Here is a 144,179-nt window from a genome sequence, read left to right on the forward strand (position 1 = left end):
GATTTATCTTTCTTTTTTATTTTTCGAGACAGGGTTTCTCTGTAGCTTTGGAGCCTGTTCTGGAACTAGTTCTTGTAGACCAGGCTAGCCTCCGGCTCAGAGATCCGCCTGCTTCTGCCTCCCGAGTGCTGGGATTAAAGGTGTGCACCACCACTGCCTGGCTAAGATTGATCTTTCAAGGAAACCATTTCTATACTACTTGTGTGCATGAATACCCTTTGACTTTCTGGGTTTTCATAAGCCTTTAGAATTTATACTAATCAACAACCTATTTATATTACACCGTTTTTAGCTCTATAATGCTTAATATGAGTTTGTTTTTGTTTGGTTTTTTTTGCTTTTTTTTTTTTTTTTTTGCTTTTTCGAGACAGGGTTTCTCTGTGGTTTTGGAGCCTGTCCTGGAACTACTTCTTGTATCACAGAGATCCGCCTTCCTAGGTTTCCAAGCTTGAGGCTTTCCACTACAAGAAAGGCGTTGACCCATTTATGTACTTATAATCATAGTCTGGGAAATATCAAGTCCTGTTGTGGCCATGTCTGAGCAGCAAGGAGGATGCTAGTGCCGCATCAAGATCTTTTTGGATCTGGTTGCTGATCCAGGCAGCACCTTCCACAGTAGTAGCTCATGTAGCACTGACCAGCTTTTCTCTGCTAACCCCTTGTCAAAGCCAGCCAGGTCTTTCTTCCGTTTATTTCCACCTGCCTCACTCACTTCATTTTGCATACCACTTTGGGCCTGTGCTTATATTTACTACACCCTTTGATATTTTCATAGTCCATAGTAATAAGACCATTTCTTGTTTTTTTCCTACCCTGGTGATTTTTCTCTCACAAAGTATTGTTTTAAAGGTTACCTGAGGGTCTAGGGCAATGGCTCACTGGTTAGCCAAGCTTGCCGCTCTTCCACAGGACCCAAGTTTGAACCCCATGTTGGGCAGCTCACAACTACCTGAAACACCAGCTCCAGGGGCTCCGACTCCGTCGTCTGTACTCCATTGACACCTGCACTTCTTCACATTCCCACACATAAACATAAGTACAAATGATAAAACATACTGGTTTTTAAAGGTTCTGTTGTGCTAGGAGTGAAGTTCAGTGGTAGAACGTTTGCTTAGCAGGCCCAAGGTCCTCAGTCCCCAGCACTTTACTGCAATGGCTGCAACAGGTGCCCTTTTTGGTAGTACTAGATTTGGTAGGCCTGGGTGTCAAGCCTTGTATTTGATCCCAAACACCACAAAGGGGAAAGGAAAAAGATAATATCACTGAGCTTTTATATGATAATTTTTAGTAAGTATACTACTATTATTATTGTAACTTTGTAAAATTTGCTTTACAACACTTTTTCAGAATTTTTTTTCCCCTCTGCCAGCTCTTCTCACTGAGTTCTAGCTACTTAAGAACTCTTGGGTTCTGCTTGTCAAAGTGGTGCACGCCTTTAATCCTAGCACTCACACTCAGGAGACAGGGACAGGCAAATCTCTGAGTCTGAAGCCAGCCTGGTCTACATAGTTGTAGGACAGCCAGGGCTATATTGATAACAGGAAGAACCCTTGAGATCAGTTGTCAAGAGTTGAGTACCCGCCTTGTCTCTGTTCTGACTCCTTCTGCTTAGCTGCTCAGTGTTTCTCAGTTTCCTAAAACTTTCCTGAGCATGTAGGGGGCAGCAAATGTCAAGAAATAGGTTTGGAGAGTTGGCTCCACTGTTTAAGAGTATTTTTTGCCCTTCTGGGGGACCAGAATTCAATTCCCAGCACCATCACCCTCAACAATCAGCTTTTAACTCCAGCTCTAGGGGATCTAAAGCCATCTGGCCTCCTGAAGTAGCTGTCCACATAATGACAGAGGCAGGCAGTTCTCTGTTCCAGGAAAGCCAGAGCTACAAACAACAACAAAAAAAAAAAAAAAAATTAAAGATTCTTTTTTCATTTCCCCCAACATAGGGTTTCATGTATCCCAGGCCAGCCTTGAATTCGCTGTAGCCAAAGATGATGTTGAATTTCTGATATTCTTGCCTCTGCCTCTGAAGTACTAGGATTAGTCATAGACCACTTACGCAGTGTCAGAATCTAACCCAGGTCTCTATGTATACCTGTCAAGCACTCTACCAACTGAACTGTATCCCAAGTCCAACCCCAATTTGAAGACATTGGTTTTTCTGGGGAGGCAGAGTGGCATCAAACAGATTGGCAGAATCTCCTCTCCAGCCCATTGCAAACACTCCTCTCAAATGAATATGGATGGGATTTATACCTAAATAGCAAAAAGAAAAGTCTGTCCATGAACACAGTGTAGATAAGGGAATCAAGGTGGCTTACCTCAATCTGCTACAAATATACCAGATTCCATCAGCACATCGTTTTATGTTATAGAAATTTATGACTTATGTTTGAAATTTGTGAGTGTTTTGCCTAAATGTATTTTTGTTTACCATGTGTGTACCTGGTGACCATGGGGCCAGAGCAGGGGCATCAGACCCCCTGGGACTGGAGTTACAGATGGTGGTAAGCTACTATATGTGTGCTGGGAATCAAACCTGGGTCCTCAGCAAGAGGTTTTTTTTTTTTATTTTTTTCTAACCACTGGGCCATCTCTCCAGCCCCATCACAGAAACTTCTAAAGTTTTCTTTCATCTATCCTACTCTTCTCAATCACGGTACCTAAAACCATAGATGTTCCTGTGTTCCTGGGCTCTTCCACACACCCGAGAATTAGAGACTTAGATGCAAATAACTCACCATTAACCTTTCATTGTATCTACTCAGAGCTCAGTAAGTAAAAGGCCAATTTATTGTTCAAATGGCCTATGGACTAAATAAATATAGGTATTTCTTTCAATAAACCAGGCTCCGTGGTTTAAATGAACTTCCATAAAACATGTAAAGTCAAATAATGTGGTATTATAAATAAGCTGATCGTTGTCCTTGGTTCTTAGCACAGAACTTCAAAAACCTTCGGAATTTCCTGAGCTATGGGAATTTGCTTAATAAGCTGAATCTTGGTAAGTTCCTAACTAGCTTCCAAAGTGGAACTGCTCGCCAGAAAACAACCACAAGATTTGAGGGTTAGTACCTCGAACCAGCCCAACTTTCTAGTAGAAATAAGATCTGGGGCCAATCTTATGGCCAGCAATTTTGGGAATCAAGGCCCTTAAAAAAATTAACAAGTGGAGCTTCCCACATGGTAAGCTGGGAGACTGACACACTCTGGTTACACAGGAAGACTGAGCGGAAGCCGTGATCATCCTTCCCCTTGCCTTCCCCTGCATCTCACCCTATTTACTATCCTTATACTAACACTGTAGTAGTGGTAAGTTTAGAATTCTGAGCTCTGAGAGTATTGGTGAGAGCCACTCAAGTGCAGGTGTTCCTGAAATCGGAACCCTATACAGCCATTGAAATTTCATCCTACCTTACTGAATTGGCTTTTGTGGATTGTTCACAGAATTAATTGCCTTTGCCAGTGAATTCCAAAAGACAAAGCTCTTAAATAGGTTCAGGAAGCTTAGCTCTCAAAACTACCAAAATAGTAAAGGCCACCTACCAAATGAGTACAACTAAATATATTTGAAAATGTTTATTTAAAGATGATACAGGTGTGAGAGATCAATAGTTAAGAGCCTGTACTGCAAGCAGTTGGGCGTGGTGGCAGCACGTTGGGGGCAGATGCAAGTAGAACTCTGAATTCTAGGCCAGTCTGGTCTACAAAGTGAGATCCAAGACATCCAGGACTACACAGAAAAACCCTGTCTCAAACAAGCATGTTCTGTTCTTGCAAGGACCTAGCACCCACAACGGGTTACTAACAGCAGCCTATAATTCCAGAGTTTGATGACTCTGTAGATTCCAAGGGCACTTGCACACACACACACACACTGAAAAGTAGAAAATAATTAGAGGCAATATATGTTTATTCAAATGATGTTCAAAACTTTCACTTGTCAATTGTCAAATGTTTTTAGTTTTTTAAATTAGCATACAGAGTAGTAAGATTCATTTCCTTACATTCCTCCAACTGTCATGATTTGTTTTTTCCTTTGTTGTAGTAATAGGAGCGGCAGGGCTGCGTCCCCGGCACCCGGCCGCCCACATGGCTAGCTCTAGCTTATGCCCCGAAATAATTACACGGAAACTGTATTCTTTTAAACACCGCTTGGCCCATTATATCTAGCCTTTTCTCGGCTAACTCTCGCACCTGGACTAGCCCATTTCTAATAATCTATGTAGCCCAAGAGCTGGCTTACCAGGAATGATCTTAACCTGCGTCTGCCTGGAGTGGGAGAATCATGGCGACTCTCTGACTCAGCTTCTTTCTCCCAGCATTCTGTTCTGTTTACTCCGCCTACCTATGTTTTAACCTATGAGGGCCAGCCAAGCAGTTTCTTTATTTTTTAACCAATGAAATCAGCAGATTGATATGACACTCCCCCATCACTTCCCCTTTTTCTGTTTAAACAAAAAAAGGAAGGCTTTAACTTTAACATAGCAAAATTACATATAACAAAAAGTTACCAAGCAAGAATTACAGTTACAATATTTATATCTATTTTATCTTTTATCATAACAATGGAAAACTATAACTACCTATCTATTCTTCAACTCCATCAAAGACTCCAGAAGGATATAATATTACCTAAGCAAACAAGAAATACAAACTCTAGAAATGACAGAGACATCTCGCTGCCTGGACAGTCACCCAAAGTTCCTCTGCAGTGTTGGGGCATCCATCTTCGGCCTACAGGCCCATAGTTTCCAGCAGACATTTCCATGAACAGGAAATTCCAAAGACAGTTCAGTCACTATCTGCTGTGTCTTGCAGAATGTCTCACAGACTCTTTCATGAGTCAGGAACCCCAAAAGACCATCTCACCTTTAGGCAAGTTCAGCAGTCCTCTCTCTGCGGGTTCTTTGTGTCCAGTTTATGCATCAGTCCAGGCAAGAGCAGTTTCTTGCCCAAATGGCTATCAAACTCCATAAGGATCCTCTTCGATGCCCATCTTCCTCTCGAAGTAGATTGGTGCTGCCAGGAGCAGACGTGTCTCATTGTCATGAAAAACCCTAAGTTATTAAAATATTTTAAATGTCATATTCTGCAGTCTTTGAGAGATATGAAGAATGTCTATCTAACTGAAATATATCTCTATAAAATCTAACTAACATGACTACAAGCTTTACTATTATCGATGATTATCCATTAGCAACCTATATTTCCTATTATACATTACATTTTAAATGAACTACACAATCACAATCCCTTAATATCAGAAATAATATACATATAACAAAATTGACCTCAAAATCCACACCAATGCAAATTATTCATACCTATATCATTTTCCCCTTTAAATGTAAAAGAACATTTATAAACAATATTTTGGGAACATGGGCGCAGTTTTTTCTCTCCAAACTGCTTCCTGCTGAATGGGGGCGCTGTTAATCAGATCATTTAGGGTGTAACCTGTGTGCCAGGTTTATCTCAGTTGGCAGTTGAGTGAAGTAATATTTTGAGGGTGTTCACAGGAACTTTTCGGGAGGTCGTAGTCCATCATACCATATCGGGATAGAATCAATCCAGAGGGTCTGGTCCTCTGTGAAAACAAAAGAAGACCCTCTCCAAAGCATCATATCCTTAGACCCAAATTTTGAAATCATAATACCCTTATATCCATTCTGGTTTAGCTTGGCAGCCCATGTAATGAAATATCTTTCTGTACTTAGCTCCTTTACAGTAAAAAATTTTAAAGAAAACACAATGTACATAATCCAGACTCTCTGTGAATTTTCCATTTTTACGTGGCTTATTTTTACTTTATTTCTCTTAATCTATAACTATCTGTACTCTGTCTCTTTAAAGACTTTACCTTTTTTTTTTAAGCATTAACTTTATTCTCTATATTTTTCTTCTCTCTCTCAAGCCTACGTACATTCATCCAACAGTGTGACTCATTTAGTGATCTGAATCTGTCCTATTGTGAATCTGCAATATTTTACTATCCAGGAGCACTTTTGATTTGCGCCTTTAAATCACTAGGCACTTAAGAATCTAAGCTGTGACATTCCTAGGTCAAAAACAGGTACTGCCTGCTGGCCCTGCCCAGTCCAACATGGCGGAGCCGCTCGTGCCTCTGATTCTTGCACATTGCACCACTAGCATGGCGGAGCTGCTTGTGCCTCTGAGCTGCAGCACGCAATGTCCCCCTTTTAGGCACACAGCAGTCTAGTTACCATCAAACAAATCGTAGCACATTACTCCAAATGCTCCATTCAAAAGCTCTGTCTCCCACAGGAGCCAGACAGAGATTGCAATGGCGGCACAGCCCAGAAAGCTGGCATTTTAAAACAGCCAGTTTTTTCCTGCTGCTGAGTCAGGAAAATTTCAAAATGGAGGACGTACCATTTTGTGCTAGCTCTGAGGCCGCCAGGTAGGAGTGGCACTCAGCACTTTAATTCTGAGACTGAGCGTGCAGCACAGAAATTCTTTTCATCCAAGTTACTGCCAAATCTGACACTCAGAGCACTGCGCAGTCCTAATCCGCCATGCTCTCCCGCCTGCCTAAGCCTGATTCGGCCATCTGCCCAGGTGCAGGCGGGGAGCGCTGAGCCATCGGCACCATCTCAGAGCACTCTCCTTCCGATCCCAAGCAGGAACACAAACATCCAGTCTCATAAAATCCATTGAAATGCTTTAAAGACAGAGTTTACGGTGGCAGCACAGCCCCAAGAAGCCGTGCTTTAAAATGACGCAGCTTTTTTTCTGCTGCTGTTGCTGAATCAGGAAATCTCTCTACAGCACGCCACCAACAAACAGCAAAAATCTGTGATAAACTCTCTCTCCCTTATTTTTAAGCCTTCTCAGGTTTTTAAATGGATTTAGTCCATCACGTCGGGCGCCACTCTGTAGTAGTAGGAGCGGCGGGGCTGCGTCCCTGGCACCCGCCCGCCCGCACGGCTAGCTTTACCCGAAATAATTATATGGAAACTGTATTCTTTTAAATACTGCTTGGCCCATTTCTATCTAGCCTCTTCTAGGCTAGCTCTCGCACTTGGACTAGCCCATTTCTAATAATCTGCTGTAGCCCATGAGCTGGCTTACCAGGAATGATCTTAACCTGCGTCTGCCTGGACTGGGAGAATCATGGTGACTCCCTGACTCAGCTTCTTTCTCCCAGCATTCTGTTCTGTTTACTCCACCCACCTATGAGGGCCAAGCAGTTTCTTTATTGCTTAACCAATGAAATCAACAGATTGATATATGACACTCCCCCATCACTTTGTGTTTGCTTGTTTGTTTGTTTTTGTTTTTTGTTTTGTTTTTCAAGACAGGGTTTCTCTATAGCCCTGGCTGTCCTGGGACTTGCTCTGTAGACCAGGCTGATCTTGAACTCAAGAGATCCATCTGCCTCTGCCTTCTGAGTGCTGGGATTAAAGGCATGTGCCACCACTATCCAAGAATTTGATTTTTCTTTATAGCTGAATCCACTGTGTATATGTACCACATTTATTTAATGCACTCGTGCTGATGGACATCTAAGCTGATTCCATTTCCTAGTTTACGCAAATCCCCTTGCTTATGTGAATAGTTTGAGACTTTCTCAGCAGTTCTCCGCTGGAAATAATCACAAGAACTGACAAATAGAATTCCATGAAGTCAAAGAGCACACGGCAAAGTAAACTCTCAACAGAGAGAAGAAACAGCCTATAGAATCGGGGGTCTTTGCCGTTATACTTCAGGAGGGGAATTAATATCTAGAATAAATGCAGAACTGGAAAAGTTAACCCCCCCCCAAAAATCTTCCAATGAATAAATGGGCTAATGAACTGAGCAAGACAGTCCTCAAATGTCCAATAAATGTTTTTAAAGTGGTCAACATTCTTAGCCATCAGGGAAATACAAAAGTATTTGAGATTCAGTCTCACTCCCTTTAGAATGGCTAGCATCAAGAAAATAAATGCCAACAAATGCTGGTGAAGATATAAAAAAGGAAAACCCAGTAATGATGGGAATGCAAAATTGTGCAGTCATTGCAAAAATCAGTATAGTTTCTCAAAAAGTTAAAAATGGGAGGATAGAGAAGCAGGTAAAGAGATCATTGCATACCTGATGACCTGAGTCTCTTGTGAGACCCCCACCCCCACCCCTTATTCTCAAAGGGACGAGAAGGAATTTCCTAGCAGAATGTTTTAAAAATAGAAACCCAGACTAGCTTGCTCCCAGGAAGATAGTGGCCTTCTCCTCCCACCTGAAAGATTACGCCCGGTCACCTGGTACAGGCTGATAAAGATGGCCTGACTCAGGAACAAAGAACTAGCTGACACAGCAGGATGGAACAGAGCAAAAGACCTTGTGCCCATGCCAAAGCAGCTTCAAAAGGCCTCTTTGTAGTTACACCTTTAAAAGCTTACCCCACAGAGGAGCAAGAATTCCTCTCTACCTCACTGCAGCGGGGGGTTAGAGATGGGTTCCAAACTAGTTTGTATTGCGCTAAATAAACCTTGCTTTATTTATTACAGTCTGGTGGTCGTAATCTGGGCACAACACTGACAGCATAACCCCATCAATCAATCAGTCAGTCAACCAATCAATGTTCTTTTTGTTAATAGGGCTAGTAATGGTTCAGCAGGTAAAGGCATCTGCTGCCAATCTAATGATGTGTCTTCAGTCTTGGCACCACACGGCAGAAAAGGAGGACCAGCTTCTGAAAGTTGTTTTCTGACACACACACGTATTTTTTTTCTTTTACACAGGGATTCCCTGTGTATTCCCAGCTGGCCTGGAACTTGCTAGGTAGACCAGGCTAACGTTGAACTCTAGGGATCCACCTGTCCCTATCTTCCAATGTAATATTTTTTTTGTTGTTGTTGTTTTTTTGTTCTGTTTTTCGAGACAGGGTTTCCCTGTGTAACAGTCCTAGCTGTCCTGGAACTAGCTCTTGTAGATGAGCCTGGCCTCGAACTCACAGGGATTTACCTGCCTCTGCCTCCCAAGTACTGGGATTAAAGGCGTGCGCCACTACCACCCAGCTAATGTAATACATTTTTTTTAAAAAGATTTTTGCTCCAAAGTTAGAGAAACCCTGTCTTGAAAAACCAAAAAAAAAAAAAAAAATTTCTACTATACAGCTACCATATTCTACTGTCATTCTTCCCAAGAAATAAATCAGAAGATTATTAACAACTTCAAAATAGTTAACCTTTTCTTATGTTATTTTTTTCCACAAATCTTAGGACACTTTAAATATTCATATTCTTCATCCATAGGTAAAAAAAGAAAAACAGGCCGAGCAGTGGTGGATCTCTGTGAATTTGAGACCAGCCTGGTCTACAAAGCGTGTTCCAGAACAAGCTCCATAGCTACTGAGAAACCCTGTCTCAAAAAACGAAAAAATAAAAATAAAGGAAAGCAATCTTTTTTCAAGTTTGTATATATTTATTCGTTCATGTATGTATGACATATGCTGAATGCCTCTTATGTTCCAGAAAGTATGCTTTATAAACATGGGAAACAAATGAAATTTTAAAAATCAAGTTATTGTTCTTGTGCATTTCGCATTTGACAACCAATTAGTGGGTGCATGCAAAATTCAGACATTTACTCTGTAAGGTTATGAGAATCAAATACAATTCTGCATTCAAAGTGACTAGCTAGTAACACATAGAACATAATATAAATCATAGTAAATAATGTTCTTTTTTTTTTTTTTGAGACAGAGATTCTCTGTAGCTTTGGAGCCTATCCTGGGACTAGCTCTTGTAGACCAGGCTGACCTCAAACTCACAGAGATCCGCCTGCCTCTGCCTCCCAAGTGCTGAGATTAAAGGCGTGTGCCACCACTGCCCAGCATAATGTTAGATATTTATAGAGTGCTTGGGTAGGAACCTAATTAGCTTCTGTGGTTGTGAAAATGTATCCCACCAGTAATTTTTTTTTTTAAAGATTTATTTATTTATTATGTATACAACATTCCTGCAATGTATGTTTATATGCCAGAAGAGGGCACCAGATCTCATTATAGATGGTTGTGAGCCACCATGTGGTTGCTGGGAATTGAACTCAGGACCTCTGGAAGAACAATCAGTGCTCTTAACCTCTGAGCCATCTCTCCAGCCCCCCCACCAGTTATTTTTTAAAAACTTTATTGTCTGTGTGTTGGTGTGAAGGTGCCAGACCCCCTGGAACTGGAGTTACAAACAGCCACAGCTGTGAGCCATGTGGGTGCTGGGAATTGAACCCATGTCCTCTGGAAGAGGAAGACAGGTATCCACACTACTGTCAATGCCAAAAAGGGCCTTACCAGTGAGGCAGAGATACTCAATGTTCAGAAAGGTCTTGTCTGCACTGAGCCTGGGGGCATGTGATACAGTAGTTATTGCAACTAGAATAAAGGATGGATTTAAGGTGAGATGAAATGGATGGGAAGTTGAGTCAAAGACCATCTTCAGAAAGGATAAATGTCTAGCACTGATAGAGGGGCCACAGTTCTCTGTTCTAAAGATTAAAGTTAAACTTTTATTGAGCTGAAAGACTTCTATTTAGACAGATCAATAATTTAATTTAGTAGGCTTCCTATTTCACTTGTAGCTCTACAGTGAATATCATAAATCTTCATAGACTCAGTTTTCTGATTGTAGTCTATGTTATGACCACATCTACATTCATCATGCTTCTGATGAATGTCTCCATTTGGCCTCTGCCAGTCCAGGATCCATTTTTATTTTTTAGCTTTTCAAGTGAGACACTATTGCCACTATAATGTCTAACCTGCAGTCAAGAAAGCTCTTCAGAAATGCTGGGGCCTGGTGAAAGGTGTGGCCTCTCAACTTTGCTAGTGTAAGTAGGTTTTTAGAATTTTTTATTTTATGTATATGTGCATCACATGCATACTTGGTGCCAGAGGCCAGGAGAGGGCAACAGATCCCCAGGAATTGCAGTACAGACAGTTGTGAGCCAACATGTGGGTACTGGACAGTCATTCAATGCCCCGAGTTTTGTTGTTTCTGTTTTGAAACAGGGTCTTACTATGTATCCATGGCTGTACTGGAACTCAGAGATCTGCCTGCCTCTGCCTCTCAAGTGCTTCGACATTCGGTCTATACTTCTGTATCTTTACTACCCATTCCCATGCATCTTTCCAAGATTTCTGCTTATAGTATTATTTTACTAATGCGTTGTTGTTATTGTTATCTTTAAGACAATATCTCACTCTGTAAGCCAGAATGATCTTATGCATAACTGGCTAGACTCACTTGTAGTGATCCTCCTGCCTCAGTCTCCACTGAGATAATAGATATGAACCATAACAAGTTCTGCTAGTACTATTAGTAGTACTTAAGTAGCTCTCCTGTGGTACAGTGCACCGCCTTCTAGACCACAATTATACCTCACTTTAGAGGCCTGCTCACATTAATTATAGGTCTAGAAGCAGGTAGGCATAAGTCCTGAAAAATCAGCATTATCTTGCTAGGCAACTATCTCTGGGGAGAACTTTATTTTTTTTTTTTTTAGTTTTTCGAGGCAGGGTTTCTCTGTAGCTTTGGAGCCTGTCCTGGCACTAGCTCCTGTAGACCAGGCTGGCCTAGAACTCACAGAGATCCGCCTGTCTCTGCCTCCCGAGTGCTGGGATTAAAGGCGTGCGCCACCACCGCCCGGCGAGAACTTTAATGGCTCAGGATGTCACCTGCCTCTAGGGATGGGGCGGTCACTTCTGCAGGCAAACAAGATGCAGAATTTAGAGAGCTCAACATCCCCAGTCTCCTCAAGATTTTTTTCTCTAGCTACAAATGGAGGATTTGAGAGTGGAACAGAAAGGAGTGTTTATGGAAGATAAGTAGGATGGGGAGGGGTGTCTCTCTCTCTCTCTCTCTCTCTCTCACTCTCTCTCTGTCATTTTTTTTTTTTTTTGAGACAGAGTTTCTCTGTAGTTTTTGGAACCTGTCCTGGAACTAGTTTTTTTAGACTAGGCTGGCCTTGGACTCACAGAGATCCACCTGTCTCTGCCTCCTAGTTCTGGGATTAAAAGATCGCCGCCCCAGCTAGTTTGACTGTTTTCAAGGTCCACTCATTTTCCCTTCTAATTGAAGAGTTTAAGAATAAGAAAATAGAAATGTAAAAATAAAGAAATATAAAGTTGTAAGTCCAGGAGCAAGAGAACAGACTGTCAGCAGCTTGAGGATGAACTATTAACAGTGGGCTATTTCGCTTTACAGCCCATAGCTCTATTTACAGGGCTGGAGCTTCTCTCTGCACCATCCTTGATAAACCAGAGATATGGGCTGAGTTAACTTTTAGGAGCCAGAGATACTGACCTCTGGGTTAGGCACTGTCTCCGTTATGGGAAACTGATGCTATCAAAGGAAAGGCATAGGGCTCCAGTATACACTGCCTGGAGGTACCAGGAGAGACAGTGGATTGATACAGGAACTGGTTTGACTAATGAACTCTGCTAATGGAGATTGTAAAGTAAGGCAGTCTGTATGTGAGATTTACCCTGAGATGGTATGAAAAGCTTTCTGCTATCTTCTAAGTTCCCAGCCTAAGAACCAATTATTCTAATTTATTAACCCTCTGACATTACTAGCAGTCCCTTTTTCTAACTAATTGCTAAGGACATCTGTTTTCTTGCAATTAGTGACTTTCGCTGTAATCTCTGAAACATATTTCATGATAGCTGCCTAGTTACCCATTGACCTTAGAACCCCCTCCCCCCCCCTTAGGGTCTCTGCTGGGGGCAAGATCATAAGAAATTTCTTTGTTCAGACCTAATGCTTTTGCCCCTACTATAAAAAGATGGATTCAGAAATCCACCTTTTGCCACAGCCTAATAAATGCCATCTCTGGCTGTAGTCTCAACTAGCTGATAAGATTCTCCACCGGGCGGTGGTGGGCGCACGCCTTTAATCCCAGCACTTGGGAGGCAGAGGCAGGCAGATCTCTGTGAGTTCGAGACCAGCCTGGTCTACAAGAGCTAGGTCCAGGACAGGCTCCAAAACCACAGAGAAACCCTGTCTCGAAAAAGCAAAAAAAAAAAAAAAAGATTCTATGACCCGCGGTGTTTTTTTTCTTTTATTTTTAAGTTTGCTTCTGGTTTTCCTGGAATCTTGCTTATTAGACTTTGGTGGTCTGTCCCAACTTTGCACGACCCACCCCTGGCCCCAACACTACATCAACATCGTACTTGCGTTTTAAGAGTCTACAGGGATATAAACACCCAGCATTGTAACTATTGTTTAATACTATACCACAAGAATCCACGGAACCTTCAGAGGGGTGAAATGAATCTTTACCTTCCTAAATGGCAAACAGCTGAAAATAGCCACAAGATGGCGAACAAAGCACTAAAGAAAACACTCGGCTAACAGCGCGCATGTACGAATCCTAATCTTGAGGAAGTCGCACTAAACGCGGGCCTTTCCGCACTATTGGCCCGACGTCCTGTCTTTTCCCTTCGCCATTGGCTACCGGGTCCTTCTCAAATCAAAACAGCCAATCGCCTTTTCCCTGGACAAGCCCACCCTTCCGTGAACGGGGCGGGGCATCCGGAGAGGCGTCCTGACTCAGGGCGCACGCGCGAGGTTCCGCACCGCGCCGGTTAGAAGCGGGTCTCCTGGGGAGGCGGTGCCGCGGTCCATGAATATTGATTACGCAGCGCGGCCCCGTGCGCCCGCCCCTCCAGACGGCCGACGCTCGGCTGCTCGCGCTCGGGCTCGCGATCGCGATGGGGAAGAAGTCCCGGGCGGTACCCGGCCGCAGGCCAATCCTGCAGCTCTCTCCCCCGGGTCCTCGGAGCAGCACGCCGGGCCGGGATCCCGACCCGGATCCGGATCCCGAGGCTGACTCGACGGCGGCCGCGACCACCCAGTCAGCCCCGGCGGCGGCCTCGACGTCGCCCGCGGTGCCTGCCACCGCTGCCCCTGAGGACTCGCCTTCGGAAGGTAAGTGAGCACGGGATGCCCCTGCCTTTATTTGGGACGTCCGGAACTCGAGCCCGGGGCTTGCGGCCTAGGCCTCCCAGGTGCCTCTTCGGACCCTGTCGGGAAGACTAACCCTGGCGCCTCGGCTGCCGGAGACCTGGAGTCTGCGAGACAGTGACCGTGGACACTGGGCGGCGCAAGGCCCGCCCGCGGCTCCTCTGAGGCGCCATTGTGGGTGCGGGGGTTTCTCCCTGGAATCTGTGCAATCCACGAAAGTCTGGTACCCCAAATATCTCTCAAATGACCCTCTCCGATCTTGTTGACGCAAAGGGTGAAGGACAATTTCCACGTGCGAGCCTTGAAGCGGTTGAGCCTATCCTTCTCTGCTTGTGTCACACTTAGTTTCGGTTTTGTTGAAATTAAGACAGCCACCTTTTTTTCTTTATGCCAGACAAAGCATCGGTACTCACAGACTCATAGGAAAGTAACAAAACCTGGGCGTTTCCCTGGAACTGTATTTGGCTTAAGAGTAACAATACATGGGGTAGATGCTGCATAAGCGGGACCATTGTGGCGCACACCTTTAATCCCAGCACTCGGGAGGCAGAGACAGGCGAATCTCTGTGAGTTTGAGGCCAGCCTGATCTACAAGAGCTAGTTCCAGGACAGGTTCCAAAAGTACACAGAGAAACCCTGTCTCGAAAAATGAAAGGGGAAAAAAGAAAACATATTAATAGGAAGAACTTAATGTGTGGAAACCTGCGGCTTATTTACGAATTTTAATTGTTAAATATTGCAGGTGCCATTCTCATATAATATTCACATTATTGTTATTTCTGTCGATGTCACTAAATGAGTGGAAGATTCATCACTGTTTCATTACCTAATTTGGACTATTGATGCGTGCTGGTTTTATAAGTTGATGAAATACAGGCCTGAAAGGTCAAATTTTGATTTTTGCTTCTTGTGTTTTCTCTGATCCACTGACTGACTCCCGTTTCATTTTGTTCTTTTCAAATATAGATGAACAAGAAGTGGTGGTGGAGGTTCCCAAAGTTGTTCCAAATCCTCCCAAACCAGTCATGACTACCAGACCCACAGCCGTTAAGGCAACAGGTACAGGATTTTGTTGTTCTTTTACCTCTTCCCTAAAATATTTTAAGTTAAATTGATTTTGTGCCTGGATTGTTTGTTGGATGGTTAAGTGTTGCTAATTTATTATTTCTCATAAAAAGTAAAGTTTTTCTGGGGTTGGGATTGTCTGGTGGATGGTTAAGTTAGTATTTCTCATAAAAAGTAGTAAAGTTTCTGGCATGAGGTTGTGTTATCAGTGATAGAATAGCGCCAGGCAGTGATGGTGCTCGCCTTAATCCCAGCACTCAGGAGGCAGAGTCTGGGGATCTCTGTGAGTTCGAGGCCAGCCTGGGCTACAAAGCCAGTTCCACGACAGGCTACAAAGCTACACAGAGAAACCCTGTCTCAGAAAACGAAAAAAAATTTTTTTAAAAGGTTTCTGTGTGCAAACTTTAAGTAACCATGAAAGTTCATGTGTTGTTTTTTATTTATTTACTGTTATACCTTAAATCCTGTGCACATGCAGGCACACAAGATTGCATGCTTCTATGAACCTATATACAAACCTATATATAAACCACCTAACTTGTTTAATTTTTAAGTCAGTGTCTCAAGCTGGCTGGACAGAGACTCCTCCCCATCTACCCGTGTGTAGCACTCCACTTCACCCCAGCACTGTGCTACAGATGAGTGCCTAGTGCTCAGAGCACGTGGTACAAGAGATCGCAGTGCAAGTCCTTGAGCGTCTTACAAACAAGCCATCTCCCACTAGTTTCTTTAGGGTCACCAACTATTCCTTATTTTTCATTTTTGATCCTCTATTTATTTGGTTGGGGTTTTTGTTGTTTTCCAGACAGTGATTCATGGTCCAAGATGGCCAAGAACCTATACTGCTGAGGCTGGTGTTTGACTGTTGACAGCCCCTGTCTTACAGTTGTGCATCACCACACCACTCATTTTCACACTGCCTTGCCTGGTACCAGTCAAATATTTGTGAAGCTGTAAATCCCTGTTTAAGTCTCCTGCACTCCAGGCACTTCTAGCCCCACCCTCCTGTGGCATTTGCGGCAGTGGTCGCTTTGGCAAACCTGAGTTCAATCAACCCTCGAACCTCTCACTCTGAGACTCCAGAACAGTCGATGGGCTGGAACTTGATCAGCTACAAAATGGGTCTACTGTAGTCCTAAGTTGCTTCAGTATTAAACTTTACACATATACTTAAATTTTGTGTGTGTGTGTGGAGAAAGAGTTACGATATTGGAAAAACAAGGATTTTTTTTCTATGCTTCATATGTATTGAAGATTAAAATGTTTTTTAAGATTAATTTTCTTTTTACATTTTTTATTTTTATTTATAAGTATGTGTCTGTCTGAGTGTATGCCATATGTGGGGGCCTGGGGAGGCCAGAAGAAGACCTTAGAACAAAGGTGGAGACACAGGTGGTTGTCAGCTGTCCAGTGTGAGGAGAAGACGTTAGAGCCACAAAGGTGGAGACAGAGGTGGAGACGCAGGTGGTTGTCAGCTGTCCAATGTGAGAAGATGTTAGAACCACAGAGGTGGAGACACAAGTGGTTGTCAGCTGTCCAGTGTGGGAAGATGTTAGAACAACAGAGGTGGAGACACAGGTGGTTGTCAGCTGTCCAGTGTGGGAAGATGTTAGAACCACAGAGGTGGAGACACAGGTGGTTGTCAGCTGTCCAGTGTGGGAAGATGTTAGAACCACAGAGGTGGAGACACAGGTGGTTGTCAGCTGTTCAGTGTGAGGAGAAGACGTTAGAGCCACAAAGGTGGAGACAGAGGTGGAGACGCAGGTGGTTGTCAGCTGTCCAATGTGAGAAGATGTTAGAACCACAGAGGTGGAGACACAAGTGGTTGTCAGCTGTCCAGTGTGGGAAGATGTTAGAACCACAGAGGTGGAGACATAGGTGGTTGTCAGCTGTCCAGTGTGAGAAGATGTTAGAACCACAGAGGTGGAGACACAGGTGGTTGTCAGCTGTTCAGTGTGAGGAGAAGACATTAGAGCCACAAAGGTGGAGACAGAGGTGGTTGTCAGCTGTCCAGTGTGGGAAGATGTTAGAACCACAGAGGTGGAGACACAGGTGGTTGTCAGCTGTCCAGTGTGAGAAGATGTTAGAACCACAGAGGTGGAGACACAGGTGGTTGTCAGCTGTCAGTGTGGGAAGATGGTAGAGCCACAGAGGTGGAGACACAGGTGGTTGTCAGCTGTCCAGTGTGAGAAGATGTTAGAACCACAGAGGTGGAGACACAGGTGGTTGTCAGCTGTCCAGTGTGGGAAGATGTTAGAACCACAGAGGTGGAGACACAGGTGGTTGTCAGCTGTCCAGTGTGGGAAGATGTTAGAACCACAGAGGTGGAGACACAGGTGGTTGTCAGCTGTCCAGTGTGAGAAGATGTTAGAACCACAGAGGTGGAGACACAGGTGGTTGTCAGCTGTCAGTGTGGGAAGATGTTAGAACCACAGAGGTGGAGACATAGGTGGTTGTCAGCTGTCAGTGTGGGAAGATGGTAGAGCCACAGAGGTGGAGACACAGGTGGTTGTCAGCTGTCCAGTGTGAGAAGATGTTAGAACCACAGAGGTGGAGACACAGGTGGTTGTCAGCTGTCAGTGTGGGAAGATGGTAGAGCCACAGAGGTGGAGACACAGGTGGTTGTCAGCTGTCCAGTGTGCCAAGAACCAAACTCTGATCCTCCGGAAGAATCTCTTCTTAACACAGATTTAAATAGTTTATAATTATAGCAACTTTATTCTTAGTGTAAGATGTTTGTTTGATGATTTGTTTTGAGAGAGAGTCTCACTTTGGTAGCCCTAGCCGGTCTCAAACAGAAATCTGCCTGTCTTTGCCTCCCATATGCTAGAATTAAAGTCCACAATGACTAGCCCAATTATATTTGTCTTAATGTACCTTAGTTCATGGACCTTTCCATTTCAGAAATAATCATTGTTTGCTTAGTTTTTACTTAGAAAATATGTTTCAACTATTATATTTTGATTGATTTAGGTATCTTGAGATATTTTAATTTTTGAGACAGGGTTACTACCATTTGTAGACTGCCCTAGAAATCACTTTGACCCCAATCTGCAGTCATGCTTTACCTCCTGATTATTGGAAAAACAGACCTATACAACACCTACCTTGAGTCTAATACCAAATTTTGTTTCTTTGAGAGAGTGAGGCTCAGTGATTCATGGTATATTTGGGGAAGGATATCAAGTTTGTATAGATTGACTTTATTATCTTGAAGGGTTTTGCTAGGGGTAGATACAGGGTGACATTGTGTAGGTCTGACTGTCCTGAGCTTGTGTCACCCACCCTGACCCCTTGAGGGGATATTATGTTTTTTTCTTTTAAGATTTATTTACTTATTATGTATACAGTGTTCTGCCTGCATGTATGCCTGCAGGCCAGAAGAGGGCACCAGATCTCATTACAGATGGTTGTGAGCCACCATGTGGTTGCTGGGAATTGAACTCAGGACCTCTGGAAGAGCAGCCAGAGCCATCTCTCCAGCCCGATACTATATAATTTATATCTGTGGTAGTTGAATGTCATTCTTTGTGGTTTTAGGTTCTTTTTAAAAAAAATAATCTTTTGATATTTTCGCACATGACCACATATTTATATATTTTATATATATATGTTATTCACACTCCATCTTTCCTATTTTTACGTATCGTTTGTTTTTGAGACAAAATCTCATTCTATAGCCTTAGATGTCTAAGAACTCATTTTGTAGACCAGGCTATTCTGGAACTCAGAGATCAGCTGTCTATTGCCTCCTAAGTGCTGGAATTTAAGACACAGTGTCATCATGCCCTTTTATGATGATCTTACCTCAATTTCTTGTGTGACAGGAATACATGTGCCACCGTGCCCAGCATGGGGGTTGTGTGTGTGTGTGTGTGTGTGTGTGTGTGTGTTAGAATTGAATCCAGGTTTGTTTTTTTTTTAAAGATTTATTTATTTATTATATACACAATATTCTGCCTGCATGTATCCCTGTGGACCAGAAGAGGGCACCAGATCTCATTACAGATGGTTATGAGCCACCATGTGGTTGCTGGGAATTGAATCAGGACCTCTGGAAGAGCAGCCAGTGCTCTTATCCTCTGAGCCATCTCGCCAGCCCCTTGAATCCAGGTTCTTATACATGCTAAGTACATACTTTTTCAACTAAACTGTAGTCCTAGTCCTAATTTAGTGGTTATTCTGATTTGAAATTAATTTGTAAATAAACAAAATGTGGCTGGGGCTGGAGAGATGATTGGGAGATTAAAAACATTGGCTGCTCTTCTGGAGGATTTGGGTTTGATTTCTAGTACACACATAATGGCATACAATTGTCTGAAACTCAGGCTGAGTGATGGTAGTGCACTCCTTTCATCCTGGTACTCAGGAGGCAGAGGTAGGCAGATCTACATGAGTTTGAGGCCAGCCCAGTCTCCAAGAGCTAGCTCCAGGATAGCCAGGGCTACACTGAGAAAGCCTGTCTTGAAAAGCAAAAAATAAAAGTCCAGTTCCAGGGGGTACAATGTCTTCTGTGAGGACACCAGGCATGCCAAATACCAAGTATGGACATGTATCCAAAATGTTTGTGCACACAATAAAATAATAAAAAATTTAAAAAAAAAAACGTGGTTTGGCTCTGGGTGTCATTTAGCAAAGACATGAGGATCAGAGTTGTAATCTGCAGAACCTTTGTAAAAATTGAATGCATGTAGCATCTTGTCTGTAATTCCAGTGAGGAGATGGGTTCCTGGGTTCCTTAGAGCTGGCTGGGTAGCCAAACTAACTAAAATAGCAAGCTCCAGGTTTAATAGGAGACCCCACTATGGGGCCTCCATGCAAATGTGCATATCACACATAATAAAAGGAAAACAATGTAGTCTTTTGTTTGTTTTTTCAAGACGGTTTCTTTGTAACACCCTAACTCTTATAGGCCAGGCTGACCTTGAACTCTCCCAAGTGCTGGGTTTAAGGCTGGTGCTACCACCTCCTGACTTGTGTAGTCTTTTTTTATTATTATTATTTTGATGTGCTATTAACTGCTAATACATCTCTCCAGCCCCGTGTATTTATTTTCTTAAATATTTCCTAGACTATGTTGGTGTTGGTGTTACTGATGTTTTCCATTTATCTGTAGGGGGTCTGTGTTTGCTTGGTGCTTACGCTGACAGTGATGAGGACGAGAGTGATGTTTCTGAGAAAACAGCGCAATCCAAAGCGGCTAATGGAGACCAGGCAACTGACATTGATAGTACATTGGCAAACTTTCTTGCGGTTAGTGATGCTTTTGTTTACATGTTTGTTTGTTTTGAAATAGTACTTTTGTGACCCTGGCTGGTCTGGAACTTGCAGCTATCATCCTACTTCTGCCTCCCGAGGGCTAGGGGCCACCATGCCCTGTCATTTATTGCTATTTTTATTCTATAGGAGATTGATGCCATAACAGCTCCTCAGCCTGCAGCTTCTGTGGTAGCTTCTGCTCCCCCTCCAACTCCACCTCGACCAGAACCAAAGGAAGCAACAACACCTGCCCTTTCTTCCACCTCGTCAAATGGAACAGACTCAACCCAGACAACAGGGTGGCATTATGATACTCAGTGTTCACTGGCAGGAGGTAAGTGTGGTCCCTATTTCAAGATGACTTGAAGGTAATCCTCACTGGTATGTTAGACATTGGCCTTCCTAAATGTGAAGCCAGGTACTTTAGCTCTAGGTCTCAATGTCTGGCCTTTTAATGTAATATTTGGAAGTTGGTAGATAGGATGATGGCCCCAGGTGAGTAATAAAAGCCATTGTTTTGAAATTTTTTGAGTGTTCAGAATTCATTTTTTGAGTATCAGACAGTTTTTAATTTGTTTAATATGATTTTTGTTTTGATGGAGGATTCAGGGATTCAGTCAGGGATTCTCTGTGTAACAGCTCTGGTTATCCTGGAACTCAATTTGTAAGCCAGGATGCCTTGAACTCACAGAGATCTACCTGCTTCTGCCTCTTGAGTGCTGGGATTTAAGACATGCACCACCATGCCCGGCTGTGAGTAAATTTTTTTGTTTTATTTTATTTTGTTTTTGAGATAGGGTTTCTCTGTAGCTTTTGGAGCCTGTTCTGGAACTAGCTCTTGTAAACCAGGCTGGCCTCAAACTCACAAAGATCCACCTGCTTCTGCCTCCTGAGTGCTGGGATTAAAGGCGTGCGCTGCCACCACCTGACCTGTGAATAAATTTTTATTGAAAAAATAATTCTTATAGAGGAGTTGTTTACAGGGAACATTTAGTAATGTCTAGAGATATATATTGGGTATCACAATGCAGAGGGGTTTTTCTTTGGTGGTATACTCTAAGGGTGTTGTTAAACTCTGCAATTCAGATTTGAGAACACTATATATTGTCATGGTTTAAAAGCTATCTTAGGAGATAAGTCAGGATTCTGTGTTTGTGTATGTGTATTATACTTAAAATATGTTTTGTTGTCTTATAGTTGAAATTGAGATGGGAGATTGGCAAGAAGTCTGGGATGAGAACACAGGTTGCTATTATTATTGGAACACACAAACAAATGAAGTAACTTGGGAATTACCCCAATATCTTGCCACACAGGTGCAGGGATTACAGCATTTCCAGCCCAGGTAAGTCTAGACCTGAAGAAGAAATTACTTAGGAGAAAATTGTTGCTGTGGGTATTTACCTTTTGTTTTTCTTGACTTTCCCATCCCCAGTTCTGTAACAGGTACTGAAGCCGGTTTTATGGTAAATACAGACACATATATAAAGGAGAAAACTATTACTGTTTCCAGTAATAAAAGTGGACCAGTCATAACCAAACGAGAAGTTAAAAAGGTTAGTATTTTAAATACTGCATTTGGTAGTTTTCTAATCTAAGAACTTAATATGCTAGTATTTCACAGCACAAATGTTCTTCATTTTACGTAATCTGTTTCTCTGTATTAGCTAAGGTTTATAGAAATTGCTGACCACTTTAGTGACTCAGATTTAGTGCTATGAAAACTACTTAAGCCATCTAAAGGGACATGGGAACGCTATTATATATATTATACTTATAAATTGTCTTGTGCTTTTTGAGAAGCTGACTCTGGAGTTGGGTTCCCACACAATCTCAGACCAATGTGTTTGTTCCAGTGTCCTTTAAAATCCTATATGTCCTATGGCAAACTGGACCTCTATAGTGGCTGGAGAGCTCAGCAGGAACCGTTATTACTCTTCCAGCACCCATATCAGGAAGCTCCCAACGGCCTGAACTCCAGTTCTGGGGGAACCAGACTCTGCTGGCCTCTGTAGACACCTACATTTACATATACATACACAAACAAAATGTTTTAAGGATTTATTTATTATGTATAATGTTCTGCTTGTGTGTATGCCTGCAGGCCAGAAAAGGGAATCAGATCTTATTACAGATGGTTGTGAGCCACCATGTGGTTGCTGGGAATGAAACTCCGGACCTTTGGAAGAGCAGGCAATGCTCTTAACCACTGAGCCATCTTTCCAGCCCCCAATTAAAATTTAAGAAAAATTATAAAAGTCGTCCTTATCCAAAATATTTCAGATTTGGGGATTTTAGATTTTGGAGTAATTGAATTTATATAAACATACCTTGTGGATAGGCCCATAGTATGAACATAATCATTTATAGTTCATATACATATAGCTTAATAATTTCATATAATTTTTTTGGCATTTATTTACGGGGGCTAGGGGCACAGTTGCCAGAGTATAGGTCAGAGGACAACCTGCCAATATCTGGTAGCATTATAGTTCTGGTCTACCATGTAGGGTTAGACAGACTCAGTCATCAGACTTGGAGTTTTGAGACAGAATCTCTGCAGCCATATTGGCTTAGAGTTCATTATATAGATAAAGGTGGCCTTGAATTCACAGAGATCCAGGCAGAGGCAGGTGGGATTAAAGGTGTGCCCTACCACACCCAGCGTGTCACACTTTTTAGAAAGTGCCTTTATCCACTGAAACCTCTCCAGGCTTTCATATAATAGACTTGCATTATTGATTGATTGATTGATTGATTTGAGACAGGATCTCACTATGTCAAGCAGGCTAATGTCAAACTCAAAGATTTCCCCTGCCCCACAAAAGCTGAGATTAAAGGAGTCTACCACTATATCCAGCCTTACCTACAATGTTTATTTAGTTATTTTTTGAAATGGAGTTTAGAAACAAATGAATTGTACATTGAGTTACAATTTATTTTGATTTTTCAGAGTGATACACACAACCTCCCATCCCTACCCACCCCGGTACTTAGGATCAGATTAGGAGGTATCATGTGTTAAATTGTATTCCTAATCCCCAAAGTACAAACTTAAAAGACAGCCTTTGCTATATACCAAATTTGAGTCCAGTCTGGGTTACATGAAACCCCCTCCCCAATTTTTTATTTTTATTTTTTTGTAATATGTACATTTCTAGGATGGTTATGTATTCCAATAGATAAAATAGGTTTTTTGTTTTTATTTCGAGACAGGGTCTCTCTGTGTATCCATGGCTGTCCTGGAACTCATTCTGTAGACTAAGCAGGCCTCAAACTTGATATCTGCCTATTTCTGTCTCCTAAATGGTGGGTCTAAAGGTTTGCACCACCACCACCATCCGGTCACTTTAAACATATGAATGAAGCAATTTTGTTTTGAGATTGTATTGTTAAGGCTATCACTAAGTTAGCATTATTAAGGGTAAATTCTATTTCTTTTCCTCTTGTCTCCCAGATTAGATGGCATTTAAGCATGCACCTTCAATGCCCAGCTTAAGCACATATTTTATTTTAGAAACTTTATTTTCCTCCTAAGTTCCCTTTGAAACATGAGCTTTTTTTCACCTTGCAGAAGAAGAAGGTGAAGATTTGTGTAGTCATTGTTTAACAAAATGCTGATGTCATGGCCATCTCTGCTTCCTACTAACTTCCCTTCGCTATCCAGAGACAGTAGATTGTATTTCAACTACTGACTTCCTAAAGCAGTGTTTCCTTTGTGTGCATGTAGTGTGTACTAATATGTTGGGTATGGGTGTTTTGTGCGTATCCAGTAATTAAGAAGCTAGTTAATACAAATAATTGAATATTCCAAGGGATTATTTTGAGAGTTGTTAGTCAATGCTTTTATTCTTTATAGGAAGTGAATGAAGGAATTCAAGCTCTTTCCAACAGCGAGGAGGAAAGGAAAGGGGTGGCAGCAGCGTTGCTTGCTCCCTTGCTGCCTGAAGGAGTGAAAGAGGAAGAAGAAAGATGGAGAAGAAAAGTCATTTGTAAAGAAGCAGATCCCGTGTCAGAGGTTAAGGAAACAAGCACAGCAGCGGAGGAAATGGGGACTGTCATGAAGCCCCAGGAAGTCACCCTGGACAGCTTAGAAGACCCTTCTCAGGAGGATCTTTGCAGTGTTGTTCAGTCTGGAGAAAGTGAGGAGGAAGAAGAGCAAGATACCCTTGAGCTGGAGCTAGCTTTGGAAAGGAAAAAAGTAAGGTTTTGAAGATTTTTAAAATATAGTTAACCTTTCTCTTTGTCATGGCAAAGTGTCTGACATAAGCGTCTTAAGGAAAAAAGGATTTTTGGATGACAGCTGAGGGTACAGCCCATCCATTGTATGGCAGTGATGAGCATGGCTCTACAGGCCCTCTACCTAGAGGACTGTGTGTTTCCATAGTGATGAGCATGGCTCTACAGGCCCTCTACCTAGAGGACTGTGTTTCCATAGTCAGGAAGTGAAGATGAATGCCGGTGCTCAGCTGGCTGCTTTCCCATTTTTTTATTCATTTTGGGACCCCCAGCTCGTGGCCTGATGCTGCCACAATAAAATTCTCATGGAAACCTCTCTTACTAATATACCCATAGATGAGTCTCCTACGTTCTTCTAGAACCATTCAAGGGGACAGTGCTGATTAATCATCACTGGTTTAAGGGATTTACTTCCCCTTATTACTGTTATATTAATCATCACTGGTTTAAGGGATTTACTTCCCCTTATTACTGTTATACTCGGGTTGTTATGCTCAACTTACAACCATTATTGGGACTTGACTTTTGCTCATCTCTTCACCTGTGTTATTTTTGAAGATTTATTTTTTTATATGTGTATTTTGTGTACATTGATGCATGCCTAGTGCCTGCAGAGGTCAAAGGAAGGACATCAGATCCCAGGAACTGCAGTTATAGATGACAGTGAACTAAACCCAGGTCCTTTGCAAGAGCAACAGGTGCTCATAACAACTGAACCATTTCTCCAGTTCCCTAAGTTTTCTAATCTAATGAAGTACAGAATTGTTGTTTTGATTTCTAGTGCTGCTCTTGCTAGTTGTCAAACAGTAAATAGGTCTTGTGAGATAATACTAAGGGGTAGAGGTGGGATGGCTTCAAACTTGTGATCTTCTGCCTTAGTCTCCCGAGTACTGGGATTACAGGCATGTTCACCACACCCAGTTCTTTTTTTGCCCTCTCCTCTTAGGGGGGTAGTCTTTTGCTTTGTCTTTAAAAGTCCAATATGAAGCAGGATTTTTTTATTTTTTAATTTTTAAATTTATGTGTATGAGTGATCTATCATACACAACTTTATGCCAGAAGAGGGCCTCAGATCGCACTATAGGTGGTTGTGAGGTAACATGTAATTGCTGGGAACTGAATTTAGGACCACTAGAAGAGCAGCCAGTGCTCTTAACTGATGAATCATCTCCAGCCCCAAAGCTTGACCTGGGTCAGTAACAATAACCTGAAGCTTTCCCTGTGTGAAGATTTGAATCTGTAGGGGACCAGCTAATAAAACTGTTTCCATTATGTGTATGCATGTCAGAAGGTTTATATGTTTGTGACATATCAAAATTTGTCACTGTAATTAATTGTGAGTGAACATTTATTCAATTTTTGTGGGTTTTTTTTTTTTTTGAGACAGTTACCTTATGTAGCCCAGGCTGGCCTTGAATTCACAAAGGTTTGCCTACCTTTGCCTCCCGAGTGCTGGGATTAAAAGCATGTGACACTACTGCCTAGCTTTTTTGTTATTTTTTTTGTCCCCTCACCCCTGAGCTGAGGGGCAAACCCAGGACCTTGCATTTGCTAGGCTACCACTGAACTAAATCTCCAACCCCATGAATGAACATTTATTAATAGCAGAGGAATATATGGAAATGGAACATAATTTTGAGCTGTGAAAAAAAGTGGTTAAAAATGCTGCTGCTTCTCAAGTTTTTTTTTTTTTAATTATTATACATTCAGTATTCTATCTGCATGTATGCCTGCAGGCCAGAAGAGAGCACAAGATGGCTGTGAGCCACCATGTGGTTGCTGGGAATTGAACTCAGGACCTCTGGAAGAACAGCCAGTGGTCTTAACCTCTGAGCCATCTCTCCAGCCCAAAAGTTTTAAACTTAAAAACCAGTTATGACCATTGTTCTTAGTACTTGCAGTATTTAACTGTTGATAAGTAGTTAATATCATGCTAATTTTATTAACACATTCTTTGTAGGCAGAGTTAAGAGCCTTGGAAGAAGGAGATGGAAGTATGTCAGGGTCCAGTCCACGTTCTGATATCAGCCAGCCAGCATCTCAGGATGGAATGCGTAGACTTACGTCTAAAAGAGGAAAATGGAAGATGTTTGTTCGAGCTACCAGTCCAGAGTCCACCAGCCGAAGTTCTAGTAAAACTGGACAAGAGACTCCAGAAAATGGAGAACCTGGTAATTTGCGCTTCCCATAAACTAATTCCCTCCCCATCCCTCTCTCTTGGAAACCACTGAGCTTTGCATCCCTAGAGCACAGTAAACTTTAGAGTACTGGGTAGTGTGATAAGCCTTCTCTGTTTTTCTTCTTACACAATAGCAGGGAGATGTTGTTCTTAGTATTTGAAGTTCTATAAATGAAGCTTTCTTCTACATCTCTTGTTTTTTTGTTTTCTTGTAGACATGCACGAATTTGAGAGGTTGACCTCAGTCAGGTCCTGTATTTCTTACAAAGTTGGGATTACTACTTTTTTCCACAGCAGGAAATAAGATTGTTCCAGCCTGTTTGTTTCTTTTCTTTCTTTGTCTTTTATTGTGTGTGTGTGCCATGGTATGTGTAGATGAGAAGACAACTTTGAGGAATCGATTTTCTTCTACCTTTCCATGGACTCTTAAGGACTGATGCAGGTCATCCAGCTCTTATAGTAGTAAGCCCTCACTGAACCACACTAGCCCCCAACTTGTGTGTAAGACGTGAATGAATATTCCTTTGCTTACTACAGCTAGGAGAATATCAAAGGTCTACTCCTGGCAAGCCCAGTCTACATCTTGGTTCTGTTCTCTGTAAAAGTTAACCCTCTTTATTATGGGTAGGTTGACAACCTGACTCTGTCACAGGATTCAGGTTGTCTCCATTCTGGGAATGGTGGAAGAGTTCCATTTCAATTCCCAGTTAATCAGAGAATTCTAAATAAAGCTAATGTTTTCATTTACATTTGACTCTAATTTTGTGTTGGAAAATTAGGAATAAGATTTGAGCACCAAGCCTTTCTACAGTATATTTTCCACAAGACACTTTTTATCAGTTCTAGCTAAAATGCTACCTAATAATACAAGTAATATATGTTGTTGTTTGGTTTTTTGAGACAGCAGATAAAACCACTAAGGATGACAATCTGTGTTTGATTCCCAGGACCTGAGTGGTGGGAGGAGGAAGAAAGGAAGTCTTAAAAGTTGTGCTCTGACATCCACACATGCACCATAATGTGCACACTTCTACACTCCTATATGCCACACCTGCACAATAAGTAAATGTAATTTTTTTAAAAAGAATCTGGAGCTGGTTGGTGGTGGTACGCGCCTTTAATCCCAGTACTCAGGTGAAAAGGGCAGGTGGATCTCTTTGAGTTCGTTCAAGACCAGCGTGGTCTACAGAATGAATTCCAGGATAGTCAGGGTTATACCAAGAAATCCTGTCTCAAAAAACAAAATACAAACAAAAAGAATCTGGGTGGGATGACACCTGCCTTTAATCTTAGCACTTGAAAGACAAGCAGGCAACAGATCTCTTGAATCCTAAACCAGCCAGGGCTACACTGTGTAGCCTCTTTTGTTTTGTTTTTTTTCCAGCAAATAAAGAATTCTGGTTTCCTATCCCTGCTATACATTTTGTCTTTTTTATGTACATACACTCTTCCAGACCATTTTCCTTTTTTGTTGTTTTTATTTTTTATAGATTTATTTTATGTATTTGAGTGCTCTATTGACTTTTTGCCAGAAGAGTGTTTCAGACCCCACTATAAATGGTTACAAGCCATCATATAGTTGCTGGGAATTGAACTCAGGAACTCTTAACTATTGAGCCGTCTCTCCATCCCGCTTGTTGTTTTAGACCGCCTGGTATCTTGTCAAAATGGTAGGATGGATTAAGTTGTACATTTTTATGATAGAATTGTATGCCGCAGTGCAGAAATGAATGAGTCGTAATTATGGGTAACAACATAGGAATTTTTGAGACGGTGTTGAACAAAAAGCAACATGGAAAAATCACGTTCTGGTCTGTATATTGTAAGCCAGAAAATAGGCAAAAACTTGATGAAACTAAGGAATAACACCATCAAAATAGAGGTTGTCTGTAGAAGGTTGTAGGTAGGAAGGTTGATGACAGGTACAGGGATCCAGATGAAGCCAAATTGTAGTTTCTTTGTTCTTTATGTTGCTCACACTGTATTACATGTATTTGTCAAGGTGTTCATCAATATATAGTACTCTAATAAACATGCTACTACATGTATCTTTATGCACATTTTAGTTTTACTAAGATAGATTCTTTTCTTTTTTTTTAATTTATTTTTGTTTTATATACATTGGTGCATGAACGCCTATGTGAGGGCATCAGAAGCCCTGGAACTGGAGTTACAGACAGTTGTGAGCTGCCATGTGGGTGCTGGGAATTGAACCTGGGTCCTCTAGTGTTTTTAACTACTGAGCCACCTCTCCAGCCCCTACAGATAGATTCTTTGTTATTTATATCTTGGGAGTGTGTGTTTTGCTTTTCAGCTTTTATTTGAAAAGAATTTTAAACATTTTAGTATATTTTTTTCTTTTTGGTTTTTCAACACAGGGTTTCTCTGTGTAACCTCCCTAGCTATCGTGGAACTAGACCAGGCTGGCCTTGAACTCACAGAGATCTGCCTGCCTCTGCCTCCGAATGTTGGGATTAAAGGCGTGCGCCACCACTGCCTGGCTTGATTTTGTTTTTTATACAGAATATAAATATTTTCTTCATTAATCTTCCTTGTGAAAGGAACTATAGGCCAAAAGGAAGATAATGTTCTACATACAAGTATACCTTCATGTGCAGTATATGCTGGAGTGCCCCTGCATATAAATTAGGACCAAGTGATGGCATCAGACATTAAAGGAGGAATAGAAATATTCTAGTCAGGCCGGGCGATGGTGGCGCACGCCTTTAATCCCAGCACTCGGGAGGCAGAGGCAGGCGGATCTCTGTGAGTTCGAGACCAGCCTGGTCTACAAGAGCTAGTTCCAGGACAGGCTCCAAAGCTACAGAGAAACCCTGTCTCGAAAAACCAAAAGAAAAAAAAAAAAATTCTAGTCAGTCAGATTCAAGAGCAAACATGACACAAAAGTTGCAAATAAGACCAAGTCAGCAACTTTAATTAGGACACTGCAGGTTTATAGGGCTGCTTCTGAGACTACAGCGTGCACTGTACACAGCAAGGAAGAGCTGGTTAGAAGCTGCATGAGGAAGTTTTCACTAAACCATATTAACTTCTTATCAACTGCCAAAACAACAAATAAATGGGAGCATGTGAGTGAGTTTTGTATACTCAAGGCATATTATAGCAGTGTTAATTGGTACAGATGAATCTGGCCAAATTCCGGTCGTGTAGCTTTTATCTATTTACTCCTGTCCAAACATGTTAGGACAACATGCATTCTGTGGTAGAGGATGACCAGTGATGTTTACATTGCTGACACTGCTGTCACTATTCCATCGCTTGCTGCAAACATGCTTTCCCAGAGACCAGGGAACTACAGCCTCACGCTCTCTAATTGACTTCTAATAGAGCCTCAGCTTGATGATAGGAAGGTGAAGTGGGGGCTGCTCACACCAATCTTGAGGAGGTTGCTCGGTGCCCTGTAAACATTGAGGTTCTGTGGCTTGGTGATAGCCCACTACAGTCTTCACAGCCACCTGCCTTAGGGTCTTAGTGTTCACAGCTGTATAACTTAAGTTTTTGTTTAATTGCCCTATAGAATCTTCCAGTTAGAATTAAAATTGCTTTTCACCTGCCACTAGATAGACTTCTAAAATATGATTTTTATAAGTTAATAAGTCAGACTAATAGATTTTTGTTTCAAATCATTTAAAAATGTAGAAAAAACAAGGGCTAGCAAGATGACTCAGTGGATAAAGGCATTTACTGCCCAACAATGCAGTCATGACTTGAGTTCAATCCCTAGGACCCATATAAATGTAGAAGGAGAGAACCACCTTCACAAAGTTGTTCTCTAATGTCCACGTGTGCACAGTGGCATAACAACACACATACATAGAATATTATTTTAATTATCACTTAAAAAGCCTAAGGGGTATCATCTGTTTCTATAATTCTGACACTTAGGATACAGAGGTTTTAGGATAGACTGGGCTACCAAGTGAGATCATATTCTAACTTTCATTTTATCTTATCTTAGAGTTTGTAAAATGTCTTGCTCTGTATCCCTGTCTAGCCTAGAGCTCCCTGTGTAGGCTTTGGTGGTGTTGAATTAATTTTTCTTCCCTTCACCTCTCAAGTGTTGGGATCATGGGTGCGTGCTACCATGTCAGTTGTGAAGCCATATAATGGGAGAGAAGGGATCTTGGCCAGGTTGCCTCTGCTGTCATCTAGAATGGCTGGGACTATTGGTATAGACAACTATATGAATCTTGATGGTCTTATAAGTTCTTATAGTTCTTAGCCACTTCAGGATTTCAGGAAGGTAATGGGGCGAGTTTTTGGTGGTGGTAATTTTTTTTTTTTTTTGAAAAGGAGTTCTGTATGGCTGTCTGTCCTGGTATTTACCTGTTTAGACCAGGTTGGCCTTGAACTCAAAGAGATTCTCCTGCCTCTCTGCCTAAGTAATGGAGCTAAAGACATGTACCACCATGACTGGCATTGATGACTTGTTATATAGTCCAGACTGGCCTGAAACTCAGGATCCTTCTATCCGTTCCGGGATACTAACAGGCGTGACCTATGCTTGGCAGCTGAAGTTGATGCTGCCCAACTTTTCTTCCTATTCCGCCCAATTTGGTAAAGAATCCTGTGTATTCCTAGTTTGGTACCTAGCTTTTGTAAGAAATGGAAGGGAAGATGGTGAGGACAAAGGGAAAGCAGAAATTCTAAGGTAAACATGGTAGGAGAACAATGGGACTTTGTGGTCACCTTTCCAGAAAAGGGACCTTTGCTGCTGATGGACGAGTTATTAGAACTTCGATAAAGCAGGCAAGAGAGTTGCAAAGAGAAGAAAATGTGTTTTGGAGCTCTCGGTTGTCTGTGTTGGCTTAATTTCATGGTGTTTTTGTTTTTGTAGCAATCGGTGCTGAAAATTCTGAAAAAACAGATGAAAATTCAGACAAGGAGGCAGAAGTAGAAGAGTCTTCTGAGAAGATAAAAGTCCAAATAGCACCTAAAGTAGAAGAAGAGCAGGATTTGAAAGTACGGGTATTTGTGATCTTCACTGGGGAGGTGGACATGGAGAAAGCTGGCCTGAGACTTGGGATACTCCTGCGTCAGTATCCCAAATGCTGGGATTACAAATTCAGCCATTAAACTGTTGCTAACTTCTGTTAGCAAGTCATAAGCTTTATTGTGTTCAAAACTAAAATTCTCATTTTGTTAGAATAAAAGATTTTATTTAAGGCTAGAATAAGGATGATGCTGAGAAGTAAATTGTATGAAAATTGTAAATACTTTCATTGAAATTAATCCTTTGCTGGAAAGAAATACAGGCTTCTCTGATTTACAAGTACTAAAAAGAGGAAAGATTTAATTCTTATGTGAAATGCTTGTCTTTAGGCCAGGTGGTGGTGGTGCACGCCTTTAATCCCAGCACTTGGGAGGCAGAGGCAGGCGGATCTCTGTGAGTTTGAGGCCAGCCTGGTCTACAAAGTGAGTTTCAGGACAGGCACCAAAGGTACACAGAGAAACCCTGTCTCGAAAAACCAAAAAAAAAAAAAAAAAAAAAAAAAAAAAAAGAAAAGAAATGCTTGTCTTTAAAGGAAGGCACATTTATTTCCAGTTGCATTTGTAGCCTCATGAAAATCTTTTCTAGGGGGCTGGAGAGATGGCTCAGAGGTTAAGAGGCTGCTCTTCCAGAGGTCCTGAGTTCAATTCCCAGCAACCACATGGTGGCTCACAACCACCTGTACTGAGATCTGGCGCCCTCCTCTGGCATGTGGGCATACATCGAGGCAGAATGTTGTATACATAATAAATAAATAAATCTTTAAAAAAAAAAGAAAATCTTTTCTATTCACAGGGATTTATAACCAGGACCACATCTGGTTATGCCCAAATCTGAACTGTTTAAGTCTTAATTTGTAAATAACTGAATGCACATCCTCCATATATGTTAAAACACCTGGGCTGCTTATAATACCTCATACTACATCTAATACTACGTTAATGGCTATTTGAAAATGGTTCTTTTGAAACAGTATTATCATGGAGCTCAGGCAGGGTTGGAACTCAGTCCTCCATCCTCAGCCGCAGGAGTGCTGGGATTATTGGCCTGTACTACCATACCTGGTGTACACTGTATTGAGAGATATAACCAAAAATGTCTATGCTTCTTTAACATAGACTGATTTATTTATTTATTTTCTAAAATTCTTAGTCTGTTGATTTAATGTGACCCTTTAAATGTGATTTGTTGGGAAAAACTGTAGCATGTATTTTTCTGTATTGTGCAACCTAGAAGGGACTGGGAGAATGTGATTTTCCAGCAAAAGTAAATGAAAATTTGGACAATATTGGAATATCATTTGTGATATTTTCCTTTCAGTTATTTTAAGATATAGTTGACATATTTACCATTTATAGTAAGATGTTTTATGTGTGTGTGTATAGTCACATCACAGATCTTTCTTTCTTTGGTATAGGGCTGTTAGACTATTTTTCTGAATTTCAGCTGTACAGTGTGGTATTGTTGGGTATTGTCACCAAGCTGTACCTTAGAGCCCAATTTTGTGGGTGAATGGTTTCTACTACTGTACCAGTATTTCCCTTATCACTTCAGCCTTAGCAGCAACCACAATTTCGATATTCTCTTTATGTAAATGTGGTTGTTTAAGATTAGAATCTATGTTCAGCTGTTGAAATATATGCTGTTTGAATACATTGTAATAGAGTGAGTAGATAAACATTTTATTATTTATGTGAATTTTATTGTAAAATAGAATTCTAAGCATATCTAGCTATAGTTATTTGTGTACAGCTAATAAATTTCCAGTATCTGTAATAATAAATTAATGAAGGAAGGAATGCTCGAGTTCTGGTTTAATTTTTTTCTGTTCTTTATTACAGTTTCAGATTGGAGAACTGGCAAATACCCTGACGAGCAAATTTGAATTCCTAGGGATTAATAGACAGTCCATCTCCAATTTTCACATGCTGCTCTTACAGACTGAGGTAATTCATCTGGTTTTGGCGTAATTGTCACTTTGTTGTTTTATTTTTTATTTATTCTTTTCAAAAATGTATTATGTATACAGTGTTCTGCCTACATGTATGCCCGCAGGCCAGAAGAGGGTATCAGATCTTATTACAGATGGTTGTGAGCCACCATGCTGGGAACTGAACTCAGGACCTCTGGCAGAGCAACCAGTGCTCTCAACCTCTGAACCATCTCTCCAGCCCTTTTGTTTTTGTTTTTCTGAGACAGAACCTATGTAGCCATGGCTGGTCTGAGCTTAATGTACAGACCAGGACTGTCTCAAATTTAGAAATTCTGGCTCTGTGCTGGGACTAAAGGCTCTTGTGCCACACTCAGCTTATTTAGCGTTTATGAAAGTTTTGTTTGTTTTTTGAGACAGGCTGTCCTGGAACTTACTCTGTAGACCAAGCTGGCCTCAAACTCAGCAAGATCTGCCTGCATTTTGCCTCCTGAGTGCTGGGCTCTTGCCACCACTCCCCTCCTGAAAGTTTCTTTTTTATTTAGATGTCTGTGTATACACATACACATAGAGGCCAGAAGAGGACGTCCAATCCTCTGGAGCTGGAGTCCCAGGTGTCTGTGAGCTCCCTGGCATGGGTACTGGGAACCAAATTTAGGTCTTAATTGCCAAACCAACTCTCTAATTCCTGTGGGTTTTTCTTTTGTCATTGTTGTTTTTGCTTTTCGTTTTTCAAGACAGAGTTTCTCTGTGTAGCCCTGGCTGTTCTGGAACTCACTCTGTAGACCAGACTGGCTTTGAACTCACAGAGATCCGCTTGTGTCTGCCTTCTGAGTTCTGGAATTAAAGGTGTGTGCTACCTCCACCCAGCTTCCAGTCCTTGTTTTGTTTTTAATGCCTGGGTGGTGTTCATGCCTATGTCTATGTGCATGTGTACAAGTGGAGTCCTGTACTGAACATTAGGAACTATTCTCCACTGTATTTCACCTTATTAATTGAGATACTTTCTCACCTGAGTCTAGAGCTTACCAATACTTGTGGTAATGTTTGGCCAACTTGCTCAGTGTGTCTCCACTTTCTGAGTGTTGTAATTTCAGGGGGGCCATGGTGCTTGCCTGGCTTTTATTTGGGGTGTGGGGATCTTAATTCTGGTCCTGATGCTTGTGGCAAGAACTTTAATAACTGAGCTAGCTCCATAGCCCATAAATAGTGCTTGAATGGCACTCTTTGTTAAGAATGTGTTTATGGGGCCAGAGAGATGGCTCAGTGATTGGGAGCACCGACTGTTCTGCCAGAGGATCTGGATTCAGTTCCCAGCACCCACGTGGGGAACTAACAACTGTAACTCCAGGATCCATCACCTTCATACAGACATACACGCAGGCAAAACACCAACACATATCAAATAAAAGTAAATTATTTTTCAAAAAAATGTGTTTTGTAGCTGGACAGTGGTGTTACATGCCTTCAATCCCAGCACGTGCTAAGCAGATGCCAGATGAATCTCTTGACATTTAGGCCACCCTGATTCACAGTGAGTTCCAGGAGAGCTAGGGCAGAGAAACCCTATCTCAAACCCCACCCCAAAATGTGTTTTGTGGGTAGGGAGATGTCACAGTGGGTATAAATAGATAGATGACCTTTGTCTCAGAACCCATAAGGTGGGAGAACCAACTCTACAAAGTTGTCCTCAAATTTCCACTTGGAGCAAATCACTCACACCCACACACACAGTAGTAATAAATAGTTTTGTGGAGGAGGGGTTGAGACAGGGTCTCTGCAATCCTGGTTGTCCTGGAGATCACTATATAGACAAGGCTAACCTCAGACTTACAGGTCCTCAAGCCTCAACTGAGATTAAAGGCTTGTACTACCACTTCCAGCTTTTAAAATTTTAAAAATGTGTTTTACAATATTAACTCTGAATTCATATTTGAACTATCAGTGCTGCAGGTAGTAACACTTTATTAAATAAAGCAGAATATCATCTTAATAGACATACATTTAAGAAGTGGTTTTTTTTTTTTTTGGTTTTTCGAAACAAGGTTTCTCTGTAGCTTTGGTGCCTGCCTGTCCCGGAACTAGCTCTTGTAGATTGTAGACCAGGCTGGCCTCGAACTCCCAGAGATCCACCTGCCTCTGCCTCCCGAGTGCTGGGATTAAAGGCGTGCGCCACCACTGCCCGGCTTGTTTTTGTTTTTTTAATATTTATTTATTTATTATGTATACAATATTCTGTCTGTGTGTATGCCTGCAGGTCAGAAGAGGGCACTAGACCCCATTACAGATGGTTGTGAGCCACCATGTGATTGCTGGGAATTGAACTCAGGACCTTTGGAAGAGCAGGCAGTGCTCTTAACCTCTAAGCCGTCTCTCCAGCCCCTGTTTTTTTTTTTTTTTTCTTTGAGACAGGGTTTCTCTGTAGCTTTGGAGCCTGTCCTGGAACTTGCTCTGTAGACCAGGCTGGCCTCGAACTCACAGAGATCCACCTGCCTCTGCCTCCCAAGTGCTGGGATTAAAGGCGTGCGCCACCACTGCCCAGCATTCTAATCTCAATCTTAATTCTCTGTTGATTCTAGACTCGAATTGCAGATTGGCGAGAAGGGGCTCTTAATGGAAATTACTTAAAACGAAAGCTTCAGGATGCCGCAGAACAACTAAAACAGTATGAAATAAACGCCACTCCTAAAGGCTGGTCCTGCCACTGGGACAGGTACGCACTCTTCTCCCCTTTTCATCTTTCACCTTTGACATCTCAGACATGATTTGTGATCGCCATCACCTGACGCCATGACAGCCTGTCTGGAGCCTGAGAGCAGCTGCAGTCAGCGGTGCTGGGCAGGCAAAAGCACTGCAAGCAGAGTTTGCCCAGCCACACATTTGGAGAAACAAAATCAGTGTTTAAAAGTGTTCCATGTAACGGATTTTTTCCCAAGATTGGACAAAGCCGGTTTTTACTCTCCAGAGTGTTGCACGGAGTAGGGCGGGCTTGGGGGTTAAGCGCATGCGAGAGCTCTGTGCGCTTTACAGGACCTCTGGAAGCAACTACTCCTGATTAACCTCGGTGACGTTCAGGAAAGCTTCGTGACTGAAGATGAGTGAAGAACAAGAGTACTATCCTCTGCCAGCAGGTCAGATGAAAACATTTCTTTTTATATTTGGCTTTTCTTGATTTTTTTTTTTTTCGTTATTTGAAATCTTTGCTCTTTTATTTTTCAGCTCCCAGATCCTCTCCCTCTCTTTAGCTTTCACTGTGTTTGATATCAAGAATTTGAAATGAATTCCACGGTCCAAGAGGGGAAGAGTCACCTTTCACTTCGATGTTCTCTTCTTTGGAAGGGAAATTAGTGTTCTAGGCAACTGAGTCCCTTCATTAATGAAACCTGGAACCCGGTTATGCATTGGCAAAAAACAAAAACAAACGAAAGAAAAGAAATGATTTCTTATTCATCCTTTGGAGAGGGATAAGGGCTGTATTCACAGAGCTGCTGACACTGCAAATAGCTTTGAATTTTCCTGGGTTTTCCATCCTCAATTGTCAAAGCTCTTTGTTGCCTTTGTGAATAGCAGTCCATAAGAAGAGGTTCGTCCCTGTGAGAGCAGACTGCTTGCTGTCCTGGGACAGGACCAAATGGAAGTGTCCCTGTAGGAGAACAGATTTTAAAACATGTGTTTTCTTTCTTGTAATTTAGGGATCATAGACGATATTTCTATGTAAACGAGCAGTCGGGCGAGTCTCAGTGGGAATTCCCAGATGGTGAGGAGGAGGAAGAAAGCCAAGCACAAGAAGTTAGAGATGAGATTCTTCCTAAGTCGACTGTGAAAGATAAAACCTGCACTGATCCAAACTCTACAGAGTCCTCTGAGAATTCCACAGGTAGGACAGTCTACTCTGTTGTAGTTGAACAGTTTTGGGGAAAAGGACATTAATATTTTTACTATAGGACAATTTGTAGCATAGTAATAAGATAGGCTAATTGCAAAGTCCAACTTAAACTAAGAGAATGCATGAGTTACACTGAAAGGAATTAATTCAATGACTAGTCAGAAAGCCAAACAACTATCTTTTGATCTTAAAAGATTTCATGTAATAAATACTAATTAGTACATGTTTTTGCTTACTCATTAATAGAGTACAAATCAAAATTCACATTAAATTTAAAAATAAGAGACCTATATGTAGGCGTAAATTTCTGTCCCGCCTGGTCCTACAGCCATTCAGTCCCAAAGAAATACAGAGGCTTATATTAATTATAAACTCTTTACCCCATTACTACCTCTTAACAAATTAACCTATAATTCTGTCTGTGTTTAGCCACATGGCTTGGTACCTTTTATCAGTGAGGCGTTCTCATCCTACTTCTTCTGTGTCTGACAACTGCGTCTCTGCCTTTCCTCTTCCCAGAATTCTCCTAGTCTGGTCACCCCGCCTATACTTCCTGTCTGGCTATTGGCCAATCAGCATTTTATTAAACCAATATGAGTGGCAAATTTTTGCAGTGCACATGAGCATTATCCCACAACATTCCCCCCTTTTTTTCTTTTCAAAACAAGAACTCTGAATCTAATCTCTCTTATTTAGCATTTTTCTGAGCATTATTCATAATTACTTGTAACTAAAACTCTAAACAAAGACAGACATCCAAAATCCATTTTTGGGGAATGTGGGTGCAGTTTCCTAGACTATTCCCTGCTGATTGGGGGTGCTGATAATCTTAAGGAGACCCAAAGAAACTTTAGGATTGTGGTCAAGTTCTGACTGGTGTATTTTGTAAGGCTGGATCATCTCAGCCAGCAGTCTTGAGGCTGTTCTTGATGTAGAACACAGAAGAAACTTCAACAGAGGTGCTCTAAAATGTTCTATCATCTTGGCCATCCGCTCCTATTGGAGATTTCTCAGGTGATCTTCCTTGATCAAACCTTATTTTTCTTTTTTTTAAACATTTATTTATTTATTATGTATAGAATATTCTATGTATATGCCTACAGGCCAGAAGAGGGCACCAGACCTCATTACAGATGGTTGTGAGCCATCATGTGGTTGCTGGGAATTGAACTCAGGACCTCTGGAATAGCAGGCAATGCTCTTAACCACTGAGCCGTCTCTCCAGCCCAAACCTTATTTTTCTTAACCCAGAATGAATCACAGCCCCTTATTTCCTGTGGAAACAAAAGCAAAACCTCTTCTCCAAAGTAACATATCTTTTGAATTAAATTTTGAAGTCAGGGGCTGGAGAGATGGCTCAGGAGTTAGGAGCACTGCCTGCTCTTCAAGAGGTCCTGAGTACAATTCCCAGCCAACCACATGGTAGCTCATAAATCTGTAATGGGATCTTACGTCCTCTTCTGGTGTGCAAGCATTCCTGCATGCAGAATACTGTATGAATGATAAGTAAATCTTTTTAAAAAAAAAATTGAGGTCAAGGCATTTTCAAAATTATATAGGTTGGATTAATCCAGCATTATATTTTTAGCAGCTATTGCTCTATCCTCAGCAGTCAAACAATTCAAAGACAACACAGTAACATACAGTATCCAGATTCATCTTTACATTGCTTTATTTTTTTTACTCTTTTATCTTTATGTTTTATTTTATTTATTTATTTTTTTTTTGAAAGAGGGTTTCTCTGTCTTTTTCTGTCCTGGAATTCTCTCTGTAGATCAGGCTGGCCTCTAAATCAGAGATCCACCTGCTTCTGCCTCCCAAGTGCTGGGATTAAAGGCGTGCACCACCACACCCAACTATTTCTTTTTTTTTTTTAAAGGACTTTCTTTATCCTTTTATTCTCCCAAGCCTACATATATTTTTAAACAAACTGTAAACTGTTTAGAGGGTTTTTTGTTCCCCTGTTGAATCTGTCTTTATATCTCTTTTTCTGACCACATGAGTCTTTAATCTGCTAAGTGATATGACTAGAATTAAAGCTGCAGCTTTGGCAGCTGCCTCCACTCCATTTCTTAGCTTTTTAAGAGTCTAGCTTCATGGCTGGTCTGGTACTTGCTAGATAGACTTAGGCTGTCCTCAAACTCATAGAGATCCATCTGCTTCTGCCTCCCAAGTGCTGGGTTAAAGGTGTGCAGCCACACCCACCCAGATCTCTTTTTTGTTTGTTTATTTTTAAAACATGGTTGCTAGGTTGAACTCAGGTTGCCATGCTTGTAACACAAGCACTTTGCTATTTCCTGTTCTTGTGCTTTTTGTTTTTTTAATCATCTCATATGTGCACGTGTTTTTGCACTTTGTGTGTGCCTAGTGCCATGCACTTCAAAGGCAAAGACTGTCAGAGTCCCCGAAATCTACAGATGGTTGTGAGCTGCCATGTGGGTGTTAGGACTCATCTGGAGACTATCTTGAAACTTGCTCTATAGATCAGACTGGCCTCAAACTCAGAGATCTCCCTGTCTCTTGTTTCCTGAGTGCTGGATTAAAGATGTGTGCCACCACCACCTGACTAGGAAACTTTGATAGCATAAGAAGAACCTCCTTTTTTTGTCTTCTTCCTATCAGGTATGTAGTGGCTTATTTCAACGAAATGACTAAGATAATGCTATCCTGTCCCAACATTATTTTGTGCCTGCATGGCCACTTCTCAGTCTTCTACACCCAACAGCCGCATTCACCTTGGTGATGCTTCTAGGATTGTCCATGGCATTGAGCATGGTTCAAACGTTTATTATGCGGTGTCTAGAAGATGCTACTGAACCTTACAAAGAAAGCAGATGTTACTAGACCACTCTAAATCTCTCACTAATGGAATTATGGCTTTGTCTTTAAGAATGCTGTACCCCTGAGCTTTGACACCAGGAGAATTTCTAGAGTTGCGAACCCATTCTTGGTCTGTCCATTAATAAAGGACTCAAAATTTTTTAATTAGCTTAATCAGCGTGGTTGTCAGTGACTGTCTCAATCAAGAGTCTAAGGCAGGAAGATTGGGAACTTGAGGGCAACCTGGTGGAAACCCACCCCCTCTACACACTTGCCCATTTTCAGTGCAAAAACGTGTTTCTTGCTCCCATCAAGAAATTTGCAGTCATATCCCTAATGATTTTGTTAACATCATTAAGAAGCCTAGATAACATTAGATGAACTAAAATATCACAGATTATAATGGTAATGTATAGAGTTAAAGCAAGAGTAAGGGTTTTTACTCTGCCACATTTACAAGTCTACTTTTGGTAGCAGTGAGTGACAAATATTCCTAGTAACAGTTTATGGTTTTTTCTTTAGTACATAATAAACTGAGGCTTGATTTTGGTTGAGTGGATGATTCCATTCTTAACCACTCTGCTGATTTTTGATTGTTTGAATCAGACTCCCAAACTGTTCTCAGACTCCCTATACAGACAAGGAAAGTATGACCTTGACCTCCAAATCCTAGGTGCTGAGATCCCAGTTATCCACCAGCACACTGGGACTCTTGATCATAGTTCCTCATTTTATACACTCCCCTAATTGACTACTGTACAGTAACAAGTCTTAAGGATTGGGGGTTTGGTGGTTTTTGTTTTGTTTCTTTAAAAAACACTTCAATGTCAGGCATTAAGATTTTATTCTATTGTTGATGGCAAACTGTTGATGCTGTCTGGTAAAAGGTAAACCTTGAGCCATTTTTTGGGTGCGGAGTGTGGTTTGCTTTTGTGTGTGTGTGTGTGTGTGTGTGTGTGTGTGTGTGTGTGTGTGAGAGAGAGAGAGAGAGAGAGAGAGAGAGAGAGAGAGAAAGAGAGAGAGAGAGACATGATTTCTCTGTAGCCCTCTGGCTGTCCTAGAATTCACTCTATAGACCAGGCTGGCTACCCTCAGAGATCCGCCTGCCTCTGCCTCCCAAGTGCTGGGATTAAAGGTGTGCGCACCATTCAGTTCACTACGCCCATCTTTAAAACCATCTTTTATTAAAAGAAAAATGAGGGTGCCATCAGAATTGCTTGGTGGGTAAAAGTTGATTGCTGCCAAACCTGATGATCTGCGTTCAGCCCCCAGGATCCACATGTTGGAAGGAGAGAACTGACTCTTTGAAGTTGTCCTCCAACCTAGATAAATAAATACACACGGGGACACACACACAATTAATTTAAATTTTTTTAAAAAAGGCTGGGTGGTGATCGTGCATGCCTTTACTCCTAGCACTCAAGAGGCAGAAGCAGACAGATCTCTGAGTTCAAGGCCAGCCTGGTCTACAAGAGCTAGTTCCAGGACAGGCTCAAAAACTACTCTCGAGAAGAGAGAAAAAAAAAAAATTAAGAAAGAAAAAGAATCTGGAGATATTTGCATAGTAATAGTATGTGCTTAGCATTCATGAGGCCTCCAGGTTTGATGCCTAGACCACCCAAAAAATAAAAACAGAAAAGTTATTATGCCATAAGGAGGAGGCAAGTAAGTTTTAAGGTTTACTTCAATTTTAGTCCTTGCTCATTGTTTCAGTGTATAGTAAGCATCATATCTCTGAAGGTGGAGTGATACTTCTTCGTGGTGAGTAACATGTGATATAAGATACCTAAGAGCAAAAGGTTTTAGATTAAGAATTGGTATCTTCACGATAGTCTCTTTAAACTTAATGTAGTTCTAATTTTAGTGCATAACAAAAGCTGTTGATAACTTTAACCATCACATTGGATTTCAGAATTAAATGTTCATGTCAGTATAAAAAATACTAACTGGATTTGATTTATAAACAAGTAGCAGCATGATTGTAATAGATACATATAATATATGATGCTCAAACTAGGTTTTCTGTTTAGAAGTTTTGATTATAACATTTTTTTTTAAAGACTTATTTTTATTATTTGTGTGTGTGCCTGTGGAGGCCAGAAGGCAGCCTTGGATCCCTTGGACTGCAGTTAACAAACATTTCAGAGCCACCTGATATGGGTACTGGCATCTGAACCCTGGTCCTCGGGATAGAACTGCAAGCCATCTTAACAGTGAACCGTCTCTTCAGACACATTGCTTTTGACTTTTTGAGATGTATTTTAGGCTAACTCAGACCCAGGAGTTAGAATTACTGGCTTGTGCCACTATCCTATCTTAAGTAATTTCAACCTTTTTGTGCTTAAGCTAAAGAAAGAATGATCAGTGTTTGAGATACAGCTTTTATGTTTGAGTAAATTTAGGGGCTTGGGATTCTGTTACTTTTTGCTAAATTTATCAAGTTGGGTAGTGTGTGTTGCTTGTGTTTAGTTTGTCTCGTCTTTTGCTTATTTGTCTGTGTTTTTGGAAACAATGCCTGTTATACCTCTGGCTGGTTGGGAATTTGCTAAGAATGAGTGAATTTGAAGTCACAGTCTTCCTGCATTATAGTTAATTTAGTAGAAAAAAGTTAAAATCTTAAATTAATAACCTTATTGTTTATTGCTTTATTTTTATCTTTATGAAGTTCTGATGAAATCATGATGTGCTGTTTTATAATATAGACTTTCTAGCTATATATATACTTTTTGGTCAAATTAGTCTTCTGAAATGTTTTTGTCGGAAAGTTGGCATATAACTAAATTCATATTACTTGATGCCAATACAAAAAAAGGTTAATGAGACATTTGAGTTCTTCTAGCTGAAAAACTGCATTCATGTTTTCTGGTAAATCTTTTTCTAATGTCCCTTTCTTTAGCAATAAGGAATGTTTCAGTAATTATAAAAACAGTGTGAATCATCTTAATATTTTTTACACAATATATTAGCTATGGCCGATTGTGGTGGCGCACGCCGGTAGGATTTGCTGAAGGAGGCAGAGGCAGGAGGCTCACGAGTTCGAGGCCAGCCTGGGCTACACATTAAAAAAAAAAAGAAGAAAAAAAATATATTAGCTATGGTGTTCCATTAGCAAATCTATCTAAAAGCCTGTTGGCTTGGGCTTTACCTTGTCAGGCGTTGAGTATAAATGACCTTCTCCCTAACCTAGAGTTTTTCGTAACGGAGCCCTTATTTAGTCAAATTTTGACAGGTGGCGGCATTTGGATATTTACACGCCTATAATCCCAGCACTTAAGGAGGCAGAGGCAGGTGGATGTCCGTGAGTTCAAGACCATTGTGGTCTGCAGGACTAGTTCCAGGACAGACTCCAAAGCTACACAGAGAAATCCTGTCTCAAAAAACTTAAAAAGAAAAAGAAAGCACTAGGGCTAGTCATTAGACCTGGTCTCTTGGTTCTGGCCTGGCCCCTGACAACTCTATCATCCTAAGATAATAGTTCCTACCTGGGTTTCATCACCTCCAAAATGAGAAAGTTGAACTAGATGATTTCTCATGTTTCTTCTACTCCTAGATTCTATGATTTTTAGGGAGAAAATCCCCTCAACATTCCTGGGATATATATCTAATAGTCCCATATATTGTGAAACATCCCTATTGACGATAAAGAGGGATGGGGAAGGCTACAAGTAAGTATATCCTCCTATTTTCTCTAATCTTTAAAAAGCTCTACCCAGCAGCAAAACTGCAGTGTTCAATGATAGTGTTTGTGAAATTTGAGAAAAATTTAACATAGCTTTTCAGTTATAATTTAACTCAAGCTAAAGCAACAGCAGTTTAAAGTTTCTACATCTTTTAACACCGTGTTTGAAAATCTCAGTGATCATTTGACATTTTGTCCTAAATTCCTCTTCACTCGTCACAGAAAGAAGAGTGACCTTCCCTTTGTTGGTGTGGTTAAACAAATGTCATTTGCACATGTGAAGTACATTTTTAAATACTTCTAATATCCATTTTTAAAACTTCTAATCCAGGTTAATCAAATAGGTAGAACTTTTTTGTTTTAATGGGTTTTCACTGTGGCATCCACACTTAACTAGTTCACCAAAAAAAAATGATAGTAATAAAACAGAATCAGTATTACAGATATACATGGTTCATTTATTTCATTTTTGAAACAAAGTCCCCAGAGAATTTCTGCCTTCTCATGTTGCAATAAATGTTTGAAAAAAAAATTCTAGGGGCCTGAAGCTGTTAAGAGCATATACTATTTTGGCAGAGGACTGAATTTGGTTCTCAGTACCAACCAACTGGACAGATCACCTCTGCCTTAACTCAAGCCTCAAGAGGATCCAATGATTTGGTGCCTTCTTCTGGTCTTTAAGGGCACCTGCACACACAGGCACATACCTAAACACACACACTTAAAAATAAGGTTTATTTCCAAGTTTTAGATTTGGATGATGGAATTTCTCGTTGTTTTGTGATATTTTTATTTATCTACAAATCTGGATATAAAGGCTAGTACAATATAGCTAGGGAAAGTTCTCTCAGCATCATAAATTATAGAAGTAATTTCTAAGTTGAACTGCTCAGTGTTTCAGTGATATTAGTGGCTAGCTATGAGTCAAGTTTTAATTACGGGAGAGCCTTCTAGTCCTGCTATCTGAAACAACTGTGCACTTTTGTCTTAGGTTTGTAGTGATGTGAACCTTAACATGAATATTAGCTATGAAGGATTTGTTTTGGTTTTTCCCTCACTACTGTCTGTTTTCCAGGTTCTCTTTGTAAAGAATCATTTTCTGGCCAAGTTTCTTCATCACTCATGCCACTTACTCCATTCTGGACCCTCCTTCAGTCACATGTACCTGTGCTTCAGCCACCATTACCTCTGGAAATGCCTCCACCCCCACCTCCACCCCCAGAATCTCCTCCTCCTCCTCCTCCACCACCTCCTCCACCTCCTCCTTTAGAAGATGGTGAGATTCAGGAGGTAGAAATGGAGGATGAAGGAAGTGAGGAGCCTCCTGCCCCCGGAACAGAGGAGGATACTCCTTTGAAGCCTTCAACACAGACCACGACTGTAACTAGCCAGGTAATGATGTCCTTGACATTGTGGATGGTAGTGGAGCCTGGAACATAATTGGCATGTTTTACTTTAGAAGGATATATTTTGTAGGGCTTGTAATTTGCTGACTGGGATGTTTGTGTTTCAGAGTTCAGTTGATCCTACCACCTCTAGTCCTCCATCTACTAAAGCAGTAAAGAGAAAGGCAGCAGAAATTAGTACTGCAGTGGTCCAGAGATCGGCTACTATTGGTAGTTCTCCAGTTCTCTACAGCCAGTCAGCTATAGCTGCAGGTAAGCATCATAATTAAAGTAGGTTCTTCTCAATATATCATTTGTTTCTAGCAGTAGATGCTGTAAATAGAAGGCATTTGATTGAAAAATACTGTTGATGTAAGAGACCTGATGCGTGAATGCTCCGGTGTTCTGGCTCATATCCCAGTTGTGGACAAACTTTCTGAGCTCTCATTCTCTCTGGATTACTTATAGAATTGTTAGGAAGGCAAAGGCAAAAAGAATGTAGAAAATGAATAAAATGATTGCTCGAACCGGATTTTTTTAAAAAAAAAAATACTATTTATAGTTATTTCTCCCAGTTACTAAAAACTACCCTTAAACATGTATCCTTATCCTTACAAGATTATTTTCTGTTTTGCTTTATTGTTTTTTGTTTGGTTGGTTGGTTTGCTTTGGTTTTTCCAAGACAGGATTTCTCTCGAGTAGCTCTGGCTCTGTAGACCAGGCTGGCCTCGAACTCAGAGATCTGCCTGTCTCTGCCTCCAGAATGCTGGGATTACAGGCGTGTGCCACACCACCCAGCTATGCTTTTGCTTTTTTAAGACAGGGTGTTAATAGGTCTAGAACTCGTTTTGTAGACCCTTCTGGGTACTGGCATTAGAGACATGTTCCATTTATTCAGGGTCTACACAATTGTTTTCTGTACATTTATATATACTAGTTATTTTTATGTTGAAGAGCCTCAATCTGTAAGTGTTCACGTTTTAATTTAATTTTATTTTTTTGATTTTTTTTCTTTTTAAGACAGTTTTTCTGTGTAGTACTGGCTGTCTTGGAACTCACTATGTAGACCAGGCTGGCCTCAAACTCAAATCCATGTGTTTTTGCCTCTCAAGTGCTGGGATTAAAAGCATGGCCTACCCTGCCCAGCTACAACATTTAATATTTTGCTATTAACAAATATTTTTAAAGGAAAAAGTATATTGAGATCATTTTGTGATTGAACTGCTAGTTTCCTTTTCCTTCTTTCTTGTTACAGTGTCCTTTTTTTATGTTTCCTGCATTAGGTCACCAATCAATGGGGATTTCACACCAGGCTATTGGGATGGCACACCAAGCAGTATCAGTTAGCCATGCAGCAGCAGGAATGGGTCATCAGGCCAGAGGGATGAGCCTGCAATCAAATTACCTTGGACTAGCAGCAGCACCTGCAATTATGAGTTATGCTGAATGTTCTGTCCCAATTGGAGTGACCACACCATCATTGCAGCCAGTTCAGGCTCGTGGAACTATGGCCACACCTGCTGTCGTAGAACCACCACCACCTCCTCCTCCACCACCTACACCTACACCACCTCCGCTACCACCAGCTCCCAAAGTGCCACCACCTGAGAAGACAAAAAAAGGAAAGAAAGATAAGGTAAGTCTTCACTTTTTTTTATTTAAAAAAAAATAGTAGGATGATACTCACATAGCAAAATCAAAAGAATAATAATTTAATAAAGATTTATTGCCAGGCAGTAGTGACACACAACTCTAATCCCAGCACTTGGGAGGTAAAGGTTGACAGATCTTTGTGAGTTTGAAACCAGCCTGGTCTACACAGTGAGTTCCAGGACAGACAGCTACATAGTGAGACTCTGTCTCAACTCACACTCCACCCCACCCCCCCACCAAGTTTTTTTTTTTTTTTTAATGTTTTTTGCTTAAATGTATGTCTGTGTACTACTTATGTGCCTGGTGCTCATGAAGGCCACAACTGGCTTTACAGTAAGTCCCCATTTGTGGGTGCTAGGACTCAACCCAGGTCCTTTGGAAGAGCTGTAAGCAGAGTTGTCCCTCCATCCCCTTCCCAATTAATCGTTTTTAAGCACTTCTTTAAAAATGATTTCTCTGTTTCCTTCTATTTATGGTGTGTGTGTGTGTGTGTGTGTGTGTGTGTGTGTGCGCGCGCGCACGCGCGCGCACGCACCTCTATACACAAGTCCCTGCAGAGACTAGAGAGCGTCAGGGTCCCTGGAACTGGACTACAGGTGGTTATGAGTCCCTGATATGAGTGGTAGGAACCGAATCCAGTTCTCCAAAGAACAACAAATGTTCTTAACTACTGAGCCATCTCTTAAGAAATTTTACACGTGTATTAATGCATGATGTTTTGAACATATTCACACATCCCCATTACCATTTTTTTGTATTCCTTTTCCCACTGGCTCACCTCCTCCTCCCAACTTGTCCACATCTTTTGTTTGTTTATCCCGCGTCTATGTTTTACTTGCATATCTTTTGTTTCTAAGACAGGGTTTCTCTGAGTTGCCCTGGATTTACTGAATCTCACTTATCCCAACTAGATTAGCCTCAAAATCAGAGATCCACCTACTTCTACCTCTTGAATGCTGGGGTTAAAGGCTTTTGCCACCATACCTGGCTTATTTTTATAATGACCCAGTGAATTTTATAGCTTATAGGGGCTTGAGCACTTTACCGGTTCCTTCACCACCAAAAAGACTCTCCTTCCTCTATCAACCGTTAACTGTGTGTATAAATCCTCGGAGAAGGGTGGGGCCCTGTAAGCCCTTGCTCTCTTCATGACAAGCTCTTGTTAATAGGCCTAATCTTGTATAGACAATCCAGCGGCTTTGAGTTCAAAAGAGCATCTATGCCATGCCAGAAGTTAGTGTTCCAACATTATCTGCACACACCACCTTCATACTTGTAAGCCTGGGGTTCTGGTCGCATCCAGTGTCACATTTATCCCTCGGTTCCAGGGAGAGATCTTGATTGTCAGTATAAAGGACCTGTTTCCTGTCTGTGTGCATCTTCTGATCTGTAACTTTGTTTTAGGCAAAGAAAAGTAAAACCAAAATGCCATCTTTGGTAAAGAAATGGCAGAGTATCCAGCGGGAGTTAGATGAGGAAGATAATTCGAGTTCCAGTGAAGAGGACCGGGAATCCACTGCACAGAAGCGAATCGAGGAGTGGAAACAGCAGCAGCTGGTCAGGTAAATGGAGTGCAGTTCCTGATGGGAAGGGTTTGTGCTAATCTTAGGGTAGTCGTATTCTTAACATCACAGTCTTTCATGAAGAATACACTGCTCCTTTGCTGAGAAACTTAAAACATTTTCCTGAGTGGACATGAGATCCAATTTTCAGTTTCAGTATTTATTTCTAAAAATAAAATAAAATAAAAATGAAAAAGATTCTCTTCTCTTTCCAGTGAAGTAGTAACTTGCATATTGTTTTCACAGTGGCATGGCAGAAAGAAATGCAAATTTTGAAGCCCTTCCTGAGGATTGGCGAGCAAGACTGAAGAGAAGGAAAATGGCCCCCAACACATAGTTTTAATTTTTAAAAATTTTTTTTTTTTGTTTTATGTTTAAAGTCTTAACCAGTTCTAAGCTGTTGTCAGATGAACTGTAAATGTTATGAGGAAGAACATCCTGGACAAAACCCATGCATATTAAGTTGTCTGTTTAGGAGATGTAGTTTTCTGTTTGCTGAAGGAGGGGTGTTTGGAATTGCTTTGCCCTGACTGTCTCTTTTCACACTGGCAAGCTTAGCATGTTAGATATGAGTCAGTCTTGAGGAACATGGGAGTCATGGGCATGAAACCTCAGTATAGGACTCACTGGCAAAAGGAAATGCCCACTAGAGGCTTGTTCAGTTCCTAGTGTAATACTCTCCTTACCTTCTACTCCAGAACAAGTGCAATTAAGAAGGCAGCTCTGTATCCTATCTTGCTTGAACATCAGAATCTTTGACCTCTTCCTCGAGTCTGCTGCCCCTGAAGTATTGAGATTGTGCTGATGGCCACATTTTCTCAGAAACCCTGTGGCACTCATTTCATACCAGGTGGCATATTGACAGGCACGCAGAGTAGCAGCTGCAGGTGTTCAGATCCTTGATTGTGAGAAATTCCCCTAAGTGTGTGGTAGTCAGTAAAATAGGCCACTTTGTGTACTGTCGGCATTGTTTTACCTGCTTCAGAAATTCCCCTCTCCGTGAGATTCCAGTGTTTAAGAAGCAGTCCACTGTTGTGTGCTTTCTCCTGTATCACAATCAAGAAAGGTCACTTTAACTGAAGAAAAAGCAAATTGTGTCTTAAAGCTGTTTGTATTTCTCCAGTTTCTGACACTGTAAATTTGTATATATGCACTAATAAAGCTCTTTTTATACTTGTGATTGGTTATCCTTTTGCTCTTCTAAGCATGTTACCCTGCAGTTATAATACCAGGACTTAGTGTATTCCATTCTTAGTTGTTGTGACCAAACATGGTACAGAGCATGCACTGACATTTGAACATCAGGAAAAAATAGCATCTTGGAGATATACGGGGACAGATTTTAAACAAGGTGGAGCCTTGTGTGACTATGCTTACATTCCATTCTTACTAATATTTGTCCTGTCCGAGTCCTGGGAACAATGTGATACGGGAGAAAGGTGCTTTCTAGCTTTTTTTTTATAGGTAATAAAAAGCTGATTATGGAAAATAATAGATACTTAAGATTATAATCAATAGTTAACCAAAGACAATAGTTTGGATTTTATTCTAGTATTCCTATCCAGTTAAAATTTTTTACTTTGTATTATAGTGTACTAGATTTTATTTATCATGTGCTAATGCTGAGATGCCCATTTTGTACCTAAAATTGTTTTGTAATTTGCATAGTTAAATTTCTATAAATAAAGGTTATCAACTAGCTGTTAAAGTTCTTGTCTTAACTAATTGACAGTTTTCCAGGTGTGTAATTGTTGCTGGAGAGGCCTCCTTACCACCCTGCTGTTGAGCACATAAGGAACCTGATGGATGGCCCAGGGCTTGGTTTTGCCCCCTTAGTTTCTAACTAGTTTGTTAGTTTTTTGTTTTTGTTTTTTTTTTGTTTGTTTGTTTTAGAGGATTTTTTTTTCATTCTAGCTAGAAGGTTAGAAGGTAGAGAACAAAGAGTAAAAGTGTTCAGTAGCTAGCCCGTATCATCACTAGTTGAGATGACATTCTAGCATGCAAGTCTGGCCTGTCTGAATAGCTTATCCAAGATTCTGACCTCAGCTTTTATGAGGCCGTTCACTTTTTGTTGCTGTTGTTAAAGGTCTACTTATGTATATGGATGTTTTGTCTGCGTGCATATCTGCACACCAGAAGAGGGCATGGATCCTATAGGGGTACAGCTAAAGATGGTTGTGAGCCACCGATGTGAGTGCTGAAGACTGAACTTATAAGAGAAACCAGTGCTGTGCCCTCCAGCCAAGAGAAGGTTCAAACTTAAAATAGGACATCTTTAACACAAATCCTTGAACAAGCCTCAAAAAGTAACAGTGGGGCAGGAGAGGTGGCTCAGCACGTAAGAGCAGTCCAGCACACACATCCAAACTGTAACTTAAGCTCTAGGGAGATCTCTGGCAGTACGTTCCTGCAGTCACGTGCACGTACACAACATGAAAATCTTTTTTTGAAAATTATATTTTTTAAAGAATAAGGGCTGATTGGATAGCCTAAAAGGTTTGGGTTTGACTGGCTGACACCTGCTAGTCCCTGGAACCCATACAAAGGTGGAAATGAAGAACTCCGCACGGAAACATAATTCTATGAAAAATGGATGGGAGGCAGCTGGAGAGATGTCTTAGAGCTCACAGTCTCGTTCCCAGCATCCAATTCTTACTTAAGACAGCTCACAAGGGCAGGACACTTCCCTGGGGACCGAAATCTTCTAGCCTCTACGAGCATCTGCATGCAAACAGGGAGAGAGAAATAGTTTTTAATGAGTAACTTGTATTTTAAATCAAATCAAGAAAAAGTGGAGGGCTGGAGAGATGGCTCAGAGGTTAAGAGCACTGACTGCTCTTCCAGAGGTCCTGAGTTCAATTCCCAGCAACCACATGGTGGCTCTCAGCCATCTGTAGTGAGATCTGGTGCCCTCTTCTGGCCAGCAAGCATACATACAGACAGAACACTGTATACATAATAAATAAATCTTTAAAAAGAAAAAAAAGAAAAAGTGGAAAGGAAGCTGTTTTAAGTTTGTCAAAGGGAGAAGGAATGATGTAAATTAGAATGAGCCTGATTCCTAGGACTGATCTGCTTTCCCTGTTTAAATAAAGCTTGTTTGGTTGCTACAGCTCCCCCTTAAACAGGAAATTACTAAAACTACAGAAGTTAGAAAATAGGGTGAACTCTCCTGGCACTGTTCCTAGCCTAGGCCGTTGATGTGTGAAACAAATTGCCTGACATCGCAGGATGAGGGCGGGGTTCTGCCCTCCTTCCGCTTCAGGCTCCGGGTTGCTAGGCTGCCAGGGTCCGCGCGGAAAGCTCCGCAGGTGAACAGATGGGCTGGGCCTGCGAAGGAGCCAGTTAGTGTATCTCAGGCGGGAAGGGGGTGAGAAGGGCGGGGGAGGGTGAAGAGTAGGGGGTGAGGAGGGCAGGAGTTGAGCAGGGTAGGGGATAAAGGAAGTAGAGGGTGGGGACGGCGGGCCTGGGATGAGGAGGGCAGGGTACTGAGGAGCGTTGGGCCAGCCCTCTCCAGGCACCTGAGGCCGGAGTGGCAGTGGCCGGGTATGGGAGCTGGGCGCGCGGGTCGCCTGCCAGCTCTGGTGGGAATTTCTGCATCACTGTGGGGAACATCTCTGGGGTGGGACGCTCACAACTGAACGAACGTTTCCAGGACCGGTTGCTTTCGACTTCCTGACCTTTCCTTTTCAACTGCTCGTGCCTCCAACCGGGAGGATTCCGGGTGTCCGAGCGTCTCTTCTCGGTGTAAGCACAGCATGGGGCCAGCGAGGGTCCCGGTAAGTCTAGAGGACGAAGCACGGGGACTCGCATTGCGCCCTGACTGCACAGGTGCGTGCAGGATTGCCCTGAAGTCGAAAGGCTGTGAGCGTGAAGGGGCATGGCAGTCAGATTTGGTGTTCTTTGGTGGTGCTGTGTGTTTGGATTGGTTTCTTTCCACCTTCCTGCTGCGATATGAGACTTTGGTGTAATCAGCTCCCCTTTTGGAAATTAGGCAGAGGTTGCAGCTGGCAGCGGTGCTACTGATTCGCCTACATTTTTCTATGTGGCAGTAACATGTTCCCAGCGCTGGAAACAGAGTTGAAGCAGGAGGTCGGTACACTCCCCTTTCCAAAACTTCACAGAAACTTAATCCTAGACCAAAAGGTTCATTGTGGTGGCCTGCTGGTCCAACTGGAGGATTGTTTTGTGTTTGGCTTTTGGGGAGGCAGGTAGGTAACGTGACCTTGCTGTGTAGCGCAGGTTGGCATGGAACTCACTCTGTTGCCCAGCCTGGCCTTGAACTTGCTCCTCCTACCTCTGTTTCCCTGGCGCTGTAATTCCTAGTGTGCTCTACACCCGCTAGTACCCCAGACCTGTTAGAGACAGCATAACTCGATATTTGCATGGATTGTTTTGTTACCGTATCCTGTGAAACATGTTTGACACTTGTTGCTAAGAATTCAGTGTCATCTGAATGACATGTTCTGCTTGAGAATACCCTTTCTTTCAGACTCTTCCTGATCCCTACGAGGATTTTATGCACCATCACCTCCAGTATTATGGATACTTTAAAGGTAATAACACTTGGTTCTTTCCCGGCATCACCAAGCTGACCTGTGGCATTAACTGAAAGAACTGTGTTTGGTTAAGACTGGAGTCCTTTTTCTAGTTGATTAGTTGAAAAGCACCTGCTACCCCTATTGAACTGCCGTGTCCCTCTGTCTAGGGACAGCCTCGCTATATATAAAAGTACAAATGTTTCCTCTAGTCTTTTCAATTTGTTGGCCTGTTTTCTACTGGTGCACTAATAACTACCATCTCTGAATTGTCGTATGACATTCAAATAGTTCTTATATAGGTGAGTCTCCCTGTGTAGTACAGGCCTCTTACACCACTATGCCCAGTTTGTTTATAGTCTTGCTATCTGGAGAGTCATTTCCTTTCACCTTGTTCTTCAAAAGCATCTAGCCTTTTCTTGAGTCTTTGCTTTCCTCTCTTCTTTTTGTCTTTTGGTTTTAGAGATTGGACTTTTGTTCACTATAGTGTGCTATGCAAGCACCCTGCTGAGCCACATCTCAGTCTTCTGGATGTAAATGTTAAAATTAGTTTGTGATATTAAAAAGAAATCATTTGGAACGGGAAGTGAGGTGTACAATGGTAAAACATTTGTCTAACATTATCCAGGGGCTACATTCAATTCCCAGTACCTTGAAACCTTCTATTTATGTATGTATTTATTCGCTTGTTGATTTTTTTGAGACAGTCTGTATATACCAGATTACTCAGTTCCCCATACTGATCTTTTTGTTTATAAATCAGAGTTGGAATTTATTAGGAAAATGGTTTGTTTGTTTTTGTTGGTGGCGGTGAGGTTTTTGTTTTGTTTTGTTTTGTTTCAAACAGGGTTTCTCTGTGTAGCCATGGCTGTCCTGGAACTCACTCTGCAGACCAGGCTGTCCTTGAACTCAGAGATCCATCTGCCTCTGCCTCCTGAGTGCTGGGAGTAAAGTTGTGCACCAGCACTGTGAGGTATATGGGTGTTTTTTGCCTACATGTATGTATGTGCACCGTGTGTGTGTAGGGTGTACCTGAGGAGGTTGGGGTCCCTGGAACTAGAGTTATAGATGCTCATGAACTACTGTGTAGGTGATGGAAACCAACTTGGGTTCTCTGAAAGATCAGTAAGCACTGTTAAAACAGTGGGCCATCTCTTCAGCCCATTTGCTATTGTTTTAAGACAAAATCCTGCTGTGTACCCTGGGTGACCTATAATTTCCTAGGTAGACAAAGCTGAAATCTTCTTGCCTCTACCTCCAAAGCACTGGGATTACAAATGAGTGCCACCATGTGCAGGGCGTATTTAAAGATTTTGTATAGTATTTCCATTTTTGTATTACTATAAATGTTTCTCCCCCCCCCACTGGCTTAGGAATTTATTAGAGGGGGGTGTGCACAGGCCTGGGAAGTCAGTGTGCAGAGAGCAAATGTCTCTTTTTTTAAGACAGGGTTACATCCTAGAACTGCATGGTTCATCTGGGCCAGCTGCAAACATGCAGTCTTCCTACCTTTGCCCCCTAAATCGTATTAGGTACTTTTCTATAGCTGTGATTAAAACACTATGAACAACGCAACTTATAAAAGAAATCATTTAATCAGGCTTATGGTTCCAGAGCTGAGAACTCATATTTTATGGAGAAAAAAATACACTGGGAATGGCATGTGTCTTTTTAAACCTTACTCTTATCCCCAGTGACACATCTCTTCCAACAAGGCCATACCTCCTAATCCTTCCCAAGCAGTTCCATGAAGTATTCAAACACATGAACCTTTGGAAGCTATCCTCATTCAAACCATCATACAAGTTAAATGCCTCTTAAAAAGATTTGTTTTTATTTGTGTGCGCATGTCTTAGGGTTTCTATTGCTGCAGTGAAACACAGACCAAAGAACAAGTTAGAGAGGAGAGGATTTATTTGGCTTACACTTCTGCACTGCAGTCCATCATTGAAGGAAGTCAGAACAGGAACTCATCTTGCCAGGACAGGAACCTGGAAGCAGGAACTGATGCAGAGGCCATGGAGGGAAGCTGCCTATTGACTTGTTCCCTATGGCTTGCTCAGCCTGTTTTCTTACAGAACCCAAGACCAGTTGAGTCTAGTAATACACACCTTTAATCATAGGACTTATGAGGCCAAGGCAGGCCAGCCTGAGTTCAAGGCCAGCCTGATCTACAGAGTAAATTCCAAAAAAGCACCTAGAACACCAGCCCAGTAAGGAGACCATCCACAGTGGGCTGGGCCCTCTGTCATCAATCATTAATTGAGAAAATGCCCTACAGACTTACCTGCAGCCTGATTATATAGGGGTATTTTCTTCATTGAGGTTCCCTCCTTTCTATCAAGTTGACATAAAACTATCCAGCACAATGTGTTTCCCTGCATGTATGTATGCTTACTCTGTCCATGTCTGGTGCCTTTAGAGGCCAGAATTTGAGTAACAAATGGTTGCAAAGCGCCTGTGGGTCCTCTGAAAGAGCAGTAAGGGTTAGAAATTTAGATCATCCTCAGCTACAAAAAGACAAGGAATTTCACTATTATTACATATCTTTTGTGTTTGTGAATGTGTGTTCACACATACCATTGTTCCCACGTGGAGGTCAGAGAGCAATTTTCAGGAGTTGGTTCTCTCCTTCCAATATCACCCCCAGTGATTCAACTCAGGTTCTCAGGCCTTGCAGCCAGGACCTTTCCTCCCTGAGCCATTTTCATCTTGCCAGCCAGAAATTAATTTTCTTTTTTTTTTGTTGTTGTTGTTGTTGTTTTTTGAGAGAGGGTTTCTTTGTAGCTTTGGAGCCTGTTCTGGAACTAGATCTTGTAGACCAGGCTGGCCTCAAACTCACAGAGATCTGTCTGCCTCTGCCTCCTGAGTGCTGGGATTAAAGGTGTGTGTCACCACCGCCCAGCCCAGAAATTAATTTTCTAGTGTGACATTTTGTTTTGGTTTTGGTCTTTTGAGATGGGGTTTCTCTGTGCACTGGCTGTCCTGGAACTCACTTTGTAGACCAGAACAGCCTTGAACTCACAGATCCAATTGCTGCCTCCTAAATGCTGGAGCTAAAGGCATGTCCCACCATGTCCCGTGAGTTTTCATTTTTGTTTATTTATTTTTTGGTCTTTTGGAACAGGGTCACTTGTAACCCAGGCTGGTCTCCACCTCAATATATAGCTTTATTTTCTTGTTTATTTTTGCAGTTCTAGAGTGCAAGCCTGGGGCCTTGCACTTATTAGGAAGGTGTTCTACTACTGAACTAGACCTACAACTCCAGATGGTTGCCTTGCACTTATTAGGAAGGTGTTCTACTACTGAACTAGACCTACAACTCCAGATGGTTGCCTTGCACTTATTAGGAAGGTGTTCTACTACTGAACTAGACCTACAACTCTAGATGTTTTGAGACAAAGTCTTGCCATGTAGTCTAGTTGACTTTGAACTTACAATCCTACTTAATCTTTGTCTATCCACTATGGCCAGCTTAATATTGATTGTAATTCTGATAACCTTGTTCAACATTATTATTAACAATTTTTACTTTAGGACTAATTTGTTGAAAAGAGAACTTCCAGTTTGTCAGATTCATTAAGTGTCCTTAGCACAGAAAGGCTTTGAAGCTGAATGTGCCGGTGAATGCCTGAATCTTGGCATTTGGGAGGCAGAGGCAAGAGGATCTCTATGAGTTTGAGGTCAGCCTGGTCTACATAGTGAGTCCCAGGACAGCCAGGGCTTTATAATAAGACCTATATTTTTTTTAAAAAAGGCTTTTGGTACAATGTGGAATATTTACAAATATTTATACTGTGTGAATATATGTCTCTGTGATTGGTTTAATAAAGAAGCTGGCTGGCCAATAGCTAAACAGGTTAAGATTAGGCAGGAGAGCCAAACTGAGAATGCTGGGGGGAAGAAGGGCAGAGACTGGAGTCACCAGTAGAAATAGAGAGAAGCAAGATGAAAATGTACCAAGTCACATGACAAAACATAGATAGGAAATGTTAAAAGTTGGTTAGTAGTAAGCCTGAGCTATTGGCTAAGCATTTATAATTAATATAAGCCCCAGTGTGTTTATTTGGGAGCTGCTGGTGGGACAGAAACTTCTGCCCTCAGTACAATACTTTGCTCCCACTCCAGTACCCGCTTTCACTTGGCTTTGGCTCTCTTAGCATTTCTTAGAACCACTGAGTTTTTCTGCCTTCTGAACATTATTCTAAAACCAACACTATACCATGGTGTTCATCTCTACTCTCTTTCCTCTCTTGCCAAATGGGAATCATTATTCTCACTTTGCATAAATTTCAATGTGAGAGATCTTTTAAGAATGGGATATTATTATAAAAGCCGGTGCTGAACAGTGATGATAAAAGTCATGGTTTGAGTGGTTGGGTTGCTATAGTGATCCCATCCCTAGAGATACTGAACCATTCTACAAACAACTTGAACTAAACCACTTACTCTTAGCCCAGAAAGGCAATCTACCAAATTCTGCTGCTCATCAGCGTGTTTGGAAGACTAGTCCTCGGTACATGTTGAATGGCTCTTTTGGAGAAAGAGACAATTTGATCTCGGACACCTTGGAAAAAGAGACATTTCTATGTGAGTAACCCTTGCACCCTACCTACCCCCACCCAGAAACCTTACTGCCTTGAAACTCTAGGAACCTAAAATAACAAATGTAGGAGAAGTCAAGCAAGCAGACTTTAGATTTTTGGTTTATTTGTTTCGTTTTGTTTTGTTTTTGAAAGGGGTATTGTTTCATGTATTTTATATTTTGTTGTATCCGCGTCTTGGTGATGACTACCAGGTCCCATACGGCCTACTCATCCATGCTTGGAGGGAAGGCTGAAGATTAAGAAAGAGATAGACAACAGTCGTGAGGGCATCCAGGAAATACTGAGATTCGCCTCATATTTATTTCTCATAGCCTTTATATACCTCAATCTAGAAAGGAGGGGGAAGGCAAAAGGCCTCTTTACCAAGATGCAAGAACAAAGTAATTACCTTCTCAATACCCCACACATTAAGAAACCACACCCAGTTCAAACCACCATCATTGGCTTTCTCATTGACCTCCCAATTTCTTCTCTTGTTCCAATTACCTTCTCCAAATCTATTTTGAGCATAGCAATGTCCTTTTTTAACATACAAATATATCTCTCTTTTTATTTAAAAATTTTAATCAAAACAAATTCAAATGCATAGAATATAATGCTAAACATTTTTAGAACAAAAGTTTAAATTTATTTCTAGAATCACAGGTGCATACCTCTGGAACTCACAGAGATCTGCCTGTCTCTGCCTCCCAAGTGCGAGGATTAAAGGTGTGCACCACCACCGCCTGGCAAAAATAAAATCTTTTTTAAAAGATTTATGTTGCGTGTAGTGGGGAATTCCTTAAGTCCCAGCATTTGGGAGGCAGAGAAGGCAAGTCTGTGAGTTTGAGTCCCCACTTCTACTTCACTCTTTTTTTTTCTTAAAGCCCAGGCTGGCCTCGAACTCATGATCCTCCTGCCTCTGCCTCCTTCAGCAAATCCTACCAGTGTGTGCCACCACAACCAGCTATGTCACTCTTTTTAAAGATACTGTTAGTATTATTTCTCATTAATGTGCCATAGTTATTTTACCTTCCTTTTTGATGATTGCCTTGGTAACTTTTGCCTTTCCCATGATTTGAACACAATGATGTAATGATCATATATATATATATATTCCATATAAACATGCACATACACACATGTTAGGGATCAAACTCAGGGTCTTCTGCATGGCAAGCAACTGCTATATCTCCAGCTTTTGACTTTTTGAGACAGGGTCCTGCTATGTAGCCTTGGCTGGTTTAGGATTCCCTGATCTTCCTACTTCTATCCCCTGGGTACATTATAGGATTAAAAGATACACATATATCTTTTAAGATAATGTCTCACTATGTATCTCTGGCCTTAAACTCACAGAAAATTGCCTTCCTCTGCATCCCAAATGCTGGAACTTAAGGCATTCCCCACTACACCCAACATAAATCTTTTAAAAAGATTTTAATTTTGTCAGGCAGTTGTGGCACATGCCTTTAATCCCAGCACTCGGGAGGCAGAGGATCTCTGTGAGTTACAATGTTCATCCTGGTTCTACAGAACAAGTTCTAGGACAGCAGAGCTACACAGAGAAACCCTGTCTTAAAAGACAAACAAAAGGTTTTATTTTTGTTATTTTTAAGTTATGTATATGTGTATGTTGTGTGTATGTGCACATGTGAGCCCTTGATACCAGCGTTGGAGTTACTGAAAACTCGGCTGAACCCCAGTCCATACAAGAGCAGCAGGCTTTCATACCCCCAGTCAGCCCTCCACCCTCTGGCTTTCTTACCCCCAGTCAGCCCTCCACCCTCTGGCTTTCTTACCCCCAGTCAGCCCTCCACCCTCTGGCTTTCTTACCCCCAGTCAGCCCTCCACCCTCTGGCTTTCTTACCCCCAGTCAGCCCTCCACCCTCTGGCTTTCTTACCCCCAGTCAGCCCTCCACCCTCTGGCTTTCTTACCCCCAGTCAGCCCTCCACCCTCTGGCTTTCTTTTATTTTCATGTTGCCATCTTTTCAAATGTTTATTATATCATTTATTAATTATTGGGTAAAGGTTTATACAGAGATTCAGGGGCCCCGTGGGGAGATGAAAAGTGAAAGGAGATGGGAGACAGTGGGCACAAAATAAACACATGGTGCCTCCTTCTTTCCAGGGCCTACCTGTTTGTCTTCAGCGGGGCACACGCAGATAGGCGCTGTGAGCAGAGGTATCGAACTTCAGATGAGTACGGCATGGACCTGAAATCCAGTTTGTCGGTTGCTTAACTATGGTTTTCTTTTTTTTTCTTTCCCTTTCTTTCTTTCTTTCTTTCTTTCTTTCTTTCTTTCTTTCTTTCTTGTGCATCCTTGGCACAGAGAAGCTGTCCTGAAACTCACTCTGTAGACCAGGCTGGCCTCAAACTCACAGAGATCTGCCTGCTTCTGCCTCCCGAGTGCTGGGATTAAAGGTGTGGCCGCCTCTGCCTGGCTACTAAAAGTTTTTTGTTTTGTTTTCAAGATTTATTTATTTATTATGTGTAGTGTTCTGTCTGCACATTTACCAGCATGACAGAAGAGGGCACCAGATCTCACTACAGATGGTTGTGAGCCACCATATGGGTGCTGACTGAGAACTGAACTCAGGACCTCTGGAAGAGCAGTCGGTGCTCTTAACCTCTGAGCCATCTCTCCAGTCCCTCTCAACCTTATTTTTGCTGAACCGGAAACTCACTGATTGGCTGCACTGTCTGGTCGGTGAGCTTTGGTGACCTACATCCCTCTGATGTACCTAAACTGGGATTACAGATGTGCATCTCCATGCCTGTTTCTTACGTGGGTTCTGAACATCTGAATTCACACTCTCATCCTTGCATAGCGAGCAGTGTAATTGGTAATCCCCAGTTAAAGTGGGAGGGGCTAGAGGACAATGCTGGGTGCCGTCCACAAACGTCGGTCACCATGCTCCACAGTCTTGCCTGTGTTCTGGAGATTGCATTTAGGTCTGTGCTTCTTTCTCTAGGTAATTAAGTTTTTTGTGCTTTTCCCCATAATGCCGATAGGAGAATTAAAGTCCTCTTTCATCACCTGAATGAATACAAAATAATAAGGCATGTTAAGTATTATGTAGCCCACTGTTGAGACCCATTAACTTGATTTTTAAAAATCTCGATTATGCAGAATTTTAACTTAATAGTTTATAATTTTATCTGTCATCATAGTCTTTTTTTTTTAACCTTTTTGTTGGTAGGGGTGGTGGTACAACAGTATCTTACTATGTAGTCCCGGCTAACCTGGAACTCTCTGTGTAGACCAGGCTGTCCTTGAACTCACAGAACTGGGATAAAGATGTGCACTACCACACCCAGATTGCTAATGTCTTCATACACAGTTTAACATTATCTGATTGCTGTAGAAGAGCAGTAAAGGGGGCTGGAGAAATGGCTCAGCGGTTAAGAGCATTGCCTGCTCTTCCAAAGGTCCTGAGTTCAATTCCCAGCAACCACATGGTGGCTCACAACCATCTGTAATGAGGTCTGGTGCCCTCTTCTAGCCTACAGGCATACACACAGACAGAATATTGTATACATAATAAATAAATAAATAAATAAATAAATAAATAAATAAATATTTTTTAAAAAAGAGCAGTAAAGCTCTTGAGGTGAAGAGAAAGTTGTTCATTTATTTCTTCTTCCTTTTGGCAGATTCACTTATGCTGAGTTCACCACTTCTTAGGAGCAGGCAGCTTCTTTGTGATGAACTGGATGAAGTGAACCCGCGTTTTCGAGAACCCCGAGAGCTCTTCTCATTTTTCTCTAGCCGAGGGCCACTGCAGGCTCCAAGGTGGCCGATAGAGTGTGAGGTCATCAAGGAAAACATTCATCATATTGGTAATACAACTTGTGTGTGTGTCCCTGGTTCTTTATCTTACTTTATTACTATCGAATGTAAAGTCACATGTGTACATAAATGCACGAGGACATGTTTTATGTGTGTGGAAGCCCGAGATGAGCCTTATTCCTCAGGAGTCATCTCCCTCGATGGCTCTCACGTGGGTCTGACAGCCAGATAGTTCCCCAAACCCACCGCCCATCTCAGCCTTGGCAGCACTGTGTGTTAGGGCTTCCCTTCCAGCTTCTCAGTGTTGTGTGAGGGGATCAAGCCCAGGTCCTCATGCTTCACCGGTAGAGACGGCTCTCTAGCCCTTAAAATTGAGTCTTTCAGGCTGACACGGAAGGCAAAGCAGAGTCTCCCTCTGTAAACGCACTCACTAGAGCATAAACTGGAATGCTTCTGTTTTCAGGAGTCAGAAGACAGCTTCTTAGAGGCCTGTAGGCAGAGATCCATTTGTTAATATCCTGGCCACCCAGACCCGAAATAATCACACAGAATACCAATAGTTTAGCTGTATTTTTAGCTAGCTTTTATATCTTAAGTTAACCCATTCCTATTATTTTGTATTTTACCACAAGGCTTGTGGTTTGCCAGTAAGGTTCCCAGGCATCTGTCTCCTTCGGCAGCTACGTGACTTCTCTCTGACTCTGCCTACTCTCTACATAGATCACATTTCCTGCCTGGCTATATCATGCCCTGCCATAGGCCCAAAGCAGCTTCTTCATTAACCAATGGTATACAGAGGGGAATCCCCCACATCACCTCCCCTTTTCTGTCTGGATGAAAAGAAAAATTTTAACTTTAACATAGTAAAATTACATTTAACAAAACATGTATCAACAAGAATTATAGTTACAATATTTAGTCCATTTACATTTGACAAATCAAGGAAAATATTCTATCATCAATACTATCTTTGTGAGTCTAAAGTTTTATATCTAATTTATCTTTTATAATTATAACTATCTTATTTCAACTCCATCAAAGACTCCAGAAGGATGTAATATTACCTAAGTAAACAGGAAGTGTATTGTAAGCAACTTCCAAAACTCTAGAATTGACAGAGACATCCTGCTGCCTGGACAGTCACCCACAGTTCTTCTGTATCATTGCAACATCCACCTTCAGCCCACAGGCCCAGAGTATCTGGCAGACTTTTCCATGAAGCAGGAAATTTGACAATCTCTTATGCCTTGCACTGGCAGTTTATCAGTTGCTTTCTTCTGTGTCCTGAGAAGGTCTGGCAGTTCTCTCATAAAGCAGGAACCCTGGAAGACTGTCGTGCCTCTTTTAGGCAACCTTAGCAGTCATTTTTCTGTGGGTCCTGCATGTCCAGTTTTCACAGCATACTATCAAGCAGTCCAGCCAAGAGCAGTTTCTTGCCCAGATGGCTAACCAGCACCATAAGGAGCCTCTTCAATGCCCATCTTCCTCTTGGAGTAGATTGAAACTGACAGGAACAGATGTGTCTCGTGTCATGAAAAGTCCTACGTTTTTAAACATTTTAAATGCCATATTCTATTAATCTTTGAAAGGTTTGAAGAATAACTGTCTATCTGAAACATATCTAGAAAACCTAACTGACTACAAGCTTGACTGTTATAGATGATTATCTATTAACCTGTATGTCTTAATTATACATTACATTTTAAATGAGCTGCACAAACACAATACCTTAATCAAGAGCAGAAATATACATATAACAAAATCAGCCTTAAATTTGTATCAATAAGCCAAGATCCATACCAATGAAAAGTATTCATCTCTACAGCATATCCCCCTTTAAATGTAAACAAACATTTATAAACAATAATTGGGAATTTGGGCATAGGCCAAATTTATCAATTCTTATGTCTGTTTTTTAGGCCTTTGTCAGTAGTATTCTGTCACTGAGCTCCACTCTTGGCCTGTGGACTCTGTGATGTAAGTGGTCCTATCTGTGAGCTCTTGGTATGCAGTCTTTTGCATATTTTTTCCAAGACAGGGTCTCACTATGTAGCTCTGTCTAGTGAACAAAGGCCTGAGTTCCATCTACAGCACCAGGAAAACAAAACAAAAGAAATAAACAACCATAAAGCCCAACTCTGCCATCCTCATAAAAAGTTGTAGTGGACTCAAAATAAAGTTAATAGTAAAAACTATATTCTGGAACTGTGGATGGACTTTATCACTTATATCAAGACGGTAAAATGCAGTCAAACCCAGGAGCTTACACAGCTCACAGCAACCTGGGGAACAGACCTGGCCCAGCAACTGGCTGCTTGTCCCAGCCCAGCACTCATGCCATAGTTCACAACCAATTGTAATTTCAGTACCAGGAGGTCTGACACCATCTTCTGCCCTCCTAGGGCACCAAGCATGCATGTGGCACACAGGCATAAAGATATGCAGTAAAAATACACATAAAATAAAAATTAATTGAAAACTGAATTACAAAAACCTTATCACTTCTTACCACCTTGAAGAGATGAAACTGACGTTGTCTTTTACCAAGTTCTTTCCTTCTATGTCCATTATGTCCATGGCTTTTATCAGTGACTACTATTAAAATGACATTTTAATGCTGGGAGTGGTGGTACAAGCCTTTTGTTTCTTTTTTTTAATTGATTTTTATTGAACTTTACATTTTTCTCTGCTCCCTCCCCACTCAACCCTCCCCCCAAAAATCACAGTTTCTTTCTCTCTCTCTCTCTCTCTCTCTCTCTCTCTCTCTCTCTCTCTTTTTGGTCGAGACAGGGTTTCTCTGTAGCTTCGAAGCCTGTCCTGGAACTAGCTCTTGTAGACCATGCTGGCCTTGAACTCAAAGGTATCCTCCTGTCTCTGCCTCCTGAGTGCTGGGATTAAAGGCGAGCACCACCACTGCCCAGCCTAAGTCTTTCATTTCAATTTCAGCAGAGGCTGGCAGAACTCTGTGTGTACAAGGCCAGCATGGACTACAGACTGTGTTCCAGGACATTAAGGACAATGTAGAGAGATTCTTTCTCAAAAACAAAACAAAACAAACCATACAAAAGGACAAAACGGCCAACACTTAAATTTATTGCTGACAAAACTTTATTTTCTCTGAAACAAAGGATGCTTGTTTTATGATAGAATTTTATTTATGATAGAATTTTATTTTTTTAGTATGTTTAGTAGTAGAAACTGTGTTTCTGATACTGGAAAGATGGGTCAGTGGTTAAGGGCTTGTTTTAGTCATGACTAAAAGCAAGTTGGGGAGGAAAGAGCTCAGTCAGCTTACACTTCTACATCAATTTTCATCATCAAAGAAGTCAGGACAGGAGGCTGGAGGCAGAAGCGGATGCAGAGGCCATGGAGGGGAGCTGCTCACCAGCTTGCTCCTTATGACTTGCTCAGCCTGCTTTCTTACACCTCAGGACCAGCAGCTCAGTGAGGCTGGGCCCTCCCCCACCATCACTAATGGGTTGCCCGCAATAGGCTTGCCTACAGACAGATGTTATGGAGGCGTTTTCTCAACGGAGGTTCTCTCTTCCCAGATGACTTTAGTTTGTGTCAAGCTGACATAAAACTATCCAGCATAGAGCTCCTGATTCTCTTCCAGAGGATCCAAGTTCAGGTCAGATGGCTCACAGCTACTTGGAACTCCTGATTCCAAGGGGTCCTCTGCCCTCCATAGGTACCCGCATACTTGGCACACACACATCTGAACACAGTTCCCTTTCTTCCAAGAAACACAGGGTCACATTGCAGCATTTATATTGATCTTTCTGTCATATTTTAAGTTTTATTTTTAAAATTTATGATTGGGGAAAAGGGAGATGGCTAACCAAATATTCCCAATAAGCTGAGTTTGAACCCCAGCATCTTGTAAAAAGTTCGTTATGGTGGCAGACATCTGTAATCCCAGCACTCCCAGGAGACAGAGACAGAGCTGTTTGAAAGCTTGAGGTCTAGCCTTGAATACACAGTTAAAGAGGAGAAGCCAGGGACACCATCTTAAACATGCAGGAGACGAGAACAAACTCCTGAAAGCTGTTCTCAGAGCTCCTGTAATCACACACACACACACACACACAAACACACGCGCACACACACAAACACACACGCGCACACACAAACACACGCGCACACACAAACACATGCACACACACACACACGCACACACAAAAACACACACGCACACACACAAACACACGCGCACACACACAAACACACACACGCACACACACACGCGCACACACACAAACACACACGCGCACACACACAAACACACGCGCACACACACAAACACACACACGCGCACACACACAAACACACACGCGCACACACAAACACACATGCACACACACAAACACACGACACACACAAACACACGCACACACAAAGACACCCACACCCACACAAACACACGACACACACAAACACACGCACACACACATACACAAACACACGACACACACAAACACACGCACACACACATACACAAACACACGACACACACAAATACACACAAACACACAAACACACGCACACACACTTTAAATGATTTTACTGGAGGCCAGCCTGGTCTACAAGAGCTAGTTCCAGGACAGGCTCCAAAACCACAGAGAAACCCTGTCTCGAAAAACAAAAAACCAAAAACAAAAAAAACCCAAAGAGTATACAGCAGGTGACAACTAGTGCTCAACAGATGGACCCACCAGACAAATAACTCTGATGGGGAGCCCCAGTTGGAGATGGCTGTGGCTATAGATAACTGTCTGTCTCTACCTGTAATTCTGTCATGTGCTATCATGAGTTCTCCCTAAAAATAACAGTTTTGAGTATTTCTCCCCTGCTGTGTGTTTATCTCATTCCATCTACTGGGCACACACAGCTGTGGATGGTCAGGAAGATGCTTTCTGCTTATTTGAATAATTCTGATGAATAGTAATAATACTAGGAGATTTTCATTACTCAGTCTGACATAGGAAAGCAATAGCATTCTCAGTCACAGAGACAGTTAATTCTAGACTTCAAAACAAAGTCAAAGCAATCTGGTTGCCCCTGGAGACGAATACACAAGGTCAGTTTCCCAGGTGTTTACTGCTGAATCAAGGTCAGGCTTGACGCCACATCAGGAGACATTTTTTCTCATCAATGGACTTTCTGCACGTACTCCCAACCTCCAAGTTCAGCCAAGTGTTTATTATGTAAGTCCTGAATGTCAGTGTCACTTTCTGCCTGGGAACCCGGACCACTTAGAGCTACGTGCATGACCAAGTGGCTTTCACTGGCTGGTCAGCGCAACCTCCCTTGCCTGAGAGAAACTGTGGGATCGGTTTGGCTCTGATTCTTTTTTTTTTAATATTTATTTATTTATTATGTATACAATATTCTGTCTGTGTGTATGCCTGCAGACCAGAAGAGGGCACCAGACTCCATTACAGATGGTTGTGAGCCACCATGTGGATGCCGGGAACTGAACTCAGGACCTTTGGAAGAGCAGGCAATGCTCTTAACCACTGAGCCACCTCTCCAGCCCCTTGGCTCTGATTCTTATTGTTTACTTAGGAAGTGCTGCGTGGCACTGAAAATGTGATTCATATCTGTCCAGAGGCTTTACTGTAAAAAGGAGAAGTAGGAGAGACGTGCGTGTGCATGTGTGTGTGCGCGCGTTTGTGTCCGTGTGTGTGGTGTGAGAGAGTGTGTGTGCATGCGTATGTGAGTGTGTGTGAGAGTGTGTGTGTGGTCTGTGTGTGTGTGTGTGTGTGTGTGTGTGTGGTGTGAGAGAGTGTGTGTGTGGTCTGTGTGTATGTGTGAGGGTGTGGTTTGAGAGAGTGTGTGTGTGCATGAGAGAGTGTGTATGTGTGGTCTCTGTGTGAGTGTGTGATGTGTGAGAGAGTGTGTGTGTGTGCGTGCATGTATGTGAATGTGTATGAGAATGTGTGTATTGTCTCTGTGTGTGCGTATGCATGCATGCGTGTGTGCGTGCATGCATGTGTGTGTGAGCGTGTGTGTGAGAGTGTATGTGTATGCTCTGTGTGCGCGTGTGTGAATGTGTGTGTGGTCTGTGTGTGTGTGTGTGAGAGAGAGAGCGTTGAAAAGGAGGCGGACCTTAATGTACAGAGGGAGAAGTATGAGAGATGGAGAGAGAAGTGGTATGTAGCCGTATGTAAAGAGATGTAACTGTGTAGAGAGACTGTCAAGAAAGAGCTTATTTAAGATGAAGTAAAAAAGAAGGTTGCCATCAGGAAAGTGTGTGCTTGTTCCTTTCTGCTTAAGGTCAGAACACATGCATTTCTTTATTGCCCTCGATAGAGAAGAATTCTCCTAAGACCCTGCTGCTCTGAGAAGGCATTCTTTTCACTATGCTGGGTGCAGTTCTGGGAGCTGGACTCACGGGCTGCAACAAAGTAATTATAATTTTATCTTAATTTTGATTGTGCCCTGTATATCATTCCTTATTCTGTACTTTTGTAAATATCTTTCAGAGTGGGTTCCACCTCAGCCAGAATACTTCTATCAACCTACAGGAGACGAGAAGATGCCCGAGGTTGTGGGAGAAGAGCAAGGCACAGTTGTCTACCAGTTAGATTCAGGTACTGTCAGTCACAATGGGTGATTGACTAGGATAAAATTACAGCAAGCTTAGTGTGCACAGAGAAGTGGTTTTAATTTTTAAAAATGTATTTCTGTGTCTGTGTGTTTATGGGCACGTGTGCCGTGATGCACGTTTGGAGTCTGAGGACAGCTTAAGTCAGTCTCCTGCACCTTTATGTGGGTCCCAAGGAGAAAACTGGAGTCATCAGGCTAAGCTCCTCTACACACTGAGCCATCTTGCCAGTCCTAAAGATGATCTTATGTCCTTTTTTTATAGCAATCATTTTTTATGAATAAGGGAGGGTTTATTTATGGAAAGAGGCACAACACAGCACATACAGATAGAGGTCAGAGGACAAATTCTGAAAGTCACCTCTGTCCTTCTACCTTGTGGAAGCCAGGGTCTGAGCTCAGGTCGTCAGGCTTGATGGCAAGTTCCTTTGCTTTTGAACCATCTCACTGACCCTAATGGTGATTCCAAGAATTGACACCTGAATGATAAATAATCTATCTTTGCCTGTGTGGAGACCTTGATAGTCATGACTGATCACCTGGACATTTTCAGTAGTCTATTTATTTATTCATCCATCTATCTATCTATCTATCTATCTATCTATCTATCTATCTATCTATCTATCATCTATTTGTTAATTTGTTTTTCCAGGCAGAGTTTCTCTGTGGCTTTGAAGCCTGTCCTGGAACTATCTCTGTACACCAGGTTGGCCTCGAACTCACAGAGATCCATCTGCCTCTGATTCTACCCAGCTCCCTGAGTGCTGGAGTTAAACCACCCAGTCAATACCAATAGCTTATTTTTAATTACTTTTAAGTGTTACTTTATGTGTATGGCTTTTTCCTGCATGAACACCCTGAACTGGAGTCAGACGTAATCTGAGCTGCCATGTGGGTGCTGGAAATGGAGTCCGGCTCCTCTGAAGGAGCAGCCTGTGCTCTTAGCCACTGAGCCATCTTCCCATTGACCATTTAGGGGGTTGGGAGGGCTCAGTGAAGACTTGCTGAATGAATGAATTCTGAGTGAACGCTGCCTAATGGTGTCTTTCTCATTGGCAGTACCCACAGACGGTGCCTACTTCACCAGTTCCAGAATAGGAGGCAAACGAGGGATTATCAAGGAACTTGCTGTTACGTTGCAAGGGCCAGAAGATAATACCCTGTTGTTCGAATCAAGGTTTGAGAGCGGGAATCTGCAGAAAGCCGTCAGAGTGTAAGTGACGGAGTCTGGAAGGTGCGGCTGCAGCGGCTGCAGCGGCTGCGAGGGCGCTATGGGGCTCTCAGGAATGCAGACTGTTTGAGAAAGAGCGGTAGAAGACTTACTAAGGGGACCAAGAAGAATGGAATAATTATGACTAATTTCCCCAGAATGAAACACTAGGTTATTTCTTCTGCTCACAGAAGAAGGAAGAGCTTACGTAAAAGTTCTATAAACGGACCTGCAAGAGGACGCAGGGCAAAGTCATGTGCACCTCATGCTTGACAACCTGAACTCAATCCCTGGATCCCATGTAAAGGCGGAAGGAGAGAACCAGTTCCACAAAGTCGGCCTGTGGCCTTCATAGAGTTGCCATGGCACATACTTGCTTGTACACACAATAGTAATGATATATAAAATTCTAACATTTTTACTAGTAAAAATAATATTCGACATAAAAAGTCCTGTATATAAGGACTGTTTGGTATGTGTCCAAATGCGTATGTGTAATAACACATATTACATGTACAAGTTAAACATGTGCCTCCTCTTGTTTGCGAAAGTTGGGCTCAGTGGCATGTGCTTCTCTGTAGTTCCGCCTACTCAGGCTGTGGAAGGAGAAAGTTTGCTGAAGCCTAGAAGTTCAGTTGGTTATCTGTGTGTTCGAGGTTGGCCTGATTTACCTAGTGAGTTTCAGGGCTATGTGGAGAGACCTTGCCCAAAGCAAACAAAAACAGTTGAACCCAGGGGCTGGAACAACGGCTCAGCAGTTAGGAGCACTTGTTACTCTTGTAGAAAGCCAGGGTTCAGTTCCCAGCACCCGAATGGTGGCTCACAAACATCGGTAGCTTCATTTCCAGGGCATCTGACCCCCCCCCTTTTCTGATCTTCACAGCCACCAGGTACACACATGGTGTATGTACAAACATCCAGGCATAACATTCATACATATAAATAAATCCAAAGAAAAATTTAAATTAAATCCAGTGCCTAACATATATGAAGCATATATCCTACCACTAAGCTATATTCCTGACCCTTCCTTCCTTCCTTCCTTCCTTCCTTCCTTCCTTCCCTCCTTTTTTTCTTTCTTTCTTTTTCCCCCAAGACAGTGTTTCTTTGTGCATCCCTTGCTGTCCTGAAACTTACTCTGTAGACCAGGCTGACTTCTTATTTCACTATGCATTTTCTTAATTATTGGTGTGGTGGATCTTTTTTCCTTGCCTTGTACATTTCCTTTTGTGATTTCATTTTCCATCTTTATTTCTTTGATATTTGGGACAGGATTTGCTATAGCTCTGAGACTGGCCTTAACTTACAATCCTCCTGCTTCAGGCTCCAAATGCTAGGATTCTATGTGTGCATGACTATGCCTAGTCCTTTAATAAAAACATTTCTCAGCTGAGCAGTGGTGGCGCACAGGCCTTTAATCCCAGCACTCAGGAGGCCAAGGCAGGCGGATCTCTGTGAGTTCGAGGGCAGCCTGATCTACAGAGCAGTTTCAGGGCAGACTCCAAAGCTACACAGAGAAACCCTGTCCCCAAAAGACAAACAAAAAAATTCTCTTTTGAAGAAGAGGACATGCTGCACAAGCGTGTGTCAGAGGGCAGCTTGCTAGTCGATGTTAGGAAAAATGTCAAGAAGTTAGCAGAATCTCCAAACATCCGATGCAGCAGTAAACCTGTCTGTTTGGCTTTTAAAAAAAATTGGAAGAATAATTTATTTTTTCTTTTATATATAAGAATTCTTTTGTTTTGTTTTTTTTTTGTTTGTTTGTTTTTCAAGACAGGGTTTCTCTGTGGTTTTGGAGCCTGTCCTGGAACTAGCTCTTGTAGACCAGGCTGGTCTCGAACTCACAGAGTTCCGCCTGCCTCTGCCTCCTGAGTGCTGGGATTAAAGGCGTGAGCCACCACCGCCCGGCTATATTAAGAATTCTTAAATACAATCTTTTCTCATTTTACATGACTATCCCTGTTCCCACTCCTTCCCCTCCTCCCGCTTCCTCCACCTTCCCTCCACCCCATCTCCCCATCCACTCCTCAAAAAGGGTAAGACTTCCCCTGGGGAGTCAACAAAGACTGACACTTCACTTCCAGGAAAGACCAAGGCCCTCCTCCTTATATCCAGGCTGAGCAAGGTGTCCCTCCAAAGAGAATGTGCTCCTAGATGCCAGTTCAAGCACTAGGGATGAATCCTGGTCCCACTGCCAGTGGCCCCACAGCCTGCTCAAGCCTCACAACTGCCCCCCACATTCAGTTGGCCTAGTTTGCTCCTATGCAGGTTCTCCCACTGTCAGTCCAGAGTCAGTGAGCTCTCAGTAGTTTCTGTGGGTATCACCAGCATGGTCTTGACCCCTTTGCTCAAACAAGATTTCCCTAACTTTAAAAAGCCTAGATAACCCAGGCTAGCCTCAAATCTCTGTATAGCCCAGGATGGCTTGCAAATTATGATCCTCCTACCTCAGCCTCCCAAGTGTCTGGATTGTAAGTATGTACAGCTCACAGCGAGACTGGAGACTTTCTCCTCAATCCCACACAAAGTTTCCTTTGGCAAGTTTCACCAGTTTCTTATGTGACTCGGAGGAGTGGGTAAACCAGAAAGGACACAATTGCTGTGGAGGCAGCTGCAGTCAGTCCGTCTTCACAAGGAGAAAACAATATTGACCTGGGTTTGCTTTGAGGGGAAGGTGATGGGGTGTAGAACATTTTTTTCTTTTCGTTGCAGAGGCGTCTATGAGTACGAACTCACCTTGCGAACTGACCTCTACACAGACAAACACACCCAGTGGTTTTACTTTAGAGTTCAGAATACCAGAAAAGACGTCACCTACCGCTTCACCATTGTGAACTTGCTGAAGCCCAAGAGCCTGTATGCGGTGGGAATGAAACCTCTTATGTACTCTCAGCTGGATGCTGCCACCTACAATGTTGGCTGGAGGAGAGAAGGACAGGAAATCAAGTACTACAAGAACAACACGGATGATGGGCAGCAGCCCTTCTACTGTCTCACCTGGACCCTTCAGTTTCCGCATGACCAGGACACTTGCTTCTTTGCACACTTTTACCCGTATACTTACACTGACTTGCAATGCTATCTCTTGTCGATCGCAAACAACCCCATCCAGTCTCAGTTCTGCAAGCTCCGAGCTCTATGCAGGAGCCTAGCTGGGAACACGGTCTACTTGCTCACCATCACCAGTCCATCCAGGACCCCTCAGGAGGCAGCTACAAAGAAAGCTGTGGTGTTGAGTGCCAGAGTCCACCCTGGAGAAAGTAATGGCTCCTGGATCATGAGAGGATTTTTGGACTTCATCCTTGGCAACTCCCCAGATGCCCAGCTCCTCAGGGATACCTTTGTCTTCAAGGTGATTCCCATGCTAAATCCAGATGGAGTGATCGTGGGGAATTACCGGTGTTCACTGGCTGGAAGAGACTTGAACAGACATTATAAAACCGTTCTTAAGGATTCTTTCCCTTGCATTTGGTACACCAAGAATATGATCAAAAGGTGAGACCCCTTTGCTGATAATTCTGTGAATGCTATGAGCCTCAATACCAGCTACTCCTATCTATGAGGAGGATGGCATGGCTTTGGAGAGTCTTGGACTATGGGTACATTTTTAGACATTTAAATCACATCAGATCTTTAAAAGAACATGAGGCATGCATCAGCATATCTGAAGGAGACCCCCCCCCCCCGCATAGCAGGGGTTCCTTCTCAGGCCCCACATAGCTACCTTGGTAGCTAGCTCTAGGAATGTAATCTATTGGTTTTTAGCAACACAGAGGGAACTGGGGAGGAGAGAAAGGCCTGCCAAAACCACATGCTAGAGTGGGCTAGTCCCTTCGATATCAACCATTTCACTTGCCCCCCCCCACCCCTCTGGAATTGAATTTAAGGCTTAATACATGCAAGGCAAGCACTCCGTCACTGAGCATGTTCTCAATTTCATCTCATCTTGTGAGACAGAATGTCTCACTGAATCAGTGGTTGCACTGACTGACTATCGAGCCCCTGGGATCTCCAACCATCTTCTCCATGTTGAGGTTTTAGGCACTCACCACCATGTTCAGCATTTATATGGGATCTGAACTCAGGTCCTTGGGTTTGCATAGGAGGCACTTTTCCCACCGAGCCCTCTCTCCAATCCAGTTATTTTATGTCTGTGTTTGATGCAGGGCCTGGTGTGGAATTCAGTATGTAGACCAGACTGGCCTCAAACCAGATTTGTCTCCCTCTGCTGGGATTAAAGGCTTGTGCCACCATGCTGGGTTCAGTTCTCTCTCTCTCTCTCTCTCTCTCTCTCTCTCTCTCTCTCTCTCTTTCTTTTTTCCTTCCTTCCTTCCCTCCTCCTCCTCCTTCTTCTTTCTTTTTCTTCACTTCTTTCTCTTCTCCCTCTTCCTCCTCCTCTTTCTTTTTGAGACAGAGTTTCTCTGTGTAAACCTGATTGTCCTAAAACTCACTCTGTAGACCAGACTAGCCTTGAACTCAGATATCTGCCTACCTCTGCCTCCTGGGTGCTAGAATTAAGGTGGGCTCCACCATGCCCGGCCACTTGTTTCATTTTTAAGTCAAACAATTGGATGGAAAAGGACAGGGAAATTTTGCTATTCATATAAAATTGTAATCATAATGAAGTTAGCAGTGTTTAAGTTGGAAGTAACAGATACTATGATCAGTACTTTACACATTGGCCCTTTTAATGTTCCCACAAGCCCTATGGGCTAACACATGGTCAATATCCTCTGTTGCATGCAATAAGGAAATTGAGTTCCAAAACTTTGATATAACTTAAACAAGGTCTCAGAGCTCACAAGCAACAGGATAACTATTTGGACATAGGATCTCTGACTCCAGGATCTGAGTCCCCTAATATCACCAAATTTTGCTTCTAATGAAGATAAAGTAGTAAGTTAGCTTGCACTTTTCAAGCCTGTGTGGAAGCAGCTTGAAGCTATCGGATACTAGCACCCATCTTAAAAGAGCTTCCATTCCACTATAGGCAAACACATAGCAGCTAAGATACCAATGCCAGTTTCTAATCACACCTGTGTGAACAGATATGGGAGAACTGGTTTACCATTGACTGATTCTGGGACCACAGGTAGAGAGTGATTTAATCTCTTGAGTTTGGATGTCTGTTTCTCAATAGACTTCTGGAAGAAAGAGAGGTTCTCTTGTATTGTGATTTCCATGGGCACAGTCGCAAGAACAATATCTTCCTGTACGGCTGTAACAGCAACAGTCGGAAGCACTGGCTGCATGAGCGGGTCTTCCCTTTAATGCTAAGCAAGAATGCGCCAGATAAGGTAAGAAGTTTCCAGCTGAGGAATAGAGCACACTTCCTGGAGAAAGCGTCTCATTTGGCTCATTGTGATTAATGTTATTGTCTTTAGTGAATTCGGATCCTAGGTGTCAAGAATTAAAGTGTGGTGTAAGAATTGCTAGATCAGGGACTAGAAAGATGACTCAGGGATTAAGAGCACTTGTTGCCCTTGCAGAGGACCCAAGTTCAATTCCCAGGACCCAAATGGTGGTTCATAACCATCTGTAACTCCAATTCCAGGGGTTCTGATGCCCTCTTCTGATCTCTGAGGGCACCAGGTACACACACAGCACACATACATAGATCCAGACAAAACACTAAAGACTTTTCTGTTTGATCCATGCTGGGGACCAACATTGTCTTGTTTGTCCTAGCTACTGAGCAGAATCTGCAGAAATGGCAAACCTACTCTTGTTTGTTTCAAGAACAGAGGACAACTGTCAGGAGTCGTCCTCCCCGTCCTCCCTGTGGTACCAGGGCTAAAATCAGGTCATCAGACTCAGTGATCCATCGTGCCATGGCAGATCTGTAAAGCTAGGGTGGTTCAGTGATTGCTCACTGGGGATTGCTGATAGTGTGGAGTGTCTTTGCGTTTGGCATCAACCTGGGCCTGTAAAGATGGGCAGGTGCTTCATCACCAGCTACATCCCTAGTCCTTGGATTTCTTTCTGTGGTTATGGAGATGTTCAATGGAATCAAATCGAAGACCCTTATATTAATCCACACACTATGAACACCTGATTTTTGACAAAGAAGTTAAAATTATACAATGGAAAAAAGAAAACATATTTACCAAATGGTGCTGGCATAACTGGATATCAACATGCAGAAGAAGAATGTAAATAGATCCAAATCTATCTCCATGCACAAAACTCAAATCCAAATGGATCAAATAATTCAACATAAATCCAGCCACACTGAACCTCACAGAAGAGAGAGTGGAAAGTAACCTTGAACACATGGGCACAGGAAACCACTTCCTGAACATAGCACAGACACTGAGGGAAACAATTAATAAATGGGACCTTCTGAAACCGAGAAGCTTCTGTAAGACAAAGGACACAGATAACAGGACAAAATGGCAGCCTACAAAATGAGAAAAGATCTTCACCAACCCCACAACCCATCAACAGACAGAGGACTGATCTCCAAAATATACAAAGACCTCGAGAAACTAGACATCAAAATACCAAATAATCCGATTTAAAAAATGTGGTGCAGATCTAAACAGAGAACTCTCAACAGAGAAATCTCAAATGGCTGAAAGGCACTTAAGGAAATAGTCAAGGTTCTTAGCCATCAGGAAATGCAAATCAAAACAACTCTGAGATACAATTTTACACCTGTCAGAATGGCTAACATTAATGACAGCTTATCTTGGAGAGGTTATAGAGTAAGAGGAACACTCCTCCATTGCTGGTGGGAGTGCAAACTTGTACAGCTGCTTTGGAAGTCAGTATGGTGTTTCTCAGAAAACTAGCAATCAATCTACCTCAAAACCCAGTAATAGCACTTTTGGGCATATACCCACAGGATGCACACTCAGACCACAAGGACATTTATTTAACTATGTTCATAGCAGCATCATTTGTAGTAGCTAGAACCTGGAAGCAACCTGGATGCTTCTTAACCAAAGAATGGATAAAGAAATGTACTACATTTATACAATGGAGCGGTAAAAAACAATGACATCTTGAAATTTACAGGCTAATGGACAGAACTAGAAAAAACATCCTGCATGAGGTAACCCAGACCCAGAAAGACTGTACTCACTCATAAGTAGATATAAATCATAAAGCAAAGGATAACCAGCCTACAGTCCACAACCACAGAGAAGCTAGAACACTTATGTAGAAACAAATGGAAGCAGATGTAGAGATCCATGTAGTAGGAGATGGCTTGTTTGCTCCCAGTCACCCAGACCCAAAATAATTACACAGAAACTATATTAATTACAACATTGCTTGGCCAATAGCTTAGACTTCTTATGAACTGACTCTTATATCTTAGATTAACCCATTTCTATTATTCTGTGAATCATCATGAGGTTTTGGCTGCTGGCTAGTGACTTTCTCTTCAGCAGCTACATGGCATCTCTCTGACTCTGCCTTCTTTTCTCCTCCGTCTCTGCTTGGAATTCCTGCCTGGCTCTATTCTGCACTGCCATAGGCCCAAAGCAGCTTCATTAACCAATGGTATGCAGAGGGGAATGCCCCACATCACCTCCCTGTAGTGATAAGAGCAGCAGGGCTGCGTCCCCAGCACCCCGGCTGCCTGGCTAGCTTATGCCCGAAATAACAACCACAAACTGTATTCATTTAATCACTGCTTGGCCCATTTCTATCTAGCCTCTTCTAGGCTAATTCTCACATATTAATTTAGCCCATTTCTAATCATCTGTGTAGCGCCCCTAGGTGCGCTTACTGGGAAGATTCTAGCCTATGTCCATCCTGGGTCAGAGCTTCATCGCGTGTGTCTTCCTGGGAGCTGGGAGCATGGCGTCTCTCTGAGGTGTCTGCTCTCGAGAGGAGAGCTGTCGAGTCTGAGCTCACTTCCTCTTCCTCCCAGCGTTCTGTTCTGTTTACTCCTCCCACCTATCTTCTAACCAATGAGGGCCAAGCAGTTTCTTTTTATTTAACCAATGACCTTCCTCCATCATTTCCCCTTTTTCGGTTTAAACAACAGCAAAAAAAAGGCTTTAACTTTAACATAGCAAAATTACATATAATGAAACAGTTATCAAGTAAAAGTTACAATAATCTTTATCATAACTAAGGAAAACTATAACTATAACTAATTATTCTTAACTCCATCAAAGACTCCAGAAAGATACAATACTACCTAAGCAAACAAGAAAAAAGCAACTTTTAAAACTCTAGAAATGACAGAGACATCTTGCTGCCTGGACAGTCACCCAAAGTTCCTCTGTACCATTGGGGCATCCATCTTCAGCCTTCAGGCCCATGGTATCCAGCAGACATTTCCATAAAGCAGGAAAATTCAAAGTCAGTTCAGTCACTATCTGTTGTGTCCTGCAGAATGTCTTGCAGACTCTTTCATGAATCAGGAACCCCGAAAGATCATCTCACCTTAGGCAAGTACAGTAGTCCTCTCTCTGTGGGTTCTCTGTGTCCAGTTTATGCAATAGTCCAGGCAAGAGCAGTTTCTTGCCCAAATGGCTATCAAACTCCATAACGAGCCTCTTCAATGCCCATCTTCCTCTTGAAGTAGATTGGTGCTGCCAGGAGCAGAGTGTCTCATTGTCATGAAAAGTCCTAAGTTATTAAAACATTTAAAATGCCATATTCTATAATCTTTGAAAATTATGAAGAATGCCTACCTAAAATATATCTACGCACATCTAGAAAATATTAACTAACAAGACTACAAACTTGACTATTATTTATGATTATCCATCAGCAACCTATATTTCCTAATTATACATTACATTTTAATAATGAACTACACAATCATAATACCTTAATCAATATCAGAAATACATATACATATAACAAAATTGACCGTAAATCTCTATAAATAAAGCAAAATCTATACTAATGCAAATTATTCATACCTATATCATATCCCCCTTTAATTGTAAAAGAACATTTATAAACATTTTTGGGAATATGGGTGCAGTTATTTCTCTCCAAACTGCTTCCTGCTGAATGGGGGTGTCGTTAATTAGGTCTTTCATGGTATAACCTGTGTGCTAGTTTCATCTCAGTTGGCAGTTGAGCAAAGCAATTTTCTGAAGGTGTTCACACCAACTCTTCAGGAAGGTGTGGTCCATCATACCAAATCGGAATAGAAGAAATGAACAGGGTCTCATCCTCTGTGAAAACAAAATAAGAAACTCCTTTCCAAAGCATTATGTCCTTAGATCCAAATTTCAAAGTCAAGGCATCAAAATATCTATGTTGGACTAGTTCAGCAGCATTTATAAATAAATATCTTTTAGCATCTGTTGCTCCTTCCTCAGCATTTAAATAATTTAAAGAGAGCATAATAGCATACAGTATCAAAATTCTCTGTGTATTTTCCATCTTTGTGCGCTTTATTTTAACCTCTATTTTGTTTATTTTTACTTTTAACTCTTTGCTTTTTGAGACAGGTTCTCTGTATCTTTGACCTGAAGTAACTCTGTAGACCAGGCTGTCCTTGAACTCTCAGAGATCTGCCTGTCTCTGCCTCCCAGGCATTGGGATTAAAGGTATACACTACTACACCTTGAACTCACAGAGAACTGTTTGTCTCTGCCTTCTAGGCACTGGGATTAAAGGCATGTGCTACCACACCTTGAAGTCACAGAGGTCAATCTCCCTCTGCCTTTCAAGTGTTGGGATTAAAGGTGTGTACTACCACACACAACAACTCTCTTCCTTTTTTTTGTTTTTTGCTTTAAGAATTTTAACTGTTAGTCTGCATATATTTTTAACACGCTGTAAATAATTTAAAAATTTTCTTTGTCTTTGACGCTCTCTTTACTGTATCTCTCTCTGTTTTTCTGACCACATGAGTCTTTAATTTACCAAGCAATCTCAGTAGGACTAAAGCCGTGGCTTTGACGGCTGGATCCAGCCCATTCCTTAGCTTTCCAGCCTCATGGCTGAGGTACTGGCTATGGCCATGTTTACTGCCACAACTCTATGGCGTTTCAAGGTCCCTGCCAGCCAGCAAGCTACAACAGACAACACTCAAGTCCTCTCTCTGTAGCCGGCCCTCCTGCCTCAAACAGTCAGAATTTGCCCTGGCAGGACGGCCCAGAAAGCCAGCATTTTTAAACAGCACAGCTTTTTTCCTGCTATGGCTGCAAACGAAAAGCGTGCATTCAGCTTTTCGTCAACACCATTTAAGTGTTTCGTGGCAGGACCTCTTGATGAGCTGCAGGGTTTTGCAGCTAAAGCTGAGTCAGGAAGCTTAGTCGGTAGATCATGAGACTCTTAATCTCAGGGTCGTGGGTTCGAGCCCCACGTTGGGCACCTTTTGTAGTGATAAGAGCGGCGGGGCTGCGTCCCCAGCACCCCGGCTGCCTGGCTAGCTTATGCCCGAAATAACAACTACAAACTGTATTCATTTAATCACTGCTTGGCCCATTTCTATCTAGCCTCTTCTAGGCTAATTCTCACATATTAATTTAGCCCATTTCTAATCATCTGTGTAGCACCCCTAGGTGCGCTTACCGGGAAGATTCTAGTCTATGTCCATCCTGGGTCAGAGCTTCATCACGTGCGTCTGCCTGGGAGCTGGGAGCATGGCATCTCTCTGAGGTGTCTGCTCTCGAGAGGAGAGCTGTCGAGTCTGAGCTCACTTCCTCTTCCTCCCAGCGTTCTGTTCTGTTTACTCCTCCCACCTATCTTCTAACCAATGAGGGCCAAGCAGTTTCTTTTTATTTAACCAATGACCTTCCTCCATCACCTCCCCTTTTCTGTCTGAATGAAAAGAAAAATTTTAACTTTAACATAGCAAAATTACATTTAACAAAACATGTATCAACAAGAATTATACTTACAATATTTAGTCCATTCACATTTGACAAATTAAGGAAAATATTCTATCATCTATCTTATCTTTGTGAGTCTAAAGTTTTATATCTAATTTATTGCTTATAACTATCTTTCTTTAACTCCATCAAAGACTCCAGAAGGATATATTACCTAAATAAAGAGGAAGTGTATTGTAAGCAACTTCCAAAACTCTAGAATTGACAGAGACATCCTGCTGCCTGGACAGTCACCCACAGTTCATCTGTACCGTTGGGGCATCCACCCTCAGCCCACAGGCCCATAGTATCTGGCAGAATTTTCCATGAAGTAGGAAATTTGACAATCTCTTATGCCTTGCGCCGGCAGTTTATCAGTTGCTTTCTTCTGTGTCTGGAAAATGTCTGGCAGTTCTTTCATGAAGCAGTAACCCTGAAGGACTGTCTCACCTTTAGGCAAGTTCAGCAGTCATTTTTCTATGGGTCCTACATGTCCAGTTTTTACAGCATACCATAAGCAGTCAATGTAAGAGCAGTTTTTTCCCCAAATGGCTAACCAACTCCATAAGGAGCCTCTTTGTTTGATACCCATCTTCCTCTTGAAGTAGATTGGTGCTTCCAGGTACAGATAATGTCTCATTGTTGAGAAAATTCTAAGTTCTTAAAACAGTTTAAGTGCCATATTCTGTTAGTCTTTGAAAGGTTTGAAGAATATCTACCCATCTAAAATGTCTATCTGTAAATCTAGAAAACCTAACTAACATGACTACAAGTTTGACAGTAGATGACTATCTACTAACCTGTTTCTTAATTATATATTACATTTTTAAATAAGCTGCACAAACACAATACCTTAAACAAGAACAGAAATACATATACATAGTATAACAAAATCAGCCTTAAATTTGTATCAGTAGGCCAAGATCCACACAAATACAAAGTATCCATCTCTATATAATATTCCCCTTTAAATGTAAATAAGCATTCATAAATAATATTTGGAAATTTGGGCATAGTTTTCTCCAAACTGCTTTTTGCTTTTTGTTGGGCAAAGTATTTGGGGGGTTTATGATCTTGGTCCATCAAAACACATTAAATTAGTCTGGAAGGAATCCACAGGATCTCATCCTCTGTGGAAACAAAAGCAGAACCTCTTTTCCAAAGCAAGATATCCTTAGACCCAAATTTTGAAGTTAATATACCTTTAAAATATATATGTTGACTTAGCTTATCAGCCTGTACAATGTCTCTCTGTACTTAGCTCATTCATAGTCAAAAAATTTAAAGCAAACCTAGTAATATGCATAATCCAGACTCTGTGTATTTTTCATCTTTATATGGCTTATTTTTCTTTACTCCTTTAATCTGTGGCTGTCTGGATGCTGTCTCTTTAAAGACTCTGTTTTATTTTTTTAAAACCATTTATTATTATTATTATTTACCATTTATTATTTTTATAACCGTCCATATTCTTTATCTCTTTCTCCCAGGCCTATGTACATTTTTTAAACATACTGTTACCAGTTCAGAGGTTTATTTTTGTCTGAATCTGTCTTTATTGTATATCTGTAATCATTTTGTGACCAGGAACACCTTTTTTTTAATGGTAAGTGGGCATGGCTAAGACTAACTCTGTGGTTTTGCCTGTTGGCTCTGCCCAGTTCAACATGGAGAAACCATGTTTACTGCCTCTGACAGCCATGCACCCCGCCCCAGCTCCAGGGTCACAGAGTGGGTCTATGTCACCATGAAGCAATTTGTAACATGCTGCTCACAGCCCCTATTTAAGAGTTCAGCCTCCTGAAAGAGCCAGAGCCCTTCCTTAAAGAAGCCACTAAGCCTTTTCAGTCACTGGGCTGAGCTCCTGAAGTGCAATGAAAGAGAGGGAGGAGTGATAATATGAACAAGGGGGTCAAGACCATGACGGGAAACCCACAGAATCAGGTGAATGGTTTAGTGGGAGCTCACTGCCTCTGCACTGACAACTGGGGAACCTGCACAGGACTGAACTAGGCCCCCTGAATGCAGGTGACAATGGTGTAGCTTGGTCAGTCTGTGTGGCCACTGTGTGCACAGACTTGTGCAGTCTGTGTGGCCAGGATCTAACCCTAATGCATGAACCGACTTTGTGGAGCCCATTGTCTGTGGAGAGATAACTTGCTTAGCCTAGGCACAGTGTGGGTGGGGGAGAGGGCCTTGGTCCTGCCTTAAGGAGGTGATGGGACAGATTTAGCTGACTTCCCAGGGGAGGCCTTACCCTCTCTAAGGAGTGGATGGGGAGTAGGGTGGGAGGAAGGTGGGGGAAGCAGGAGGAGAGGAGGGAGAGGGAACAGGAACTGCTATGTAAAAATTAATTAATTAATTAATGGTGGGTGGGTACATGCATGCGTGCGCACACACACGTAAGCGTGATTAACTCATGCTCCACCACTGAGCTAAAAAATATCTCAAGATTTATTTATTTATTTATTATTTGGTTTTTTGAGACAGGGTTTCCTCTGGTCATCTTTGGAACTCATTCTGTAGACCAGTCTGGTCTCGAACTCATAGATCCTCCTGCCTCTGCCTCCAGAGTGCTAAGACTAAAGGTATGCACCACCACCACCCAACAATAATTTTTAAAAAATTGTTCAGGGTATTTCACCTGGACAAAAGTTGAAACTCCTACTGGGTTAAAGTCACCTTTAACTGTGCTTAGCAGTGGGGGATTTAAAGGATGAGCAGTGTTAATGTGTGACTGGGGAGATGGCTCAGCTAGCAAAATGCTTGTTATGCAACAATGGAGAACCTGAGTCTGATTCCAGAACCCACGTAAAAAAAACCGGGCATGGTGATGATCATTTGTAATGCCAGCACTTGAGGAACCAGGTGGATCGCTGAGGCCAGACAGCTGTCCAGCTCCTTCAGCAGTCCCAGGCTCCTGGAAGATCCTGTCTCAAAACAAAAGTGAATGGCTATTGAAGAAAGACACCCAAGGTTGACCTCTGGCCTCTACATGTGTGCGTGCACACACACACACACACACTGATTCACATGTACACTCTCCACGCACAGATGTTAATGTGATACAAGTTTCTACACACGGTCATAAATATCAGGGCTGCTAACACATACATATCCATAATACTAGCCGTTTGGGGGCCAAGACAGGAGACATCATGAAGCTAGTTTGCCCTAAAAACTGCAAAGGTAGTGGAAACACTTTATTTTTTTTAAAGAATTATTTCTTAATTATATATACAATATTCTTCCTGCATGCATCCCTACAGGCCAGAAGATCTCACATAGACGGTTGTGAGCCACACCACCATGTGGCCACCAGAAACCAAACCCAGGACCTCCGGAAGAGCTGGCAGTGCTCTCAACCTCTGAGCCATCTCTCCGGGCAAATATTAAAAGTTGCTTTTTCCCGTTATAAGTATATTCACAAATATAACTGCCATTAGAGATTAGATTGGATTTAGAAAAATGATAGTTCAAATCCTATCCCATTGGGTTGTATGTGACAAGGCTGGAAATGTGGTTCAGGCGAGAGAGTGCTTGCCCAGCTTGTATGAGCACTACGTAAGCTGGACGAGATGGTACACACCTGTGAACCTAGCACTTAGGAGGTGGAGACAGAAGAATCCAAACTTCAAGGTCATCCTTGGCTATACAGCGAGTTTGAAGCCAGCCTAGGGTACATGAACCCACATGCCAAAAATCAAAACCTGTGTGAGAAATGTTTTACACATTCTTTCTTTTTTTTATAAGAGAAAACAAATTATCTTTTTTTAAAATTATACATACCAAAAGAAGTTCCCACTCCCTCCCCTCCTCCCATTCCCTCCACACACCCTCCCACCCCACCCCCATCCAATCCTCAGAGAGGGTAAGGCACATTGCCTTGTGGAAGGTCCAAGGCCCTCCCTACTATATCTAGGCTGAGCAAGGTATCCATCCAAAGAGAACAGGTTCCAAAAAAGCCAGTACATGCAGTAGGGAGAAATCCTGGTGCCACTGCCAGTGGCCCCTCAGTCTGCCCCAGCCATGCAACTGTCAACCACATTCAGAAGGACTAGTTTGGTCCTATGCTTCCTTCCCAGTCTGGCTGGAGTTGGTGAGTTGCCATTAGCTCAGGTAGATTGTTTCAGTGGGTGTACCCATCATGGTCTCCAGTAAAGTCCAGTTGAAGGTCAAGACACATGCTATTCTTATCTATTACAAAAAGAAGATTTTTTTCCCTCCCTTTCTTGTCTTCAGATGAAATCATAATTGTAACTCAGTTGTAGGGTTAAGCCAGCCACTTTAGGGGGTGGGTTTGCCTCGGGCGAATGCGTACCAATAAATGGGCGTGTGGGAAGCGGCTCCTCCCTTTCTTTCCTACCTCCTGTGCTACGCGGGAACCTCGGTTCTGTAAGTTTTATTTAATCATTAAATTTGTATATATTCTTTAATACTTGCCTGCGTTTATTCACGCCGATACTCAGTATCTAAAGCAACTCAGTGCAGAACCACACTGGTGAACACTGGCACAGAGCTTAGAACCCTGCTAGCTCGCGCCCCTTCAGTCCTTGAGACAGGCGTGCACTAAGGCAGCTCTCCAGAACCCTGGATTCCAAGAAGCTAGACAGCACGATATCTTCTTGTAAACCTTGTATAGAACCCTGCTAGCTCGCGCCCCTTCAGTCCTTGAGACAGGCGTGCACTAAGGCAGCTCTCCAGAACCCTGGATTCCAAGAAGCTAGACAGCACGATATCTTCTTGTAAACCTTGTTAGCAGGATAGGATGAGGTCAAGATCTGTTCTAGACCGTGCATAATGCAGGGCTGAGCTGGGCATAGAAGGCAAAGGAGGGCTTTGAACTCCTAGTAGAAAGACTAACACCATGGAGGGGGAGAACTCTAGATAGAGATTATGGGGGTAAGAAATATACAAACCAAAAATCATATTTGGAGGAAAACTTAGACCTGACAGTTCATATTTTGTGAAAGAAAATAAGTCATGAAGCCTGTACGGATCAATCACATGTGTGTATCCTCTGCATTTACTGGATGCAAGAGAGCTGGAAAGCTACTGGGTTACATGTCAAGAAAGGGAAGAAAGGCTTAGAAAAGCTGCCTACTGCCTGAAATGTCAAAGTGTGCCCGTGTCCCAGACTTCCAGAGATCCTGGTGTAGCAAGATGCTCTGGGAGCAGGAGCAAGTCAGGCTGGAAATGGAATTATCTGTATGTTTTTCTTTTAAAAATCACAGTACACAATAAATGCTATCAGGTTTCTTTAGTTAATAACCCATATTCCCAGCTGAGGGGACCACACAGCTCCTCACCCACCACTACCTTTTGACATTTCTCAAAGTTAGCAGTAGAGGCAGGCAGATCTCTGTGAGTTTGGGGCCAGCCTGGTCTACAGAGCAAATTCCAGGTTGTCTCTCAAATAAACATTCCTTTTCCATATTAACGACTCTCAGCATTTCATTCCGTTTCCATATTAGCGACTCTTAGACATCTTTTCCGTATTAGCGACTCTTAGACATCTTTTCCGTATTAACGACTCTTAGACATCTTTTCCGTATTAGCAACTCTTAGACATCTTTTCTGTATTAACGACTCTCAGACATCTTGTATTTGTCAGTTTATAATCAACAGAAAATTCATTTGTTTGTTTTTTAGTTCTCTTTTGACAGTTGTAACTTTAAGGTCCAAAAATGCAAAGAAGGAACAGGAAGAGTTGTGATGTGGCGGATGGGCATCACAAACAGCTATACAATGGAGTCGACCTTTGGCGGGTCCACCCTAGGTAAGAGGCGAGCCTGGCACGGGAAGCCAGGCACAGCATCTGGGAGATAAAAGGCTTGGGAAAGTCAGAGAAATAACGGATGTGCAGGATTTTCTTGCTAGCCTCAGGTACCAGAGTATGGACGTGTAATCCGCGCATCACTGGGTGCCAAATCACACTCTCCTCAGAACCTGCACTCAGGAACTCAGCTTTGACTTCCGGTTACATTTATTAAGTTCTGTGGTCCTGTGTTTATCTTCCTTGAAGCTCACATTCCCTCTAAGCTACAGTAATAGCACCTGAATTATAAGTACTGCTTTAGGCGTAGTACCTGCCACAAAGTAAAACCAAAATAATTTAAAAAGAACTTGATAATCCATTACAATAGGAAACTTTTTCATTGTCAAAGATTTGTCTGAACCAGATTGAAACTAGGAGAGCTATAGTTCAGAAACATACTATCCTATAACAAGAAGTGGTATTTTAAGTCTGCTTTATTTTATTCACGTGTATTGTGTGTGTGTACCATGTGTGTCTTTCTGTGTATACCAAGTCTCTCTCTCTCTCTCTCTCTTTGTGTGTAGTGTGTGTGTGTGTGTATCATGTGTGTGCACTTGCTTGCAGGGGTTGGAAGAGGGTGTTGGATCCCCTGGAGCTGAAGTTACAACAGGTGTAAGTGTTCCAGTGTGGGTGCTGGGAACCACGCGTGGGTGCTGTGGAAGCACTAGGGTGCTGGGAACCACGCATGGGTGCCGTGGAAGCACTAGGGTACTGGGAACCACGCGTGGGTGCGGTGGAAGCACTAGGGTGCTGGGAACCACGCGTGGGTGCTGTTGAAGCTCTATTAATGCTGACCTGTCCCTCCAGCCCTATGAGGAGCAGTTCTCTAAAAATTGACTCACAAATTAGATTTGCATTTAACGCATAAGATTTAGGAAGCTGGAAAGATGCCTCAGCTGTAAAGAGCACATACTACTCTCTTGGAGAGAATGCACATGCTCACAACCGTCTGTACCTCTAGTTCCACCCTAGGTTTCTGGCACCTTCTTCTGACTTCCGAAGTCATCAAGCACACACATGGTGCAGACATACAAGCAGAAAAAAACAAATATTCACAAAATAAGCATAAATATAGAAATCTTAAAAATAAACTAAAAAATTTAGGGCTATGTACACAGATTTAAAAATTTTTATTTTTCTATTTAAGTGCATGAGTCTTCTGTCTGCATGTATGTATGTACACCACATGCATGCCTGCCTGCTGATTCAGAAGAGAGCATTGGACACCCTGGAACTGTACTATGGGTGGTTACGAGCCACTATGTGGGTGTAGGGACCCTAACCTGGATCCCCTGCAAGAGCAGCAAATGCTATTAACTGCTAGACCACCTCTCCATCCCCAGTTTTTAAAAATCTCAGAAAAATTACGTTTTTTTTTCCTCAGGCAGTAAAAGAGACACTCATTTTACCATTGAGGACCTGAAGTCCCTAGGTTATCATGTCTGTGACACTATTCTGGATTTCTGTGATCCTGACCAGACCAAGGTAAAGACAGAGTTTCAAACAGTGTACTATCAGTCCTCTGCTGGATTTCCATGGGTCCAGAATCAGCTCAGGGGAACTTCGTCGCCCTCTTAATATGTTTTATAATTTATTTTTATTTTATGTACATTGGTGTGAGGGTGTCAGATCCCCTGGAAATGGAGTTACAGACAGTTGTGAACTGCCATGTGGTTGTTGGGAACTGAACCCGGGTTATCTAGAAGAGCAGCCAGTGCTCCTAACCACTAAACCATCTCTCCAGCCCCCCCTTTTTTTTGAGACAGGGTTTCTCTGTAGCTTTAGAGCCTGTCTTGGAACTAGCTCTTGTAACCCAGGCTGGCCTCGAACTCACAAAAATCCACCTGCCTCTGCCTCCTGAGTGCTGGGGATTAAAGGCGTGCGCCACCATTGCCCCGCTCTCCAGCCCTTCTTAATATTCTTTTTATCTGATGTTTTCATTACCAGAGGAAATAGCACCCCTATCCTGCAAGTTGTCAACAAACGGTGACACTTCCCAATCCTCCTAGAAGGAAGAAACTATCCTCTGGTCCCCTCTCCATAAGTGACGGGTTTGTTATAGCAGCACCTTGTCTTCTCTTGCAGAACAATGGCATACACAGCGTGCTCACTAATCCTGCCTTGTGCACTAGGAGATGCCCCTCTGGAGCCTGCCTGCCTAAGACTAGGCCTCAGTTGCTGCTTTTTCTGTTTCATCTTTTTATCCTTCCCCTCCACTGCAAGTGTTCTCAAGCTTGCCTCTGTCCAAAAGCTGAAGGTTTCTTTGGCCTTGTTCTTCTGATGGCTATTTTTGATTAACTCACTCATCTTGGGAGGAGCGTATACCCATCGTCCCTAACACATTTATCATGTCCCCGTATAAGCACTACTCAGATGCAATGGTTAGTCAAGAATTAAAAGGCCTGTTTGGTGCTTCCCTTCCCCCAGAGATGCCGGAGCACAAGGCCTTCTCGCTCATGTGAGCCAAGCACTCTACTCCTGACCTACAACTTTATCCAAACCATCCTTGCCTTAGGCCAAAGTTAGAACAATGCCATTCTAACTCCTCCTGCTGCCTTGTAACTCAGCAAAACAGGTGAAACAATTGCAGAAGTGGTTAAGGCAGTGCTCGCTGATCCGCCGCTTTAAAAAGTGTATTTGTATAGCCCAGGTCTTGTATTCATTACTATGTCTTTAATAGAAGGAGTTACAGTTTGCCCTATCAATAAAACACCTTTCAGCACACCCTCAAAACCACTCATGACTAGCATGTAAAATGTTTCCCTCTGCTGCAGTACACTCAGTGTCTACAAGAGCTTAAGGAGCTCTTACAACAGGAAATCCACAAGAAGTTCAATAACTCTGGACAAGAGATGGACTTAGAAGGAAGCTGGAGTGACTTTCCTTTGTCCGACATCGAATCCAGGTAACAAATTTCATTTCTAAGGAAATCCGGGCTTGATAATACATCCTTGATCCCAGTATTTGGAAGACAGAAGCAGGGGGATTGGGAATTTAAGGAAGGCCTGGATCACATTTACGTCACATCTGTCCTCTTATTTATTTGTTTGTTTATCTATCTACCCATCTATCTTTTTATTTTGAGACAAGTTTTTACTGTATTGCTTGGGTGACCTGCATCTCACAGAGATCTGCCTACCTCTGCTAGATTAAAACATGTCCGTGTCCTGAGACATGCCTTCACCTTCAGAATTCTGGAGGGAGATGTAAGCAGATCTCTGTAGTAAGTCCCAGGAGAGCCAGGGCTACATGGAGAGACATTATGTCTATTACTACAACAACACATGTGAGCAGCACCACCCAGAAAAGGAAGTTCTTAATTGTGCTTATGGTTTCAGAGGGATGGAGTCCATGATGACAGAGCGAAGGTGCATGGCAGGAACAGCTGAGAGCTCACATCTTTTTTTTTTTGTTTGTTTGTTTGTTTGTTTTTGGTTTTTCGAGACAGGGTTTCTCTGTGGTTTTGGAGCCTGTCCTGGAACTAGCTCTTGTAGACCAGGCTGGCCTCGAACTCACAGAGATCCGCCTGCCTCTGCCTCCCGAGTGCTGGGATTAAAGGCATGCGCCACCACCGCCCGGCTATTTGTTTGTTTTTCGAGACAGGGTTTCTCTGTGGTCTTGGAGCCTGTCCTGGAACTAGCTCTTATAGACCAGGCTGGTCTCGAACTCACAGAGATCCGCCTGCGTCTGCCTCCCAAGTGCTGGGATTAAAGGCATGTGCCACCACACTTGACTTGTGTGTTCATATCTTGAGCTGAAAGTAGGAGGCATAGAGAGACACTATGAATATATTGCTCCAGTCTTTCAAAACCTCAAGCCCTCCCCCAGTGACACACCTGCTCCAAAACAGCCATAGCTCCCAATCCTTCCCAAACAGTTCCACTAACTGGGGAACATATGAGCCTATGAGGGCCATTCTCATTCAGACCATTACACCCTGCCTCAAAAACATAAAACAAAATGCTATTGTAATAAAATATATTAAAGGTGAGGGTAATTTAGAAGAAAATGTTAGTGGTGTTAGAAGATGTCAAACTGACTGGATTCTGGATTGTTTTTCAGTCTTAGAAAAGAGGCCACTAGCAAACAGAGGTGAGGAAGGTGGAGCTTCCCAAGCTCAATTTAGCATCTGGTCATTTCTTTTTGGATAGTTAGATCCTGTTGTGGTCAAAGCAGTTCTATGTCTTGGTGGTGAGCCATTGGCCTTGCAGTATTTCTCAAGCTTCTCGGATTCCAGCTGGATCCACCCCTGCTTCCTAAAATCAGACAGGTGATCCACAGAAGAACTGCCAGGGACCAGAACAATGGAGAAGACGAGGAAGGGAAACAGTCTTTCCGTTCCACCATAGGGCTCTTGTAATGCTGAGATTCTGGGTTCTTTTCATAGAGTAGTTGCCTTGTCCAAGAGATCTGTACTCACCTGATATCCTAACCACAGCTACAGTGATGCCTGGATTCTGAGTGTATTTTTGTTTACTAAATCTTTTAATATTTTATTTAATTTTTAAAGATATATTTTATTTCATATGTATAAATTTTTGCCTGCATGTATAGATGTGTATCTCGTGTGTGCCTGATATCCATAGAGATCAGAAGAGGGCATCAGATCCCCTAGACTTGTATTTACAGATAGTTGGGGCCTTCATATTGGTGCTGGGAACTGAACAAGGGTCTTCCAGAGCAGCCAGTACTCTTAATCTTTGAATGTCTCTAGTAGAGCATAGAAAGTATTTTATTCAAATACCAACACCATTCTCTCCCCTCAGGTTTCTTCCTTATTCCCGCTAGTATGTTTCTCTTCCAACTTCATCTTTTCTCTTTTTTGTAGGTGTGCAGGTTCCAGCTTTCTGCCCAAGGGGCCTCAGATTGCCTAGTCATTCTTCAAAGGTTCCAAGGCTGGGCTTGTAGCCTTCCATCTTTGAAGACAGTTGGAAGGGTGTGGCTCTTCCACCCACTCTAAGCAGCTCTCTGAGTTCTGGGCCACTAAGCAATTCTTCTGGCCCAGTCTGACAAATGTTTCTACAGAGAACTTGAACCACAGCATCAGACCAAGCAGGGTGCCCTCTCCACTCATTGCCCCTCCCACTCTCCCTCAGTCTGCTGCACTGGCCACTCTCTGTTTGCAGTCTAAAATCCAAAATGTCCTGTGCATGTCAGTTCAATGACGCAGCCCGGGAGAATTCCTGTGCATGTCAGCTCACTGACGCACGCAGCCCGGGAGAATTCCTGTGCATGTCAGCTCACTGACGCACGCAGCCCGGGAGAATTCCTGTGCATGTCAGCTCACTGACGCAGCCCAGAAGAATGTCCTGTGCATGTCAGCTCACTGACGCAGCCCGGGAAAAGCACCGGTGAGGACAGGCAGAGCTGCACTATCTATAGCTGAATCAGCAGGAACGCTGATGCCGTTAGCCCAGAATTAGAAGGAATGGTTTCCAGCTTCGATACCACAAAGTCAGATGTCACAAGCCTCCTTGGGTTTCTACCTCTGCGTTCTCACAATCGCACATAAAGGCAGGCTGGGAATAGTGACGTTGCTCTGTGTGTACACACATGATTGGCATTTTCTAGGACATGCTGTGTCTATCGCCTTTTGCTAAAGAAGTCTGTTATTTCCAAAATCCAGCAGCCTCAAAGTCTCCTTCTAGATGGAGAAACCTTTGAGAAGAGCAAACCTTTGGAAATCAGATCACAAAAATGAGGCTTTCTTCTGCTCTGCTGTGCTAGGTGTGACTCCTCACTGTGCTAGGTGTGACTCCTCACTGTGCACCAAGGGAGGTCACAAAATGAGTGAAGGCCTGGTTTGAAATGCCTTTTTTTCCCTGTGAAATTTGAGTTTTGTGTTCAAGATACTTTTTTATTTTAAATCTCTTTATTATTATTATTGGGGATGGGGAAGAACTTTTGTCTACTGAACCATCCCACTGGCCCTGAAAACACTTTCTGGAGCCTCTATTATATACAGTGTAATTCTCAGTTCTAGTTCACCATATCCCAGGAAGAGGTAAACTTATGTGATATGATGAGAAATGCTTAACTGAGTCCCTGTTCATCTTAGTCCTCACAAGAAAGGGCAGAAGAGAGTTTGTGGAGAAAAGTTTTAGTCTATACATGCATGCAGAACTTGTGAATGAAGAATTGATGTCGTTAAAAAGTGAAGAATGGGCAGTGGTGGCGCACGCCTTTAATCCCAGCACTCAGGAGGCAGAGGCAAACTCTAAATTTGAGGCCAGCCTTGTCTACAAGAGCTAGTTCCACGACAGGCTCCAAAGCTATAGAGACACCTTGTCTTGAAGAAACAAAACAAAACAAAAAACAAAAACAAAAACCAAACCAGTGTTCCAGGGCTAGAGAGGCAGCTCAGTCTTGGCGTTCATGAGCCTCTGGGCTCGGGCTCTAACATCAAACAAACAACAAACAAAACTGAAGATTTATTTATTTTGATTTTCTTTGATGTGGATGGATATTTTGCCTGCCTGCATATATGTGTGTCACAGGCATGCAGGGACTGTGGGGGTCAAAGGAGGGCATTGTATTCCCTGGAATTGTTGTGGTAGAGAGTTCCGAGCTGCCTGTGGGTTCTGAGAACTGAACTCAGGTCCTCTGAAAGAGTAGCCAGTGCTCTCACAATGTAAACTTGACTGGAATTCACTATGTAAACCAGGCTGGCCTCATCTTCAGAGAAACCCATGTGCCTCTGCCTCCTGAGTGCTGGGATTTAAAGACACAGGTTACCACATGCAGCTGTTTTTCTTTATAGAGACAGTGTCCACTGTAGCCCAGGTGGGATTCAAACTCAGCAATCCTTCTTCAGTGCCCCAAGGGCACAGTTGTGCTATACCTGGCTGACAGCCTTGAAGTGACTTTGGTGTTGTCTAGCCTGCTGACCATTTGTCTCATTATTTATCTAGTTATACATTCAGCACATTTCCCAGATATCAGCTCAGAAGAAATGAAGATGGAGATGCCCTCAGGGGAACCCCTGTCTCTAGGACTGCACACTGCATAGCCCAGCCCCGCTCCCCCTCTGCCAGGGCACCTTTGCCCGTCTGGCCAGGGTTTGTTTTGCCACACTGATAGTTCAGAGCCTCTGCTTCCTTGTCTAACAGTTCTTTCTGTGTCTTTTTTCTTATTGTTCCTAGCACAAGTGGTTCTGACAGCTCCCTCTCGGATGGTCTTCCTGCCCACCTACTGAGCATGGCAGATGAGGTGAGAGCTCACTGATTCTTGTACACACAAAACATTGAAACTTAAAAAAAGACAAAAAAAAAACCCAACTAAAAACACCATAGTACTAGATAATTGGGAAAATGTTCCAACCGTACTAGAGCCTACAGGAGTTATAGTCCCAGGCTTGCAACTCAGGAACCTAGTGTGAGCCAGTCACCAGTAAGTCAGAAATAAAATTGCAATGGTGTCCTAGCTGGTTGCCTACCCTGAGTATGTACCATGTCCCTTATGTGCTTTTCGCTTAATTGCTGGAGCTTCTTTATGGTAATAATAGGCTAAGTATTCTAGCCACGTGTCAGTGATCAGAGTCATCTGGACCTGGCCTGGCTTTGTTTTGTCAGCTGTGTGCATTTGCTATTGATCCCTTTGGAAGCAGTCAATATTCGTGGAGTCAAGCATATTAAATAGGGAACAGCCTCTGGAAAGAAGGTGGTTGAACGGTTTACCCATTTGCCACACCGATAAATAAGAACCACATGCCAGGCTACTGTATATCAGCTGTTAGAGGGTGAGTAACTCTGCAACCCCCTCTGACCAGTTTCTCTGCAATTTCAGGAACAGCTGAATCAGAAAATGGTGTTAAAGAAGCCAAAGAAGAAAAGACTTCAGACGAGGAAGCAACGAAACGAGCAGCACCAGAACTATTTGAGGCGGGAGTTAAAGTTGACAGAGGACACCCCAGTAAGCAATCTCTGCTGCCTGTCATTTGTATTTCACAGATGAAGCAGAGGTAGGGCTAGAGTTTATTCCCAGCTAGAAGGGGTTGTAGGAAGAAGGGGTGCTTTCTGTTTCGAGGTCAGAGTCCTTCCTCAGGTCCTCTGAATATGTGTCTGCGCAGATCTCAGCCTTACCACACTGGTCTTCCCCCGTGCTCTGCTCAGGCATTGCGGGTAAGGTTAGAACAAAAACCAATTCCCACAAGAAAGCGGTGGAGCTGGATGGAGCTCAGGTAGAGGGCCTGGGTGGCTGGGTGAGGGTCAGGAGGGGACACCTCTCCACCTTGTTTGTAGCTAGCATTCCCACCACTGCCCCCTGCCGAGAGTCTCCTTCTAAGGCAAGAAAAGCTTTCAAGAGTGTTTCCCTGGTGGGTGAATTGGGGAGATGAGGAGCAGATCCGCTGAAAATTTCACTCAGTCCTTGTAGGGAAGGGCAGGATTTGCGTCTACTCTGCAAAAGCAGTCTACTGTTTTGAGAAATGCAGAGAACTCTAGTTCTTCAGTGAGAAGTGAAAGCCGAGGCTCGGTAAGGTGGTGATTTTGCTTGGCTCTTTGTCACCCAGATTCTCTGATCTCTCCAATTAGCACATCGGTTCCTCTAGGTGAAGGATGCAGTAGCCATTGTGTTACCTGGAGGTGAAGATGATGCTAACATTGCTCTGGATTAAAAACTGTAATCTTATATCAAATATTGATGATTTGTGGTCTTATATCAGAAGCATAATAAGAGGAGGCTGTTTTTCTTGCCCATACAAGGTTTCATACACACATCCACACTTACCAGATTTCTTTCTCCTATGCCTGCTAGATGGCAGGTCCTTTACTGGACACCAAGAATGCAGCAGTAAACAAGAGTCTGTCTTTCCTTGGAGACATTAGGACCTAGGGGCACTTTGTGACAAGTCAGCAGGAACCATATTGCAGAGACACATGAAGAAGAGGCACGTGTGAAGTTTTCAGTACTTTAGAGTCTTCCCTCTGAAATCCTTGATTTTCAGTGGATATGTTGGCGCACACCTGTAATCCCGGCATGTGAGAAGTAGAAGCAGGAGACCAATGAGTTCTACATGAGACCTAGTACCAAAATGGAGAAAATAATTAGATTTCAGAGAATCAGTATATAACTCGATGGTAGGAAACTTGCCTAGTGTGTGCAAGGCCCTAAGTTTGATTCTTAGCATTGCTTTAAAAATTGGTTTTAAACCAGGCATAGTGACATAGGCCTGTAATACCAGCTCCTGGAGAGATTAAGACAGAAGGACTACAAGTTCGAGGCAAGTCTGGGTAACTTAGAAAGACCCTTCTCAAAATATGGAGGAAAGGTCCTGAAAAGATAGCTCAGCAGTTCCTAGCACTTGCTGTTCTTACAGAGGATGTGGACTCACATCAGGCATCTCATAACCATCTATAGCACCAGAGGATCTAATGCTCTCGTCTGGCCTCCTCAGGCACTAGATATACATGGCGTACACTTGTACAGATATATATTACAACTGAGCTACACAATATATGGTTACTAGCTCAGTAATATACAGATATGTGTACACACATATATATATATATATATATATATATATATATATATATCCCAAAATAAAGATTTTTTTCAGCCTAGTCTGCAGAGCAAGCTCCAGGCCAGCCAGGGCTACACAGAGAGACCTCATCTCGAACATCCAAAATAACAACAATAACAATAAACCCATAAGTAAATAGCTTTTAAAATGTTGGGGAAAAGACTTAGACTATCAGCTCAGTTGTAGGCTGCGTGTCTGGCATGCCCAAAGTCTTAGGGTCAGCCCCCGCCCCCCACACACACACAGAGGGAGAGAGAGAGGAGAGAGAGAGAGAGAGAGAGAGAGAGAGAGATGGGTGGGGTTGATATGATTCTGGTTCTTAGTAGAACTGATAGAAAATGACCTTCCTTGTATAGAATGCGAATCTGTGGTTAACAATAATACATTAAGTACAGTGAGTTCCACCTGTACTATCCTGGGGAAACCCCTACAGGCACGACCATTTCAAATCAACATTGAGGACTATTTAATGTCTAATGTAATTGTCAAGAGCACAAGCTTTGAAATCTGTTCAAATTCCAGCCCAATCCAGCCCCTCCAGGACTCCATAATTGGAGAATCCTAGACCATGAAACTTGTTTCATACAAAACATATTAGCAAGCATTATATAAAGGTCAGTGAGAGCCCTTGGTGGATTAGGTGTGTGTGTCTCAAACTTGCAACCTAAATTTGATTTCCAGAATCCACAGTAGAAGAAAAGAGAGCTCCCAAGGGTTGTCGTATGGCCTCCATCCATGTATCGTGTATACACTTGCCCTCTTACACACACACACACACACACACACACACACACACACACACGCACAGTAATAGTAGATCATTTAAAAGGGGCTGGGGAGATGAGCTCTTGTGTGGAAGCGTGAGGACCACACACAGCCAGGCATGGCTGTCTACTGTTATACAGCCAGGCATGGCCGTCTACTGTTATACAGCCAGGCATGGCCGTCTACTGTTATCGCAGAGGCAGACAGGAAGACCCCGGGGCTGATTAGACTGAACTCCACACCTGATGTCACCCTGGCCACCACATGCACTGTGCACATAACACATATACAAAATACCTTCAGGTTATTGTGTAAGTGCACAGATGAAACAATAATAAATGTTATGCTTACACTGGGTTACCATCTCTAAGATGTCTTTTCTATAGATATACACACATGCACATATATATATGTATAGGCATATATTCCAAAATCAGAAAATAAAAATCCGAATCCCAAAACACTTGTGTTCCTAAGCATTTCTGAGAACTCTGTACTGTGAGAGTTACTCAGTAGGCCAGGAACTCGCTTTCCGATCTGCAACACTGAAGTGCAGAAACCTGCAGCCTATGGTGCTTTAGCTCAAGATGGGAAACTAAAAGGCACCTGGCATGTAGTGTGCGCTGAATGAACATTAGTTCTCTCCTGAGTTGTTACTCATGCTGCTCAGCCTTCCTTTTGTGTCGCATTATCCTCATGATTTAACAAACACGAGCGGAAACCACAGGACTAATGTGTATTCAACATGTCCACAATGTTCACAAGGAAAACTTAGCAAGGATGTATTCATTTATTTTAGACAGAGTTAAGTGGAAGAGACAAAGGCACCTCCCTGGACCCACCATTGACCAGCCTGGTTCTACCTAAGAATAAAGAAATAATTCAGGTACTTCACCTCATTTATACATACACACGCCAACAGTTAATTTTATTGTTTGTTTGTTTTGTATGTGTGTTTTGTCTTGTTTTGTTTGAGACAGGTTCTCAAACATATAGCCCCTGCTAGCCTAAAACTTGTTATACAGACCCAGCTGGTCTCATAGACTTGTTCCTGCCTCTGCCTCCCAAATGCTAAAATTATAGGTATGTACCTATAATAAGCACACTCAGCTTAATTTATATATACTTCTATATATAAATACATACATTGTGTGATTTGGATGAGTGGTGGTGTTGCACCCAGACCCCGTTCTGCCCAGATGAACATCTAAGGTAGTCTGTATCCTCGGAATCAAACCACCTGGCCACTCTGGAGGATCTCTCCCAAGATAGGACAGGGCTAGAGATGGCCCACCCAGAGCTAAAATCTGGATATCAAGAATTTAATTTCAACAAGCTGCCATCATTTGGTAGCTCCATGGAAGTATGTCAGCTGAAACAGTGATACTGGGTATGTATTGTTAATACAGTGTCACAGTTCTAGGGGGATATGCCTCACAGGCAGCATTAACCATGATCACTCAAAACTGGTGTGCGTGAATAATTTGTCCATTTTGTTTCTGTAACAGAATGCCTGTGTCTAGGGAATTTTTGTTTTGTTTTGTTTTTCAAGACAAGCTTTCTCTGTGCTGTCCCGAAACTCACCCTGTAGGCCAGGCTGCTCAAGAACACACAGAGATTCTCCTACCTCTGCCCCCTGGGTGCTGGCATTAAAGGGGCATGCCACCATGCCCAGTTAACGTCTAAGTAATTTATAAATAAAAGATATTTGCTTGGCTCATGTTTCTGGAGATTGGAGTCTAAGACGGGTCCCACAAAGTGAGGGCCTTGGGCTGCATTGCAGCATGCCGGAAGAATAAGAGAATGGGTAAGTGTGTGCAGAATCAGAGAGCGGGCAGGTGTGTGCAGAATCAGACAGCGGGCAGGTGTGTGGAGAAGAATCAGACAGCAGGCAGGTGTGTGCAGAAGAATCAGACTCAAGGAGCAGTCTCTTTTGTCTGTTTGCTTAATTTTTCTTTTGTTTTTTTTTTGTTTGTTTGTTTTTTGGAAACAGGGTTTCTCTGTAGCTTTGGAGCCTGTCCTAGAACTAGCTCTTGTAGACCAGGCTGGCCTCGAACTCACAGAGATCCGCCTGCCTCTGTCTCCCGAGTGCTGGGATTAAAGACGTGCAGCACCACCGCCTGGGTTGCTTGCTTGTTTTTCAAGACAGGGTCTCTCACATAGTCATGACTGTCCTGGAATTCCCTGTAGAGACCACACTGGCTTAGAGATCTGCCAGCTTCTGCTGGGACTAACGGCGTGGCTGTCACGCGTGCCTTACCAGCCTCAGTTCATAACTTTTTTTTTCCAGTAATTTAATTTGTCCCATAAAACAGCCCAGCTCTGTAAGATTTAAAATCTCAAATGAGCTCTTAAGGCCCCACTTCCCAACACCACCACAGTGAGGTTCAGGGGAGACAGGCATGTTCAAGCCACAGTGGTAAGCTCTTGCTTTCCTAAAACATTAGAATTAATTACAATGCAGCCTTCTATCAACATTGTTCACACAAATTTGAACTTATACATTCTTTGCTTGGCAGTAGCAACAGCTAGTGAGCTTTCCTTTTAATCATCTTAGCTGAGTCTGACAGGGCACACCTGTAATTGTAGCCACATGGGAGAATAAGGCAGCTCAAAAAGCAAGAGAAAGGAAGCCTGGGCTTTCCACAGCCCCAGGGTGCTACAGCAGGGCGTCCCTCATGTGTCTGGGCAATGAGGTCGAGAACACCACACTCTACCAGGCTTTTGCACGTGTTGACTTTTGTTAGATGCTCTCACTTGCCTATCAGATTCTTCTGGAGGACCTGGAAGTGGGAGACTCCTAAAGATAAGGTCCTCAAGGAAGCGTGACAAGGGTGTACGTTCTCAAGGAAGCGTGACAAAGGTGTACGTTACCATCAAGCAGTACCACCCGAAGAGCAAAGCTCAGACAAGTTTAAATGAAACTGAAGGTTGAGGCAGAGGGATCACAAGCTTGAGGCCAGGCAATGAATTTGAGACCAGACAGGACTACATAGAGAGTCCTTGTCTCAAAATAATAATTATGGAATCTGAGTGTAACGCCACATGCCTTTAGTCCCAGCATCTGGGAAACAGACATAGGTGGATCTCTGTGAGTTCGAGGCCAGCCTAATCTACCTGGTGAGTTCCAGGAAAGCCAGGACTACACAGTGAGGCCCTGTCTCAAAAAAATGAAATGAAATGAAAAATATAAACCAAAACCCAATAATATGGATTATGGAGTAGAAAGACGGTTCAGCAGTTAAGAGCGTTTGTTGCTCTTCCAGAGGACCTGATTCTGTTCCCAGCACCCACATGGTGGCTCACAGTCATCCATTCCAGGGAGTCTGACACCTTCTGGTGCACATACAGACACATAGTAAAAACACTCATTTTAATTTTTTATTATATAAAATATTCTACTGCAGATAAAAAAGAAATATTCTCTTTCTGTAACTAATAAAGTCAGACTAAAGAGAGCTGTAGCAGACTAATAAGTGATGAACTTGTCCTTGCTCCTCGCTCAGTCTCAGAACCATATGTGCAACTCAAACACTGATTAGCGGGAAGTCAGTTCTGTCCATTCCAGGCAGCTGGATGGACGCCAGCAACCCCTTAGCATTACTCCATCCTCTTGAATTTTTCTGTGGAGTAAAATGCATTTTAACTCCCAGAGCATATCAGACTGCAAAGTGGGGAATGCAGGACAGTATTTTAACCCAATGATTCTTTATCTTCCTTTTGTGTAATGTTGGTAGACAGCTTATGAAAACAGCCTTGCCCGCCTGGCGGTGGAGGCTCACACCTTTAATCCCAGCTCTCGGGAGACAGAAGCAGGAGGATCTCTTTGAATTTGAGGTCAGCCTGATCTACAAGAGTTAGTTCCAGGATAGCTAGGGCTGTTACACAGAGAAATCTTGTCTCAAAAAAACAAAAAGAAAAAGGAAGGAAGGAAGGAAGGAAGGAAAGAAAGAAAGAAAGAAAGAAAGAAAAAGAAAAACAGTCTTTCTATTCCCTGGATCCACTAAAATGTTGCCCATAGAACTCTACTTGTCTGAGAAGCCTGACCAAGTGCTTGGCTCAACTCTGCCCTGTCACACTGTTGGCCATTTTGATATTGGGAGGAAATGCAGGTGTTTCTTTCTAACTCCTGTCTAGCAAGGTTAACCTCAACCCCAACTATAACTTAGAAATTGCGACAGAAAGTGAATTCAACTCTTTTATCTCCTTTGTGCAGAGTAAGAAGCCAGGCTTTACGTCATGCTCTCCAAAGAGAAGCACAAACTCCAGCCTAGGGCCAGCTCCAGATGTCAAGCCAAACTGGCCTAGGACTAAATACCCTGCCACAAGGAAAGACCGCACCGCCACGGCGGTGTGCCCATCTTTGCACATATACACATACCCTTAGGTGTGTGCTTCTGCTGTGACATGCAGGTGCTTCCACCAAAGATTTGGGGTAGTTTTATTGATTTTTGATTTGTTTTCTATGCAGTGTTGGGAACCACTGAGCATATGAGGCAAGGGCTTTACCATTGAACTGTGTCTCCAGCTCCCTTGAAAATGTTGTGGGTTATACACAGTTAAAAGAGGAAATCTGTGAAGGAAGTGGAAACTATTTATGGTGTGCTGTGCTGTGTGTTCACGCTGACCTGCACTCTGTACTTCTACTGTGCACCTCATAAATTCAGTGCTTTTATCCTAAGGTGAAATTGTATTTTGATGTATAGAATAGCCTTTATTGTAAGTTGAAGCAGATACTCACGAAAAGACAGCACATATATACCTCATTTCCACCAATAGATGTTCCCTCTAAAGTTAACGTAAGAGATCAAACTATTTTAAATGTGTTTAGGGAACGTGCCATGTGAAAAAGTCTGTATCAAAATTTCCAAAAGGTTAAATGACCAGTCAGACTATGGTATATCAGGTTTTCTCAAAGTGAGGTATTTCTATCTAGAAAAAACAATTACATGTATTACTTATAATTTAATGTTGCATATATTATGTTCAACAAGGTTGTGTAAATTTTTAACTCAACCATTAAAATTTTTTTCTCTATGGTTATTTGTTCCTTGATTGTTTTACCACATAATCTTATGTGAACAGATTTATACATCATCCTTTTACTTTCCATGATTCCTCATGAGCACCAATCACAGTCTTCCAGTTACATGTCATGTCACTGTTCAGAGACACATTAAAGAAGAGTCACTCAAAAAGCCGAGCGGTAGTGGCGCACGCCTTTAATCCCAGCACTCGGGAGCAGAGGCAGGTGGATCTCTGTGAGTTCAAGGCTAGCCTGGTCTACAAGAGCTAGTTCCAGGGTAGGCTTCAAAGCTACAAAGAAACCTTGTCTCGAGGGGAAAAAAAAGAGTCATTCAGATGGGCATGGTAACTCGTATCTATAATTCTAGCACTTGGGAAGTAGAAACCATGAGTTCAAGGCCAGTCTGCTCTGCGTCCCAAGTTCTAGGCCAACCAGGGTTATAAAGTAAGACCTTGTACATTAAAAAAAAAGGTTACTTCAAGCTAGGTAAGGTGGCTCATGTGTAACTCCAACTCGAGACAGGAGAATTGCTGTGAGATACTGAGTTACAGAATGAGATTCAGTCTCAAAAATAAAAAGGAACCTGGGTGATGGTGGCTCAGGCCTTTAATCCCAGCACTTGGGATGCAGAAGCAGGTGGATCTCTGTGAGTTTGAGGACATCCTGGTCTACAAAGTGAGTTCCAGTACAGCCAGAGCTGTTTCTCTGTGTAAGAGAAACACTGTCTCAAAAAAACATAACAAAACAAAAAAGTTTCCTAGCATATTTTTCATTTGTATATGTATGTGTGGATACATGTTTGTGTTTGTGTCATGTCTTATATGTGTGTGCATATTTCATTTATGCATGTACAGTTCATGCATTGTTCACATGTGCATACATGCTCACAAGTGTATGCATGCTTATGTATATACGTGTTCATGTATGTGTGTATATGGAGGCTCTAACTCCAGTCCTTCTTAAACAATCTTCCTTTTGAGGCTGTTTGGCCAGCAGGAGTACTATTACCATCTGGTGGCAGTATACCCTTTTCTGTTTTGTTTTGGTTTGTTTATTTTTCTTTATTTAGTGTGCACGCACAGCACACATATGGAAGTCAGAGGACAGCGTGTAAGAGTTGGTCTTCTCCTTCCACCACGTGGGTCCTAGAAATCAAACTCAGGTCATCAGGCTTGGCAATGGGTGCCATTAAACCATTGGTGAGCCATCTTCCAAACCCCCGTTTCTGGTCCTGGAAAGGGGTGATGCGATCACAGATGGCTCCTCTGTCATCATTGTCAATGTTTCTGAAACAGAATCCCATGGAGCTCAGGCTGAATTCAAACCTGCTATGTAGCTGAGGATGACCTTTGACTCCTGATCCTCCTTCCTCCGCCTCCCAGGTATTGGGATAACAAGCATGGCCCACTCTCACTGGCCTGACCACAGCTCTTGAAAATGCTCTAACAAACGCAGACGTAGCATTGCTCATGTTTGTACTGGACAGTAACTCTGTTGGGGGATAGAAACTCTAGAGATACAGAAACTGAGAACAAAAATTCCAGGTGAGTTTTCTCTCCAATGGGCATCTGTCCTAACTTGTTTTCTCTTACCATGATAAGTGCCATGCCCAGAAGCAACTTGGAGAGGAAAGGGTTTGTCTGATTTATAAGTCTCAATCGTAGTCCACCATGGGGGAATCAAGCAGGGGTGGAAGAGAAACCCGGACACATGAACAAAACAGATGCAGGAGAGGAATATGCTGCCACTGCCTTGTTCTCTTGGGCTCACTCAGTTTGTTTTACATGACTCAAGGCAACAGGCAGTGGGCTGGGGCCTCCCACATCAATCATTCATCAAGAAAATCCCCACAGACTTGCCAGTCGACCAGTCCTATGGAGGCGTTTTCTCGGTTGCAGTTCCAGCTTCTCACAGATGACTCTGACTTGTGTCATGTTAACAAAAACCACCATGCAGCATTGAAAGCAGAGTAGTTTGAGCTGAGCATAGCATGCCTGTAGTCCCAGTACTCTAGAAGCTGCAGCAGGAGGATCACAAATTCAAGGTCAGTCTGGATGACACATCAAAACTATTCTGGGAGTGTGTGCAAGAATTTTGGAGAGCTACCAGATACCTAACAACTCAGAACCTTTTATGATCACTAGGTGTAGTTATGCTGCCACAAAACCCCCTCAAGTCCATGCTAGGCCATTTGCTGATGCTGTGAGTACAGGAGATGGAGTCATTGGTGGATAAGGAAATCATTTTGAGGACGTGGGTGTTAAGGCAGGGTCTTTGCAGTTTGGGCAGGCCTTAGATTACTTTGTGGTGAGAATAACCTTGAACTTTAGTCCTCTGGCCTCCACCTTGGAAGTTCTGAGATTACAGACTTGAACTACCATGCCTAGCAGAAAATGCATTTCTCATGATCAGGGAGTCTACATGGTACCAGGGTAAAGCAACTCTCTGGGGCAAGTGATGTGGGAGTGTCATATATCAATCTGTTGATTTCATTGGTTAAGCAATAAAGAAACTGCTTGGCCCTCATAGGTTAAAACATAGGTGGGAGGGGGCTGGAGAGATGGCTCAGAGGTTAAGTGCACAGACTGCTCTTCCGGAGGTCCTGAGTTCAATTCCCAGCAACCACATGGTGGCTCACAACCATCTGTAATGAGATCTGGTGCCCTCTTCTGGCCTGCAGGCATGGAGGCTGAACACTTTGTACAAAATAAATAAATAAACCTTTAAAAAAAAAAACATAGGTGGGAGGAGTAAACAGAACAGAATGCTGGGAGGAAGAAGTGAGCTCAGACTTGACAGCTCTGCTCTCTGGAGCAGAGACGCCATGCTCCGCTCTCCTGGGCGGACGTGAGAGCTCTGCTCTCTGACACACATGTGATGAAGCTCCGACCCACGATGGACATAGGCTAGAATCTTCCTGGTAAGCGCACCTAGAGGTGCTATGAAGATGATTAGAAATGGGCTAAATTAATATGTGAGAATTAGCCTAGAAGAGGCTAAATAGAAATGGGCCAAGCAGTGTTTAAATGAATACAATTTGTGTGTTGTTATTTCGGGGCATAAGCTAGCCAGGCGGCCAGGGTGCTGGGGACGCAGCCCTGCCACTCCGATTACTACAGGCAAGGAGTCCCAAAGCAATAGAAACCTTAACATCACGGCACAGAACGGGGGTGCCAGGGAGATCTTGGTCTTCTTACAAAGCCACGAATCTACCTACCCTCCTGACCCAACCATCTGCCAAAGTCACACCCCAAAATACCACCAGCATTGCCACACTGGAGTCAACCTTCCAACACATGAGACATAGTGAGAAAACGCCACACAAAATGCTCCTCTCTGTAGAAATAGAAATACTAACTTCAGGCTTCCCTTGCTGTTCTCACACGAATTCTGGCTCCATTATCTAGAAGAGCAGAGTTGTTTCCAGGTCATAGACTTGGCACCTTCTTCCCCAGATGCCTTTCAAGCTAAGTCTACTGTCCTTTGAAGTATGACGGCAGCTGAGTGTGGTGCTGAGGAGCTGGTGGAGGCAGGAGGATTAAGAACTGAAGGCCAGCCTCAGCCACACAGTGAGTTCAAGTCCTCCTAGGCTGCATGAGATCTAATTTTTTAAAAAATTAATTTATCCATGTGATGGTGGTTCACACTTTTAATCACAGCACTCGGGAGGCAGAGGCAGGTAGATCTCCAAGTTTGAGGCCAGCCTGGTCTACAGAGTGAGTTCCAGGACAGCCAGGACTACACTGAAAAACACTGTCTCAGAAAACAACCAACCAACCAACTAACTTTAAAAGTGTATGTGCTCATTATAATTGTACGAAATTTGACCAGCAGCATTCCTCTCCATTTCTTAGTAGAGTATTCCCCAGAGCCAAAATTGTTAATGCTTGCCATGACCCAACATCTTTATACTATTTTCTTCACCCTGAAACTGCCTCAGCAAAAAAAAAAAAAAAAAAAAGAAAAAAAGAAAACAAGGCCTGGGTTCTACTTTCCATGTTAAGTGGGTTCTACCTAGGCTCCATGCAGCCATCATATGATCTGTACAAAGCAAACTTTCTTGTGGAATCAGGCTCCGAAAGGTAACGTTTCCATGCATATGCTGACTGACAAACCTATGGTGGCCAAGCCTAGTGCTCCTCCACATCCAGATTAGTGATCGTTTCATAAAGATCACAAGAAAGTTGACAGCCCGAACGTGCTGTTACAGGCATGGAATACTGGAGTAGGAGATGGACCTAAGAGAACATGAACTAGGGGCCAACCTATGCGTATGGGTGCCCACAGCAGCCCAGAGATGCTGGGGGACCACCATGTTCTGGGAACTGAACCTGAGTGCTTTTAACCGCTACATCATCTCTCCAGCTCCTCCAAACCAATTTTTATGATGAAAATTATGTGTCAAATTACCTTCAGGCTATGCGTATAAAGCATATATGGGACAATGAACTTCCCATTCAGACTTGAGTTCCCAAGGCATTTCATTACATGTGGGCAAAAATTTTAAGATCCTAAAATAGAAAATACTTCTGGTCTGGAGCACTTCAGGATGTTGACCTTGTGAGACTCCCTGAAAATTCCAGTTCCCTTGGACACATCGTCTTAGTGTTCTTGGCTGTGAAGAGTCTGTGCACCATGAGCATGGCTGCTCTTATAGAGGAAAACAATTCACTGAGGTTGGCTTACAGTTCAGAGGTTTAGTCCTTTGTTGTTATTTCAGGAAGCATCGTGGCACACAGGCAGGCACTGAGAGTTCTGATCTGGATCTGCAAGCAAAAAGCAAAAGCCTCTGGGCCTGACTTGGGTTTCTGAAGCCCCAAAGCCTACCCCTAAGTGACACATTTCCTCCAACAAAGCCACACCTACTCCAACAAGGCCACACCTTGTTGATCATTTTGGACCTTCACTTGCTGAGTTTTTGTTCTGTTCATGCTTCTCCATCGCTTTCTGCCTATTCTTTTCTATAATTCTGAACTTTGTGCATCTTTGCTTCTGCTAAAAACGATGCTTGCATATGAGCCTGTAATATTTTTATTGTTTTTATTGAGCTATACATTTTTCTTTTTAAGATTTATTTATTTTATGTGAATGAATGTTTGTTTGCTTACATGTATGTATATGCATACATGCAGTACCTGGGTCATCCAGAAGAGGGTGTCAGATCCCCCGAAACTGAGTTATAGATGATAGTGAGCCATCTTGTGGGATGATGACAGAACCCAGATCTCCGCAAAAGCAGCAACCTTAACAGCTGAGCCATCTCTCCAGCCAATCTACCTTTTCCATTTTTTTTTTTTTTGAGACAGGGACTTACTATATAGACCTATCCGGCCTGGAACTCAGCGCCTAGACCAGGCTGGCCTTGAACTCACAGAGACCACCAGCCTTTGCCTCTCAAGGGATTAAAGCTGTGTATCACCGTGACCAGCATTTGCCTGGTCTTTTGAGGCAGGGTTTCTCCTTAAATGTGGGGCTCACATTTTCTCTGTTAGACTGGAAGCCAAGCCACCAAGCCCCATCGTGAGCAGCCCACCCTGCTCAGGTCTGGAATTATGGTGTGTAGAGTATGCCTGGTTATTGTGGGTCCTGGGATCTCATTTCTAGTCCTTATGATTTCAAAGCAAGCACTTAACAGCTAAGCCATCTCTCTGGATTATTCTTGAACTTCTGACCCTCCTGCCTCCTCTAACTGGGATAATAGGCATGTAATGCCAGGGACTTAACCTAGGCCTCATGCGTGCTAAGCAAAGGACACCTACTCAACTCTTTTAGTTACTGTTCTATTACTATGAGACGACACCACAATCAAGGCAGCTTATAAAAGAAAGAACTTAATTGGGAGCTTGCTTCCAGTCTCAGATGATTATTCTATGACTATCATGTCGGAAGCATGGCAGCAGGCAGGACACTGGAGCAGGAGCTGGGAGTTTTCATCTCATCCACAGCACTGGGCAGAAAGAGATTGAGACTGGGCCTGGTTGTAAAGTTTTGAAACCTCCAAGTCCACCCCTAGTGACACATCTCCTCCAACAAAACCACACCTCCTAAGCCTTTTTAAACAATCTCCCAACTGGGAACCAAACATTCAGATATATGCAAACCGGCACATCAACTAAGGTATATCTCCAGCCCCCTTTTGTTTTGTTTTTTTGATACACAGTCTCATGTAGCCTAGGCTGGCCTTGAATTCACTATGCAGCTTGAACTCCTGATACTCCTGCCTCTATCTATTGGTTTCTGGAATTGCAGGCCTGTGCCACTGTGCCAGGCTGACTCCTGAGAGTTAAAGTGAAGTTTACTTGTAGTTTACTTGAGATGGCTCAGTGGTTAAGAGTGCTGGCTGCTCTTCCAGAGGACCTGGGTTCAATTCCTAGCAACCACATGGTGGCTCACAACTGCCTATAACTTCATCTCCTTGGGACCTGTAACGTATGCACATATCGCATGCAAACATATGCACACATGAAAATTAAAAAAAACTCTTTAAAGTGACTTCAGGTGGAACACTCACTCCTGCATGTGGAAAACTCACTTCTGCAGGTGGAAACACTCCTGCAGGTGGAACACTCACTCCTGCATGTGGAAAACTCACTTCTGCAGGTGGAAACACTCCTGCAGGTGGAACACTCACTCCTGCAGGTGGAACACTCACTCCTGCAGGTTGAACACTCCTGCAGGTGGAACACTCACTCCTGCAGGTGGAACATTCACTCCTGCAGGTGGAACATTCACTCCTGCAGGTTGAACACTCCTGCAGGTGGAACATTCACTCCTGCAGGTGGAACATTCACTCCTGCAGGTGGAACACTCATTCCTGCAGGTTGAACACTCCTGCAGGTGGAACACTCATTCCTGCAGGTTGAACACTCACTCCTGCAGGTGGAACATTCACTCCTGCAGGTGGAACACTCACTCCTGCAGGTGGAACATTCACTCCTGCAGGTTGAACACTCCTGCAGGTGGAACATTCACTCCTGCAGGTGGAACACTCATTCCTGCAGGTTGAACACTCCTGCAGGTGGAACACTCACTCCTGCAGGTGGAACACTCACTCCTGCAGGTGGAACACTCACTCCTGCAGGTGGAACACTCACTCCTGCAGGTAGAACACTCACTCCTGCAGGTGGAACACTCCTGTGGATGGAACACTCACTCCTGCAGGTGGAACACTCACTCCTGCAGGTTGAACACGCCTGTGGATGGAACACTCACTCCTGCAGATGGAACACTCCTGCGGATGGAACACTCACTCCTGCAGGTGGAACACTCTTGCAGGTGGAACACTCACTCCTGCAGGTGGAACACTCACTCCTGCAGGTGGAACATTCACTCCTGCAGGTGGAACACTCACTCCTGCAGGTGGAACACTCACTCCTGCAGGTGGAGCACTCACTCCTGCAGGTGGAGCACTCACTCCTGCAGGTGGAGCACTCACTCCTGCAGGTTGAACACTCCTGCAGGTGGAACACTCACTCCTGCAGATGGAACACTCCTGCGGATGGAACACTCACTCCTACAGGTTGAACACTCACTCCTGCAGGTTGAACACTCACTCCTGCAGGTTGAACACTCCTACAGGTGGAACACTCACTCCTGCAGGTTGAACACTCACTCCTGCAGATGGAACACTCCTGCGGATGGAACACTCACTCCTACAGGTTGAACACTCACTCCTGCAGATGGAACACTCACTCCTGCAGGTTGAATACTCCTGCAGGTCCCTTTGTCTCTGTGAAATTCTGCTCATTGGAGAACTGCTCTTTGTTCTTAGTCACATTAGTGTGCTATAGACGGTGTCCCTCTTCACAGTGTCTCAGGCCAACAGTAGTTTCTCTTGCTCAATCTTTTTATGTCTCGGTATAACAAGGTCTCTGGTTGCTCTGAGTACAGAACCTCCACAATAATTTTGGCATGTACTCTCTCACTTCGTAAATATCCCGAGCTGATTATTTCTAGAACATTGTTTTTATCAAGCAGAAGTCACTTCAGGAAGCCTCTTCCAAGCTCTGTTCACTCTCCTTTAAGCCTCTTGGCCTCACTTCCCTCTCCAGATTTTCTGGACTCCAAGGCCTTGTTGTCAGCCATTCTCTTGCCAGCACTCCAGAGTCCTCACCCCTGTCTTTCTAACACCTCCATCTGGTAGTTCCCCAACTTTGGCTCAACCAGCTGTCCAGTCATCTGTCTACTCTTCCCCCATCCCAACCTGCCAAGATGGCTGCAAGGGAACATGCCTTGAGGGGCTGGGACACCACGACAGCCTTGCTTGCTGCTCCACTTCGGGCACGCAGCACCTCCAGCCTTCACATCTTCTCTTTGCTTCAAGCCCCCTTTCTTCAAGCCACTGTCTTCCTCCATGAACTGCTCTGCTGGGAAACCAGAGGTAGAAGAGAGATGCAAACGATAAACTTTCTTTAGTAAGTTTGCTTGATTTTCATGATGATGAAGTGATTAAGAAACCTTAATCATTTAAGGTTTGGTGGTGTGTGCCTTTAGTCCCAATACTCAGGAGGCAGAGGCATGTGGGTCTCTGAGTTCAAAGCCACTCTGGTCCAAAGCTAATTACGGGACAACCAGGGTTACACAAAGAAACCCTGTCTTGAAAAACAAACAAAAAAGAAACTATTTTAATTTGTTAAATTATATGACTAGATGATTATTGTATGGTTGAACAAATGAGTGAGTTAATGTTAAGACCAGAGTTTTTACTCTGGAAGCAAAAATTGGAGGGGGAAAAGCACGGTTTGAGGATGGTTTGGAGTTTAAAGACTCAGCGACCTGATCCCTCTGCATTTGTCTCTCAGTTTCTATGGTAACTGATTTTAGAAACCCGTGAATGCCAGAATCGCAATATGTAGTGATGAGGTGAGCTGGCCTGCTTTTTGTCCTGCCCAGCTCCCGCATGGCTATCTTTATACCTGAAATAACAACACACAAATTGTATTCTTTTAAATATTGCCTGGCCCATTAGCTCTAGCCTCTTCTTGGCTAATTCTCATGTCTTGCTTAACCCATTTCTAATAATCTGTGTAGCACCACGAGGTGGTGGCTTACCCGGAAGGATTCTAGCCTATGTTCGTCTCGGGTCAGAGAAACATGGCAACTGCCTGACTCTGCTTTCTTTCTCCCAGAATTCTCTTCTGTCTACTCCACCCACCTAAGGGCGAGCCTATCAATAGGCCAAGGCAGTTTCTTTATTAACCAATGAAAGTAAAACATAGACAGAAGACCCACCTACATCATTTCCCCTTTTTCTGTTTAAACAAAAAGAAAGGCTTTCACTTTAACACAGTAAAATTACAAATATAACAAAACAGTTATCAAGCAGGAATTACAGTTATAATATTTATATCTACTTTATCTTTTATCATAACTAAGGAAAACAATAACTATCTATATATTCTTCAACTCCATCAAAGACTCCAGAAGGATATAATATTACCTAAACAAACAAGAAATAAGCAACTTCCCAAACTCTAGAAATGACAGAGACATCTCCTTGCCTCTACAGTTACCCAAAGTTCTTTTGCACCATTGGGGCATCCATCTTCAGCCTACAGGCCCATAGTATCCAGCGGACTCTTCCATGAAGCAGAAAATTCGAAAGACAGTTCAGTCACTTTCTGCTGTGTCCTGCAGAATGTCTCATAGACTCATTCATGAATCAGGAACCACGAAAGACCATCTCACCTTGAAGCAAGTTCAGCAATCCTCTCTCTGCGGGTTCTTTGTGCCCAGTTTATGCAACAGTCCAGGCAAGAGCAGTTTCTTGCCCAAATGGCTAACCAACTCCATAAGGAGACTCTTCGATGCCCATCTTCCTCTTGAAGTAGACTGGTGCTGCCAGGAGCAGAAATGTCTCATTGTCATGAAAAGTCCTAAGTTATTAAAACATTTAAAATGCCATATTCTGTAGTCTTTGAAAGATATGAAGAATGCCTATCTAACTAAAATATATATCTAAATATCTAGAAAATCTAACTAACATGACTACAAGCTTGATTATTATTGATTATTATCCATTAACAACTTATATTTCCTAAGTATACATTATATTTTTTAATGAACTACACAATCACAATACCTTAATCAAGAGCAGAAATACATATAACAAAATTGACCTTAACTTTATATCAATAAAGCAAAATTTATACCAATATAAATTATTTATATCTATATCATATCCCCCTTTAAATGTAAAAGAACATTTATAAATAATATTTGGGAATATGGACATAGTTATTTCTCTCCAAACTGCTTCATGCTGAATGGGAGCACTGTTAATCAGATCTTTTATGGTGTGACCTGTGTGCCAGGTTCATCTCAGTTGGCAGTTGAGCAAAATGATTTTTTGAGGGTGTTCACAGCAACCTTTCATGAGGGCGTGGTCTATCATACCATATTGGGATAGAAGCAATCCACAGGGTCTCATCCTCTGTGAAAACAAAAGAAGAACTTTTCCAAAGCATCATAACCTTAGGTCCAAATTTTGAAGTCAAGGTGTTTTCAAAATATCTATCTTGGATTAGTTCAGCAGCATTTATAAACAAATATTTTTTTAGCAGCTGTTGCTCCTTCCTCAGCATTTGAACAATTCAAAGGGAGCATAATAGTATACAGCATCAAGATTCTCTGTGTATTTTCTACCTTTGTGCAGCTTTATTTTAATCTCTATTTCATTTATTTTTACTTTTATTTTTTGAGACAGGTTCTCTGTATATCTTTGTCCTGGAATAACTCTGCAGACCAGGCTGTCCTTGAACTCACAGAGATCTGCCTGTCTCTGCCTCCCAGGCATTGGGATTAAAGGTGTGTCCTGCCACACCTTGAAGTCACAGAGGTCAATCTACCTCTGCTTCCCAAGTTTTGGGATTAAAGGTGTATACCACCATACCCCACTACTCTCTCTCTCTTTTTTTAACTTTAAGAATTTTAACCTTTAGCCTACATATATTTTTAACACACTGTAAACCATTTAGACTTTTTTTTTTTTACTTTGAATCTTTCTTTTACTGTATATGTCTCTTTTGTGACCACATGAGTCTTTAATTTACCAAGCAATATCAGTAGGATTAAAGCCATGGCTTTGCCGGCTGGATCCAGCCCATTCCTTAGATTTCCAGCCTCATGGCAGAGATACCGGCTGTATCCAGATTTATTGCCACAACTCTATGGCATTTCAAGGTCCCTGCCAGCAAGCAAGCTGCAGCATTCTGCTCACAGACCACACTCAGTCGGCCTGCCTGTCTAACAGAGTCAGAGTTTGCCCTGGCAGTATGGACCAGAATGCCAGCCTTTTAAAACAGCACAACTCTTTTCCTGCTACAGCTGAAAACAAACAAGCATGCAGTCAGCTTTTATAAACATCATTTAAGTGTTTCGTAGCAGGACCTGTTAAGAGCTGCAGGGTTTTGCACCTAAAGCTGAGTCAGGAAGTCTCTCTTAGATGAGAGCACTTGCTTGCCTCTAGCAAGCAGAGCAGACCCGAGAAATTGCTGCTACCAAGAAAACATGCTTTATTCTTCCCCAAGCTTTCTCAGGCTTTCTGTGGATTCAGTTATCCACATCTGAGCACCATTTGTAGTGATGAGGTGAGCTGGCCTGCTTTTCGTCCTGCTCGGCTCCCGCATGGCTAGCTTTAAACCCGAAATAACAACACACAAATTGTACTCATTTAAATATTGCCTGGCCCATTAGCTCTAGCCTCTTCTTGGCTAACCCTCATATCTTGCTTAACCCATTTCTAATAATCTGTGTAGCACCACGAGGTGGTGGCTTACCCGGAAGGATTCTAGCCTACATCTGTCTTGGGTCAGAGAAACATGGCAACTGCCTGACTCTGCTTTCTTTCTCCCAGAATTCTCTTCTGTCTACTCCACCCACCTAAGGGCGGGCCTATCAATATGCCAAGGCAGTTTCTTTATTAACCAATGAAAGTAAAACATAGACAGAAGACCCACCTACATCACTAATACGCTCAAGTTCTTCATATAAAAAGTCGTGGTGGGGAGGGCTGGGAAGGCAGCTCACTAGTAAAGCACTCATCGTGAAAAGTGCTCAGCACTCATGGGGAAGCCTGATGAAGAGGTGGACGTCTGCAGCTCCTGTGCCAACCAGTCTAGCTCAAGAAATGAGCTCTAGGTTCAGTGACACAACCTGTCTCTAAAATAAAAAATGGGAAAGCCGGGCAGTGGTGGTGCACGCCTATAATGTCGACTCTCAGGAAGAGTTCTTTGGCACCAAAATGATTATCATTAATAAATTATAACCCACTGAAAACTAGAAATAGACAAATTCACATCAACTGAGATAAGGGCAAAGAGAGAAAAAAAAACAGAGAGAAGGAAGAGGAGGTATTGTTGGAGGAGGAAGTTCAGGGTTCTAAAAAAAAAAAACCACCAAGCATCAACTGGCAGTTCACACCTGTAACCCCAGCTCAGAAGGGGAAGACAAGAGGAGTGCAAGTTTTCAGTCAAACCTGATAGCTTAGCAAGAACCTGTCTGAAAACAGAAGGTGAAAGGGGCTTCAGGATACAGCTCTGTGGAAGGGGGCTCAGGATACAGTTCTGTGGAAGGGGGCTCAGGATACAGCTCTGTGGAAGGGGGCTCAGGATACAGCTCTGTGAAAGGGGGCTCAGGATACAGCTCTGTGGCAGAGTGTCATGTGAAGTCTTTGGTTCAATTCCCAGAAGTGAAAATAAAACAAAAACAGAGCCAGACTTGTGGTGATATTTTGTTTGTGCTTTAACAAGTACAACTTGAATGAAGATCAGAGTGTGGAACTAGCCTCACTAGTTATCCCTAGAGGGCAGGCACACACCTTTAATCCCAGCACTTGGGAGATGAGGCAATTGGATCTCTGTAAACTCAAGGCCACCCTGGGCTACACAAGACAGAATCAGTCTAAAAGAGAAACAGAACCAAGCTATGGTGGCTCTCACCTTTAATCCCAGCACTAGGAAGGTGGAGACAGAATATGGCTGGGCAGAGAGAGGAATATAAGATATAAGAAGACAGGAACTCAGGATTCAGTCGGAGGTTTTGTAGAGACAGCATTCAGTCTGAGGACTTGTAAAGACAGAATACCCCATTCGGTCTGAGGGTTTCGTAGAGGTAAGAACTAGTGGCTGGCTGCTTCTCTGATCTTTCAGCTTTCATCCCAACTATCTGACTCTGGGTTTTTATTATTAAGACAGGCGTAGTGGTACACACACCCTTGAACCCAGCTCTCGGGATGCAGAGGTAAGCTGATCTCTATGAATTCCAGGACAGCCAAAGCTATATAGAGACCGTGACTCAAAAGAAACAAACAAAATCATAATAAAAATAAAACAAAACCGACAAGGACAACACCCACAAAACACTACAGACCAATTCAATTGTATGGATTCCAGATACCTGCATTCAGTTCCTGTCACCCATATTGAGTGACCCACAACTGTCTCTAACCCTATTTCTAGTCGATTCAAGGCCCACTTCTGGCTTCCACAGACTCCTACACCTCTCTCTCTGTCTGTCTGTCTCTCTCTCTCTCTCTCTCTCTCTCTCTCTCTCTCTCTCTCACACACACACACACACACACACACACACACACACACACACACAGTGTAAGAGGTCCTTCTGTATTTGTGTTGCTTTTATTGATTAATGAATAAAGAAGCTATTTTGATCTTTGATAGGTCAGAATAGAACACTGGCTAAAACAAGTAACAACCTTCTCTTCAGCAGAAGCAGGAGAAAACACAGTCCATCAGAGAAATTAGAAATAAACCCTTTTTTTCCTTTTTGATCATTTGAAAAAGAATCTCACCATCTAATCCTGGTTAGTCTAGAACTCACTATTTAGCCTAGGCTGACCCCAAACTTTCTATGATCCTCCTGATTCTGCCTGGCACATACACATGATGTGCCACTGTGCCTGAATCTGGTAATAAAATTCTCCAGCACATCAGCCTGCCATGGCACCTTCCCGCCGTGACACCTTCCCGCCATGACATGACACCTTCCCACCGTGGCACCTTCCTACGGTGGCACCTTGCAAAAGGTGCTCTCCATAAGCAGCTCTCAGAAATGTGAGACAGCAGACCACGATGTTCCTTCAGGAACTAATAAAAGCAGGGGGATAAAATCAGACATAGTGGCAAGTCTCTGGGATCCTACACTGGGGGATGGAGGCAAGAGGATCAAAAATTTAAGATCATCCTTAGCTATATAGCAAGTGCAAGTTCAAAGATGGCCTGAAATACATGACCCCTTTTCTAAAACTAAAACAGGAAATGTAAGTGCATAAAGACAGCCTTCCTTTCCTCTTAAAGAATGACCTTGTTTATATTTTATTATTATTATAGTAATTGAATTTCATTTGGTGGCAAAGAACTCAAGGACAATGCCTGACATGACTTGTGGTAGACATTGCAATAAACTGAGCTTCCAGCAACCTCATCTTATAGCCAGACTCAGATTTTCCAACAGCCATATTGTTATATTTCAGGAGTTGCTAAATGTCTCCTGGGGAACAAAATTGCCTCTTGTTAGAAAGCACTGGTCTCCGTCAGCCATTGGCTTAGATAAAAGTGAGCCACTTTTACTCAGTGACTCATGGGGAGGTGTCTGCTGGGGAAAGTTTTATTTTATTCTCCTTCAAAAATAGTGTAATTAAAAAACGAAGACCCCTTGACTGTGGCTTCAATGGTTGGGTGCCTGCCTGCGCGCACAAGACCCTGGCTCAGTCTGCACCTGCCAGGCAGGCCTGTAATCCCAGCACTCAGAAGGAAGAAGCAGGAGATAAGGAGTCCAACATCATCTAGGCTATAGGGTGCACAGGGACTTTAAGGTTAGCCTAGGCTATAAGTCCCTGTCTCAAAAATAGTCCCTTTCTCTCTCTCCTGTATATCATTATTACATGTAATTCCCATATTTTTCTTGCTGGCAGCCTAAGGATGAAGAGCAGATGTAGGGATCCAAGTCTCAGTGTGTGTGTGTGTGTGTGTGTGTGTGTGTGTGTGTGTGTGTGTGTGTGTGAAAGGATGCCATGGGCATGGCAGTAGCAGGGGAGCCATCTCTGGGAATCTAGGCCTTTGGAAGACTCGTCTGTCTCAGAAGGAGACGTGAATTCAGGTCCTTATGACTCACAAAACAAAGCTGCTTTCTTATTTAGCTCATTTGAATGAAGATTTATGTTATTTAAAGCCGAAATTACCAGGCCACAGAGAGTTCTGATGCGTAAGGAGACCAATGGGCGGAGGGGTCCAAACCTGTTCCTGCATGGCCAGACTTGAAGATGACATGGGGGTCAGGGAAGAAGCAAGGTCTGCTCTTCATCTATCCCCATCCAATCCCAACCTTCCTCTGAAGCCACACAGCCCCCTAGATTATCCCCTACATGGCAAACTTAAGCCTCCTGTCTCCCTATTTTATCGAGTGGAGAAACTCAGGCTTACAGAGAGGCATGGACCCAAGGTCACAGAGCAAATTAGAACAACTTGTCTACACTCTGTTTGCTAGTCATGTGACCTCCCCACTTCTACTGCCTGACTGTATTTGTTTGTTTGTTCATTTATGTATTAATGTGTATGAGTGTTTTCCCTACATGTATGTCTGTGAAACATGTGTATGCCTGGTGACCAAGGAGGTCAGAAGAGGACATCAGATCACAGACAGTTCACATGAGCAGTCATTTAGGCTCTGGGAATTAAACCCTGGTCCTCTGCAAAACACTCAGTGCCATTAACCACTGAAATGTTTCTTCAGTCGTGTCTGACCCTATTTAAAAACCTATAGGATTCCCTATGGCCTCATAATCAAAACTTCCAGAAGCCTCCTTTATCTGTCCAACCTCCATTCTGAGCTCTACTCACTACACAAACTTTCTCTCTACTGAAGTCATGGCCCCAGGAAGCCTTGAGCACTAGTTGGTTTTCCCCAACTAGGAATCAGCAATTAGATAACAACAACAAAAAATGCCTAAAATAACCAAGGGTCCAAGTTTAACCCTAGCACTACAAGAAAAAAACAACAGGACATATTTGCCAGTCTTGGTGGCACACACCTGAAGTCCCAGCAGGATAATCATAAATTGAAGATTAGCCTAAGTTACATCGTGAAACCCTGTCTCAAAAAAATATTGGTCAAATGAAAGAAAGAGAGAGTGAGTGAGAGAGAGTGAATGAATGAATGAATGAATGAATGAACATGCTAGTCTTCAAGGCTCAATCCGGTTAGATTCCTCTAAGCACTCTCAGATCTAAACTCCAGCCCTCTTTGCTCTGTGCTTGTATTCATTTCTAAAACACCTTTATCCTTGATGTTATGGTGGTGACACACACCTTTAATCCCAGCACTTGGGAGGCAGAGGCAGGCAGATCTCTGAGTTTGAGGCCAGCCTTGTCTACAAGAGTTAGTTCCAGGACAGCCAGGGCTGTTGCAGAGAAACCCTGTCTCGAAAGAACAAAAAAACAAACAATCAAACAAACAAACCAAACAAAAACAAAAACAAAAAACACTATGACTAAAGCAACTTTTCTTTTTTATATTTATTTATTTATTTATTTATTATGTATACAATATTCTGTCTGCGTGTATGTCTGCAGGCCAGAAGAGGGCACAAAACCCCATTACAGATGGTTGTGAGCCACCATATGGTTGCCAGGAATCAAACTCAGGACCTTTGGAAAAACAGGCAATGCTCTTAACTGCTGAGTCAGCTCTCCAGTCCCCAAATAAAGCAACTTTTAAAAAGAAAAGTTTAATTTTGGGCTCATGAGAGTCCATGATCATCATGACAGGGAATGTGTCAGCAGGCAGGCAGACAAGTCATTGGAGCAGTAGCTGAGAGCTTACATCTTACCTACAAATAGGAGGCAGGCAGACATAAGCAGGAATGCATGGGCTTTTAAAACTTCAAATGCAAACCCAGTGATATACTTCCTCCAAAAGACCACACCTCTTCATCCTTCTCAAACAGTTCCTCCAACTTGGGACCAAGCATTCAAATATATGAGCCTATTGGGGCCTCGATTCAAACTATCAAAACTGCTGAGCTATTTTCTTCAGTCTCTACATATAATTTTGAAACTAAATCTTAGAAGCTAGGTACATAATTTATTCATTCATTTCAAAACAGTATTTTTTCAGTTTTTAATAATTGATTTTATTGAACTATATATTTCTCTGCTCCCCTCCCTTGCTCTCCCCTCCCATGCTCCCAATTTACCAGGAAATCTTGTCTTTTTCTACTTCCCATGTATGTTAGATCCATGTGTGTCTCTCTTAGTGTCCTCATTGTTGTCTAGGATCTCTGGGACTGTGATTTGTAGGCTGGTTTTCTTTGCCTTATGTCTAAAAGCCATAGATTCGTCTTTCTGGGTCTGGGTTACCTCACTCAAGATGGTTTTTTCTAGATCCATCCATTTTCCTGCAAATTTAAAAATGTCATTACATTTTCTGCTGTGTAGCACTCCATTGTGTAAATGTACCACATTTTCCTTATCCATTCTTCGGTTGAGGAGCATTTAGGTTGTTTCCAGGTTCTGGCTATGATAAACAAAGCTGCTATGAAAATAGTTGAGCACATGTCCTTGTGGTATAATTGAGGCTCTTTTGGGCCCAAAAGTGGTATTAATGGATCTTGAAGAAGGTTGTTTCCTAATTTTCTGAGAAATCACCATACTGATATCCAAAGCACCTAAACCAGTTTGCACTCCCACCAGCAATGCAGGAGTGTTCCCTTTACCCCACATCTTCTCCAGTATAAGTTGTCATCAGTGTTTTTGATCTTGGCCAATCTCAGAGTTGTTTTGATTTGCATTTCTCTGATAGCTAAGGATGTTGAGCATTTCCTTAAGTGTCTTTCAGCCATTTTAGATTCCTCTGTTGCAAGTTCTGTTTATGTCTGTATTCCATTTTTTATTGGATTAATTGTTATTTTGATGACCAATTTCTTGAGTTCCTTGAATATTTTGGAGACCAGACCTCTGTCTGATGTGGGATTAGTGAAGATTTTTTCCCATTCTGTAGGCTGCCGTTTTGTCTTGTTGACCATGTCCTTTGCTTTACAGAAGCTTTTCAATTTCAGGAGGTCCCATTATTAATTGTTTTTCTCAGTGTCTGTGCTACTGGGTTTATATTTAGGAAGTGATCTCCTGTGCCTGTGCATTCAAGTGTACTTCCCACTTTCTCTTATAAGGTTCAGTGTTTTATGTTGAGGTCACTGATCCATTTGGACTTGAGTTTTGTGCATGGGGATAGATTTGGATCTATTTACATTCTTTTGTATGTTGATATCCAGTTATGCCAGAACCACTTGTTAAATATGCTTTCATTTTTCCATTTTATATTTTTTGCTTCTTTGTCAAAAATTAGGTGTTCATAGGTGTGTGGATTAATATCTGGGTCTTTGATTTGGTTCCATTGGTCCTCCTGTTTTAATGCCAATACCAGGCTGTTTTCAGTACTGCAGCTATGTAGTAGAGTTTGAAGTCAGGGATTGTGATGCCTCCAGAAGTTCCTTTCTTGTACATAATTGTTTTCACTCTCCTAAGTTTTTTGCTTTTCCATATGAAGTTAAGTACTATTCTTTTGAGGCCTATGAAGAATTTTGCTGGGATTTTGATAGTCATTGCATTGAATCTGTAGATTGCTTTTGGTAAGATTGCTATTTTTCCTGTGTCAGTTCTACCTATTCACGAGCATGGGAGATCTTTCCACTTTCTGGTGTCTTCTTCAATTTCTTTCTTTAAAGATTTAAAGTTGTCATACAGGTCTTCCACTTGTTTGGTTAGAGTTACTTGGAGATATTTTATGCTATTTGTGGCTATTGTGAAGAGTGATGTTTCTCTGATTTTTTTCTCATCCCGTTTATCATCTGTGTAAAAGAGGGCTATTGATTTTTTTTTTTAGTTACTCTTGTACCCTGCTAATGAAAGTGTTTATGAGTTGTAGAAGTTCCTTGGTAGAATTTTTAGGGTCACTTATGTAAACTATCATATCATCAGCAAATACTGAGTTTGACTTCTTTTCTGATTTGTATCCCCTTGATCTTCTTTTGGTGTCTTATTGCTCTAGCTAGGACCTCAAAAACTATATTGAATTGTTATGGGGAGAATGGACAACCTTGTCTTGTTCCTGATTTCAGTGAGATCACTGGGAGTTTCTCTCCATTTAGTCTAATGTTGGCTGTTGACTTGCTGTATATTGCCTTTATTATGTTTAGGTGTGTCCCTTGTATCCCTGCTCTCTCTAAGACCTTTATCATGAAGGAATGTTGTACTTTTTTTTTTTGGAATGTTGTACTTTGCAGAAGGGATTTTCAGCATCCAGAGAGATGATCGTGCATTTTTCAGTTTGTTTATATGATGGATTACATTGACAGATATTCATATGTTGAACCATCCCTGCATCTCTGGGATAAAGGTGGATGGTTTTTCTAATGTGTTCTTGGAAATCAATTTGCCGATATTTTATTGAGTATTTTTGTATCAATGTTCATGGGTGAGACTGGTCTGTAATTCCCTTTTTTAGTAATGTCTTTATGTGGTTTGGGTATCAGGGTAATTGTAGCCTCATAAAAAGAGTTTGGCAATGTTTCTTCTGTTTCTATTTTGTCTAACAATTTGAGGAGTATTGATATTCTTCTTTGAAAGTCTTGTAGAATTCTGAGCTGAAACCATCTGGTATTGGACTTTTTTTTTTGGTTGGGAGATTTTTGATGTCTGTTTCTATTTCTTTAGCAGTTATAGATCTATTTAATTTGCTTCTCTGGTCTTGATTTAATTTTGGTAATTGATATTCATCTAGAAAGTTGTCCATTTCCTCTAAGTTTTCCAATTTTGTGGAGTACAGGTTTTCAAAATATGACCTAATGATTCTCTGGATTTCTTCTATGTCTGTTGTTATGTCTCCCTTTTCATTTCTGATTTTGTTAATTTGTATATTCTCTCTCTGCCTTTTGATTAGTTTGTCTCATTGATTCTTTGTATTGTTTTCTTTGCTTCTATTTTTGGCTTCATCTCTCAATTTGATTATTTCCTGCCAGTCTAGTTCTCCTGGGTGAGTTTGCTTCTTTTTGTTCTAAAGTTTCCAAATGTTCTGTTAATTCAATAGTGGGGTATTTTTCCAGCTTATTTATGTAGACATTTAGTGCTACGAACTTTCTTCTTAACACTGCTTTCATTGTGTCCCATAATTTTGAGTATGTTGTGTGGTCATTTTCATTAAATTTTAGGAAGTCTTTAATTTCTTCCTTTATTTCTTCCTTGACTCATTGATGATTCAGGTGAGCATTGTTTAATTTCCATATGTTTGTAGGTTTTCTAGAATTAATGTTGCCATTGAATTCTAATTTTAAGCATGGTGATCCAATAAGAAACATGGGGTTATTCCAATTGTTTTGTATCTGTTTGCTTTGTTACCTAGTATGTGGTCAATTTGTGAGAAGGTCCCATGAGGTGTTGAGAAGAAGGTATATTTTTTTCTGTTTGGATGATATGTTCTATAGATGTCTGTTAAGTCCATTTGAGTCATAGCATCTGTTAATTCCCTAATTTCTCTGTTAATTTTTTGTCTGAGAGACCTATCCAGTGGTGAGAGTAGAGTACTGAAGTCTCCCACTATTAGTTTGTGGTGTTTGATGTATGATTTAAGATTTAGAAGTGTTTCTTTTACATATTAGGGTGCCCTTGTATTTGGGTCATAGATGCCCAGTATTGAGATTTCCTCTTGATGGATTTTTCCTGTGACTAATATGAAATTTCCTTCTTTGTCTCTTTTGACTGATTTTAGCTTGAAGTCTATTTTGTTAGATATTAGGATAGCTACACCTGCTTGTTTCTTAGGTCCATTTGATTGGAAAAGTTTTTTTTAACCCTTTACTCTAGCGCAATTTCTGTTTTGAGGTTGTATGTATGCAGCATAAGGATGGATTCTGTCTTCATACCCAATCTGTTAGCCTGTGTCTTTTTATAGGTGAGTTAGGTCCATTTATATTAAGGGACATTAAAGACCAGTGATTGGTATCTCCTGTTATTTTAGTTTTTGTTGTTGATGTTATTTTATGTGTTTTTCCCTTCTTTGGGATTTGTTGCTGTGAGATCATTTATTGTCTGTGTTTTTGTTGATGTAGACAAATTCCTTGGGATGGAGTTTTCCTTCTACTACTTTGTATAGTGTTGATTTTGTGACTAGGTATTGGTTAAATCTGGTTCTGTCCCAGAATATCTTGTTTTGTCCTACTATGGTGATGGAAAGTTTTGCTGGGTATAGTAGTCTGGGCTGGCAACCAGTCTCTTCATGTCTGCATAACACTTGACCTTGTAGCTTTCATTGTCTTCAATGAAAAGTCAGGTGTAATTCTGCTAGATCTGCCTTTATGTTACTTGACCTTTTTCCTTTGCAGCTCTTAATATTCTTTCTTTATTCTGTATGTTTAGTGTTTTGATTATTATGTGGCGAGCAGACTTTATTTTTGATCCAGTCTGTTTGGTGTTCTGTAGCTTCTTATATCTTCATAGGCATATCTTTCTTTAGGTTGGGGAAGTTTTCTTCTATGATTTTGTTAAATATATTTTCTGTGCTTTTGGGTTGAACTTCTCCTCCTATACTTATTATTCTTAGGTTTGGTCGTTTCATAGTGTCCCATATTTCCTGGATATTTTATGTTAAGTTTTTGTTAGATTTAACATTTTCTTTGACTGATGAGTCTATTTCTTCTATTGTATTTTCAGCACTTGAGATTCTCTCTTCCATCTCTTGTATTCTGCTGTTTATGTTTGCATTTGTGGTTCCTGATTGTTTTCTCATGATTTCTGTTTCTATAATCCCCTCAGCTTGTGTTTTCTTTATTGTCTGTATTTCAATTTTCAAATCTTGAGTAGTTTCTTTCATATGTTTGATTGCTTTTTCTTGGTTTTCTTTATTTTTTAGGTCATTTTCTTCTTCATCTATATTTGGTTGTTCAAGTCTTGCTGTTGTAGGGCCACTAGTTTTTACTGGTGTCATGTTGCTCTTTGTGGTGTTGCATGTTTTCTTACCTTGTCTACCTATCTTTTCCTCTGATTGGTGTAGTTGGGGTTGTCTGTGACTCCGATGAACAATCTTTCAGGTGCCAGCAGAACCAAGGCTCAGATGGTTGATCTTCATGGTGCAGTCAGGGCCACAGTTCCAGTCACCCTGTTGGTCACTCCATGTTCCTGGAGGTCATTCGGCGCTTGTGGGGTTTGCTCTGCAATACCAGGGGTCATTTGGGCTTGCTTGGGGCTCTTTCTGCAGAGGTTATTGCCTTGGACCTGCTCTGGTAGAGGTCCTGGCTCAGGCCTACTCCCTCTGAGGTTCCAGATTGGTACCCAGACCTGAAGATCTCTGGTTCTGGCCTACACCCTCAGTGGCCCCAGACTTACACCTGGACCTGCAGAGGTCTCTGGTTCCTGCCTACTCCCTTGGAAGTCCCAGACTCATGCCTGACCCACAGAGGTCCTGGCTCAGGCCTACTCTCTTGGTTGTCCCAAACTCACACCTCAAAATAATTTTTAAAAGAACACCATGCCAGGCAGTGGTGGCACACACCTTTAATCCCAGCATTTGGGAGGCAGAGGCAGGAGGACCTGTGTGAGCTCGAGGCTAGCCTGCTCTACTGAGAGAGTTCAAGGTCAGCTAGGACTATAAAGTGAGACCCCCATCTCTAAATAAACAAACAAACAAATCTTAGAAGAAAAAGAGGAATGTATTCTGAGGGTGCTGCTGTCTGGAAGTGACCCCTGCAGTTGTGCAGTGGCCTTTGCTGCCCTTGAGGAGTCCCCCAGTGACTACTACTGTAGACTACCTTATCCTCAGAAGTGCTGTTGGTTGCTGTACTGGTTCTTTTCATTACTGTGATAACACACCATGCCCAAAGTAGCTATGGACCCTCCAATCCCAGGTGAGTCCATCTGCTGGAGGTGGAGGCAGCAAGAGCAGGAAATTGAGCAATCACATTATCAACTGCCAACATGGAACAGAGAGGCAAACTGGAAGGGTATGGGGTTATAACCTTTCAAAGCTACCCCAGGAAAGGCACTTCATCAAACAAACCTCCACCAGCCCAAACACTTCACCAACCAGGGATCAAGTGTTAAATATGTAAACCTCTGGGGAACATTTCTCATTTGATCCACTAAAGCCTCCTGGGCCAAAACCGGAGTCAGTGCTGGGAGAATGGAGGCAATAAGTTCTGAGTCATCACTGGAAGCCTATGGTAACAGCAGTGTAATCCACAGATGAGGCCTCTCTGCAGAACTGATGGTTGAATTTGGCTGCCACTTCAGGTTAGGTACTTGAAAAGAAAGGGAGAATTAGTGCTCTCTTTCTGCTTCTTGCTAGCACTTATCCTCAGACTTTTTTGGCGGGGAGGGAGCAGGGTATTTTAGGAGTGACTAAGGTAATTTAAAAAGAACACAGTGAAGGAGCTCTGTTGAGATACATGGTCTCTTCTAGTTAACAAGAGTACTTGGAGCTATACCAGCAACTTCGAAGCAGAATGGATACCTCATCCATTCCTCAAGAAATCCTTTGGGCTTCCACTAAAATCACTATGCCAACAAATGTTTTGAGCAGCTCTGTACCTGGAACTGTTTTACATTAAAAATATAGCACTAGTAAAATGTGGTGGCATATCCCTTTAATACTAGCACTTGGGAGGCTGAGGCAGGAGGGTATCTATATTTTCAAGTCCAGCCTGATCTACCTAGCAAGTTTAGATCAGCTAGTGTTACATAGTGAGACCTTATCAAAAAGAAAAAGTGGGGAGGAGAGATAGAGAAAAAGAGGGAGGAAAAGAAGAAAGCACACAGAGCACTAGTAAACAGAAGACAAAACGCCTGTGCTTGTGAACCTCAATGTCTCAGTTAGGGATTCTACAGTCACTTCTCCAGCTCTGCCCTCTGCAGCACACAAAGCTTGTCTTCTGGGATCTGGCTGGCTCCACTCCATGGCTGCTGCTATTCTTGGTGGTCATACCCATAGTATCTGAAATGCTGGGTTTTTCTGCTGCAACTGGGCTGTACTTTCACCAATAGCCTCTCACAGGCTCTCTTCACAGTGCCAAGCCTCAACTTCTTTGCATGACCCCTTCCGTCCTGGCCTTCAACTGTCAGTGAAGCTGCACCTTCACCAGTAGCCTTCCCTGGACTCTCATAGTAACAAGCCCCAACTGCTCTCCATGAGGCCTCATGCCTTCAAAATCAGTACCACCTGGGTGACATTTACACATCACCAAATCCGGCTGCCAGCACGAGGTACAACCTTGGCCACCTCTGACTCACAGCTTCTCTGTGCTCTCAGGAAACATTTCCCAGAAGATTCCACCTCAGTGACGCTGGTCTCTTCTTCCAAAAAAAAAAAAAAGCCAGGCGGTGGTGGCGCACGCCTTTAATCCCAGCACTCGAGAGGCGGAGGCAGGCGGATCTCTGAGAGTTCGAGGCCAGCCTGGTCTACCAGAGCTAGTTCCAGGACAGGCACCAAAGCTACAGAGAAACCCTGTCTCGAAAAACCAAAAAAAAAAAATCTAGTAGGACAGAGTAAACATATATTTTGGCAGACTTCTATTAACAATCAAAGGACAAAGCAAAGAGTCTGTATAAATGACATTTTTATAGAAGGCTTATTAGACATGGATGCAGATGTAAGTATCATTACTCCAGAATCACATCCGAATTGGCCTCTTCAAGAGGTAGATGTTCAGTTCCTGGGAATTGGAACCCTATCTTGTGTAAAACAAAGCACAAGATGGGTTGAATGCATAGGGCCTGAAGGGCAAATAGGAAGGCTAAGGACATATTGTAACGGTGTAAACGAATGAAGACAGATTGTAAAAATAAATATACAGCTTTAATGGAGAAATAGACTTACAGAACCACCGTTCCCGCGGAGACCAGGAAAGCAGAAGCAGTGGCTGGGAGCACGCTCACCAAATTTATAGGCAAACATTAGCCCGAGGCGAACATGTCCCCTAAGGGGTAGGACTTATCCCTACACCTAAGTCTATAATTTACCATTACATGGAAAACATTTTGTTATCTGATTCAAATAAAGATATTTTAGAAAGAATGTTTGAAGAAATAAAGAAAGTCTTGCCTAAATGGGGATTACAAATTGCTAGGTTACAGAACAGGTTTACAGAAAATTAGAACACAAAGGGCACAAATTAGGAGAGACCGGTTACGGACTCTTAATGACTTCCAAAGATTGTTAGGAGACATTCCAATCTATGACCAGCTGTTGGGATAACACCTGATCTAATAGTTCATTTAAACAAAACCTTAGATGGTGATAAAGATTTGAATAGTCCCAGAGAATTAACAGCTGAAGCAGAAAAGGAAATGACAGTGGTTGAGGAAAAATTACAGGAGGCTGGGGCTGGAGAGATAGCCCAGAGGTTAGGAGCATCTCCCACTCTTCCAAAGGTCCTGAGTTCAATTCCCAGCAACCACATGTTGGCTCACAACCATCTGTAATGAGGTCTGGTTCCCTCTTCTGCCCTTCAGGCATACGCACATACAGAATACTGTATACATAATAAATAAATATTTTTAAAAATTACAAGAGGCACATGTGGATAGGGTGAACCCAAATCTTAGTTGTATCCTAGTTCATATGGCATTCCAGAATTTCTCCTACAGGGATTTTAATGCAGAGGGAAGATAGAATGGATATTTATACCACATAAACCAAGTAAAAAATTAAAAACTTATGTGGAAAAAGTCTCTGAATTAATTAGACTTCGTCAACTAGCAGATATTATAGTGTCTTTCACTATTGATGAAATCAAAAAGTTATGGGAAGACAATGAACCATGGCAAAGAGCTTGTGCTAATTTTTTGGGAGAAATTAATAGCAAGTAGTCCCAAAAGCAAAAGACTTAACCTTATCAAGAGAACTTCTTAGATTCTTCCCTGAATTGTAGGTGATGCACCAATAACTGGAGCCCAGACATTTTATACTGATGCAAATAAATCAGGGAAAGCAGGTTACAAATCAGAAGAATTGAGTAAGGTGGGAAAAGCCCTTATAATTTTGTCCAGAAGGCAGAATTATATGCCATTCTTATGGTGCTATGGGATTTTAAAGAACCTCTTAATATAGTTATGGATTCACAATATGCAGAAAGAGTTATCTTCCATATTGAAACCACTGAATTTATACCAGATGATACAGAATTGATTTCATTGTTTATCCAGGTGCAAGACATAATCAGGAATAGGCTTTGACATAGGTACATAACACACATCCAATCCCATATGGGTCTGCCTGGTCCTCTAGCGCAAGGTAATGCTGAAATTAATCAATTATTTATTGGAAGTGTGTTGCAGGCCTCAGAATTTCATAAAAAGCATCATGTCAATAGTAAAGTTTAAAGAAAGAGTATTCTATTACATGGCAAAAAGCTAAGGTGTCCTTCTTGTTCTTTCTATAATCAAACACTATTGCCTGCAGGGAGTAACCCAAAGGGTACTCAAATGAATGAAATCTGGCAGATGGATGTGTTCCACTTTATGGAATTTGGTAAATTAAAATATGTACACCACACCATAGACACATACTCATGTTTTCAATGGGCAACTGCCCTGAGCTCAGAAAAGGCTGATTCGGTAATCACACATTTATTGGAAGTTATGGCCATCATGGGTGTACTTGCACAAATAAAGACAGACAATGGTCCAGCATATGTATCTAAGAAAATAAAAATGCTTTTTTGATTATTATAACATAAAGCACATTACAGGTATACCAAATAATCCTACAAGTCAGGCAGTTATAAAAAGGTCAAATCGTACAGGATATGCTGAACAAACAAAAAGGGATGGAAAATATGCCCAGAAATAGATTCATAATGCTTTATTAACCTTGAATTTTCTTGATGCTAATGAGAAATAAACAACAGCAGCAGAGTCATTGGATAACGGAAAAAACTTCTGAATTGAATCAACTAGTATATTTCGAGAATGTGTTGACCTCACAATGGAAACCAAGAGATGTGCTATGTTGGGGAAGGGGTTTTGCTCTTGTTTCCACAGAAGATGAAAAATACCATCAAAATTAATAAAGATTTGCTTTGAAAAAGAGAAATCTATTGAAACAGAGAAATGACAGCTCATCCACAATGGTGATAACCATACAGGTGGTAAGAAAAGCATTTAGGATGGGGGCAGGGTCCTGTTCTTGTCTTTGCAGGAAAATACTCATCTGTAGTAATATGAGCGGCGGGGCTGCGTCCCCAGCACCACGGCCGCCTGGCTAGCTTTATACCCAAAATAATTACACAGAAACTGTATTCTTTTAAACACTGCTTGGCCCATTAGATCTAGCCCTTACTGGCTAATTCTGATATCCCAATCAACCCATCTCTAATAAACTGTGCAGCACCGTTCTTACCGGGAAAGATTCAGCAAGTCTGACCTGGCGGCTTGCTTTATCACGTGAGTCTGCTTGGGAGAGGGGAGCATGGCGTCTCTGCTCCAGAGAGCAGAGCTGTCGAGTCTAAGCTCACTTCCTCTTCCTCCCAGCATTCTGTTCTGTTTACTCCACCCACCTATGTTTTAACCTATGAGGCCAAGCAGTTTCTTTATTATAATTAACCAATGACCTTCCTCCATCACTCATTTTCAAAAATTCAAGAAACCCCTGATGTTTGAAGGATGACAGGTAGAAAAATAACTATCCAATAAGGATCATCAAGAAAATCAAATATTGCTGGGCGGTGGTGGAGCATGCCTTTAATCCCAGCACTCAGGAGGCAGAGGCAGGTGGATCTCTGTGAGTTTGAGGCCAGCCTGGTCTATAAGAGCTAGTTCCAGGACAGGAACCAAAAGCTATGGAAAAACCCTGTATAAAAAAATCCAAAAAGAAAAAGAAAAAAAAAGAAAATCAAATATGGTTCGCAAGTACATATGATACATTGTATACATTTATATATGTGTGTGTGTATTATATGTTTATGAATATACAGAGCTGGTTTTAGAGTTGGACAACAGCTCTGTCCTTTAAACCCAAGCATGTTGTTAAAAAAAAAACAGAGTATCTATCTCATGTGAAGAGCCATTTGATGTGGGACAGAGAGAAAAAATATAGAAAACATCTTTGCTTTTCTTCATATCTATTTTTGTCTTTATCATACCTTTTATTGAATATATATGTCTGTATATGTCTATATAAATAATGTTTTAAGTTTTCCACAATGAACAATGAATTATCCTGCAGTAATCTTTGAAGTTTCCAGGAAGAAGATGGGGCCCTATAACAATAACTCCACCTGGTTGATATGACGTCATGATACTGATAGTGCTACTACAAGACCTGTTTTGGGTAACAGCTGCACAAGACAGTTCCAACTTGGTTAGCTGAAATGGTGAACATCTTTTACAATGTTTTGGCCAGACCTTGTAGTAAAAGAAGTGGCGGGATGCAGCCTGGCTCCCGGCTAGCTTTACCCGAAATAATTACACGGAAACTGTATTCATTTAAACACTGGCTGGCCCATTATATCTAGCCTCTTTTTGGATAACTCTCACATCTTGCTTTAACCCATATCTAATCATCTGTGTATCACCACGGGGTCATGGCTTACTGGGAAAGATCCTAACCCATGTCCATCTCGGGTCAGAGCTTCATGGCATCTGCCTGACTCTGCTTTCTTCCTCCCAGAATTTTGTTCTGTCTATTCCACCCATCTAAGGGCTAGCCTATCAAAAGGCCAAAGCAGTTTCTTTATTAACCAATGAAAGCAACACATAGACAGATGACCCTCCTAAACCAAGACCTCCACAAAATACTCAGAGACTATTTGCAATTAATTCTGAAATTTAACCATCATTTTACTTTCAAAGGATCCTCTAGAAAGAACGTCACCCCATGACAGCTGGAAGTAATTCTAGAAGACAATGTCCCCTCTCCCACCAATGTTTGTCCTCAGGCTTAGGGACATCATTAGGGGTTGATTATAATTGGTATATGGTTGAGGGTTGGGGGAGGAATTTTATGATCTCAGGGATCTTATTAGAAAAAAGAAGGAAAATTGGATGATGGGATAATAGATTGGTATTTGTGAGTTATTGTTTACAGACAATTACATTGGTATAGATTCTTGTATATTAATACAAAGGTATATTGAATATTGTATGCATAAATGCTTCTACCTCTAAAACATTTTTATGTATTGATATATGTATATATAAATATAATTTACCATATTGCAGTATACATTTCTACCTCTGATCAAGATACTTATATATTGTTTACATTTGTTGGTCATTGTCCTTATTTATTGCACAGTTGTTTATTGTCTTAGTCTTTAAGTTAGATAGGTATTAATAATTATAGGTCAATAGTCATCTATGTTTATCATACTTATAGTTAGACTAATCAGGTTCTTTAGGTACATAGAGATTATATTCTGTATAGATAGATAATCTTCAACCACTTCAAGGATCTGTGGAACATGGCATTTAAATTTAAATTTCTGTATGGTGGCAGAAATCCGCCATGCTCTCCGGCTTGCCTAAGCCTGATCCCGCCATCTGCCCAGGTGCAGGTAGGGTGTTGATAAAAAGCTGAACACATGCTTTTTGGTTTTCAGCAGTAGCAGGAAAAAAGCTGCACTATTTTAAAATGCCGGCTTTCTGGGTCATGCTGCCAGGGCAAACTCTGACACTTTCAGGTGGGCAGTCTGACTGAGTGTGGTCTGTGAGCAGAATGCTGCAGATTGCTTGCTTGCAGGGACCTTGAAATGCCATAGAGTTGTGGCAATAAAAATGGCTACAATCGGTACCTCTGCCATGAGGCTGGAAAGCTAAGGAATGGACTGGATCCAATCGTCAAAGCCACGGCTTTCATCCTTTCCTTAAAGACTCATGTAGTCATAAAAAGAGAGATATATAGTAAAGAGAGATTCAAAAAAATCTCTAAATATTTTACTGTGTGTTAAAAAATATATGCTGGCTTGGGAGAGAAAAGGAAAAGGTTAAAGTTCTTTAAAAAGAAAAAAAGAAAGTAGTTGGGTGTGGTGGTACACACCTTTAATTCCAACACTTGGGAGGCAGAGGTAGATTGACCTCTGTGACTTCAAGGTGTGGTAGCACACTCCTTTAATCCCAACACTTGGGAGGCAGAGGTAGATTGACCTCTGTGACTTCAAGGGGTAGAGGTAGATTGACCTCTGTGAGTTCAAGGTGTGGTAGCACACACCTTTAATCCCAGCACTGAGGAGGAAGAGAACCTCTATGAGTTCAAGGACAGCCTGGTCTACAGAGTTATTCTAGGACAAAGATATACAGAGAACCTGTCTCAAAAAATAAAAGTAAAAATAAATGAAATAGAGGTTAAAATAAAGCCACACAAAGATGGAAAATACACAGAGACTCTTGATACTGTATGCTATTATGCTCTTTGAATTGTTTGAATGCTAAGGAAGGAGCAACAGCTGCTAAAAGATATTTGTTTATAAATGCTGCTGAACTAATCCAAGATAGATATTTTGAAAATACCTTGACTTCAAATTTTTGATCTAAAGTTATGATGCTTTGGAAAAGTTCTTCTTTTGTTTTCACAGAGGATGAGACCCTGTGGATTGCTTCTATCCCAATATGGTACGATAGACTACGCCCTCCTGAAAGGTTGTTGTGAACACCCTCAAAAAATTCCTTTGCTCAACTGCCGACTGAGATGAACCTAGCAGACAGGTAATACCATGAAAGACATAAATAACAGTGCCCCCATTCAGCATGAAGCAGTTTGGAGAGAAAAAACTGAGCCCATATTCCCAAATATTGTTTATAAATGTTCTTTTACAATTAAAGGGGGATATGATATAGATATGAATAATTTGCATTGGTATGGATTTTAAGGTCAATTTTGTTATATGTATTTCTGCTCTTGATTAAGGTATTGTGATTGTGTAATTCATTTTAAAAATGTAACGTATAATTAGGAAATATAGGTTGTTAATGGGTAATCATCAATAATAGTCAAACTTGTAGTCATGTTAGATTTTCTAGATATATAGAGATATATTTCAGTTAGATAGGCATTCTTCATATCTTTCAAAGACTACAAAATATGGCATTTAATGTTTTAATAACTTAGGACTTTTCATGACAATAAGACACGTCTGCTCCTGGCAGCACCAGTCTCCTTCAAGAGGAAGATGGGCATTGAAGAGACTCCTTATGGAGTTAGCCAAATGGGCAAGAAACTGCTCTTGCCTGGACTGTTGCATAAACTGGACACAGAGAACCGGCAGAGAGAGGACTCCTAAACTTGCCTAAAGGTGAGATGATCTTTCAGGGTTCCTGATTCATGAAAGAGTCTGCGAAACATTCTGCAGAACACAGCAGATAGTGACTGACTATCTTTGAAATTTTCTGCTTCATGGAAAAGTCTGCTGGATACTATGGGCCTATAGGCCGAAGATGGATGCCCCAACGGTACAAAACAACTTTGGGTTGTACCGAGAGGAGTTTCTGTCATTTCTAAAGTTTGGAAGTTGCTTATTTCTTCTTTGTTTAGGTAATATTATATCCTTCTGGAGTCTTTGATGGAGTTGAAGAATAAATAGATAGTTTTCCTTAGTTATGATCAAAGATGAAATAGATATAAATATTGTAACTGTAATTCTTGCTTGATAACTGTTTTGTTATATGTAATTTTACTATGTTAATGTTAAAGCCTTTCTCTTTTGTTTAAACAAAAAAAGGGAAATGATGTAGGAGGGTCTTCTATCTGTTGCATTCATTGGTTAATTAATAAAGAATACTGCTTGGCCTGATAGGTCAGAACATAGGTAGGCGGGGAAGACAGAACAAAATTGTGAGAGAAAGGAAGCAGAGTCAGGCAGACACCATGCTTCTCCTACCCAAGATGGACAGTGGTTAGAATCTTCCTGGTAAGCCACCACCTCGTGGTGTTACATACATTAATAGAAATGGGTTAATCAAGATGTGAGAGTTAGCCAGTAAGAGGCTAGAGCTAATGGGCCAGGCAGTGTTTAAATGAATACAATTTGCGTGCTGTTATTTCAGGTGTAAAGCTAACCATGTGTGAGCCAGTCAGGACAAAAAGCAGGCCTGCTTGCCTCATCACTACATATGCTGATTGTAATTCTAATCTTATACTTGATATCTGTTCCTAGTGTATATTGTTTTGTATTGGGTTTGGAACTCTTTTACTCTTACTTAAACAAAAGGGAGAGGTGCTGCAGGAGCTACTTCCACTCCTTCAGCCAATAGCCTTTAAGATACCAGCCCACTTGGGTGTGGTCTCTTTTGTTTTTAAAAAGCAGTGGTTGCCGTGTGCTTGCTCTCTTGCTTCCGGCTCCGCTTCTGGGTACTAGACTCCTTTCCTGATCGTGCAGAGGGCTGTTGTCTGGGACGGTGATCTGTAAGTTTTTTCCCTTTAAATAAATAACCATTTTATTAATCATAATTCCAAAATGGTGTGGGATTGTTTGTGACTTACGCCTTCAAATTTGTATCAATCTGCAAGAATCTACACCAATATAAATTGCCTACAAATAATAGCTCCCAAGTATTCTCACTATTCTCACTATTGTTATTAGTGTAAGCTCACACTTATCTACCTATTATCCCATCAAATTTTCCCTTTTAAAAAAAAAGATCTTTGAGCCTACATAATTTCCACCCCAACTCCCAACCCTACACCAGTTATAATCAGCCCCTAATTGATGTCCCTAACCCTGAGGACAAACTTTGTTGCATCTTCTACAATTGGTTTCAGCTGTCATGGGGGCAATCCTGTAAAAGTAAAAGTAAAATGATGGCTAAGTTTCAACATTACTGTCTGGTATAGTTGCAAATAGTCTCTGATAGAGTTTTCCTGAGGTTCCTATTTGAAGTTCTGGCCAGAATGTTATTAGAAGGTGCACCATTTCAGCTAACCAAGTTAGAACCATTTTGAGCAGTTAGTACCCAAAATCGATCTTAAAGTAGTGTTATCAACTTCATGACATCATATCAACCAGGTGAAGTCATTGTTGCGGGGCCCCATCTTCCTGGAAACTTCAAAGATTACTACAGGAAAATTCATTGTTCATTATGGAAAACTTAAACTTTATTTATATAGACATACATTCAACAAAATGTGTTGTTGGAGACTGTTTGTTCATTTCCTGGCCACCCAGACTTGAAACAACCACACAGAAACTGTATTAATTAAATCACTGCTTGGCATATTAGCTTATGCATATTTTGAGCTAGCTCTTTTTTTAAATAGCCAGACAATAAAGACATTTTTTATTTATTTTTATTTTATGTATATTGGTATTTTGCCATAGGTGTCAGGTCCCCTGGAACTGGAATTGCAGAACATTATGAGCTGCTATGTGGGTGCTAGGAATTGAACTTGCATCCTCTAGAAGAGCAGTCAGTGCTCTTAACCACTGAGCCATCTCTCCAGTCCCTAGCTAGCTCATATATCCTAAACTAACCCATCTCCATTAATCTATATATTGTCACGTGACTGTAGCCTACCAGATAAAGTTCCATCCTGCATTCGGCGTCTGTCTGCAGCAAGGCTACATGGTTTCTCTTTGACTCTGCCTTCTTTCCCCCAGAATCCAGTTTAGTTTTCCTGACTAGCACTATTCTGTTAGGCCACTGACCAAAACAACTTTATTCATTAACTAATAAAAGCAACACATATACAGAAGGACTTTCCACACCAGAAAGGTACGACAGAGACAAAAATAGGTATGGAGAAAAGTAAAATTTTTCCTAAATTCTTTCTTCTTTCTCTCCCATACCAGATAGCTCCTGACATGAGACAGAAACTCTGAATTTTTTCTTTTAACAACATGCTTGGATTTAGAGAAGGATGGTGACTGTCCAACTCCAAGGTCAGCCCTGATTTTTAAGCAGAGATATACACATGTTTGATAATCAAATTTTACCGTGCAGATGATATGGCATCATAAATAAGATTTCTCTTTGCTTAGTGATTCTTTCTGGATGGCTATCTTTTCTTTTTAGGCGTCTAAATGTCCAGAGTCTCTTGACTTTTTGAAGGTAAGAATTTTCCTGCAAAAATAAGAACAGAACCCTGCCCCAACCCTTATGAGGTTTCCTTATCACCTATATGGTTGTCACCTCTCTGGGTAAGCTGTCATTTCTCTTTCTCAAGTAGTTTTTCTTTTTCAAATCAAATTTTTATTAATTTTGATGGTATCCGTAGCTTTTCTTCTCCTGTGGAAACAAGAATTAAATCCCTTCCCCAAGGTAGCACATCTCCCTGGTTTCCATTGTGAAGTAAACATATCCTTGAAATACACTGGCTGATTTAATTCAGAAGTATTTTTCTATTTATCCAATGTCTCTCTGCATTAAGAAATTCAAGATTAATAAAGTATTATACAATCTATTTCTGGGGGTATTTTCTCTCCCTTTCTGTTTAACATATCCTTTATAGTCCTATTTGATCTTTCTATAACTGCCTGACCTGTGGATTGTGTTGTATACCTGTAATATGCTTTATATTATAATAAGAAAAAAACTTTCATTTTCTTAGACACATATGCTGGACCATTGTCTTTATTTGTGCAGGTATACCCATGATGAACCTAACTTCTAATAAATGTGTGACTACTTGAATTCAAGGCAGTTGCCCACTATAAAACCTGAATAAGTGCCAATAGCGAGGTGTACATATTTTAATTTTCCAAAATCTACAAAGTGGAACACATCCATCTGCCAGATTTCATTCCTTTGAGTACCCTTTGGGTTACTCCCTGCAAGTAGCTTTGATTCTGCACATTGATGCCTGATTAAATACTGACAAATATGTTTTGCTTGACAAATTAAGAACAATTAAATCAATTCTGTACACGGAGCAAGGAGTCCAGAGCTCATGACCAGGTAACACAAACTGGAAGCTGCTTAAATCGCCACATGCACCATAGCTCCACTGTGGCGGGGTTTTGGCAAAAAAACAAAAAAAAACTGCTTTAGTGGGTGAAATCAAGCCAGGTGGGTGGTGGTGGGAGATCTTCTGGGCTGTGGACCTTTTGGGCCTTTTAGGCTTGTCCACCCAGTAAGTGTGGAGTTGGGATTCACTTGGACGCCAGATGAAGATGAACACTAAAATGTAATCCCACACTAGCTCAGAATTGAGTATAATAAAGGGTTATTTATTTAGACCCACAGATCACAGTCCTCTGCTCATGGGGCACAGGAACTGAATCCAGGGGCTGTGGAGAAAGCAAGCACAAGCTTTACAGGTGCGGCTGTATTATAAGAGACCATGCCCAAATGGGCTGGTATCTTACAGACTGAGGAGTTCCCACAGCAGTGGAGGGGCACAGAGAGGTTGAATGACCTAAGCCAGGCTGTAGAGGGCTGGTTTTGAACTGCATAGAAACTCTGTGCAAGGGAGACTTGAGGTAGCATTCTTGCTGATAGGCTTGGCAAACCAAGTTGGGAGGAGGCAAACCTCTCCCATCAGTAGAGTGCCTTGCCAATGGTCAGTCCTTGAGAACACAGATGTGCACTGTTGTAGAGGCGTAAACGAATGCAGACAGAGTGTAAAAATATATATATAGCTTTAATGTAGAAATAGACTTACAGAACCACCGTTCCCGCGGAGACCAGGAAAGCAGAAGCGAGAGCTCGGAGCTTGCTCGCCAAATTTATAGGCAGACATTAGCCCGAGGCGAACACGCCCCATAAGGGGTGGGACTTATCCCTACATCTCCCCTTTTTGTCTAAATAAGACAGAACTAAACCAAATACAACTACACACAATAACAACAAATAATAAATACAACAAACAATATTGAGAACAAAAGCTTTGCTACACATTCTATCTCAAGAAGTCCAAATAATGTAAAGAGTAACTACAATTATATAATCTTCAACTCAGTCAAAGATCTGAGAAGGGAATAAACACTACTCAACAAACGAGATATATCCAAAATGTGCAACAATTGACAGAGACAACTGACTACCTGGGCAATCACCCAAAGTCTCGTTTGCAACGTTGAGTCAACCAATTTTGGCTAAGGCCTACATAACTGACATACCATTATTAAAGGCAAGGAACTTTTCAAAACTATCTTACCCTGTCTTGGCAGGATATGACAGTCCTGTTTTATCCATTGATGCACGCTCTGTATCTGTGTCAGTGGTTGAGGTATGGGCATTTCTTTGCCCAAAGGCCAGTTCTGCCAAATAGAAAGGCTCCAGATGGAGTGTTTTTGGTGCTCAACATTCTCTCGGGAATAGAGCGGTGTTGCCAGGAGCAATTGTGTCTCACTATCACGAAACTCTGAGTTAGATTAAAGGCCATTTTCTACAGCTCTTTGAAGAGGTTGAAGATTATCTATCTATACTGAGTATAATCTCTATATATCTAAAGAACCTGATTAGTCTAATTATAAATGACAAACTTAGATGACAATTAGTCTATATAATTCTCAATATCTATCTAACTTAAAGACTAAGACAATAAACGACTGTGAAACAAATGAGGACAATGACCTCCAAATATAAACAATGTACAAATATACATTGCAGTAGGTAAATATATATCAATACACAAATATTATATAAGTATCTTAATCAGAGGTAGAAATGTACACTGCAATATGGTAAATATATACAATATATATATCAATACAATATATGTCAATACATAAAATGTTTTAAACAGAGGTAGAAACATGCATGCGTACAATAGTCAATATAATTTAACTTTGTATCAATATACAAGAATCTATACCAATATATTTGTCTATTATCCCATCAGCCCTCTTTTTTTTTTCAAAATGATCCCTGAGCTTATAAAATTCCTCCCCCAACCCTCAATCATATACTAATTATAATCAACCCCTAAATGATGTCCCTAAACCCAAGGGCAAACTTTACTGGGAGAGGGGACGTCGTTCTCTAGAATTACTTCCAGCTGTCATAGGGGCGACGTTCTTTCTGGGGGATCCTGTGAAAGTAAAATGATGGTTAAATTTCAAGATAATGTCTTTTAAAATTGCAAATAGTCTCTGAGTATTTTCGTGCAGGTCTGGCCAAAATGTTGTATAAGATGTGCACCATTTCAGCTAACCAAGTTGGAACTGTCTTGTGCAGCTGGTACCCAAAGCAGGTCTTGTAGTAGCGCTATCAGTATCATGACGTCATATCAACCAGGTGGAGTTGTTGTTATGGGGCCCCATCTTCTTCCTGGAAACTTCAAATGTCACTTCAGGAAAAACTCATTGTTCATTATGAAAAACTTAAACATTAATCATATAGACATATATAGACATATATATATATTCAATGAAAGGCATGATAGATATATTCAATGAAAAGTATGATAGATATGAAGAAAAGCAAAGATGTTTTCTAAACTCATATTTCTTTCTATCCCATATCATGGCTCTTGACATGAGACAGAAACTCCAGAAATTCTGGGTTTTTCTCTTATTAACAGGCTTGGAATTGGAGAGGGACTGAGCCAGAGTCCAACTTCAAAACCAGCTTTATAAATTTAGAAATATGGTTTAATATTACTTACACAACCCATTCAGTTTTCTTGATATTTCCTATTGGGCAGGTATTTTTCCATCTGTCAGTATCCAAACATCCAGGGTCCCTTGAATTTCTCAAAGATGAGTGTTTTCCTGTGGAGATAAGAACAGAACCCTGCCCCCATTCTATATGTTTTTCTTACCACCTGTATGAATATCATCGTTGTGGATGAGTTGTCATTTCTCCTTTCCAAGAGGTTTCTCCTCTTCAAATCGAAACTTTATTAATTTTGATGGTATCCACAATTTTTCTTCTCCTGTGGAAACAGGAGCAAAACCCCTTCCCCAACGTAGCACATCTCCTGGCTTCCACTGAGAGGTCAGCACATCTTTGAAATAAATCGGTTGATTTAGTTCAGCAGACTTTTCCATTATCCAATGTCTTTCTGCTGCTGTTGTTCCTTTCTCATTAGCGTTAAGAAAATTCAAGGTTAATAAAGCATTATGTAATCTATTTCTGGGGGTATTTTCGGTCCCTTTCTGTTTGTTCAGCATATCCTTTATAGTACGATTTGATCTTTCTATAACTGCCTGACCTGTAGGATTATTTGGTATACCTGTAATGTGTTTTATATTATAATAATCAAAAAAGTGTTTCATTTTCTTAGATACATATGCTGGACCATTATCTGTCTTTATTTGCGCAGGTATACCCATGATGGCCATAACTTCCAATAAATGTGTGATTACTGAATCAGCCTTTTCTGAGCTCAGGGCAGTAGCCCATTGAAAACCTGAATATGTGTCTATGGTGTGGTGTACATATTTTAATTTGCCAAATTCTGCAAAGTGGAACACATCCATCTGCCAGATTTCATTCCTTTGGGTGCCCTTTGGATTAGCCCCTGCAGGCAGTGGCGTTTGGTTATAGAAAGAGCAAGTAGGGCATTTCTTTACAATCTCCTTAGCTTGTTGCCATGTAATTGAAAACTCTTTCTTCAAACCTTTGCTATTAACATGATGTTTTTTATGAAATTCAGAGGCTTGCAGCACACTACCAATCAATAATTGATCAATTTCTGCATTACCTTGTGCTAGAGGACCTGGCAGACCCGTATGGGATCGGATGTGTGTTATGTACATAGGGCAAAGCCTGTTCCTGATCAAATCTTGAACCTGGAGGAACAATGAGGTTAGTTCAGTATCATCAGGTATAAATTCAGCAGTTTCAATATGTAAAATAACTCTTTCTGCGTATTGTGAATCTGTAACTATATTAATAGGTTCTTTAAAATCCCTTAGCACCATAAGAATGGCATATAATTCCGCCTTCTGGACAGAATTATACGGACTTTGTTCCACCTTATCCAAGTCTTCTGATTTGTAACCTGCCTTCCCTGATTTATTGGCATCAGTATAGAATGTACGGGCTCCAGTTATTGGAGCATCACGGACGATTCGAGGAAGAATCCAAGAGGTTCTCTTTATGAAGTTAAGCCTCTTGCTTTTTGGATAGTTGTTATTAATGTCTCCCAAAAAATTAGCACAAGCTCTTTGCCATGGTTCATTATCTTCCCATAATTTCTTTAGTTCATCAGCAGTGAAAGGCACTATAATTTCTGCTGGGTCTATGCCTGCTAGTTGACGAAGTCTCAGCTTGCCTTTTATAATTAACTCAGAGACTTTTTCCACATAAGTTTTCAGTTTCTTACTTGGTTTATGTGGTAAAAAGATCCATTCCAAGATAATATCATCTCTCTGCATTAAAATTCCTGTAGGAGAAATTTTTGATGGTAGTATGACGAGAATACAATCGAGCTCTGGATTCACCCTGTCCACATGTGCCTGTTGTAATTTTTCCTCAATCATTGTCAGTTCCTTTTCTGCTTCAGCTGTCAATTCTCTGGGACTGTTTAAATCTTTATCACCATCCAAGGTTTTGTTCAAATGTATTATTAAATCAGGTGTTATTCCAATAGCTGGTCGTAGACTGGAAATATCTCCTAAGAGCCTTTGAAAGTCATTAAGAGTCCGTAGGCGATCTCTCCTAATTTGTGCTTTTTGTGTCTTAATTTTTTGCAAACCTATTTTATAACCTAAATAATTAACAGAATCTCCCTTCTGAATCTTTTCAGGAGCTAATTGCAAACCCCATTTAGGTAAAAGTATCTTTATTTCTTCAAACAGTCTATTCAAGGTATCCATGTTTGAATCGGATAACAAGATGTCGTCCATGTAATGGTATACTATAGATTTGGGAAATTTCTTGCGTATTATTTGCAATGGTTGGTTCACAAAATATTGGCACAGGGAGGGGCTATTTAACATACCCTGGGGGAGAACGGTCCAGTGGTACCTCCTCGAAGGTTGAGAATTGTTATAAGTAGGCACTGTGAAGGCAAATTTTTCTCTATCTTCTTTTTGCAAAGGTATAGTGAAAAAACAATCCTTTAAATCAATAACTATGAGAGGCCATCCTTTTGGTAATAAAGAGGGCAAAGGAATTCCAGATTGCAGAGGGCCCATAGGTTGAATAACCTTGTTGATGGCCCTGAGATCTGTCACCATTCTCCATTTACCTGATTTTTTCTTAACCACAAATACAGGAGAATTCCAAGGGCTGGTAGATTCTTCTATATGTCCAGCATCTAATTGTTCTTGTACCAGCTGTTCTAAAGCCTGTAACTTTTCCTCAGCTAAAGGCCATTGCTTTGTCCATATTGGTTTCTCAGTCAACCATTTTAGAGGCAAGGCTGTTGGTATCTCTGAAGGGACATCAATTGCTTGTTCTTGTACAGCCCGAATGGCCGGTTTTCTCCGTTTGTAATATCTTTTAATATTATTCTCAGAAATATAGGCTCTAGATTTTGCAGGAATGTTAATTTCGGTATTCCATTGTTGTAATAGGTCACGACCCCATAAATTCATTGCGATATTGGCTACATATGGCTTTAATTTTCCTATTTGTCCCTCTGGCCCTATACATTCAACCCATCTTGTGCTCTGCCTTACTCGAGATAGGGTTCCAATTCCCAGGAGCTGAACATTTACATTTTGAAGAGGCCAATACGGATGCCAAGATTCTGGGGTAATGATACTTACATCAGCACCTGTGTCCAGCAGGCCAGTAATAAAAATGCCATTTACACACACTCTCAGTTTAGGTCTTTGATCATTTATAGAAGTTTGCCAAAACACACGTAACTTATCTTTCTGATCATTATTGCTTGTAACAGTAGGCATGGGGCTTCCTAATTGTCCTGATGAGGCACGTTCTCTGCAGAAACTGGATATGACTGAACCATGTTTGCCATGGGGGCCTGTGAGGCCCCCCCCTCTCACGTTTCCCGGCTGTATCAGGTTGCCTTGTCTATCTCTTGTAGACCTGCATTCATTCGTCCAATGTCTGCCCTTTCCACATCTTCTACATAAACCTGAAGGCTGAGTCCTCCTATTTCTGTTATTTCTAGAAGATGCATTATTATTATTATTTCTGAAAGATGCATTATTATTATTATTATTATTTCTGAAAATCCGTTGTCTACAATTCCTTTTAATATGACCCATTTTTCCACAATTAAAACATTTGGTATTCTGGTGTCTCCTTTTACCATTGGAAATTGCTTCTTCTACCCATGCTTCAGTGCCATAATCAAATGTATCAACATTGAGTGTATGCAAGACCCATTCTTCCAAAGGCGCTGATCTGAGCTTTAAAGGCCCCAAAATCCTTTTGCATTCCACATTTGCATTTTCATAAGCCAAAGACTCAATCATTATACGTCTTGCTTCTGGGTCAGATATCCCTATTTGTACAGCCTTAGTTAATCTTTGTAAAAAGTCACTAAAGGGTTCTCTCTGACCCTGTTTAACTCTGACAAATGATTCCATTCTCTGTCCTGGGTCTTGTACCCTCTCCCAAGCCCTTAAGGCTGCTGTAGTACACATGGAGAGTGTGTTTTCATCCAAATTAGCTTGTTCCTGAGGATCGGAAAAGGGCCCTTCACCTAGAATTTGATCTAGGGAAATGTCAATTCCCTTCGCTTTTTCCTGCTGTTCTAAGAGTCTAGCCTCTTGCCTGAATAAGCATTTCCATTTCAATTGCGGTCCACTCTCGAGTACCGCAGAGCTCAGCTGGAGCCAGTCCGAGGGGGTTGCTCTGCTTGTCGTGGCCCAAGATTTTAGCATCTCTTTAACAAAAGAGGCTTGCATCCCAAAAGTCATGACAGCCTGTTTTATTTCCTTGAGATCATTCATACGGACAGGCTCCCATGTATCCTCCTTGATGACCCTAGGGTTTTTTGAACCAATCACCTTCTCTGTTGTTATTACTGGAAAGGCAGGTAGAGCTGTAGGTAGAGTTTTGTGGAAATTGTCCCGGAGAGACTTACCCACAGATGTAGTTAAAATTTGCCTTTCTACCCTTTGCTCTTCTTCATCAGAATTTAGAAATTCCTCAATCTTTTCAATTCTATTCACCATTGCCTTCTGCAATGTCTGAATCTCCTGTCCAGAATTATGTTCCAAAGCCTTCATTGAGGATTCTAATGTATGAAGTTTGTCCGTTAGAGATAACATCTCATCTTTGGACATAATTTTTATGGCATAAACCGTGCCTTCTTGTATTGACAATCTTTCCGTCAATCTGTCATAAGCTTTAGACAAAATCCGATTGTCACATTCAGCAGTTTTGATTCTCTCAGTTAATGTTTCATTTCCTACAGAAAGGGACTGAATCTTATGGTCCAGATCAGCTGTTCCCTCTTCCATAGTAATGAATTTCTCCTTAACATCAGCCTGAAGAACTTCAACCTGATTCTTGAGAAGATTGTTATCAGCCTGGAGAACTTCAAACTGATTCTTGAGAAGATTGTTGTCATTCTCAATTGTTTTTAAGCGTTCAATCTCTACCTTAAGAATCCTGGATTCGTCTCGTAAAGACTTTATCATATTTCTATTATCAAACCATTTGGTGCCAATGAAAACTACGAATCCCAGAAGGATCCATATATGTGGGGTGATAGACACCTCTTGTAAAATCTCCCACATGGTACAATTAAAAAAATCATTAAATTCTTGAACAGTAATGTGTTCAGACATTTTATTAATAAAAGAAAATTTTTTTACCTGCAATGATCGGTTCCTGCCAGTGGTGGTCTCTGTGTTTTTGGAGCCTGTCCTAGAACTAGCTCTTGTAGACCAGGCTGGCCTTGAACTCACAGAGATCCGCCTGTCTCTGCCTCCCAAGTGCTGGGATTGAAGGCGTGTACTACCAAGGCCTGGCAGGCCTCAAACTCACAGAGATCTGCCTGCCTCTGCTTCCCAAGTGCTGGGATTAAAGGCGTGCTCTACCACTGCCTGGCCGGCCTCAAACTTGTGATCCTCCTGCCTCTGCCTC

The 144,179-nt window shown here is 41.9% G+C and overlaps 2 protein-coding genes across 2 annotated transcripts; both read left to right on the forward strand.

Annotated features, from left to right (window-relative positions):
• Nucleotides 1-13,584: 13,584 nt before the first annotated feature.
• Fnbp4 (formin binding protein 4) lies at nt 13,585-50,328 on the forward strand. Its single transcript, XM_041637597.1, has 17 exons — nt 13,585-13,925; nt 14,928-15,020; nt 20,143-20,279; nt 20,433-20,619; nt 21,483-21,630; nt 21,721-21,841; nt 24,145-24,486; nt 26,485-26,695; nt 31,562-31,686; nt 33,556-33,660; nt 36,224-36,357; nt 37,337-37,521; nt 45,105-45,421; nt 45,543-45,687; nt 46,698-47,050; nt 48,472-48,629; nt 48,876-50,328. The coding sequence occupies exons 1-17, from the start codon at nt 13,709-13,711 to the stop codon at nt 48,964-48,966; spliced, it is 3,069 nt and encodes a 1,022-aa protein (XP_041493531.1). The 5' UTR covers nt 13,585-13,708; the 3' UTR covers nt 48,967-50,328.
• Nucleotides 50,329-52,685: 2,357 nt separating this feature from the next.
• On the forward strand, nt 52,686-100,668 carry Agbl2 (AGBL carboxypeptidase 2). The gene is made up of 17 exons (XM_041637480.1): nt 52,686-52,721; nt 53,122-53,185; nt 57,623-57,757; nt 59,886-59,939; nt 61,413-61,598; nt 68,037-68,144; nt 69,217-69,370; nt 72,080-72,862; nt 74,508-74,664; nt 85,816-85,942; nt 87,366-87,466; nt 88,756-88,886; nt 93,124-93,190; nt 93,773-93,892; nt 94,355-94,453; nt 97,066-97,152; nt 100,483-100,668. The coding sequence occupies exons 1-17, from the start codon at nt 52,686-52,688 to the stop codon at nt 100,651-100,653; spliced, it is 2,580 nt and encodes an 859-aa protein (XP_041493414.1). The 3' UTR covers nt 100,654-100,668.
• The last annotated feature ends 43,511 nt before the right edge of the window (nt 100,669-144,179 follow it).

This window comes from Microtus oregoni, unplaced genomic scaffold (genome assembly GCF_018167655.1).
Source record: "Microtus oregoni isolate MIOR12 unplaced genomic scaffold, Mior012 000053F_ref0000044, whole genome shotgun sequence".
In the NCBI taxonomy this organism is placed as follows: domain Eukaryota; kingdom Metazoa; phylum Chordata; class Mammalia; order Rodentia; family Cricetidae; genus Microtus; species Microtus oregoni.

Bases quoted from the DNA above. Each gene is read 5' to 3' on its own strand.
- Fnbp4 (XM_041637597.1), top strand. From the start codon at position 13,709: ATGGGGAAGAAGTCCCGGGCGGTACCCGGCCGCAGGCCAATCCTGCAG. The intron at 31,687-33,555 runs GTACGGGTATTT...TCTTTATTACAG, and splicing joins AAGAAGAGCAGGATTTGAAA to TTTCAGATTGGAGAACTGGC. The intron at 48,630-48,875 runs GTAAATGGAGTG...TTGTTTTCACAG, and splicing joins AAACAGCAGCAGCTGGTCAG to TGGCATGGCAGAAAGAAATG.
- Agbl2 (XM_041637480.1), top strand. From the start codon at position 52,686: ATGTTCCCAGCGCTGGAAACAGAGTTGAAGCAGGAG. The intron at 93,191-93,772 runs GTGAGAGCTCAC...TTTCAGGAACAG, and splicing joins TACTGAGCATGGCAGATGAG to CTGAATCAGAAAATGGTGTT. The intron at 97,153-100,482 runs GTACTTCACCTC...TCCTTTGTGCAG, and splicing joins AGAATAAAGAAATAATTCAG to AGTAAGAAGCCAGGCTTTAC.